This window comes from Budorcas taxicolor, chromosome 2 (assembly GCF_023091745.1).
Source record: "Budorcas taxicolor isolate Tak-1 chromosome 2, Takin1.1, whole genome shotgun sequence".
Lineage (NCBI taxonomy): Eukaryota > Metazoa > Chordata > Mammalia > Artiodactyla > Bovidae > Budorcas > Budorcas taxicolor.
In genome coordinates, this window is record NC_068911.1 from 179901024 (window position 1) to 180022919 (window position 121896).

A 121896-nucleotide genomic window follows, 5' to 3' on the forward strand; every position below is an offset into this window, starting at 1 on the left:
AGTTATTTTCAGTCCCATATAGTTTCTTTGGGGCTTCCCTGGTAGTTTAGTTGGTAAACAATCTGCTGCCATGCAGGAGACCCAGTTCCGGATCCCTGAGTCAGGAATATCCCCTGGAGGAGAAAATGGCAACCCAAGCCAGTATTCTTGCCTGGAGAATTCTTTGTATTCTATTGCTCCAGAAGGTACTTGTCTCCATGCAAACACTGCAGCAAAGGGTCCCAGGTCCCAGCTCTGAAATGGGACAGGGGTCTGGAAAGGCAGCTGAGGCAACTGGAACGGAACTTAAAACACACTCGCACAGCCTATTGAACAGCACAGGGGACTCTCTGTGGTGACCTAACCAGGAAAGAAATCTGAGAGAGTGAGCATACATACACGCACAGCTGATTCACTTTGCTACACAGCAGAGACTAACACAGCGTCTGAAGCAACGCTACGCCAGTAAAGAAGTTAAAACAAAAGTAGATTAAGATGATAGATCATAGCGTATGGTACAGAGCAGGAGTTCAAAAATGGTTGCTGACACTAGATGACTAAACCGTGGAGGGCCAGGTTCCCTCTTGGCCCACTTTTACAGAGCAGAGCTGACTATATTGCAATTGTCCAGTTACTTGCCGATTTGAAAGTAAATTCAGTGAGGGCACAACCTCACCTGGCTTGCTCACTCATTGTAGCATCCTAGCGCCTGGCACATAGTAGGCGCTCCATACATATTTTTGAACAAATGACGAAAAAATGAATAATGAGTGAATAAATTACACCTTTGCCCGCTGTCTTTAAGTCCCCTTGGTTCATTCATCAGCTCTCCTGATTTGCCTGGGACTGATCCCCTGGAGGAGGAAATGGCACCCACTCCAGTATTCTTGCCTGGAGAATCCCATGGACAGAGGAGCCTGGCAGGCTACAGTCCACAGGGTCGCAAAGAGTCACACAGGACTGAGCGACTTGGCAGGCACGAGGAGTTTCTCGGAACCCAGGAGTGCTGAAACCTGGAAAGTCTCAGGCAAACTGCACTGTGTCTCACAGAAATGACTCAGACAGTGTTATGATTGATAAATTTTACAAGAAAGAACTGCAGTGCTGGAGAAGACTCTTGAGAGTCCCTTGGGCTGCAAGGAGATCCAACCAGTCCATCCTAAAGGAAATCCGTCCTGAATATTCATTGGAACGACTGATGCTGAACCGAAACTGCAATCCTTGGGCCACCTGATGCGAAGAACTGACTCATTTGAAAAGACCCTGATGCTGGGAAAGATTGAAAGCGGGAGAAGAGGGGACGACAGAGGATGAGATGGATGGATGGCATCACCGACTAGATGGACATGAGTTTGAGTAAATCCCAGGAGTTGGTGATGGACAGGGAGGCCTGGCGTGCTGCAGTCCACGGGGTCGCAAAGAACTGGACGCGACTGAGCGACCGAACTGAACTGAAGTGATCAGAAAGAAGGGGCTAACACCGGGACAGGACTTGGATCGGACGGCCCCGCCCCTCGCGCACGTGGCCCCGCCCCTTCCCGCGGCCCACCCTCGAGCCCCGCCCCCTTCCTCTGGGAAGGTCACCTTCCACCCTGGGAAGCCGAGTGGGCCTGCGCCGGCCCTTGGCCCTGCGGCGCTCGCGCGCGTTGCCCCGCCTTCCCTCCGCCCCCTCGGGGCCGGAAGCCCCGCCCACTCGGCGGCGCCTGCGCAGCTCGCGGGGCCGCGGCGGGCGCTGGCGCGGCGCCGCGGTGCTCGGCGGGACGCGGGCGGAGCGCGACCTCGGGCTCGAGGGGCGGGGCTCGACGTCAGGAGCCAAGATGGCGGCGGTGGTCGCGCTCTGCTGGAGGCGCCGGTTCCCGGCCGCCGCCCTCGGCGGGGCCCGCCTGCAGGTGCGCCGCTCGCGGGGCGGGGGGCCAGGGCTGGCGGGAAGGTCGCGGAGACGGCCCGCACGCGAGGGGGCGGCGGCGGAGGTTGAGGGGCGGCGGGGCGGGCCCGGGGAGGAGCGCGACCCGCTCCCGCCGCGCGGCGCCCCGACGCCGGTTTCTTGCTGCTGCTCTCCGCCACCTGCCAGGTGGTCAGGGCGGGGGGCACGTTTAGACACGGGCGGGAAAGGGTAGGGAGGGCGCTTGACCGCCCAGGGTCACGTGGCGAGCGGGTGACGACTGCCCGGTGCCGGCGGAGCGCGAATGCGAGCGCTCGGACGCCGGGTCCCTGTGCCGCCCGCACCCCGTCACCCCTGGGACAGCAGACCCGCCGGGCCGTGAAGCGCAGGGCCGGGGAGGCAGCCCTGCCGGGCGCCCGGTTGGGAACTCGGGCAGCACGGAAAGCGCAGGAGAGGGGCGAGGCGGGGGGATGCGCTCAGCCCCCGGGGGGACCCGGGCGCCCGCAGAACACCGTGGTCCCCTCGCTGTCGCAGTACCGACCTCACAGGTTGGCCCCGGGTCGGATCTGGAGGTTGGCGCTGCTCCCGTTTGTATCGTTCAGGGTGCGTTGATAGTTTTCCTCCGCATCCCTTGTATTGTCAGGAAAATGGGGACATGGAGAAGGGGAAGGGAAACTGCCATTGCAGTCTGTGTACATCGAAGACTAAGGCTTTGCACATCCCTTTCGAATCCTTTCCCTCTGGGAAAAAAGTCCCGTGAGGTGGGTGAGCAGGAATTCTAACCTCCTTTTTAGAGATTTGAAAACTGGTGCAGCTGCTAAGTCGCTTCAGTCCTGTCCGACTCTGTGCGACCCCATAGACAGCAGCCCACCAGGCTTCTCTGTCCCTGGGATTCTCCAAGCAAGAGCACTTGAGTGGGTTGCCATTTTCTTCTCCCTTTGAAAACTGAGCCCCCCCCAAAAAGATTTTTTTTCACTTGCTCAAACTATCACAGCCAAGAACCAGTTGATCTAGGGCTTAAACTCACTGTTTTGAACATAATGTGTGGAAAACTCCTAGCACAGATCAAGACACGTGATAGGTGCACAGCATATATTCGTCTCTCTCTTCCTGCACTCATGTGAAAATACATCTAGTGTTAAGTAATTGCTGTGGTTTTACAACACGGTGCCTATGGCCCATCTTCTAACGCTAATTCTTTCCAATATGCTGTCCGTGAACTTGGACAAGTCATTTTACAGTCATTCTGAAAAGCAGGGATGGGAGTGAGGCCTGCCTACCAGAGCCTCAAGCTGGTGCCCTCTGAGCATTAAATTGGTGATTGATAATGACCTTGTTTACCTTTTATAGTTGCTGAGCAAGCAATCAAGTTGTGAGAGCCCGGCCAATGAGAGTGAGTTCTAAAGCTCAGGTCCCTCTTCCAAGAATGAATTATAGAGAGGGCTGGTTTCATAGGTCAGTGTTGTAATTCCTGGTGAGGCCATCCTAGGGCCCTGAGGGCAGAGAACAGAAGATTCCACCCTCTCGCTTACCGTTTTCTAGGAATGTGCATTCATACCCTCAAAAGCCACCTGAAAAGTAATGAGTGTGGTGTATCACGTTTGGGCTTATTCAGATTCTAGGAGTCTAGAACATGGTGGGATTTCTCTTCTGAATTCCCTTTATACTTTAGTTTGCACCACCGAACCACAGTTCTGCCTGTAAGTATTTACCTGTAATGTATTGTTGCCTGTGATGTTGCTTCGTTTTCTCGTCTAGACTGTGTATTCCTTGAGGGCAGTTACCGCCTACTTTTATTTGTGTATCTTTGCTCCCAGCACTGGCAGGGCTAGGATATCTGTCTGCCAATCAAAATGATACAGGAACTGATACGGTTGACAATATTGGAAAGCAGAAATTATTTTCTGAACAATTCTAGGAGCTTGGCCCTCCACTTAATCCTCTAAGGTAGATGTTAATACTTGCCGCCTTCTTACAAAAGAGGAGCTAAAATCAGAAAGGTTGTGTAATTTGCCGAAGAACATTCAGCTCTCAAGTGGTAGAGCTGTGATTTGCGGCAGTGCCACTCACAGATTTCAGAAGCAAGCCTGACCTCTTGTTCCTCCCAGGCTTGCAGGGGCCTCCCTGCCTTCCTCCCCTCCGTCTCTCACCTTCCTGTCCCACCTCCAAACCTGCCTCTCAGTTCAGTCCAGTCGCTCAGTCGTGTCCGACTCTGCGACCCCATGAACCACAGGATGCCAGGCCTCCCTGTCCATCACCAACTCCCAGAGTCTACCCAAACCCATGTCCATCGAGTTGGTGATGCCATCCAGCCATCTCATCCTCTGTCGTCCCCTTCTCTTCCTGCCCTCAATCTTTCCCAGCATCAGGGTCAAACCTGTCTCCATCTAGCTCCAAACCTGCCCCTTAAGGAAGCTTTCCTAGAGAACAAACAGGCTGCCTTCAGCATGATGGAGGATCCACCCTTCTTATCCTCAGTTCCATTTCAGCCCAGTTGTTGATGACCTTGCTTCTCCCCTTAAATTATAAACTGTGGATTTCATCTTATCTAAGATGTCCTGCAAAGGTGCACTCAGCCTTGAACACTCTTTAATTTTGTAGATTGAGGTAGAAATGCTTTTGAAGGACCTCCCCCCGCCCTTGCTCTTGGGTTTGGAGTATGAATTGCTAGGTAGGCTACAAAAAAAAAACCTCAACTATTTGCTCACCTCTTCATGTCTGCCTGTATATTGCCCTCTTCGGCCTGTTACTGTGAGAGAATTGGCAGCGCTTCTCTAGCCACCCTTCACTCTTGCTCTCCCCCCATCGCTTGTTCAAAGATAGCTTTCCAGAGATTCTCCTCTTCCCCTCGCAATCAGCAGCAGCACACAAACACGGTATTTTTCTCATCTCAGAAAAAGCCATATCCAGCCACCACCCCAGGTCTCCACTCATGTTTATAGAAAAATTTCCCAAGAGGTGTCTGAACTCACCAACCAGTTCTCTCTCCACATCTTCTCAGGAACTTATTCCACTCAGACTTTTCACCCTTAGCACTTGACAGAAGATACGTGGGTCAGGGCCACCAGGGACTTTGGCTTTGTTAACTCCAACGTCAGTTCTCATGGGACTTGGCTCCCTGAAGCTTACTGTTAAATCCCTCCTCAAAACATGTTTTTGGCCTGCCTGCCAGGCTCCAGGTAGTCGTCCTCTCGTGTTGGCAGTCCTTTCTCTCTCCCTTTGCTGATTTCTTCACATTGCCCCAAACTCTAGGGAGTCTCTCCTTAGGTCTCGTCTCTATAGACACTCCTTTGGGCTTTAGATGCCTCCTGAATTTATGTCTCCAGCCGAGACATCACCCCAAATCTTCAGACTCAGATGGCCACTCAGCCATATTCTCAGAATTTCCACATGGGTGTTTAATAAACTTTGCTGGCACAAAACCAAAACCCTGAGACACACACACCAGCCTTCTCCTCCCGTCTCACCTGATGGTAGCTCCATCCTTCACATTGCTTCAGCTCAGTCACTCAGTCGTGTCTGACTCTTTGCGACCCCGTGGACTGCAGCACGCCAGGTCTCCCTGTCCATCAGCAAGTCCCAGAGTTTACTCAGATTCATGTCCAGTGAGTCAGTGATGCCATCCAGCCATCTCATCCTCTGTCATCCCTTTCTCCTCCTGCCTTCAATCTTTCCCGGCATCAGGGTCTTTTCCAGTGAGTTGCCTCTTCACATCAGGTGGCCAAAGTATTGGGTGTTTAAGCTTCAACATCAGTCCTTCCAATGAACACCCAGGACTGATCTCCTTTAGGATGGGCAGGTTGGATCTCCTTGCAGTCCAAGGGACTCTCAAGAGTCTGCTCCAACACCACAGTTCAAAAGCATCAATTCTTCGGCGCTCAGCTTTCTTTATAGTCCAACTCTCACATCCATACATGACTACCGGAAAAATCATACCTTTCACTAGACAGACCTTTGTTGGCAAAATAATGTCTTTGCTTTTATTATTAATATGCTCTGTAGGTAGGACTTCCCTGTTGGCTCAGCCAGTAAAGCGTCTGCCTGCAGTGCGGGAGACCCAGGTTCGATCCCTGGGTTGGGAAGATCCCCTGGAGAAGGAAATGGTAACCCACTCCAGTACTTTTGCCTGGAAGATCCCATGGACGGAGAAACCTGGTAGGCTACAGTCCATGAGGTCCCAAAGAGTTGGACACGACTGAGCGACTTCACTTTCACTTTGAGGATGGTCATAACTTTTCTTCCAAGGAACAAGCGTCTTTTAATTTCATGGCTGCAGTCACCATCTGCAGTGATTTTAGTGCCCAAAAAAATAGTCTGTCACTGTTTCCACTATTTCCCCGTCTATTTGCCATGAAATGATGGGACCAGATACCATGATCTTAGTTTTTTGAATGTTGAGTTTTCAGCCAACTTTTTCACTCTTTCACTTTCATCAAGAGGCTTTTTAGTTCTTCTTCACTTTCTGCCATAAGGGTGGTGTCCTCTGCATATCTGAGGGTATTGATATTTCTCCTGGCAATCTAGATTCCAGCTTGTGCTTCATCCAGCCCAGCGTTTCTCATGATGTACTCTGCATATAAGTTAAATAAGCAGGGTGACAATATACAGCCTTGACGTACTCCTTACCCGATTGGGAACCAGTCTGTTGTTCCATTTTCAGTTCTAACTTCTGTTGCTTCCTGACCTGCATACAGATTTCTCAGGAGGCAGGTCAGGTGGTCTGGTATTCCCATCTCTTTCAGAATTTTCCACAGTTTGTTGTGATCCACACAAAGGCTTTGGCATAGTCAACAAAGTAGAAATAGATGCTTTTCTGTAACTGTCTTGCTTTTTCCATGATCCAACGGATGTTGGGATTTTGATCTCTGGTTCCTCTGCCTTTTCTAAAACCAGCTTGAACATCTAGAAGTTCACAGTTAACATATTGCTGAAGCCTGGCTTGGAGAATTTTGAGCATTACTTTACTAGCATGTGAGATGAGTGCAATTGTGCGGTCGTTTGAGCATTATTTGGCATTGCCTTTCTTTGGGATTGGAATGAACACTGACCTTTTCCAGTCTTGTGGCCACTTCTGAGTTTTCCAAATTTGCTGGCATAGTGAGTGCAGCACTTTCACAGCATCATCTTTCAGGATTTGAAAGAGCTCAACTGGAATTCCATCACCTCCTCTAGCTTTGTTCGTAGCGATGCTTTCCAAGGCCCACTTGACTTCACATTCCAGGATGTCTGGCTCTAGATGAGTGATCACACCATTGTGATTATCTGGGTCGTGAAGATCTTTTTTGTACAGTTCTCCTGTGTATTCTTGCCACCTCTTCTTAATATCTTCTGCTTCTGTTAGGTCCATACCATTTCTGTCCTTTATCGAGCCCATCTTTGCATGAAATGTTCCCTTGGTATCTCTGATTTTCTTGCAGAGATCTCTCGTCTTTTCCCATTCTATTGTTTTTCTCTATTTCTTCGCATTGATCGCTGAGGAAGGCTTTCTATCTCCTTGCTATTCTTTGAAACTCTGCATTTAAATGAGCATGTCTTTCCTTTTCTCCTTTGCTTTTCACTTCTCTTCTTTTCCCAGCTTTTTTAAGGCCTCTCCAGACAGCCATTTTGCCTTTTTGCATTTCTTTTTCTTGGGGATGGTCTTGCTCCCTGTCTCCTGTACAGTGTCACGAACCTTGTCCGTAGTTCTTCAGACACTCTATCTAATCCCTTGAATCTATTTCTCACTTCCACTGTATAATCGTAAGGGATTTGATTTAGGTCATACCTGAATGGTCTAGTGGTTTTCCCCACTTTCTTCAATTTAAGTCTGAATTTGGCAATAAGAAGTTCATGATCTGAGCCACAGTCAGCTCCCGGTCTTGTTTTTGCTGACTGTATAGAGCTTCTCCATCTTTGGCTGCAAAGAAAATAATCAGTCTGATTTCGGTGTTCACCATCTGGTGATGTCTGTGTATAGAGTCTTCTCTTGTGTTGTTGGAAGAGGGTGTTTGCTGTGGCCAGTGCGTTCTCTTGGCAGAACTCTATTAGCTTTTGCCCTGCTTCCTTCTGTACTCCGAGGCCAGATTTGGCTATCTGGACCAACTGCCGCCTGAAGTCTTGCTGATTATGTGCGTAAAACATCTGTTTGGGGGAAAGGAGTCCTCTTTCTGTGCTGCTGTGTTCTGGGTTTGCATTTTCACCGCTGTATACAGCAGCTACAAGGTGGGCTTTGGGGTTAGATGGCCCGTGTTTGAATCCTGGCTCTTTTGTTTTATGACCTTATTCTTATTGTTTAATTAAGAATAGAAAAGCTTTTCTGATGGAGATGTAAAGATTAGAGATACTTGAGTACGGTGTCAGGCACATGGAAAGGGCTCAGTGACGGAAGCTGTTATTTCACTTTTACTTCTGCCACAAACACCTGCAGAACAGACGTTTAGATTTCTCTTCAGGGAGTGTTTTTTTAAGTCACTTCCCCCATGACCCTGTGGATTAGCTCTTACGCAGTCCTCAAGAGGAGCACAGCTCCTCCACTTTCAGAGCCACGACCTGCTCTGTTCTTTTTGATGTCAGTGTCTTCTATCCTCGTTCCTGTTAGCCTCCCCCCTACTGTATCAAGTGTTGTATAAAATATGGTTTTAACTCAAAATTAATTTAAATTCGTTGTTTTGGAAAAAAAATCAGCGACACCTTGGGGTGCCTCAGAACTTAGGCGGGGCCGCCGCCTTGGGAGGCTCCAGTGTGCTGCTGTCGGAACTTAGGCGGGGCCGCCGCCTTGTGCTGTTGCAGTCGCGCTTGTTTTGCTTTTGTCTTGCATCATCCTTACGATAAGAGAGAGTTTTTAATGATTTCTGAGCAAACACAGTTTCTTTGGGGACGATTTTCATGATCAAGTTTAGAGCTTTGGCTCTTTGTAAAGTGGACAGGAAGCAAATATATAAGTATTAGAGGTGTTCGAGTGCGGGCTCATTGCCGTAACCACGGTCATTTCTGACAGGCCTTTGTGGGAGGTAAACTGAGCTTAGGAGAGCCAGATGCCTGTGCCCATCGACAGCACTGTTAAATCAGGCTTTGAAACCAGCTGACGGCCGCAAAGTCCCAGACTCTTTTAAATTCCAAGGTTGACCAATGGTTTTGAATTTGTAGAAGTTAATTTTTAAAGGCATTTTGTCCCTCTTCCCCTACTACCTGACTCAGGCACAGCAGCTCCCTACTTTGGAGCACAGCTTATGGAAAGGTAAACAGTCTGCTACCACTTGTTGCTGTTGTCCAGTTGCCCAGTCATGTCTGACTCTCTGAGACCCGGTGGACTGCAGCACAGCAGGCCTCCCGTCCCCCACCAGCTCCTGCAGTTTGCCCAGATTCATGTCCAGTGCACTGGGGATGCCCTCCAGCCGTCTCACCCAGCGCTTTCCCCTCTCCTTCTGCCCTCAGGCTTTCCCAGCATCAGGCTCTTCTCTCAGCAGTTGGCTGTTCACAGCAGTTTCACCATCAGGCCTTCCGGTGAGTTTCAGGGTTGATCTCCTTGCTGTCCAAAGGACTGTCAAGAGTCTTCTCCAGCACCACAGTTCAAAGGCATCAGTTCTTCAGCTCTCAGCTTCTTTATGTTCCACCTCTGACAACTGTGTGAGACCGCTGGAAAGACTGTAGTCTCCACTGCATGGACCTTTGTTGGCAAGGTGATGTCTTTGCTTAATTACAGTCTGGGTTTGTTGTAGCTTTCCTGCCAAAAAGCAATCGCCTTCTGGTTCCATGACTGCTGTAGACACTGCCGTGATTCTAGCGCCCAAGGAAAAGAAATCTGCCACCGCGTCCACCTTTTCCCCCTTGACTTGCCAGGAAGTGATGGGACCAGATGCTATGATCTTAGCGTTTTAAATGTTGAGTTTTAAGCTGTCTTTTCACCCTCCTCCCTCACCCTCATCAAGTGGTTCTTGAGCTCCTCTTCCCTTTCTGCCGTTAGAGTGGTGTCATCCGTATATCTGAGGTTATTGATGTTTCTCCTGCCAAGCTTGATACCAGCTTATAACTCATCCAGCCTGGCATTTCTCATGATGTGCTCAGCGTATAAGTTCAATAAACAGGGTGACAACAAACAGCCTTTTCATACTCCTTTCTCTGTCCTGAACCAGTCCATTGTTCCATGTCTGGTTCTAATTGTTGCTTCTTGACCTGCATACAGGTTTCTCAGGAGGCAGGTAAGGTGGTCTGGTATTCCCATCTCTTTAACAGTTTTCCACAGTTTGTTATGATCGACACAGTCAAAGGTTTTAATGTAGTCGAACAAACAGAGATAGATGTTTTTCGGGAATTCCCTTGCTTTCTGTATGATCCAGTGAATGTTGGCGAATTGATCTCTGGTTCCTCTGCGTTTTCTAAACCCAGCAGTTACACTCCTGGGCATTTACCCCTGAGAAATGGAAACTTCTGTTCACATAGAAATTTGTCCACAACTGCTCATTACAGCTTTATTCATAATAGCCTCAAACGTGGAAACAGCCTTCTAGTGGTTGAGTGGCTTAACTGCGATGCACCGGGGAGCACTGCTGGGCAATAAGAAGAAATGTGTTTTAGGCGTCTAACGTGGCTGAGTCTCCAGAGAGTTACGCTGAATGAAGGCCCACCCCCCCAAGTTAGAGAAGAGATGATTACATTATATAACTTTTGTTCAGTGACAGGCTTATAAAAATGTAGCAGGTTAGTAATTGCTGGGGGTGGAGGAGCGGGGATGGGAGGGCTGCGGGGCCTGACTGTGACTGTAAAGGAGCAGGTCCTTGTGATGACTGATGCGATGCTCTGCACTCGCGGCTGACCCTGCGGCCCCGTGGACCACACAGTCCATGGGATTCTCCAGGCCAGAATACTGGAGTGGGCAGCCGTTCCCCTCTCCAGGGGATCTTCCCACCGCAGGGATCGAACCCAGGTCTCCCGCATTGCAGGCAGATGCTTTACCAGCTGAGCCACAGGGAGGCCATACCTTGACTATATCGGGGTTATATCGTGCTGTAGTTTTGTACACTGAGGGAAATCAAGTAAAGGACAGGTGGGAGCTCAGTATTATTTCTTACAAATGCATGGGGTTCTACAGTTATTTCCAAATGAAAGGTGTTAACTTAAAGAGCAGCAGTCTATGAGTATATGCAGCAACATGAATGAATCTCAGAAGCATTTTGAGGAGCAAGAGAAGCCAGGCCCACAGTGTGTGATCTCATGGTGTTTATATGGAGTTCTGTCAGGCAGATCTGCAGTGATAGAAAGCCAGTCAGTTGCTGGCGGGGGAGAGGGCGCTGACTGCAGAGAAACACTAGAGGACCTTCTTAATGGGGATGTTCTGCTGTGATTGTGGTAGTGGTTATACAATTTCATCAAAACTCATCAAACTATGCACTTAAAATTGGTGAATGATAATGAATATACCTCATTAAATCTCACAAAAAAGAGTGAAGTGAAGTGAAGTTGCTCAGTCGTGTCCGACTCTTTGCAACCCCATGGACTGTAGCCTACCAGGTTCCTCCGTCCAGGGGATTTTCCAGGTGAGGATACTGGAGTGGGTTGCCATTTCCTTCTCCAGGGGATCTTCCCAACCAGGGATCGAACCCAGGTCTCCCGCGTTGTAGCCAGACGCTTTACTGTCTGAGCCACCAGGGCAGTCCCCAGAAAGGGTGGGGGTAGGGCAGTTAAGCAAGCAAAAGCTTGCTGGAGCTAATACCTGCAAGCGGGAATTCTCGGCAGTCTAGTGGTTAGGACGCCCCTTTTCACTGCTGAGGGCAGAGGTTCTGGGCTACTGAGGTCCTGCGCGCTGGCAGGACACCGCCAAAAATGTCTTCAAGAGTCTGTTCACCTCCTCTTAGTCACCACAAGGTGGCGTTATCCAAGCATTCCTGACATTTCACAAAATGGAGTCTCTAGTTGGAAAGTGTTCATTTGCAGAAGTGACTTTCCTTTTTTCAGTGACCCTCAGCAGCTTGGTGATTTGATAAAACACAGCTTTCATCTTCACCTTCACTTTCATTTTCTTCATACGTTTTCTTCCCGTACTGGGGGTTGATATCTTCAGCTTTGTTTAATTTGGGCTGGTTTTTGCCAGCCAGTAGTAAACTCCAGTGCATTTCTTGTAATTACTGAGTGAACCTTAAGAGTTTTTGCTTTCTTTAGCAGTTTATAAGAGAATGAGCTGGCCTGGAATGTAGCTTGAATCTTGCCAAGTACCCTCTGGACTGGCGAGACCCTCCTCTCCTCACAGCCGCAGGAGAAGCCCGCAGGACTTGTGTGGCCTCTGCCTTGTTTTGTCTGCCTAAATGCAAAAGGGCTTCAAGGACGAGGGGACGGTGGCGGCTTGGCATTCATTGTACGGGAATGCCACAGACAGAGGGGTACTTTTATTTCTTAATGGCTTGATGTAGGTTGCACTGTTCAGCCTTTTAAGGTACATTCAGAATAAACCACATTTTTGCATTATTCTAATGCTCAGTTTTTGCTCTTTTCTTCAATCATTCCTAACCATGGATTGAACTGCTATATGCAGGGGCCTGGACCAGGTCTGCTGGGAGACGTGAAGTGTAGGGCTCCACGCTCTGTATCGACTTGACTGGGCCCAGACCCTTGGTCAGATGTTTCTCTGGGTGTTTCAGTGAGAGTGTTTTTGAATGAGTTTAACATTTTAATTGATAGGTTGACAGAGGAATACAGTTATTATATGATACAATTTATATGTGGAGTCTTAAAAATACAGCAAAATACTGAACAGAACCAAAAAGGAAGCGGAACAAACATGGTTACCAGCGGGGGGCGGTGAGGCGGGGGGCACAGTCTGCTGGGCGGAGGCGGGCTCAGGGAGGCGCAGGACAGCACGGGGACTGTGGCCAGCCTCTTGTAATAACTGTAGATGCGAAGTCAGCCTGAAGATTGTATCAGAATATTTGGGGGAGTTCTCGGTGGTCCAGTGGTTAAGACTTAAGGCTTTCACTGCTGAGGACCCGGATTCAGCCCTTGGTTAGGGAACTAAGATCCAACAAGCTGCACAATGTGGCCAGAAAATATACTTTTTAAAAAAAATTTAAATTGTTTAAAAGTTTTTAATTACACTTCAGAAAATAGGACAGACTGAGTGAAGCATATCGTGCTTTCTAACATGGGCGACCGTATCCAGTCGATTGAAGATACCGATAGAACAAAAAACTGGCCCTCCTTCAAAGCAGAGGAAGCCCGTCTGTCAGGCTGGGATATTGATTCTTCTTCTCGCCTTTGGACTTGAAGTAACAGCTCTTCCTGGGTCTTGAGCGTGCTGGCATTTGAACTGGGGCTGCGTCATCGGCTCTCCAGCTTGCCAGTTGCGGATCTTGGGGGTTGTTATCCCCATAACCACACGAGCCAGTTCCCCGTAGTCACGTGGGCCCGTTCTGTATACTAACCCTCTTTTCACACCTGTGTGTGTGTGCGGGCACACACCATTGGTCCTGTTTCTCTGGAGAGCCTGGCTGATACACATGCCCTGGAGGAGTCAGGATGTGAGGAGAAGGAAACGGCACCGAGAAGAGGCCTGAGAAGACTCCCAGATGAACAGAACCGTGTTCGGGAACGTGGGCTCTGGAGCCAGACCTGGGTTCCAGTCCTGGCTCCACTCACCAGCTCTCGATCATGGGCCCATCACTTGACCTCTGAGCCTCATTTGCTCGTCTTTAAAAATGAAGATCCAGTGGAGTCATTAATATAAAGCATTTAATACAGTGCCTGGCAGTAATAAATAGTGGCTTTTAAGATGAGTGTAAATTTAAACAGAAAACTTCTTGAGCAAAGCACCCTTTTTGCAAATACGTTTTTGTGGGGAGGCTGCTCTGTTGGAAGGAGGGCGGGAAGCCGGTCCCCCTTACCATTGTCGTCTCCCAGCAGCCCCCGGCGGCGCTCCAGGGCCCCGTGGCGCGCGTGAGGCCGACTGGCACAGACTGTGGATGCCCAGGAGCTGTGTTCAGAGCGCAGGTCTCTGCTGCTGTTAGTGCCCAGGCTTTACCTTGTTTTAAGATACGGTATGCGTTACCTGGTTTCCTCTGCTGCTCTACATAGCCATCCTGCTGCGGGCGGATTGTTTGTGCTCCCCCAGAATTCATACGTAGGACCCCTGATGCCCAGTGTGATGGTGCCTGAACCTGGGGCCTTTGAGAGGGAATTAGGGTTAGATGAGGTCATGAGGGCAGGACCTGTGTGGTGGGTCACTGCCCTTACGGAGAGAAGGAGAGACCTGAGGTCTCTGCAGCAAGTGGAGGTGGAGCAGGATGCAGCCGTCTGTCCCCACTTGGACACCAAAGCGGACCTGCTGACACCTGGCTCTTGGACTTCTAGCCTCCAGAACCATGAGAAGTAAATGTCTGCTGTGTTAGCCGCCTAGTCTTCGGTGTGTTTTTTTTTTTTTTTACAGTGACTCAGGCTAAAATACCTAATCGAAACACCAGCGTCTCTCCGATCACCGCAGTCGCAGTCGCTTTCTAACTGGTTTCCCTAGATGTCATCTGACGAGTCTTCCTTTGTAAGCCAGTGGTGGTCTTCTCAAAAATAAAATGTCATCCACCTGATAAATTTTTGTTAGCTTCTCATTGCTCTTAGGATAAGATCAAAACTTAGAAGTCTTTCTTGCCTTCCTGGAGCCTGCCCCATCTCATCCTGTCTCGGGTTAGCCTCTGCACAGTGGACGTCTCTCGGTCCTCACAGGGGTCTGTGCCCTCCCACCCAGGCCTCTGCACATGCTCCTTCAGCTTCTAATGCCCCTTCTCCTTGCCCTGCACCCCTAGTCATCAAGCCTCAGCCTGAGTACCCTTTGTGGAGGCCTCCCTGGCCACTTGGAGCAGTGTGAATCTCCGCTGCCTGGCCGCCCTCGCTGTGTTCTGTTATGAGTGTTCTGCCTCGCGTCTTGCTTGCTGCACACTGGTTTCTGTGAGGGCGAAGGCTGTGTGCTTATTCAGCGCCATTTCACCAGCCCCCAGTGCCATCGCTGGCACGGCACAGTTGCTTGGCGCCGTCTGTTGGATCTTGAAAGACTGTGTCAGGAATAGGCGAGTTTGTATCCAGTATTGCAGTTTATAGTGCCAACTAAGTAGAATGATTTATCTTGCATTTTTAATGATTCTTTTTTTCCCCTTCTTGGGAACTTTTTAAATTTCAGGCCTGCCGTGGGGCCCAGACAGCTGCAGCCGCAGCACCCCGAATCAAGAAATTTGCCATCTATCGATGGGACCCAGACAAGACAGGAGACAAACCTCATATGCAAACTTATGAGATTGATTTGAATAAGTGAGTATCTCTGTGAAAGCTAGGTATTTGATAAATGAAGGTGAGCTCTTGATCTGATTCAGGGACACATTTTTCCCATCCTTGGAAGGTTTTAAAACTGAGAGTATCCAGTGGCTCAGGAATTTATCATCTGATTTTAAAGCAAGAATGACATAGATACCTGATTCAAAAGGAAAATACCAGGAGAGAGGCTCAAGAGGAAGGGGACATATGTATACCTACGGCTAGTCCGTGTTGATGCAGGGCGGACACCAACACAGTGTTGCAATTCTCCTTCAGTCAAAGTTAAATTAAAAAAATAATCCGGGATTTTAGATTTAAAAACGATAATACCAAGAACAGCTTTCATGTAGTTCCTTTCCTTCTTCCAAATCAAAGTGTAACTGTTTCTAGGAATCTCACAGCATAACAGTAGAGACGGTTTTAGGCATAGATCTGAAGTCATTAGCACATTAACAGTTTAAACATACTCACTGTTTTATGCTAATTTGTGAGTGGGGGCCTGTGTGTGCTACAGTAATGGTAACACTATAGACTTGTCCAGAATGGTGATGGGCCAAGACAGGCGTGAAGTTAAAATATTAAAAGTGATGCATTCCTGTTTGTTAGCTTTCTGTTTCTGTAGTAGTAGTTGCCACAAATTTAGTGGCTTAGAACAACATCGAATTATTCTCTTGGAGTCCTGTAGGTTAGCAGTTCGGTAAAGGTCTCGTGACTGAGCGCAGGGTGTCCGCAGGCTGCGTTCCTTCTGGAGACGAGTGCCGCTTCTGTCCCTTCAAGCTGTTGGCAGAAGCCAGCTGAGGGCCACTCCCAGCGTTCAGAGGCCAGCACAGCCCTCGGCTCACAGCCCGCGCCTTCCGAGCAGCAGCAGCAGGCCGAGTCCCTCACGTCACGTCTCTGAACTACTCCTCCGGCATCTTTAAAGGCGCTCCGCAGAGAGCCAGGAGGAGGGACGAGTCTAGCGAGCTGGGCTCTAGCTCCCCGCTGCCGGCTACCTCTGCCTCCCCAGTAACACCAGCACTGCTCTGTTTTGTGGTCTGTTTTATTTATGAGTGAGTATTTCCTTTGAACAAAAGCTTCCATGGCACCAAAAAAAAAGTTTGAAAACTACTAGTATTCTGAATGCTTTTTTTTTAACTCTGTCAACCGATAAACTCTTTTAATAGAGTTAATTGATATATGATCTTCTCAGACAAAACTATCAGATATTTAGCAGCTGAAAATTATTAATAAAATCCAAATAAAGGAAAATTGTATAGAGCACACTTTCTGACCATAACACAATAAAACTAAAAATTCATATTAAGAGCAAAAAACCATAATTACTTGGAAATTAAAAAGCACTCTTTTAAAATAACTACTTGATTAAGGAATAATAAAAATGTTATCAAATACTTAAAAAACAAAAACTTTGCAAATTAAAACTGCAGGATGTGATTAAAACTGAAAGAGTTGAATTTATAACATTTTTAATGATAAAAAATTTAAAGATCAATTGCATTTACTTCCAGTAATGGCAGAATAGCTTTCATTAGCTTGAAAGTGAAATTAAAAGTTGCTCAGTCGTGTCCGACTCTTTGCAACTGCATAAACTGTAGCCCGCCAGGCTCCTCTGCCCGTGGGATTTTTCAGGCAGGAACACTGGAGTGGGTTGCCATTTCCTTCTCCAGGGGATCTTCCTGACCCAGGTATCGAACCCGAGTCTCCTGCATTGCAGGCAGACTCTTTACCATTAGAGCCACGAGGGCAGCCCTAACCCTTCCGCAAATGATAACTGTACACTCTGGTTTATAAAATATACATAAGAAGCAGTGGGGCTTCCCTGGGGGTCTGCTGGTTAAGAATCTGCCTGCCAACACAGGGGGCAGGTTTGATCCCTGGTTCAGGAAGACCCTGCATGCTGCAAGTACTGACCCCGTGTGCCCGAGCCTGTGCCCCACAGCAGGGGAGCCTGTGCGCGAGAGGCCCGTGCACTGCAGCCGAGGGCCAGCACAGGCGGGATCCCTAGAGACCCAGAAAGCAGCAGCGGCGGCCAGAGGCGCAGGAGAGGAGCCGGGCAGGCAGACACAGGCCGACACAGAGAGCTGGCAGTTGGAAGGACAGGATGTTACTTGCAAAAATAAACTCTCTTTGCATGTTCTTTAACTGCTGGCAAGCCCCCATTGATGTGGGAGTGCAAGGGCTAAAACTCAATTAAAAAAATACTGTGGTCGCTAGCTTACATAAGCAGAATATGCATTTGGAAGCCAGCATGGTAACCAGGAACTGAGGGGGAAATCGTGGAACGAGGTACTAAGGGGGAGTCCCAAATTCTGTTTATGAACTGCCCAGATCTTGAGTTCAGTCAAACTAATTGTTGATTTAGCAACAACAAAAAAATCATCACTATTCTGAGAAGCACAATACAGTCCAACGTTACTGCGTCGTGTTATTTACATGGCCCAACATACAACGCAGAATTACTCATACACAGAAGCAGTGCAACGTGGTACATACTCAAGGGAAAAGACACTCAACAGAGACCAGCCTTGAAGCAACCCGCTTGTGGGAACTAGCAGAAAGGATTTTAAGCAATTGTAATTGTGTTCTTAGATAAAGGAAGATATGCTCACAGTAGGATAGGAAATCTCAGCAGACAGTTAGGAACTTAAAGAACCAGTGGAAGCTCTGGAACTGAAAAGTACAGTCTCTGGAGCAGAGAATTCACTGGATGGGCTTAGCTTAAGAGCAGGTGGGAACTGACGGTGGGAAACTTTGGTGAACCTGAAAGTAGAAATTAAAAAAAAAAATACTAGAAATTGTCTGTTCTTAAGACAAAAAGGAAAAAAGAGATTTTTAAAGAAGCATTTCATCGATGCATGGAACAGTTAGAAGCTCTAACACACGTGTAATTGGAGTCCCAGAGAAGTGCAGTGGAAAAATAAGCAAAAAATATTCGAAGAGGTGATGGCCAAAAATTACTCAAGCTTGTGAAGAGCATAATTTACATACTCAAGAACCTTAATGAATTCCAAGCAGGGTAATACATAGAAAACCACCAAGCACATCACGGTCAAGTTACTAAAGATAAAAATTCAGAGAAAATCTTGAAAGCCGTGAGAAAAAACACACATTGCAGGCAGAGATGTGAATGACTGTTCACTGCTCATCAGAAATTACAGAGGCTGAAGCACAGCGGAATGCCTTCTCTAACCTACTAAAAGGAAAGCTCTGTGAACTGGAATTCTGCATTCAACAAAGGATCCTTCAAGATGAAGATGAAATCAAGACATTTTCAGATAACAAAAAGTGAAAGGAGTAATAGCCAGCGGCCTGTGCCACATGGAAGAGGAAGTTTTTCAAGCTGAAGAAAAATACTACCTTGTGGGATCTCACTTCTCAGGAAATAATAAAGAGCACCAGGTATGATAACTGTGACCCCTTCTCCTCTTGCCTGTTAACGTAGACAATGGCCTTGCAGCCGCCTGCAGCGCGTCGCACCAGCGCGGCTCTCACAGCCGTGCCGCGGGGCCCCTGGCGCCTTGCTTCTGGCGGCGCTGCGTCTGCTGCGGTCGCCGCGGGCAGTGGGTGCTCTCGTCTGGTGCCTGGGCTTCTCACTCCAGAGCTCGAGCTCTGGGCGCGCAGGCGTCAGCAGCTGTGGCTCCTGGGCCCTGTAGGGCACAGGCTCCAGGGCCGTGGCGCTCGGGCTTAGTTGTTCCCGGCAGGTGGGGTCTTCCCAGACCCACGTCCCCTGCACTGGCCGGCAGGCTCTCGGCGCTAAACTACGGGGAAGTCCTGACAACTGATCGCCATCACAGGAGCTGAGAGCAGGTTCGCCTGTGAAGTTGGAAGGTGGTTACCTGAAGTGATACAGTATTAACTCTCGATCCATTGAGAAGTTAAGGACGTGTATTTCTAGAGTAACTGGCTCAAACCTGAGAAAGGAGTATGACAAGGCTGTATATTGTCACTCTGTTTATTTAACTTGCATGCAGAGTACATCATGCGGAATGCCAGGCTGGGGGAACCACAAGTCGCAGTGGACATGGCCCGGAGGAGCAGCAGCAGCCTCAGGTATGCAGGCGACATCACTCTAATGGCAGAGAGCAAAGGAGAACTAAAGGGCCTCTTGATGAGGGTGAAGAAGGAGAGAGAGGTGGAAGAGGAGAGTGGTAAAGCTGGCTTAAAGCTCTGCATTCAGAAAACTAAGATCATGGCATCTGGTCCCATCACTTCAAATAGAAGGGGAAAAAGTGGATGCATGACAGATTTTAATTTTCCTGGGCTCCAAAATCAATTCAGATGGTGACTGCAGCCACAAAATTAAAAGTGTATAAAAAGCAGACTTTGCCGACAAAGGTCTGTATAGTCAAAGCGGTGGCTTCCCAGGTGGCGCTAGTGCTAAGGAGCCCGCCTGCCAAGGCAGGGGACCCAAGAGACCTGGGTTTGATCCCTGGGTCAGTAAGATCCTGGAGGAGGGCACCGCGCTCCAGTATTTTTGCTTGGAGAATCCCATGGACAGAGGAGCCTGGTGGGCTGTGGTCCATAGGATCGTAAAGAGCCGAACATGACGGAAGCTTCTTGGCGCACACACGATTTTTCCAGTAGTCATGGAGATGTGAGAGTTGGACCTCGAAGAAGGCTGAGCGCCAAAGAATCGATGTTTTCAAACTGTGGTGCTGAAGAGGACTATTCAGAGTCCCTTGGACGGCACAGAGGTCGAGCCTGTCAGTTCTAAAGGAAATCAACCCTGATTATTCATTGGGAAGACTGATGCTTAAGCTCGAATACTTTGGCCACATGATGTGAAGAGCCAGCTCACTGGAAAAGACCCTGATGCTGGGAAAGGTTGAAGGCAGAAGAAGAAGGGGGCGGCAGAGGATGAGATGGTTGGATGGCATCACCCACTCAGTGGACATGAATTAGAGTAATGCCCGGAGGTGGTGGAGGAGAGGTGAGTGGTATACTGCAGTCCATGGGGTTGCAGAGTCGGACACAGCTTAGTAACTGAACACACCCACAGACAACTGTTTCTAATGCCAAGAGACCTAGGTAAAATGGAATTGGAATATATGAATTAAATATATATTAAAATGGAATTTTTAAAATACTAATGTAAAACTACTGCTTAAAGGAAGGCAGAAACGAGGGCTTCCCAGGTGGCGGTAGTGGTAAGCACCCACCTGCCAACACGGGCGTAAGGGACGCAGTTCAACCTCCGGGTCAGAGGCTCCCCTGGATGAGAGCGTGGCAGCCATTCCAGTAATCTGCCGGGAGAAGCTCACAAACAGAGGGCCTGGGGGCCACAGCGCATCGTGTCGCAAGAGTCGGACACAGCTGAAACGACTGCACACACGCACACACTTTGAAAATGTTAAGGAATAGAAGAAAACCCAAAATATTCATCTGGCCTCAGGAAGGAGCATGGGCTTTTAGACTTAAAAGGGGACTGTATCATAAAAGGAAAAGTGGTCGCCTTTTAACAGTGTGAACATTTAAAATTTTTGCATGTTTTAAAATTATGACTTTCAAAATCAGAAGTCAGATAGCCAGTTGCTGGTTGAGGGTGGAAGCAGGATTAGCATCGGATTTATTAGATGGGTGATACTGAGGTATGTATTTGGTCTTGGGTTTCTGGCTTCTAAAACGCTTGTAATCCCAAAGAACTATAGGGCCATCTTTTGTGATGTTTTGTTTCCCTTCTCAGTTCCTGAGATAGCTTCAGATAAATAATAGAGGTGAAATGGGCATCTTTTGTTACAGCAAGCTCGTTTCAACCACACCTGGGTTTATATTAAGTGATTTCTTAAAAGCCCCTAAATCCACTCGATTAAGGCTGGTTGCTAGGAGATCGTAGGAGTCGAGGGCTGGAACTTCCAGGTCTCCCAGGAGAGGAGCGGGGCTAGAGGTTTAATCGCTTATCTGTGACCAGTGATATAATCAGTCTTCCCTACATAGTTAAACCTCCATAAAAATCCTTGATTCCAGGGTTGAGAGAGTGTGACTCGGTAAAGCCCAGGAGGTGCGAGGAGAGAGTGGCCTTCAGGAGAGGATGTGGAAGCCCTCCTCCCTTCCCAAATACCTTTACCCTGTGCATCTCTCCCATCTGCCTGTTGCAGGACTGTGTCCTTTTATAATAAGCAGTGTTCCAATCAATGAACTTTTCTTTTTTTAATTCTGAGAGCCACTCTAGCAAACTGGAGGAGGGGGTCTTCAGGATCTTGAGCTGATAGTGTCAGCGTTGAGTTCCGCTGTGGGGCGCCCACTTGCTGTTGCAGAGTCACTTGGCATGGAAGCAGCACCCACACAGTGGGTGACCGGGAGTGAGGAGCAGTGGACGAAAGCAGGAGAGTTTCTCTTCCAGAAGGTGGTAGTTGAGACCTTAACAAAGAAAATTCCCCAGACTTCAGTACACACAGAGGCAAGGAGCATGGAGAGGCGGAGCCCGCGAGCTTAGTCCACTAGAGTGCGTGCTGCCTGTGGGCAGGGGTTTGCGTCTGCTTTGTCCCCTGGTGGGTGTCTAACACCCAGAACAGAGCCTGGCGCAGAGCAGACTTCCGATAAATAATGGATGTGAAGGTTCCAGTTCCCAGTGTTAGCAGAGGTACGGTGGAGAGGGCACGACACTGTTGGTAGAGATACTTACAGAGAGTGCAGCTGTGTTAGCCAACCGACCTTATCATGGCAGTCCTTCCACTAGATACCAGATTATCATGTCACACACTTTAAGACGGTGCCTGCAGCCATGAAATTAAACGACGCTGACTCCTTGGAAGGAAAGTTATGGCCAACCTAGACAGCATTTTAAAAAGCAGAGACATTACTTTGCCGACTAAGGTCCGTCTAGTCAAGGCTATGGTTTTTCCTGTGGTCATGTATGGACGTGAGAGTTGGACTGTGAAGAAGGCTGAGCGCCGAAGAATTGATGCTTTTGAACTGTGGTGTTGGAGAAGACTCTTGAGAGTCCCTTGGACTGCAAGGAGATCCAACCCGTCCATTCTGAAGGAGATCAGCCCTGGGATTTCTTTGGAAGGAATGATGCTGAAGCTGAAACTGCAGTACTTTGGCCAACTCATGCGAAGAGTTGACTCATTGGAAAAGACTCTGATGCTGGGAGGGGTTGGGGGCAGGAGGAGAAGGGGACGACAGAGGATGAGATGGCTGGATGGCATCACGGACTCGATGGACGTGAGTCTGAGTGAACTCTGAGAGTTGGTGATGGACAGGGAGGCCTGGCGTGCTGCGATTCATGGGGTCACAAAGAGTCGGACACGACTGAGCAACTGAACCGAACTGAACACTTTAAGAAAGGGAAAAAGTGGAAGCTGACAGATTTTATTTTCTTCGGCTCCAAAATCATTCAAATAGTGACTGCAGCCATGAAATTAAAAGACGCTAACTCCTTGGAAGGAAAGTTATGACAAACCTAGACAGGGTATTAAAAAGCAAAGACATCACTTTGCCAGCAAAGGTCCATCTACTCAAAGCTGTGATTTTTCCAGTAGTCATGTTTGGATAAAAGAGTTGGGCCATAGAGAAGAGGCTGAGCATTGAAGAATTGATGCTTTCTAATTGTGGTGTTGGAGAAGACTCTTGAGAGTCCCCTGGACAACAAAGAGGTCAAACCAGTCAATCCTAAAGGAGATCAGTCCTGAATATTCATTGAAAGGACTGATGCTGAAGTTCCAATAGTTTGGCTACCTGATGCAGAGAACTGACTCACCAGAAAAGACCCTGATGCTGGGCAAGATTGAAGGCAGAGGAGAAGGGACGACAGAGGATGAGATGGTCAGAGAGCATCCCTGACTCAACGGACATGAGTTTGAGTAAATTTGGGAGATGGTGAAGGACAGGAAGCTTGACGTGCTGCCGTCCACGGGGTTGCAGCGTCGGACACGCTGCGCGACTGAACAGCGGCGTGCCCTAAGGTTATAGTGTTTGTCGGCAGTCTCAGAGCTGGGTGGGGGGAGAGAGAGCATGTAGAGAATCGAGCGGGGCAGTTAAACCGCACGCGTAGAGAAATGCTCAGAATAGCGTGGGGGAGTCAGCCAGGAGGCAGACTTGCCAAGCAAGGTACTCTGAAAGGTTATCTGCGCCAGGTACTCTGAAAGCTGCACTTCTTTTTAATTGAAGTGCTGTGTGGTTGATTTACAATGTTGTGTTAATTTCTGTAGAGCAAAATGACTCAGCTATACATATTATTTTTCATTTCTTTTCCACTATGGCTTACCACAGGATATTGAATATAGTTCAGTAGGACCTTGTTACATGTTTTTATTTAATCTTCATAATTTTATATAAATATTAATTCCATTTTACAGATGAAGAAACTGAGGCTCTGAGAGAATAAGCCATTCTCACTGAGTCACAGTCTCTGCAGTCACTCTTAGACTGAATGTGTGTGGCAGACACGCTCTCACGTGTTCATTTTCCTGCGTGCTGACCTACCTACAGCAGTCCTGTGTGATGTGGACGTCACTTGCTGTGCTTCAGAGCTGAGAAGCTGTTAACTAACCAGTTAAAGCTGCTTACTGTTTTCGTCCAAAAAGATAAACCTGAAATTTTAAGTAGATTATTTGGGAAAACTTTTCAGGGAGCTTTAGAAGAAGAAACAAGCTGCCAGTGTGTGGAGGTTGCTCCCTCATCTAAACGCGTCTCCCTTTCTGTACACTGCGCTTCCGGGACATGTGCACGCAGTGTGGGCGTCAGAGCAGAGCCCAGGGGCCCTTAACTGTGTAAGAGTGTGCGTGTTCTACTGTGCGCACAGTGAAACCTGGGGAAAGGCTGAAGGTGGCCTGAGAGGCCAGGTGGGTAAGCAGAGCAGATGACCTCGGCCGCTGTCTGAGGCTATGTCATGGCGACGTGCAGGGGGATTGGGCGTCACATAAACACAGCTGTGTCTGTGATTTCTGTGATTTTTTTTTCTCTCGGTCAGCTGTGGTCCTATGGTGCTGGATGCTTTAATCAAGATTAAGAATGAAATCGATTCCACCCTGACCTTCCGGAGATCCTGCAGAGAAGGTGAGCCTCTGCCTCCCTGTCGCTGGGCTCGGACACTTTTGTCCTGGTTCCCAAAAGAGGCCTGGGCTGGCCAGAGCCGTGTCTGGGGCGACCTGGACAGTGGCTGCAGCGCTCCGCCAGGTAGCCCCGCCACGAGTCACACTTGCTTTTCCTGGGCAGAGGTGCTGGGAGTGTGACCTCCAGATACACATCCAGGTTTTGGAGTTCGTTCCCTTTGAGGAGCTTTCACTGTGTGGTTACTGCGTCTGGCGGCCCCCATGAGTGGCTGCACCCTTCGGGGACCAGCTCAGATACTCTGCCTGGCGGCCACAGAGCCCCTTCCCTCGGGCGGTGGTGGGGAACGTCTAGACACTCACTCAGCACTGGTCCAGCAGGGGAGTCGCACACGCCCTGCCAGCTCCCAGCGTCACACGTGCACAGACCAGGTGGTCGGCGGGGTGTTCTGGGTGGGAACAGCGACTGCTGCATTGCGCTGCTGATTCCAGGCTGTGCAGACCAACACTGTTCACTTTCATAGAAAAAAATAGTTACGACAGTGGAACGGTGATAGAAATGATTTTTTAAATAAGCATTTAAGTAAAAGGAGCTGATTTAAAGAAAACTAAGTAATCATCCAGAGAGTTCTCCTGTGTGGGAAAACCACGGGGTGCCGTGAGGGCTGACGATCCTGCCGGCTGTGGAGCGCAGGCTGCGCGCACTCCGTGCTGGGCGCTTCCCGTGAGGCAGGCGGGCGCTGCTGCCGTTCACCCTCGGCGGGCTTGTGCGGAGGCGGAGGCACGGGGAGGGCCCGGGCTTCCGGAAGGACCCGGAGCGGGTGAGTCGGGAGCCAGGACTCGGGCAGAGCTGTCAGATTCTGATTCTGGAATTGTTCCCTCGGGCGGTACACGTGCTTAGCCTGGCTTGGCAGCCTGGGATGAAACAAGAACAGGGTTGCTGGGGCCAAGACCACGGGCCGTGGCTGACTTTGTCCCTAAAATGCCTTCCGTACAAGGAAAGGTCGTCAGAGCCGCCGGCCCACCGCGCTTCACGCGTGTCCTGTGGGCTCAGGTGTTTCCAGTCCTGCTAAGACGTCTGTTTTGATTCAGCTAATCTTACAGGGTTGGATTTAATGTAGCCGATGCTGCTGACACGTATGATAGTTAGGCTGAATCCTGCTGTTGAGGGAACATCCTGCTGTAATCAAATACCACCCTGAGCACACAGGAAGTAAAGACACTTTTCAGTAACCTTTCTGAGCTAAACACCAGGCCTGGCCCATGTGAGCTAAAAATAAAAAAGGCAGAGTGATACTAGCTTTGGCTACTGCTGTTTCCCTTGTTTGTAAAGAGAATTTCCAGGCGAGCTGTTTTAAGGGAAGTTTCATTGTTTTTTGTTTGTTTGTTTGTTTGTTTGTTTGTTTAGAAACATGGTAGCAGGGGTTAGATCCTGTAGTCATTTGTAACCCTGAAATACCTAGGAAACTCCATAAGCGGGAAGTGAGTGCAAGCTAAGGAAGCCTCATTTCGAGGTGCTTGCTCAGCGCCTTCTTGTGCTTGCTTTGGTTTCCCATGAGTTCATCCTCTTTGGGAAGTCGGCGCTGAGGCAGCTCGTGTGGGCTTCACGTCCAGAGTATAGGCACCGAGCTGCTTTGTGGAGACAGGAGAATCAGAGCAACCTCCGGGCCACCCGTGTCCAGGCCTCAGCTTTAAGATGACCAAGACAGTGCTGATTTGTCGGGTCCTAATCTGTTGAGGGCTTAAGTCCAGTGTATTCCGAGGCAGTCCAGTGGTTAGGACTCTGAGTTTTCGCTGCCAAGGGTCCAGGTTCAATCCCTGGTTGAGGAACTGAGATCCCACAAGCCATGTGGCCTAGAAGTTCAGTTCACTAGGAGCCAACACAGCCCTGTAAAGCAATTATCCTTCAATCAAAAAAAAATGATTCTTTTTTTAAGTTTTCCAGAATAATTCAAGTAACAGTTACTTTAAAAACACACAGAAAAGGCTGTTTTTCCTCTCAGAAGACATGGAGCGAGGAGCTAGGGCCGGGGGGCCCTCGGGCGCCAGCAGCGCCATCCTGGGCGGGCACCTTCCAGCCTCAGGGTCGCCCCCGGTTTCACAGCAGGGTTTTGGGTCTCCAGCCTTCAGCGTCTCCGTTCAGGAAGGAAGGGAGGGAAAGGCAGCGGGCGCCTCCGCACGGTGTGTCCGTGTTGGGGCCTGGCAGGGAGCCGACGCAGCGGGTCGGGGCGCCCCGTTCCCTCTCCAGGCATCTGCGGCTCCTGTGCCATGAACATCAACGGAGGCAACACTCTGGCGTGCACCCGCAGGATTGACACCAACCTCAGCAAAGTTTCCAAAATCTACCCTCTGCCACACATGTATGTGATAAAGGACCTTGTTCCTGTAAGTTCCCTGTGTTTTAAGTGGGTCGGGAGGTGTGTGTGTGATGGTGCCGTTCTTCAGGGCAGGTCTCTTTCCTGTCCTGAGTTTAATTAAGGGATGTGAGTGGCAGGAGGCAAACGGCCTAGAGGACCTCCAGCCACTCCTTTGGGGAGGATTGTCTGGGAATAACAAGACACAGAACTTTAGACTTGGGACAGTTTCTGAAATGAATTTAACCCTAACATCAAAGAATTCATGTGGAAAATCTCCGTTGGGAAAGGTTTAATTTCTACCCCCTGATAGCTGACCGCCTTTCCTTTCCCTCACTGGGTGCTTTCAAGGGCATCAGGAGAAAGTACTGCAGGATGGGAACGTTTCTCACGTGGCCAAAGGAGAGATTTCCTGAGCACGCTTACATGCGACCACTTCTCCTTTCACGGTCTTTGCACGTGTCTGTGCCGAAGGAAGAGAGGCTGGCTGCTGCCTGTCACGGGGCGGGATGCGCTGTGTCCAAGAAGTGGGCGAATAAGGGCGCTCAGGGTGACAGTGTGATCTGACCCGTTCCTTCCTCTTCTTCTTAACCGCAGGATTTGAGCAACTTCTATGCTCAGTACAAGTCCATCGAGCCTTACTTGAAGAAGAAGGATGAGTCCCAGGGAGGCAAGGAGCAGTATCTGCAGTCCATAGAAGACCGTGAGAAACTGGTCATTAGTCCCCGCTTATTATCTGACTTGAGGATTTTGTGCCAGAAATGTTTACCCTGGGGGCTGGGGCTGGGGCGAGGCTGGGGAGGCTGGGCGCAGGGGCAGCAGGAGACGACGTGGACCGTTCAGCACCTTCCGGAAAGGACCTTCAGAACTGACTGTCCAGGGTTGGCGCCCAACCTGTTGGAGCCCCATGGGTGATGAGGGCCTCCAGAGGCCCGAGGGCTGGAGGGCCCTGCCTGGGGCGGCGCAGCACTGCCTCAGCGCCAGGGCCTCCAGAGGCCCGAGGGCTGCGTCAGTTGCTAACAGTGCAGGCCAGTAAAGCATGTGCTGGCCGGCTGCGGCCCGGCTGCCGCCGCTCTAGTTACAAACGGGAGTGAGGTGATGGCAGAACCAGGGCTAGGACTTGCTGCTCTCCTGATACGGCGCGTCTGGTAACGCCGTGCGGGCCAGCTTAGTCTTGGAGGTGCCACGCCTGGGCACAGGCTGTGGCGTCTCTGAGAGTGAGGGGCTATTATTGAGGCTTTGGTCTCTCTCCCTTGCACACTTTTACCCCCTTTAAGGAGACTCTGGCTTGCACACTCCCAGCACGCTCCTCTAGAGAGGAAGAGGCGGGTAGGGGGCCAGAGCAGACAGGTGCCAGCGCTGCCTGTGAGGCAGGGACTCCCGCTGCCTCGGGCCACCGCTGCATTCATTTACGGGGCAGCCCGCCAGCAGGCCACGTGTGCCGCGGTGGCGGGCCGCACCCTGCCCTTTCCGGGTCCCGTGGCGTGAGCCGTCTTACCAGCAAATACAGTTGTGTGAGTGAATAAATGCGTTTTGCCCTTTCGGGTCCTAGGGAGTATGTAGCATGCCCTCTCTTCCCTGTTGGAGGAGGAAGTGGAAACCCGCTCCACATTCCTGCCTGGGAGATGCCACCAACAGAGGAGCCTGACAGGCCGCAGTCCAGGAGGCCACGTAGAGTCAGGCAGCTGAGCACACACACACACATTCCTCTTCCCCATAAAACATGAAGAAAGGAAAGTCTCTTGGGACTTCCCCAGTGGTCTAGTGGTTAAGACTCCAAGCTCCCTGGTCAGGAAACTAAATTCCATGTGCCACATGGTACAGCTCAAAAAGCAAATAGAAGGTCTTGGTAGGGATGCCCAGCTCTGTCACCATGGGGATGCTGAGGGTCAGCATGGTGATAATGTGAGTCAGAGCAAGCAGCCAACTTCTTCAAGACTTTCTTATTCTCCGGACGTAGCTCTACCCCTAATTTCTAACTCCAGGGAGTCTATCGTATCAAGTAGACTAAATAATACGACTGTTACTAAGGCTTTGATCTTAATGAAAGGTTGTAAAAGCTGTGACCTCATGCCTTCTGGACAGTGGGGCCGGCTTGGGCGCTCACCAGCTGAGAACACAGGTTTTGTTGGAGGCCTGTGCTCACGGTGGCGACCGTCGGCTCTGCCATCTGCGTGTGGCTGTCACTGCAGAGTCGGCACACCCTTCTGTTTTGCCACTTACTGTAAGCAGTTTCTGTTGTTCCCCAAATCAGTCCGGTTTGTTAGAACCTGTTGGGCAGGTTGAGTCTGTGAGTGTGGCAGTGTTAGAGGAGGGATTCCAAAGCAGGCTGCCTGGCGGCCCGTCTCAGCTCTGTTGTTGCAGCTGTGTGACGCTCGGCAAGGGACCTGACTCCTCGGAGCCCCTGTGCCTCACCTGTAACATGGGAATCTAATAACACCCCAGGGTTATTGTGCCACTTAAATGAGGTCAGTAAGGCACCCAGTGCTCAGTGTGGGTTGACTATTTGGGACAGTGTTAATGTTCCCCCTGGAAACCTTGAGATCCCTGCTGACCCCGGGCAGAAGCTGGTGTAGACTCTGGATGCCTCAGCACTTGGGGGCTTTTTAATTTCTGCTAGACTGCATTTGAGGTGGTAAGTTCTTTTCATGTGTCTGGGTTTTTTTTTTTTAAGATATGTAAGGGGTTATTTTGGAGAAGGCAATGGCAATCCACTCCAGTACTCTTGCCTGGAAAATCTCATGGGTGGAGGAGCCTGGTAGGCTGCAGTCCATGGGGTCGTGAAGAGTCGGACACAACTGAAGTGACTTAGCAGCAGCAAGGGGTTATTTATTAAAGGATAAGTACGTCTGGACTTAAGAACTTTGGGCTCTGACCCAGCACATGTCTGAAGATCAGTTCCAAGATCTTTTTATGAGCCTGGTGAATCTCTGCAGCCACTGCTGGGATTTCGCCAGAAACGCAGCAAAGCTCAGTGCGCTTTCTCCCACACGTTACGCTCGGTCAGCTCAGGGCACAGCTGCCTCCTGCGCGATGGGCTCCTGACCACCTTTCCCCCCACAGGACGGGCTCTATGAGTGCATTCTCTGCGCCTGCTGCAGCACCAGCTGCCCGAGCTACTGGTGGAACGGAGACAAGTACCTGGGCCCCGCGGTCCTCATGCAGGTGAGGCGCCTTCGTTAGCGGGAGGGAAGCCGAGACGGGCTTGCAGGACTCCAGAAGGACGGTGTGCTGGAAACTCGCTGTTCTGAGGGGTGGTGTCCTTCCCTGGCACCCGCGACAAACAGGGTAATTGGTCACATCGCCTTCACTTGGCTTCGGTAAATCTGGGGCTCCATCTGCAGAATGCCTCCGTTTAGTGTGGCAAGGGCCACACCAGGGGCTGGTGGCTGCAGGTTGGCAGGCCGTGCTGTGCGGATGTCTCAAACATTTTCCTGTGTAGCTGGCTCTTCGCTGCCCACTTGCCCGCTTTCCCTGACTCCATCTGTCAGAAAGCTCCCCACCTCCCTTCTAGGGATTTTCAACATGCAGGCAGGGCAGAGAGAAATTTCACTGAGGGGCAGTTCACGGTGAAATGTTGGAGATTGTTTCCCAGCTAATGAAAGCTTGCAGCGCAGGCTTGAGAGGTTGCTTAGAAAGAAAGGCATGCTGCTTTCCATCGCCTCTGACTGGGTGTGTAGTTCACAGCCAAGAGTCACTGTCTTTGTTCCCAGAAAGCTCATACTTACATTTGTGGTCAGTGCTTTTCATAAAGCCTTAAGCAACTCAAAAAACAACTTCTTGTTTTCATTTTCCCACAAAAAGAGAAGTTCTGTGGTTCTGCGACCAGTTAGCAGTACTGATCCTGGCCAAGTTAAAGACTGAATAGTGAGGTGTGTTCATAGTTGGCGCTTAGACCGGCGTCTGCGTTGTTGGGAAGTGTAGAGGGCCTCTCGGCCACACTGCTGGAGCAAGCCTGCTCCTCAGGAGCTGCGTCCGTGTTCAGCTGGCTGAGCTCAGGCTTCCTAGATGGCCATGCTCATTAAGAGAATCAATAAGTAGATTGAATGTGAAGTCCTCTGTTTACTCAGAGACGGTGAGTAGGTGCTGGGGAGGCAGTTGAGAGAGTCAAGCCCAGCATCCCTGCCTTTGCTCTTTGATGATCTAGGGAGGAGGCTAATGAGGGCGTGAGATCAGTAGTTGAAGACACGACACCCTTGGTGTATAATTAGGCACCAGGGACCAGGTGCTGTGGCTCAGAGGTTCATGGGGACCATTGGTCGAGGTGATCAGATGTTGCGAAAGGGTGGGAAGCCTTTCTCTGAAAGAGGACGAGAAATAAAGGGTGTGGAGACAACCTCTAAGCTGGGTGGGCGCGGCGCTCTGCACGCCAGGAGCCTTGCGGTCAGTCAGAGGGCTGCTCCGGCCAGTCGGCTCGGCTCGGCTCATCAGGGCCCGCTCCCCCAGGCCTATCGCTGGATGATCGACTCCAGAGACGACTTCACGGAGGAGCGCCTGGCCAAGCTGCAGGACCCCTTCTCTCTCTACCGCTGCCACACCATCATGAACTGCACGCGGACCTGCCCCAAGGTACGGCCCGCGGCCCGCCGGCGTGGGCCCCGGGGCAGAGCGCGCCGCCGCCTCAGCGTGGGCCCGGGGGCGTGGGCGCGAGGCAGGGCCCGTGGGCTCGGACGCGGGTTCCTGCCCTCGGATCCGCTGGGCTCGCTCTGGCTGCAGGAACCACGGGGCGGAAGCATCCGAGCACAGGTGGCCTTGGGGGCTGCGGTCCCGCTGGCCCGAGGGCTCCGCCCGCTGCGCTCTGCCCCACAGCAGGCCTGCGCTCTCTGTGTGTCTCTTCTCGGCCTCGGAGCTCTGCTTAGCTTTCACTCCCTCTTTCTGCTCCTTCTCCTGGGCTCGCCCTGCCGCAGCCTCAGCAGCTGCCTGGCTCCTCGTTTCTCGGCTTACGTTCCCCGGAGGGAGGCTCGTGGCCCAGCTCAGCTCTCCTGGCACAGCCCACGTCAGAGTTGGCCAGCAGCTGTGGCCCGGCCCATGGGCGGGGAGCCACCAGGACCGCCCTCTGCGCGGGACTGTGGATGGAGCAGTTTTGTTTTAGGGGACAGGCAGCAAGATGGAAGACTCACGCCCAGCCAGTTAGCGGCTTAAAAAAGAAAAGGCACCATATCTCAGCAGTCGTGAAATCCAGACTGGGCCACGCTGCTGTCTGCCCGGCGGGCGTTGGCCCGGGGTTCAGCGGGGGCTGCTGGGTGCTGCCGGCCACAGGCAGCGCTGCCTGCCCTTACCCGGGCTCCGCCCAGTGAGCCGTGTGGCCCGGAGGCGGCTCACGCCGCTGACCTTCTCAGGACAGGGCCTGGCACAGAGTGAGCACTCAGCACAGGGGACCTTCTGTTATTTGGAACAGAATAGGTCCTGGCCCTGCTGGAGCCGGTCAGTCAGAAACCAGCCGCCCCAAGGCGGCCTGGCTCACGTCCTCACGTTTCCTAAAAGTTCCACACAGCCTCCTGAGGTGCCTTCCTGGGCGTGAGCCTGTGCGCTGTGGAGGGCAGCAGACGGACCAGCCAGGGGCCGACTTGCATGTCCCGCCCGCCCCTTGGTAAAGAGGGGCGGGCACTGGGCTCTGAGGCTGCACACAGGCCCAGGGTGATTGAGCTGGAAGGGGCCCTGAAAACTGTCCAGCACAACCCCTCTTACACATGGGGAAGCTGAGCCTGCGACGGGTCACGGTCGGGCTGGGGCAGGGCTAGAGGCCCACCACGCACCTCCCAGCCCAGGGCTGCCCTCCTTCCTGGGGCCGCATCAGGCCTTCTTACTGCCCGTCCGAGTCTCAACCGTTTGGGCAGGCGGTATGCGCGGCTCGGTGGGTCAGAGCAGCGGCAGGTCCTCCCCCAGCCCTCCGGGAATGCGTGCTCCTGGGCGCCCTGCGGGGTGGGGGGCCGCTGCACACGGTGATTGCGTGTCCTCTGCCAGCTCCTCTGCCAGCGTCTGCCTCTTCTCGTGTTGTATAGCGATAGTCCAGGGAACTTCCTTTTGAAGGATCAGTTCAGAGGGATACACTTGTGATCCATAAGCTTTCAGGGACCAGTCTTTTGAAGACTGGCTTCTCTTTCCCTCTCTTTCTCTCTGAAGATGTCTTTTTTCCTACACGCTTCAATTTCAAAGTTAAGAGTTGTCCTTGTAAGCTGAGGAGCCCGCCGCTCGCCTCGAATGAGTGTCTGACTCCACCAAGCGCTGGGCTGCCCCTTGCTGTCTCGGGAGGCTGGCGCTCACTGGGCTTCATTCCTGTGCCTCCTACAGGACAGCTGTCCCAGCCGTGGGCCAGGCTGCAGCTCGTCCCAGGGTCGCCGCCACTTAACTCACGGAGCTCAGGAAGGGGTAACAGGGTCCTTCCACCCACGTCGTTCTGAGGCCTTGTAAATGCTGGTTTTCGGTGGTGGTGATTTAATGATAATAGTATATGAAGCCTTTAGAGACACCTGCCTGCTTCTGACAGTGTGGGCACAGGAGGAGGAGCTCTTCCTGGGCTCTGACCAGCCACAGGGAACCTCACTTGCAGGCGTTCAGCGAGACCGGCTCCTGCAGAGAGAGCGGCCGTCTCAGGAGTGGGGACGGGGGACTTTCCGCCCCAGCCAGCCCAGAGGAGTCAGAGGCCTGGGTCTGCAGTCACGGGGCTTGGACCCGGCACCAGCAACGACGGGAGTCTCACCCAAGGTCATTGGGCTCTTCGTTCAGTTTCACTTAATGTTTTATATTGATGCTCTTCTCCTTTTTTCAAGGGGCTGAATCCTGGGAAAGCTATTGCTGAAATCAAGAAGATGATGGCAACCTATAAAGAGAAGCAGGCTTCTGCTTAACTGCCGTGCTCAACCTAACTGTAGCCAGCTCAGAATGCAGTTCACCTCCGAACTCCTTCAGAGGTCGTGCTTTCCCACAAATACTGCATGTACAATAAACGGTCTAAGAAATAAATAAACGTTATTCTAGTTTATTAACAAAAAGCAGGCCTGTTCCTTACACGTGCTGCGGCGGCGGGAGGCGCAGGTGCCGTGAGGGGGGGCCCCGGCTCCAGAGCTGAGCCACCGTGGGGAGTGCCTGGGGACCTGGGGACAGGCGCAGAACTGGTGCCGCGGGGCCCGGGGGCTCGCTCCCCGTCTCTGCTGCCCCGCGTGCCTGTCTGGGAGGGCCTCCCTCCCTCGGGCGCTCAGCAAGCACTGGCCCGTGGAGTGCAGCGTCCTGGCGTCTGCAGCTCGCAGTGTTGGAGTTACTTAAAGCCACATCTCTGTCTCGTGCAGACAGCGTTAGAGTCCCCCGGCACAGCTGTGAGCTCCAGCTCCGCAGCGGCCCTCCAGAGCCCTCGGCCTCAGCAGGAAGCGTGGATTCCCGCCGCAGCCGCCCTGGCTCTGCTGCCCCCAGAGTGGCAACGCTGAGAAAAAAGTGGCAGCTTGTCGAGTGAAGAATGGAAGCCCCTCCAGCCCCTCAGCTTTCACGCCCCTGCTGCCCGTCCACGTCGTTCCTCCAGAGCTTTGTCCTCTCAGGTGTGTGGAGTTCTTCATTCCCTTCAAAAATGAGGTACAAAATATTAGCAAGTTTCTATTGTTTTTCCTCCTTGTGGTAACACGCACATAACAAACCGACCACCTCGGCCGTTTCTCAGTGGGCGGTTCAGTGGTATTAAGAGCATCCGCATTACTGCACAGCCTCTGTCTCCAGAACTACTTTCCTCTTGAAAAACTCAGACTCTGCCTGTTGAACACTTAAAAGTTCTCCGTCCATAGCGCCTAGCCACCGTCATTCGACTTTGTACTTCTGTGACTCCGACTACTCTACCTTACAGAAGTGGCATTAGACGGGGTTTGTCTTTTTTGTAACACCTTTCAGTTAGCATACAGTTCTGCAGGCTGACTCCTGTGAACACTCCAGTGAGCGTCAGAATCCCTTCCTAAGACTGAAGAATCCCATTGTATGTACACAGCACATTTTGTTTATCCAATCTGTTAATGTACGTTTTAGGTACTGTGAACAGCAGCTTTCTACTTTCACCCTTAGGATATATAAGGTCCATGGTGCTACTAATGAGCTGTGTGTGTGTGTGTGTGTGTGTGTGTGTGTGTGTGAAATTTACCTTCAACTTTAGCTTATTTACCCGCTGGTTCTCTGCTCTTAAAGAGCTGTGTGTGCGTGTGTGTGTGTGAAATTTACCTTCAGCTTCAGCTTATTTACCCGCTGGTTCTCTGCTCTTAAAGACCTGTGTGTGTGAGTGTGCGTGTGTGTGTGTGAAATTTACCTTCAGCTTCAGCTTATTTACCCGCCGGTTCTCTGCTCTTAAAGAGCTGTGTGTGTGAATGTGTGCATGTGTGTGTGTGAAATTTACCTTCAGCTTCAGCTTATTTACCCGCCGGTTCTCTGCTCTTAAAGAGCTGTGTGTGTGAATGTGTGCATGTGTGTGTGTGAAATTTACCTTCAGCTTCAGCTTATTTACCCGCCGGTTCTCTGCTCTTAAAGAGCTGTGTGTGTGAATGTGTGCATGTGTGTGTGTGAAATTTACCTTCAGCTTCAGCTTATTTACCCGCTGGTTCTCTGCTCTTTGGCAAGGATGTAACTTACTTACATTTCCACCATTCCAACACACTTTGCGGTGCGTTCACTCTGAGGAATACTCCAAGGCTGCTTTTCAAGTTGTAGCACTGAGATCCTGGAAACAGAGGCTTCTTGTATCAAGAGGCTAAGAAAAATGTCCGAGTCACTGAGAATGAACCTTAATGGGCATTTCTGGCTTTAATAGACAGTTTGGACTCCGCTGGTGGTCCGCTGGTTAATGGCCAGCCATGGGACGTCCCTGGGGTCTAGTGGTTAAGACTCTGCACTTGTGATGCGGGGGCACGGGTTTGATCCCTGGTGGGGAACTAAGACCCCACATGTCATGCAGGAAATAAAAAGACCGCCTGCAGGTGCAGGGAACACAATTTCAATCCCAGATCCAGGAAGATCCCAGACCGAGGGGGAGTCACTCCCAGACACCACAGCTACTGAGCCTGTGCTCGAGAGCCCGCTCCCCGAGAGCCTGCGCCCCCAACCAGGAACGTCACCGCAGGGAGGCCCCAGGCTCCTGCAGCCAGAGGAAGCCCGCTCCCTGGGAGCCTGCGCCCCAACCAGGGATGTCACCGCAGGGAGACCTCAGGCTCCTGCAACTAGAGGAAACCCATGTGCAGCACGAAGACCAAGCCCATAAATAAAGCGCAGGCCATAAATAAAAGGGACACTTCAAAGGCACTCGTCTGGTACTGCAAGAGGTGAGGGGCAAGGCTTGTCCCCTCCTGCCTAGGAGCCAAGGTCACCAAGAGAAAAGGAACAAACCTTAACTATCTAGAGATTCAGGAAGCGCCGTCTTCGCCCTCCACTTGCTGCTGTTACACTCGCTCGTGCCCGTATCTGCTCCCCCGGGGACGGCAGCACGCCAGAGAAGGTTGGGATCTTGCCAACCCAGGGATCGAACCCTGGTCTGCTACACTGCAGGTAGATTCTTTATCGTCTAAGCCACCAGGGAAGCCCCAACATCAGCATCTCAGAATTGCTGACCACCTCAGTGAGAACACGCAGTACAGAGTCTTCAGATGTTCAAGCTCCAGGTTTGGAAGTGAGAACTGGGAAAACCTCAGACAGCCCTCTGTATCCCGGGCTGGGCAGCAGTAAGGCAAAAACTGCCTTCCAGGTCTGTTCACACTTAACTGATTTCTGACAGCCTCTGGGGGGAGGTCACATTCCTGGATAATTTTATTTTGCTTCTAATCTCTAGACCTGTAGGGAAAGATGGGTTTTCTTGGGACTAATTTAATGGCTTTAAAGATGAGTTCTGCACCAGCCAGCTACTGACAAGAAGCAGGGGAGTTGCCACTTCAAATCGGCTTTGTCGGACGTCAAGTTTACAAGCATAGATCATTCTCTCACCCCATTTAAACTTGAGCTAAATTAGAATATGTTATCAACCGATTGTTTAATTTACTGCTTATCTAATCTTCAATTGGACTGCAGGCGAATGTTCTATTTTAAGTCACAAAGACTTTTCTAGTAAAGCTCCAGACGTGAACAGGGACAGTGTTTTGTCCTTCACGCTACTTCTGTGCCCTAGTTGTGTCCAGACGATGTGCTTTCATGCTCAGAAAGGCATCCTGTGGAATGCTTTGAGTTTCCCTAAGGGCTTAAGCCAGCCACCTCTTTTTACCCCATCTTTGGGCAAGTTGTTGAACCTCTGAGCCTCTATTTTCCTATCTGTAAAATGGGAATTAAGAGCATTCGCCTCTCAGAATTGTGGGTAAAGTCTCCATAAGAATAAATGGGGGGCTTCCCTAGTGGTCCAGTGGTTAAGAATCTGCCTTGCAATGCAAAGGAGGCTGGTTCAGTCCCTGGTCCAGGAAGAGCCCGCACGCCGCAGGTCCCCAGGCACCACGACCGCTGAGCCTGCGCTCTTGAGCCCGTGAGCTGCAGTCACTGAAGCCCCCTGCCCTGAGCCAGTGCTCCACGGCCAGAGACCCCACTGCAGGGGAGCCTGTGTGCCTTCGAGAGCGGCCGCTGCTCGCCACAGCAGAGAAATCCTGGCCCAGCAACAAGACCCAGTACAGCCAAAACCAGATAAATAAGCATCTTTTAAAAAAAGAATAAATATGAGTCCTTACCATCCCCCCAAAAACGTTTGTGAGGTATGAATGTGTTCATTGAATTGATGAGGGAAAAACCCCTTCACAATGTATATCAAATCATCACATCATACACTTTAAATATTTCACACTGTTTTCAGTTACGCTGAAAAAAACTTCAAAAATAAATACCTAACACATATGAGTTTAAAAACTAATAATGTAAAAAAAGCTTCTAGCTTGCAGTTGAGCAAATGCTCTGTAAACTCAAGCAACTGGTTTGTCTCAAACACCTACTGTGTGGAAGACTGAATCACATTTCCAAGGTGATTAACTCCCTGGGAATTCAGTGGTTTGGACGCCACTTTCACTGCAGAGGGCCCAGGTTAGATCCCTGGATTCGGAAACTGAGATCCTGCAAGATTTGGGCACCAGCCCCTCAGGACTGCCACAGCTGGTGTATTTCCAACGTGGCCAGAGTGGGAGACCCCCTGTGCAGAGGGCGGGCTGTCTGTGCAAGGCTAACAACGCTCCCTTCTCATCGCCCACGTCGCCCTGACGGCTGGGTGCCAGGAGAGTATGCCACTGACATCCACCTCCTCCCTGCCCAGGAAACTACCAGACTGACTGCTGAAACTCCACCTGATCTGTCTAGACAGCCATCATCTTGTCACGGGGTTTGAGAAAATCCCTTTTATTGCAAAGATGTAGTGAAACCAGGGGAATTGAGAAGTTTGGCAATGCCCTAGAGGAAAGCAGTCCCGACAACTGGGTTTGCCTCTTGGGGATTGTCAGATCAAAACGTCAGGATTAGGAAAGATTCATTCCTTGCAGAGAAAAGAGAACACCAGGGATCTATATCCCCAAAGCAGCATCTCCCCAAACAGCAGCACTAGGGAAGTTTTAAGCTAAGGGTTCACGCATATTCATGAAGGGGCTTGGACAGTCAACAGAGTCCAAGCTTTAGTTGACTGAACTCACAGGAGTTGGGAAAGGTCGACATCAGGTTCCAGCTGGTCTGGTGGTTGAGCGTTTCGGGCTAATCGTCACCACTGACACAGAAGCTGACATTTACAACCGATGTATTATCTTTGCTAGTGGTACTTCTCTTGCCTGATAACAATCCTTTATTCTTTTGTTCCCTTAAGATCACTAGTTCCTGAGACCTGGTCTAGGGCAAGCATCGTGGGCAGGCTTAGATCACAGAACGGCTGGGGCCAAAATGGCTTCTCTTATGTCAAGAAAGCCATGCCTGACGTTCTTTCCCCAGGGCTCCCTTACCCTATCTGGTTATAGAACCAGGTATAGTATGTCCTTCCTGTGGGTCCCCGAGGAAGCAGCAGCCACAGAAGGGAACCTCCTCCCTGGGTCTCAGCCCGCAGACCACCCGGTGACCACAGGGAGAGCCGCTTCCCCAAAGGTGACCCTGGGCAGATGCAGGGCCTCACAGATCCTCTGTGGTTTGGAAGGAAGCCTCCTTTGGCCTCCTCCCATAAAGACCGTGGACCACCTGGCAGCTGTGGCTCCTTCCCAGAGGGCTCAGAGGTTGGAGTGTCTTAAATGCCAAGTGAAAATGAACGAGTTAGTGCCTCAGTCGTGTACGGCTCTTTGTGACTCCGTGGACTGTAGCTCGCCAGGCTCCTCTGTCATGGATTTCTCCAGACAAGAATACTGGAGGGGGTGGCCATTCCTTTCTTTCAGGGGCTCTTCCCGACCCAGGGATCACACCTGGGTCTCCTGCGTTGCAGATGGATTCTTTACCATCTGAGCCACCAGGGACGCCCCAAAGAGCAATACAAAAAATAAGGGACAGATCTTGACACGCAGTCCCCAAGCCCCTGCTTTTCGGAAGCTTTTAGCCCAGCGCCAGGACCTCCTGAAAGCAGCTGGCTCCTGCCATCTCGTTTGAAGAGCGTTCATTTCACAGAGGAGGAGAGAGGCTCAGAGAGGGAGGGTGGCTTTTGAAAGCTCTCACAGTAGACGCAGCTGACGTGCACCAAACCCAGGCCTCCCGAGGGCCAGGCCCAGCCCCGGCCACGGCACCACTCAGCCTCCCGGCAGGGGCATCTGAAGAAGCCATTTGTGCAAGACTGTTGCAGGAAGGCGGACCCCTCCAGGGCCCGAAACTGGGCTCATGTCTAACACTCGGAGATGAATTGTCCGAGGAGACACATGTGCTGACCAAGCAAGAGATTTTATTGTAAAGGGCGCCCAGGTGGAGAGCAGGAGGGTGAGGGAACCCAGGAGAACTGCTCTGCTGCGTGGCTCACAGTCTCGGGTTTTATGGTGATGTGATTAGTTTCCGGGTGGTCTTTGGCCAATCATTCTAATTCAGAGTCTTTCCACCATTGCTCAGCCAAGATGGATGCTAGTGAGAGGGATTCGGGGAAGTGGACGGACACGCGGCATCTCCTTTCGACTTTTCCTGAACTCTTCTTGGTGGTGGTAGCTTATTAGTGTATTCCTTATCAGGATCTCCTGTCATAAAACAACTCATGCAAATGGTTACTATGGTGCTAGGCCAGGGTGGGCGGTTGGTTTCAATCAGTGTGCTTCCCCTAACAAAACCAGTAGTCCATCCTGCCACCAAAATCAGGGTTCCCTGGTTAAGTGGTCTGCACTGGCACCAAGCTAAGTTCTGCAGGAGGATATGGGGACTCAGAGGAGCAGGCTGCCCTCCCTGGGGCGTCAGCAGAAGAAATGGGTCGCCCCACGCCCCAGTGTCAGCCTGCTCCCCCAGCCGCAGCTGAGGAAACGGCTCCCCTGCCCCCCACCTGCTCAGAGCAAACCTCAGTGAGGAGAGGCACCTTTGATTCCATTCCTGCACCTCTACCTCCCATTCATCAGCAAGTCCTGCCAACACCCACCCCTTTTGTCAAGCGTATGGACGGAGTCCCTGGTTTGTGTCAGACACTGCCACAGCCTCCCCTGCCCTCCCCTGGAGTCTCTCCCCTGCCCTCCTCTGCCCTCCCCTGGAGTCTCTCCCCTGCCCTCCCCTGCCCTCCCCTGGAGTCTCTCCCCTGCCCTCCCCTGCCCTCCCCTGGAGTCTCTCCCCTGCCCTCCCCTGGAGTCTCTCCCCGCACCAGTACTCCTCATCACGGCTCTGCCTCCTTGCAGCCCTCTCCACTTCAGGTTACTTTGGAGTTTTCCTCTGCTTGCCCGTGGCTGCTGCCTATGTCTGTTTTTTCACCCTTCTATTCCCAGCTCTGAGAGCAGCTCCCGGCTTTGCAGAAATGCGTAATGATGCCCTGGGCCCAGCTCTAGTCTCTATGTGATCCTTCCTGGTTTGCCCTGGAGCCCGGGGTCCCTAATCGTTTGGAGATCCTTAGTCCAGAAGCCACCAAGCCCCAGGTCAGGGGACACCATGTCTGTGCCTGTCACTATGGGACAACGTGCTAACACCGCGTACAAGCCCAGGGTCCTGGTGCCTCTCGGGGGCTCCCTGTTCCCACCTGTGCAGGCTTGCCTGCTGTCGTGCTGTGAGGCTTCTGAGACCCAGGTTGTGCCCCTGCTGTTTCTTTATTTTTAAATTCTTATTTATCTCTGGCTGTGCTGGGTCTCTGTTGCTGTGCCCAGGCTTTCTCTGGCTGCCTCTCTAATTGCGGGGCGCAGGCCTCTCACTGCGGCGGCTTCTCTTGTTGCAGAGCACGGGATCTAGGCACATGGCTTTCAGTAGTTGTAACATGTAGGCTGAGTGGTTGTGTTACGTGGGTTTAGTTGCTCCAAGACATATAGGATCTTCCTGGACCAGGATCAACCAGTGTCCCCTGCACTGCAAGGCAGATTCTTAACCACTGGCCCGCCAGGGAAGCCCCATCTCTGCCATTTCTCTGGCATTTTAGAAGCATTCTGTACATCACTGCAGAGCCTGCCCGTGGGCACACTCACCTCTGTAGGGGTGTTTCTGAGACTGTGAGTCTCTGGGCAGGTGTGGCTTCTTCCTTTGCCATTTCTCCAGTGGTGCCAGATACTGTCCCGAGTGCTTTTCCTCTTGTGAGCCTCACAGCAGTATCAAGCAGGTATTGCTCATGTCGTCATCCTCCTAAAGGTCAATACATGATGCCCAGGGGGACTTCCCTGGTGGTCCAGCGGTTAAGACTTCGCCTTTCAACTTGGAGGGGGAGCAGCTGCGGGTGTTCCACCCCTGGTCGGAAGCTAGGCAACACAAAACACAAGCAACATTGTAGCAAATTCAATAAAGACTTTAAAAATAGTCCTCATCAAAAAAAAAATAAATTAATTAATTAAATGTAACTATGCTTTAAAAAGAAAAGAAACAAGACCCAGGCTCAGTGGCTTGCTCGAGGTCACAGAGCCTAGAAGAGGGGGCGCAGCTTGAACCAGCGTGCCTAGTACCTAATGCGGGGCGGGCCGGCCTGGTCTTACCTGTGTGTCTCCTAAGGGCCAGGCTCCCGGGTGTGAGTGCCTGGTGTCTCAGCATCACCTCTGTGTGTGACTCTGAGCTGTGTCTGGGTCCTGGGAGTCTCGCCTGTATGTGCGAACCCACGTGTGTGTCTGAGGTGGTTGTGTAACACGGCCGTGCTGCTTTCCCGGGCGCCCTTGTGTAGCTGCGTCGCAACCCTGTGCGCGACTCCGGGCGGGAGGGCAGGGGGCGCACCCGCGCCCGCATCTGAGGACTAGATCTCGGAGCGCGCCTGTGCTCCTGCGTCTGCGGGTCGTCCTGTCGCGTCTCCGTCTTCCCCTCTCTGTGCGCCTCTGCCCCAGGGCTCTCGCTTCGGCCTCCGGCAGCCCAGGCCCGGCCTGCGCGGCGCCGGCTCGGACTACAAGTCCCGGCGGCCCGCGGGGCGCGCGGACGCAGGGGGCGGGGCTCGCCGGGCGCGGGGCGGGGCGCGCGGACGCAGGGGGCGGGGCTCGCCGGGCGCGGGGCGGGGCTCGCCGGGCGCGGGGCGGGGCTCGCCGGGCGCGGGGCGGGGCTCGCCGGGCGCGGGGCGGGGCTCGCCGGGCGCGGGGCGGGGCTCGCCGGGCGCGGGGCGGGGCTCGCCGGGCGCGGGGCGGGGCTCGCCGGGCGCGGGGCGGGGCTCGCCGGGCGCGGGGCGGGGCTCGCCGGGCGCGGGGCGGGGCTCGCCGGGCGCGGGGCGGGGCTCGCCGGGCGCGGGGCGGGGCTCGCCGGGCGCGGGGCGGGGCTCGCCGGGCGCGGGGCGGGGCGCGGGGGGCGCAGACCCGACTGCGGCACCGTGGCCGCCGCTCCCTCCTGCCGGTCCTGCAGGTGCTGCGGGCGGCCCGGCTCCGCCGCGCCCCGCGCCCCCGGCCTTCCGCCTCGGCCCCTGCCGCGGGGCCTCGCGACGCCCGTGCCGGCGATGAGCGCGAGGAGCCGCCATGAGCGCAGGTGAGCGCGCCGCCGGGGCAGACGGGACCCGGGCGCGGTCCACTTGCCTTTGGGAGACCCCACCGCGGGAGCGGCCCCCGGACACCGCCCCCCCCCACCGAAAACCCCGCGCCGGGCACCCCCCCCGACTCCAGATCCCAGAGAGGCCGGGAGCCGGGGGTGGCTCCTTCCTAAAGCCCCGGCGGCTCAGCGCCCGGCGCCGCCGTGCAGAGGGTTAACCGGGGCGCGGGCCTCCCGGTGCGGAGACCGGCGTCCAGGTGGGAGAGGCCTGGAGGTCGCTGCGTCCGGGCCTCTGAGCGGGTGTTCCTTTGGGCTGAATGAATGAATGGAGCTGGAGGAGCCAAGGGTTCCTGAATCTCTGGACTGGAGTGTCCTGGGGTACAAATGTCACTCCAGGCCTCCAGAGGAAGGCTCAGTGCCCTGGTCCAGGGACCACACCTTCCCTGTCACCTGTCCCAAGCCGTGTGTCTGGAGGCCACCTAATTTAAATCCCGTCTGCTGCGAAGGGCACCAGTAGACCTCCGGTGTTTAGAGAGGGCTCATCTCTCAGCCACGGGCCACCAACACCCGAGCATCCTCTCTGCAGCTTCAGACCCTTCGGGCCTCTCCCTCCTGTCTCCCACCTCACCGCCCCCCCCCCCCCCCCCCAGCCCCGAGTCTAGAGTGCAGGCCTGCTGAGGGGCTGTGGCTCTCGGACCCAGATCCTCAGATCAGGGAGCTCCTGGCAGCTTGTGCCTGACTCAGCCTGGCCCCGGAGAAGCACGGCAAGGGTAGGACACTGCCCTAGGCCTCCGCGATCATCAGCAGGAAACCGGCGCTTCCGCAGGAAACAAGAAGTTCCCAAACGGCTTTGACTCCAGTCCCTCGGCTCTGCAGTGGCTCTGCAGTGCTCGTGGCATTGCCCCGGGGCTGTGGAGTCAGACTAGTTTCAAGTCTAGTCTTGACCACTTGGAGCTGTGTGACTTTGGACATGTTGATCAACCTCTCTGAGCCTCATGGAAATAGGGATCCTAATCCTTACTTTCTGAGAGGTGGTTGTGAGGGTGAATGGAAGGAATGTGTTCATTCAGACCCGCTCATTTCCAGCTTCTCCCCTTTCAAGCTCTATGAGCCTGCGCAAGGGACCCTGAAGCTGTGTTCCTCAGCTTCCCCAACTGTAAAATGGGATGATAATAGTCCCTTCGTCAGAGGGTTACCTGTGAAGATCGGTTGCTGTTATCGAGAAGAGCAATGCCGTCATTTGTGAAAGTATTCTCGTCTCAAGCAGCTAGCGGTCCTGAAAGAGATCAGACACTGCCCTGACCTTCCTGTGCCATCCCTGGGGAGCCTCAGATGCGAGTAGGTGTAAACAAAGCCTTCTGAGTATGTTGACAGGTGTTCTGCAAAAGCAGGCTCTGGGCTTGACCTTGCTGGAATCTAGAGTGTTCCACAGATGTGGCTTCCTCCTTCAGGCTGCCTTCCTCCTTCTCCAGGTTGACTGGGAGAAGTGATGTGTGTGTGACAGACACAAGGAAGAACTTCCAGAAGGAACACTGTTTAGATCCTGGGGGAAGCGAGATGCTGAGGGCAGCTCCAGGTGGGCTCTAGCGGGGCCCGTCAAGAAGAGGCTGGTCCCTCTGCACCTGCCAGCTGGCCCAGGGCGGGAGAGGGACTCAGCGACCCTTGCCCCGCTGCTTCCGGGCCCTGTTACGTCAGTGAGGTGTGCAGCCCTCACTCACGTGTTGGTTCATTCAGTAGGTTCCAGACACTGCGAGCAGAAGCGGGTGATGCCTGTGCAGGCCTGACACGCTGCTCTCAGCGGAGGCGGGAAGTGGGCAGAGAGGACTTTGAAATAATGTCCTTTCCAGTTGTGAGACAAGTTGGTGGGCACCACGCTGCAGCCCGGTCCCCAGCACAGCCGCTGGCCTGGGGGCGTGGAGGCCAGGGAGCGGCTGCTGAGCGCACAGCTGTGGGTTTTCAGACAGGGCAGTGGGAGCGTGGAAGGGAGCCCGAGAAATGGGTCAGGGCGGAAGCCACACCTCCTTGGCAGAGGAGCCGGTGACGCCCTCCTGCACAGGCCACGCTTCAGGAACTTGCAGGCCACGCTTCAGGAACTTCAAACACCCCCTGGGCCAGCTGCCTCAGGGTTACGATCCTGGAGAGGGGTAAGCCAGAGAGGCTGAGGCCCTTGTGAAAGAACCAGGACCACAGTTACCGAGGGGGACGGCAGCGACGGCAGGCATGGAGCTGCGGTTAAGAGCGGGGACCCTACGATCACACCCCCTGGATCACATCCCACCACACACTGGCTGTGTGCATTTGGGCGACTTACTCCACCTCTCCGGGCCTCAGTTTCTTAGTCTGTAAAATAGGAATAAAAGCAGTCCCCACTTGACAGTGGTGAGAAATGAGTGAATCAAAGTGTGTCAAGCCCTTGAGCGGTGCCTGGCCTGTGTCAGCCCCCTTTGTGGTGGTGGTTTGGGGTTTTTTTTTTGACCTTGCAGCTTGCAGGGGATCTTAGTTCCCCAACCAGGGATCAAACCAGTGCCCTCTGCTGAGGAAGCACAGAGTTCTAACCCCTGGACCGCCAGGGAATTCCCCTGTAAGGTGCTCTTCCCCTTACGGTCAGCCCTAAAGGGGAGAGACCACCGACTCTGACCCCTCAGGAGGCAGGTCTGCAGAGCTGGTGGGGGCTCTGGTGGGAAGGCCAGCAGGGACCGTGGTATTTGAAGTGGGAACAGAAAAAGGGCTGGGCCTGTCAGGGGCCCAGGCCGGATGGGTCCTGAGCGCCTGGTGTCCTGCCCCAGGGCGGGCCGCCTGCTCCCACCTGCAGCCACAGACATACACAGACCCACAGCAGAGAGGAGGGCCGCACACATGCAGAGAGCGGGGGGCTCAGCCCTTTGTCATCTGTGCGCTGCCATCAGGATGGGCAGGAAATGACACCCCGGCAAGCGTCCCTCAAAAGCCGGGCTGGGCTGGGGCCAGAACGCAAAGGGACCACCCCCAGGGGTCTCTGTGGGCCCAGGGGGAAGGCTGACCAGGCGCAGGTGATTGAGAGCTGCAGGCTTCGTGTGTGTGTGTGTGTGTGTGTTTGTGGGTGTGGGCGGGTGTGATGATTGAGAGCCGCAGGCTTCATGTCTCTGTGTATCTGTGTCTGTGTGTGTCTGTGTCTGTGTGTGTCTGTCTCTGTGTGTGTGTGTGTCTGTGTCTGTGTGTGTCTGTGTCTGTCTGTCTCTCTCTCTGTGTCTGTCTGTCTGTCTGTGTCTGTCTGTCTGTCTCTGTGTGTGTGTCTGTCTCTCTGTCTCTCTCTTTCTCTGTGTGTGTCTGTGTCTATCTGTCTGTGTGTGTGTGTCTGTCTGTCTCTCTGTCTCTCTCTGTGTCTGTGTCTATCTGTCTGTGTGTGTCTGTGTGTGTGTGTCTGTCTGTCTCTCTCTCTCTGTGTCTATCTGTGTGTGTCTGTCTGTCTGTCTGTCCGTCTCTCTCTCTCTGTGTCTGTGTCTGTCTGTGTCTGTCTGTCTGTCTCTGTCTGTGTCTGTCTGTCTGTCTCTCTGTGTGTGTGTGTGTCTGTCTAGCTGTCTGTCTCTCTCTCTCTGTGTCTGTCTGTCTCTCTGTCTCTCTCTCTCTCTCTTTCTCTGTGTATTCCCCAGAGACTAGGCCCTTCCTGGAGCTGGTGGCGGCTCCATGGCTTTCTGAGCCGCCCAGTAGCCGGGTGGCTTGGCCGTGGTGGAGCCTGGCTCCGTGTAGGTTTGGGTCCTCTTGTTGAGAGAGGTTTCAGGCGGTGCGGGCGTGTGCCCTGCTCTGGGATGGTGCCCACTGGCCCCCAGAGCACAGGGTCTGGGCCGTGACCTCCTGGCTCCACCATTCGCTTGGGGATCTTTGTGGCTCAGCCTCAGCTCCCCCGTTCGTACGAAGCAGCTCCTCCTCGTGTTGCTGGGGAATGAAAGCAGCCCCTTCCTGTGGCAGGTTCGAGCCACTCTTGCCACCCAGGAGATGCTTAATGGACGTCAACAGTTCTGACTCTGATCATTACCATAGTAATTATTACCACCATCCTTAGGTGGAGGCGTGGGGGCTGGAGAGGAGAGAACAGACTGTCTGGTCTGGTCTGATGGGCTTTAAAATCCTACCTAACCTCTCTGAGCCTAACTTTCTTCTGTAAAAAGGGGGTAGTTACTGTGCTCACGTGGCAGGGTCACTGTGTTACCCACATAAGAAGGGCCAGGAGCAGAGCCCGCTCGTTGTGGGTCCTTGGGAAACACTGACCCTCCTGGCTGCCTCGGGGGTTGGAGCAGCTGCAGGAACCCAAGTGTTTGGGGGCAGAGCCCCTGAGGGGCTGGGGTATTGCGACAGAATCAGCTGCCTGGGAAACCTTGGGTTTGTTGGGTGGGACCTTTAGCTCAGGCCTCTGCAGGGCTCTGTCTGGGGAGGCAGAGAAGGGAGCCCAGAAACTCAGCAGGCTGCTCCCCACATGCCCGGCTTTCCACCCCCCGCAGCGAGCTCTTCCTGGGAAACTTGCGGCTGCCCAGCACCACCGCCTTCGTGCCTGCGGGTCTGGGAGGGCCTCGGGCATCGTCATGTCTTAACAGCTTCTCTGAGAGGTCTGGGGACCGCAGTGGGAGAAACCTTGGCAGAGGCTGGGAGCCCTGAGTCCTACCCCCTGCAGGGCCCCAGATCGCCCCCTGTCTGCCTGCTCTGCTAGGAAGGTAGCTCTACAGTAGGGGAAGCAGGAGAAAAAGAATGATTTCTGCAGTAGAAATGCCCACCGCGTTTCTTTGAACCTCAGTTTACCCATCTTTAAAATGGGCCCCTTCCTCACAGAAGGAAGCTGCCCGCTGTTCCTCTGGGCCCTGGCACGTGGTATCGTCTCTCCTCCAGCCCTGGGGGCTTGCTCAGCTCATGCCCCCCTCCAGCCCACCCCCAGTGACAGGGTTCTTCCTTCCTCCTCCCTCATTTCACCTCCACAGTGAGGCTGCCTTTACGTTTTATTGGTCCAGATTCTCAGCGTCTCCTTAGGGGCCAGGGCTGTGCTGGGCAGGAAGGTTAATGAAGGATGAAGAGCCCTGTCCCTGCCCTTGGGGTGGAGACCAGGTGGAAGGCGGGGCACAGAACTCCCAGGAAGGCAGCAGCGGGGTGTGTGGGTGCTGGCGAAGCCGGGTGGGCCCTGGCCCCGACTCCGGGCCACAGCCCGTCAGAATTCACCAGGGGCTCCAGGAAGCAAGGCGCTGTGAGTGAGAGCCAGCGGGACGCGGGGAACAGGGCCAGAAAGGCCTGAGTCGCTGGGTGTGTCAGCTTCAGTCCTGTTTAAGGAAGGAGGCCAAGCCCCCCCCACCAGGGACGTTTCCCGTTCTCCCCACAGACAGCAGCCCGCTCGTGGGCAGCACGCCCGCCAGCTATGGGACCCTGACGATCGAGACATCTACAGATCCCCTCAGCTCCTCAGTTTCATCCGAGGTATGTGGAGGCGGGGCGCGGGCGGGGGGAGGGTCCTGGGCCTCAGTGGTTAAGAACCCGCCTGCAGAGGTGGGAGGCGCGGGAGGCGCGGGTTCGATCCCTGGGTTGGGAAGATCCCGGAAAGGAACCGGCAGCCCGCTCCAGTGTTCTTGCCTGGGAAGTCCCGCGGACAGAGGAGCCTGGCGGGCTGCAGCCGTGACCTGGGGGTCTCAGAGAGTCGGATGTGACTGAACACGCGTGCACGTGGACGAGGAGGGGCGGGCGAGCTCCGAGTGGGGGTGGACCCACCCGCCCAGCTGCCCTGGCCTTGTCCCGCGGTGCAGAGGCTCAGCGGCTACTGTGGCAGTCCGTGGAGAGCCGTCGGCTACCACGCCGTGGTCTGGACGCTGGCGGGGCTCCCTTTGCTCCTGTTCCGGTGGAAGCCCCTGTGGGCGGTGCGCCTGCGGCTCCGGCCCTGCACCCTGGCCCGCGCCGAAACACTCGTCATCGAAACAAGAGACAGAGAGGTGAGCGGGCGGGGGCAGGGCGAGCCTGGAGGGAGGGGTGGCAGTGTCTCGGGCTCGGGGGTGCAGGACGCCTGGGTTCCCGGCCCAGCCTGGCTGCTGACATTCTGTGGGGCCTGACACGGGCGCGTCTCCTCCCTAGACCTCAGCCTTCCCATCTGAGCAGTGGGCAGACGCGGCAGGGCGGGTGGTTCCCAGGAGGTCCCCCGCATCCTTGATCCCTGCCTCCTCCAGCGGGGACCACCTGGCCGTGGGGTGGGGCCGGGGAGGGGAAGGATCGCTTCGGACCGGATCCGTGCCTCCGTATTCCAGGATAGCTCATGGCAGCTCTCTACGGTCCAAGTGCAGACGGAGGCCGTCGGCGCGGACAGGTGAGGCAGCCGCGTCCCCCTTCCCAGGAGCCCCGCTCCCGCTCTCCTCCCGCGAAGGTGCCGACCCGGGCCTCCCATCCCAGGGAGCGCAGTGACTGGGGACAGGCGGGTGCTGGGCCGGCCCGGGGTCCACAGTAACCCCAGCCCCTCCACAGCCTGCAGCCGCCCCCACAGACACGGGCAGAGGATGGCCGGAGCCGGGCGGCTGTGGGGGCAGAGCCGGAGGATGCCTGGAAGGACACCGCGCGGCTCCACAGGCCTGAAGAGCAGGTACGTGGACGGCTGGGCTCCGGATGCGCCCTGCCTGTCCCGGGGCCCACTTTCACACCCTCTGCGATTAGAGCTGGCCTCCACTGTGCTCCGGGCACCTCTGGTTCTCCTAAGAGGCCAGGATACTGGCTGATCACCTTTTCTATTTTGAATTAATCAGATTATTTTTTATTCATTTTTAAAAATTAATTATTGGCTGTGCTGGCCCTTGGTTGCAGCACGCAGGCTCTGTTTGTGGTTGCCTGACTTGGGGGGTGGGATCCCAGCTCCTGCACCGAGAGCGAGGGCCTGACCAGGGCTGGGATCCCAGCTCCTGCGCCGAGAGCGACCAGGGGGGGAAATCCCAGCTCCTGCGCTGAGAGCGAGGGGTCTCAAGCCGTTGGAGCCCCAGGGAGTCCCAGCCCTCTCCCGGGGCCCCTGCCTGCCGCCCGCCCCCCAGGCACAGGCCTCAGGCGGGCCCCTGTCCACCGCCCCACACGCGCACACCCCTCTCTGTCCCCCCTCCAGCGGAGGCTGCGCTACTACGTCTTCCGAGGCCAGCGCTACGTCTGGATAGAGACCCAGCAGGCCTTCCGCCAAGTCAGGTGGGCACCGGGGCGGCGCTGGGCCGGGCAGAGGGCTGGCGGGGGGCAGCCCGGCGTGGACTCCGCTCTCAGCTCCGGGCCTCGACCCCCTGCGACCCCGGGCAGGTCACCGAGCCTGTTAGGGCCTCAAGGTTTCTGTTTGTAAATAAGTCGTGAAGGGGATCCTGGCCTCGAGTTCCAGAGTTTTTCTGAGGTTGTGTATTTCGGGCTGTGCTGCGTCTTCGCCGCTGGAGGCGCTGTTTTCTAGTTGGGGCGCATGGGCTCCTTAGGGCGGCGCCTTCTTTTGTTGGGGAACAGGGGCCTGGTTGCCCCGGGGCACGTGGGGTCTTCCCTGACCAGGGCTCGAACCTGTGTCCTCTGCATCGACAGGAGGGCTCTCAACCGCTGGGCCACAAAGGAAGCCCCATCCTAGCTCTGTTTGGAATGTAAAGCACACGCTTGGGGTGCAAGGCTTGGCCCAGTGCCCGGCCCGCGGTGGCAGCAGCACTGTGAGCAGCCTGCCCGCCCTGGACGTGGGCCTCCTGGCACAGAGCCGGGTCTTGTAGCTGCTCTGCCCCCTACTAAGGGCTTGAGAAACATGAGCTCACTTTATGTCTTAGTTTGAGCCCCAAGAAGCAGACCCCAAGACAGGAGTCAGGTGCAGGGAGGCTGGAAGGAGACACCAGGGTCGGGAGGCAGGGAGAAGGCAGTGAAGGGGCTCGTCGTGGGCGCCCGGGACGCAGGCCTTGGGGGCCCCTTTGAGCCAGTGATGCACACACGCCTGGGGGTGCCCTCACCCAAGGAGCAAGCCAGGGGCCATACCGGTACTCTCGGCCGTTCCTGGTCGCGGAGTCCGCTAACTCGGGCGTGGTTCCGGCCTTCCTGGGTCCTGGGCAGAGCGTGCTCACGCAGCCGGGAGGAGCCCTGACGCCCCCAGCTGGTTGGTAAAAGGCAGCACAGCCCAGAGGCGCGCGCCCAGCAGGCGCGCGGACGCCCCAGGAGCCTCCGCTGCGAGAGGAGAACGGGAGTCACCGCGGTGGCCGTGGCTCCATCGCTGCCAGGAGCCGTCCGAACGCTGTGCAGAACTTATCCCCCTGACCCCACCCGCAGCCCCGGAGGTGGTGCTGTCCCCGGCTCCAACCTGCACGTGAACATCTGAGGCCAGAGAGGCAGAGTGCCCTGCCTAAGGCAGCATCTTTTTTCAATATAGTTGCTTTAGCAAAATTTATGCCAGCTTTATCTATATACATGTGTATTTCAAAATCAGAGTGCCAGACACTCAAACTGTTAACGCAGGGCCGGTAACAATGCTTAAAACGTTATGCAGCCTGTCGCCTTCCACTCATTCTGGCATTGATGTCAGCAAATAGTCGCGGCACTAAATGTCACTGAACAACAGCAGCTGTTGTCCCTGCTAAGTATTTTCATCATCTCTAATTGTTTTTCTTGGGTGACGGGGTTTGAGGCCCAATCAGAGGGACAAAAGGGGAAAGTGAGGGCTTCCCTGGTTCTCAGACAGTAAAGAATCTGCCTGCAATGCAGGACACCTGGGTTCGATCCCTGGGTTGGGAAGATCCCCTGGAGGAGGGCATGGCAACCCACTCCAGTATTCTTGGACAGAGGAGCCTGGCGGACTGCCGTCCACGGGGTGGCAAAGAGTTGGACACAACTGAGCAACTGACACGTTCACTTCTTTCAGGCCCAAAGTTAGTGCAGGACGCGTTCTCCCCGGGCTGGGGTGGCAGAGGTGGGCCAGGAGGAGGGGAACAGAACTCAGTCCCTGCTGCCCGCTCAAGCCCCTCTCCGCTCCCGCAGCCTGCTGGACCACAGCCGCACCTGTGACGACCTCCGCCGCGCCAGCGCTGGCCTCAGCCTGCAGGACCACACTGTGAGGTGGGGGCTGCCTGGGGGCCGGCACTCTGTCTTGCGCCCCGGGGCATGGCCTGCTGGCAGTCTCCTGCCTTCCCTGGCCTCGGTCTCCCCGGCTGTGAAGTGGGGCGCTCCATCCCTGCCGGAGGGTCCAGCTGCCACTGCCCACCCCCCCATCTGACAGCTTTGTCACTCGTCTTACAGGAAGGCCGTCTACGGCCCCAACGTGATCAGCGTCCCGGTCAAGTCCTATCCCCAGCTGCTGGTGGACGAGGTAGGGCTGTCCCAGCCTCGCCCCAGCTCTGGCCCTGTGTGACCTGGACCAGGGACCTGCCCTCTCTGGGCCCCTTAGCTGAGGCGGGTCCTGCCTGCCGTCCTCTTCTCCACAGTGGAGATCACTCAGATCCCTTCCCGGTCAGCTCAGGGAGAGGGATCGGCAGTTCTGGTCCGGGCTGGGCTCGGAGGCCGAGACACCCCACACAGCCGGGGTTCCCGCTTTGCCGAGAGCTGGGCTCCAGCGCCTGGGTCCTTGCGTGCATTGCCCACCTTCCTGTTCCAGCAGCCTCGAGGCAGGGACGCGTTTCACACGCGAGGAGCCGGAGCTTCAGAGGAGGGAAGACACGGCCAGGGTCACACAGGGTCAAAGGGAAGCCAGTGCCGGACACACCGAGAGTACGGGCTGACATGGCCCTTGAGCCGGGGCGGAAGCCGGCGAGACAGAGGGGAGGCCCGGAGCCTGGCGCCGCGTGGGGCGTGGGGCATCAGGCAGAGACTCAGCCTCCGTGCCCCGGCGCCCCTGGGGCACGGTGGAGCTGGCGGCGGCAGCCTGCGGAGCTGCCCTCACCCTCGTGTGACAGGCGGACGGTGTGCGTGGCGGGGGCCTGGCCTGCAGACCTGTGTCCCCTTAGAGCAGGGAGCGCGGCCAAGGGAGTCGGGCGGGACCGACCAGGAGGTGGGCCTGTCTTCCATCCCTGGAGCCGTCGGTCGCGGAGCGGGTCCCCCGCGGGGGCCCTGGGCCCTGACGCTGCCTCCCCACCACTCCCCCAGGCACTGAACCCGTACTATGGGTTCCAGGCCTTCAGCATCGCGCTGTGGCTGGCCGACCACTACTACTGGTACGCGCTGTGCATCCTGCTCGTCTCCGCAGTCTCCATCTGCCTGTCCGTCTACAGGACCAGAAAGGTGGGTGGGCGGGGCGGCGGCGACGGGGCGGGCGTCCTGGGACCTCCACCCACTCGCGCCCTCCTGTCCGCCTGCCCACAGCAAAGCCAGACCCTGAGGGACATGGTCCAGCTGTCTGTACGGGTGTGCGTCTGCAGGCCTGGGGGAGGTAAGAAGCGGGGGAGGGAGGAGGCTGGGGGAGAAGGGACGGGAGAGGCTGGGGGAGGGGGGAGGCTGAGGGGGGAGGGGGGAGGCTGAGGGGGGAGGGAGGGGAGAGGCTGGGGGAGGGGGAGGCTGAGGGGGGAGGAGCCGGCGGAGGGGAGGAGCCAGTGGCTCCCGGCCCCGCCCCGGCCCCTGCTGACCCCGGCTTGCCCGCAGAGGAGTGGGTGGACTCCAGCGAGCTGGTGCCCGGAGACTGCCTGGTGCTGCCCCAGGAGGGCGGCCTGATGCCCTGTGACGCGGCCCTAGTGGCCGGCGAGTGCGTGGTCAACGAGAGCTCCCTGACAGGTCAGCCCCTGCCCCTGGCGCTGCCCCCCCCCCACCCCCGCCGCCAAGCTCCTCTGCCTTTCAGAACCGTCTTCGCTGGAGCTCTCATTCCCCTTTGCTCTCAGGTAACCATCCTGACCTCACCCCTTCCTGCCCCACAGACCCCGGGGAGGCCCTGCTGCTCTTCACCAGCAGCTGGCTTGGGGCTGGAGTCAATCCCTTTGGTGGTTTGTTGTGAAAGTAACACAGCTGGTTACAGAGTAATCCCAGTGGACTGACAGCAGTGCCTTCCCCTGACCCTGGGCCCCCCAACTGTTCCCGGCTCCCTGGAGAGACGGCTCCTGAACCGAGAGTGCCTCGCTGGGCCTGTGTCTTCTGCGCGCTCTGGGCCTCAGTGTACCTCTGTGTAAAATGGGGACAGTGACTCCTTCACACGCAGTTAGAAGAGCTAAACGAGGCCCAGGGCCTCCATAACAGTTCTCTGCTTAGGGCTTGGTCTGGTCGGCGGAGGGGCTGCCTGGGCCTCACGCCACGTATCCCCCAGGGGAGAGCATCCCAGTGCTGAAGACGGCCCTGCCCGAGGGCCCAGTGCCCTACCTCCCAGAGGCCCACCGGCGGCACACACTCTTCTGCGGGACCCTCATCTTGCAGGCCCGGGCCTTTGTGGGACCCCACGTCCTGGCGGTGGTGACGCAGACAGGTGCGAGGCGGAGGGCCAAACAGAGACACTGGGGTCAGCAGCCAGAGGAGAGGGGACACAGAGCTGGGTGGGCTGGCTGGGTGCAGCGGGCGACACCTTGGTGAGAAGGAAGGAGCCCCCCGAGGGAGAGAGCAGCCCTGTGCTCCCCAGGAGGCCCCTGCCTCATGGGAAGGGGACCCAGTGTCACCAGATTGGACTTCTTTTCAGCCAAAGCTGCAATCTGGATTTGAAGTAAACCACCCAGCTTGTAGCTGGTGTTACTGATTCTGTGTTGAGTAAACCTGTGAAGTCTGGGCAGGAGCTGTGGGTCCCCAGCTGGGCGATCGCTGACCCCGGAGCTGTGGGCGGTGTGGGGCAGGCCGGGTGACCCCTCCTGACCCCTGCTTTCCTTCCCAGGGTTCTGCACGGCCAAGGGGGGCCTGGTGAGCTCCATCCTGCACCCCCGGCCGCTCAGCTTCAAGTTCTACAAGCATAGCATGAAGTTCGTGGCCGCCCTCTCGGTTGTGGGTGAGTGGCCCCCTGCTCCCTGCCATTTGGGGGCCCTGAGCCCCAGCCCAGCCCCGCTGAGCCCCTCCTGTCTCCCCAGCTCTGCTTGGCACCATCTACAGCATCGTTACCCTCCTCCGCAACCGGGTAAGCCTGGGGGCTGGGGGGAGTTCTGGGGGGCCCAGGCCCCACACAGGCTGGCCCTGGGCCCTGACAGCGCCTCCCGCCAGGTGCCCCTGGGCGAGATCGTGATCCGGGCGCTGGACGTGGTGACGGTGGCCGTGCCGCCCGCCTTGCCGGCCGCCATGACCATGTGCGTGCTCTACGCCCAGAGCCGGCTGGAGAACCAGGGCGTCTTCTGTATCCACCCGCAGCGCATCAACCTGGGAGGCAAGCTCCGGCTGGTGTGTTTCGACAAGGTAGGGGCTGCGGGGACGCCGTCACGGCCAGGCGCACACACACACACACCCCTACCCCTCACCCCGCAGTGCTGACTGAGCGCCTGCTGAACCCAGGTCCCCACTGCCGGCCCATGGGCCCTTCTCATGGACCCAACCGCCTTGGGTCCTGGGATGGAGACACTCAGAGGCGCCCTCCACCCTCAGCTCCACCTTTGTCCTGCTCACTGTCTGAAATGCAAAATGTCTGAAATCACCTAATTTGTTTGAAGACCACTGAGAACCTGCTGGGTGCCCAGTGTGCGTGCTGAGTCGCTTCAGTCTTGTGCGACTGTGCGACCCCCACGGAGCGTGGCCCGCCAGGCTCCTCTGTCCGTGGGATTTTCCAGGCAAGAATACTGGAGTGGGTTACCATGCCCTCCTCCAGGGGATCTTCCCGACCCAGGGATTGAACCTGTGTCTCCTCTGTCTCCTGCACTGACAGGCGGGTTCTTTACCACTAGCGCCACCTGGGAAGCCCCTGGGTACCACAAGGGATCCGGCAGTCAGCCCCTCAGAGATGTGCCCGCCACCAGGATGAGCAAACCAAGGACCATGGAGAGCTGCAGATGGCGATGGGCTCTAGGGAGGGAAGAGATGGGGTACATGGGAGGAGGCATCAGGGGATGCCCTTAGAGAGGGCAGTCGAGGCTCTGTGAGTCCCGTGGTGATCTTTGAGGGGTGGCCTGCACCGCGATGAGAGTGGGGCTGGCCGGGCAGAGGGGATAAGCTGTGTGGCTCCTGGCTCCTTGGAGGAACAGGCTGTGGGAAACAGTGAAGAGACGAGACCCGCAGAGCCCTGACTGATCGAAGGCTGGCGGGCCCTGGTGAGCAGGCTGGACATTATCTGCGCAGCGGTTTTTTGGCTGCGATGAGTCCTTGTGGCTGCGCGCTCTCTCTCGTTGCAGCGAGCGGGCTGCTCTCTTGCTGCGGTGCGCAGGCTTCTCATTGTGGGGCGTCTCCCGCCACATAGCACGCTCGTGGCGGCGTCCCCCGCCGCGCCGCATGCTCGTGGCGGCGTCCCCCGCCGCACCACACGCTCCTGGGCACGCCAGCTTCAGCACTTGCGCTGCACAAGCTTAGCGGCCCACGCCATGTAGGACCTTCCCAAACTCGGGATCCCCGCGCTGGCAGGCAGGTTCTTATCGCTGCACCCCCAGGGAAGCCCCGGGTGTTATTTTAACTGAAAGAATGGAGCGTGGTCAGGTTGCAGAGCTCCCAGGCTCATGAAAGGGCCAGTGTGGAACTGAGCCGCTGAAACACGGTGCGGAAAATGCAGGAATCCTTTCACCCCATTCATCCATTCCTTCATCTCCCTGGGAGCCGGGCACAGCCAGGTCCTCTCGGTGCCACAGTGGACAAGTGGTGGGGTAGTAAAGAGGCCATACGTGGGAGCCCCGAGCAAGCAGACTCCCTGGAGGGAATGATGCCAGACAGAGAAGCCCCGGGGCTTGCGGGGGGGTGGGGCATCCTGGCCGAGGGGCCTGCTTGACCAAAGGTCTGGAAGCACGGAGACCTCTTCTGGCTCCAGCCCTGCCTCCTGGGGCTCCCAGGAGCCCCCCTAACCCGGGACACGGGCGCCCACCACCGCAGGACCAAGCTCACCTAGAACTCACCACTGACCTGCCCGCTTGCCCCCTGCAGACGGGTACCCTCACTGAAGACGGCTTGGACGTGATGGGGGTGGTGCCCCTGGAGGGGCAGGAGTTCCTGCCGCTGGTCTCAGAGCCCCGCCGCCTGCCCGTGGGGCCCCTGCTCCGGGCACTGGCCACCTGCCACACCCTCAGCCGGCTGCGGGACACCCCAGTGGGCGACCCCATGGACCTCAAGATGGTGGAGTCGACTGGCTGGGTGAGGAGCCCAAGCACGTTGGCCCCCTGCCTCTGGGCACCCGGGCCAGAGGGTGAGCCCACCAGGGCTGAGCCCCTCTGATCTCCATTTCTGGGGCTCCCAGGGGGTCTCTCTCTTACCCAACACCAAGAACAACAGTGGCCCCGGGCTGTGCCAACCCCATGCCAGCGCTCTGGTGCAGGGGTCTCATCTCGGGGGGTGAGCTTAAAAGCTGCCTCACCGGGAGGAAACGGGGAGATTTGGAATAATGTGTCCAAGGTCACCAACCAGCTTGTAAATGGCAAAGCCAGAGTTTGAACTCGGGTCCTTCCGGAGCCCACATTTGTGACGTCTCTTCCATCCAGCCTCCCACTAAGGAAGTCCTCCACGCTTCTAACTCAGTCTCCCTTAGTGCCTCTTTCCCGGGGCCAAGGGTTGGCTGCCCCAGGCCAAGCCAGCACCCTGCCCCTTGATCCCCCAGGTCCTGGAGGAGGGACCAATTACGGACTCGACATTTGGGACCCAGGTTTTGGCGGTGATGAAACCCCCGCTCCAGGAGCCCCAGCTGCAGGGCATGGTGAGTCGAGGGGGTGCCCGTGGGGCACGGGGTGTGGGGGGCCCACCGGTCAGCCCTCAGCGGCCCTCCGGTCCCGCAGGAGCCCCCGGCGCCAGTCAGCATCCTCGGCCGCTTCCCCTTCCTGTCGGCGCTGCAGCGCATGAGCGTGGTGGTGGCCTGGCCGGGTGCCGCCCAGCCCGAGGCCTGCGTCAAGGGCTCTCCCGAGCTGGTGGCCAGCCTCTGCGACCCCACGACAGGTGAAGGGGGCCCCCGGGGTTCCGGTCGGCAGGCGCCCCGCCCCCGCCCCGCCCCCGCCCCCTGACCCGCCCCTCCCCCGGCAGTGCCCGCCGACTTCGCCCTGAGGCTGCAGAGCTACACGGCCGCGGGCTACCGCGTGGTGGCCCTCGCTGGTAAGCCGCTGCCCGTCACAGCCAGCCTGGAAGCCGCTCAGCAGCTGCCCAGGTGGGGACCGAGTGCCTGCCTCGTGCGCGGAGCCAGGCCCAGCGCCCTGCGGGGGCTGGGGAGGCGCGTGGCCCGCGGCCTCTGACCCGGGCCTGCCCCTCAGGGACGCTGTGGAGCAGGGGCTGAGTCTCCTGGGGCTGCTGGTCATGCGGAACCTGCTGAAGCCGCAGACGCCGGGCGTCATCCAGGCTCTGCGCAAGACTCGCATCCGCACCGTCATGGTGACAGGTAGGTGCTGCCGGCGGGGTGGCCCCCAGAGGGCAGCGTGCCAGGTGTCCCCTCTGGGGCGTCTCTGCTGGGCTCCTGCTCCCGGTCTGGTCCTCTTCGGACATTTCAAGTATCATCACGGTTCCCTCCGAGCGGTAGTTGTCACCCCAGCTGACAGAGAAGGGAGGCGAGGCTGGGCAGGATGACAGCCTGGGGCCCACCCGCTGGGTGAGCGCCGCTGAGAGCGGAGGGGCAGGTCAGTCCCGAAGGCCCGTTTCATGGAGGAAGGAAGAAAGACTCCAGCCAGGGTGACCGGAAGGGCTCAGTGGGTTTGTGTCCTCCCCTGGTCCTCCCGCCCCGCACACGCGCACGTATACACACCCACACACATACACACACAGAGACACACATACGTACACACATACACAGACAAACACGCAGGTACATACACACAGACTTACACACCGATACATATGCACACACATGTGCACAGACACACAGAGACACGTACACACACACGTACACACACACGGTAGGGCTCAATAGGTTTGAGTCCTTTCTTTGCCTCCCGCCCCTCCACACACACACATACACACACATAAACACACAGACACACAGGTACACAGACACACACACACACTCTTCCTGGCAGAGCCCCACAGCATCACACAGTGCGTGTGGGACTGACCCCAGGCCCGCTTCTCCTCAGCGCACTTCTAAGCATGAGCTGGCCCCCTCCTGGCTGTGTGTTGTCTCCGGGTCTGTCGCAGGCTCTCGCTGCTGCAGCGAGCAGGGCTGCCTCTCCGGGTCTGTCGCAGGCTCTCGCTGCTGCAGGGAGCAGGGCTGCGCTCACTGCGGCGTGCGGGCTCCCGTGGCTTCTCTGCAGAGCACATGCTCTGGGCGCCTGAGCGTCAGCGGTGGCAGTGCTGGGCTCAGTGGTCGCCGCTGGCTGGGCCCAGAGCCCGGGCTTCTGTGGCTGGGCACGTGGGTATAGTTGCCCCGTGGCATGTGTAGCCTTCCTGGACAAAGGATCAAACCCGTGACCCTGCGCTGGGAGGCAGATTCTCATCCACTGGACCACTGGGGAAGCCCTCTCCTAGGACCTTTGACCCACAGTTTTATAGGCGAGGAGACCCAGGTTCAGAGGCCTTGGTGCCCTGCCTGAGCTCGCTCAGCCAATCGTGGTGGACGGAGTCCGTCCAGTCTCAGTGCTCCCAGCTGTACACGCGTCAGGGTTAGGATGGCCCCCCTAACGGCGGCCGGATTCTGACCCTGCCCCGCACCCCCAGGGGACAACCTGCAGACGGCGGTCACTGTGGCCCAGGGCTGCGGCATGGTGGGCCCCCGGGAGCGCCTGGTGATTGTCCACGCCGCGCCCCCTGAGCGGGGCCAGCCTGCCTCCCTTCAGCTCCAGCCAGTGGAGTCCTTCGCAGCCACGAATGGGGCCCAGGTGAGGCTGACCCTGAGTTCCAGCCACAGTCCCGCACGCCGCCACCCCTGTGTTCCCTGCCCCAGGCCCTAGCTCTCAAGGGGAGCAGGGGGCACTGAGCTGACCTTCCCGGGCCCCCAGGATCCTGACTTGGCTGCCAGCTACACCGTGGAGCCAGACCCCTGGTGCAGCCACCTGGCCCTCAGCGGGTCCAGCTTCGGTGTCCTTGTGAAGCACTTCCCCAAGCTGCTGCCCAAGGTAGGCCCCCCAAGGTCCCCCGGTCACCCCACCCCCGCCGTGCTCGGCTGCCTCCTTGGGCCGCCTCAGCCCCTCCCTCCTCCCTGTGCCCCCAGGTGTTGGTCCAGGGCACCATCTTTGCCCGCATGGCGCCTGAGCAGAAGACAGAGCTGGTGTGTGAACTGCAGAAGCTCCAGTGAGTGCCTGCTGGTGGGCCGAAGGGGGCGACTGGCCTGTGTGTCCCTGCTCCCCACCCTGGGCGTTAGGGAGCCCTCGGCTTGGAGAACCCCACAGGCACCCCTGGGTCTGTCCTGCTAACAGGCACCCCAGCCCTTGGCATCTGCGGGGGACTGATTCTAAGAGTCCCTGCAGATGCCGAAAGCCACAGGTGCTCATATGTAAAGTGGCCAATCCCTCCGCGTGCGTGGATTCAGACCCCACAGCTGTGACTGCAGCTGTTCACTGAGCGCTCACAGCACGCCGTTTCCCGAGCATTTCCCAGGCACCCCGCAGGCAGGGGGTGCAGCCAGCCCCCTGCTCTGCCTGCAAGCCCTCGGGGCGGGGGGTCGTGTCCCAGCCACGGAGGCCCCTGTGGGCCCAGAGCCGGCGGGTGAGTCGGGCCGCCCACCCTCCCGTCCCCACCAGGTACTGTGTGGGCATGTGTGGGGACGGCGCCAACGACTGCGGGGCCCTGAAGGCAGCGGATGTGGGCATCTCGCTCTCCCAGGCCGAGGCCTCAGTGGTCTCCCCCTTCACCTCCAGCGTGGCCAGCATTGAGTGTGTGCCCATGGTCATCAGGTAAGGCAGGCCAGGCACCGGCGGGTGCTGAGAGGGGCTGGGCAGGGCCTGGACCCCACACACCCATGCTCGCTCCCCAGGGAAGGCCGCTGTTCCCTGGACACGTCGTTCAGCGTCTTCAAGTACATGGCCCTGTACAGCCTGACCCAGTTCATCTCTGTGCTGATCCTTTACACAGTGAGCATCTCCTGGGCCCTCGGCCGGGGGGCGAGGAGCCAGCAGGTTCTGGAATAGTCAGCGTGGCTGCAGATCCTGCTCCAGCCAGGTGGCGTGGGCACTGTGGGTCTCAGCGGCGGGGACTGTCTGAGATGGTGAAAGCGCTGAGCCCCTGGTGCACAGTAGGTCCTCAGAAACCAGAGCGGCTGTCCTGGGCTCGTGTTTCCTGGCCCCCCATCCCCTGGGAGCTTCCACCTGCTGGGAGACCGAGGCAGAGCTCAGGCTGGGGTGAAGGAGGCGGTGGCCTCTCTCCCATGGAGCGACCTTTCCCCACGTGCCCTGAGCCAGACCTCAGCTGTGCCCCCTGCATCCTGCCAGTGGGCACCGCCCCCTCCCTGCCGGGAGCACGTGCTGAGCACCCCCCAGAAGCAGGTGATGCCGCGGGCAGTGGAGGCCTTGTGCTGGCTTCTGCCCCATGTCCACCGGCAGCCTGGGGAGGGCGGGAGCTGTGAGTCCTCTGGGACCACCTTCAGGCTGGGTGCTCCCATCAGAATGAGGCCACCCAGGTCAGCGGGCATGCCTTCCCCAGACCCGGGAGGGGCTGCGGAGAGGCAGGGCAGTGTGCGCTCCGTCAGACCAGCAGTTCCCAGACCCGCGAGGGGCTGCGGAGAGGCAGGGGGGTGTCCCCGCCGTCAGACCAGCAGTTCCCAGACCCGCGAGGGGCTGCGGAGAGGCAGGGGGGTGTCCCCGCTGTCAGACCAGCAGTTCCCAGACCTGCGAGGGGTTCCAGAGAGGCAGGGCACAAGGACACCTCCCGCAGCAGGGCTTTTCAGGGCAGGGCGGGTCCTCCCAGCAGACTGGGAGCTGTCCTGCCCCCTCCCCACTGGCAGGTCAACACCAACCTGGGCGACCTGCAGTTCCTGGCCGTGGACCTGGTCATTACTGCCACGGTGGCCGTGCTCATGAGCCGCACGGGGCCGGCCCGGGTGCTGGGGCGGGCACGGCCGCCCGGGTCCCTGCTGAGCGGGCCGGTGCTCGGCAGCCTGCTGCTGCAAGTGGCCCTCGTGGCCGGCGTGCAGCTGGGGGGCTACTTCCTGACAGTGGCCCAGCCCTGGTGAGTAGCGGGAGCCGGTCCTCGTCCCCCCGCGCCCCGGCCTCCTCCCCTGGATCCCTGACCCTGGGCCCTGTGCCCCTAGGTTCGTGCCTCTCAACGGGACCGTGCCTGCACCGGACAACCTCCCCAACTACGAGAACACGGTGGTCTTCTCCCTGTCCAGCTTCCAGTACCTCATCCTGGCGGCCGCCGTGTCCAAGGGGGCGCCCTTCCGCCGGCCTCTGTACACCAATGGTGCTGCTGCGCTGGGGGGATGTGCTGGGCGGGGACGCGCTGGATGAAGGGCGGAGGGGCCACGCGCTGGACGGTGGGGAGGGGGGACGCGCTGGGAAGGGACGCGCTGGGAGGAGGGGGGACGCGCGGGGGGGGGGACACACTGGATGAAGTGGGAGGGGAGACGCGCTGGACGACGGGCTGGGGGGCTGGTGCCCGCGGGGCCCCCTGACCTGACGGGCTCCGCCCCCCCTGCCCAGTGCCCTTCCTGGTGGCCCTGGTGGTCTTGGGCTCCGTCCTGGTGGGCCTTGTCCTGGCCCCCGGGCCTCTGCAGGGGCCGCTGACGCTGAAGAGCATCACCAGCACCCCCTTCAAGCTGCTGCTGCTGGGCCTGGTCGCCTTCAACGTCGTGGCAGCCTTCATGCTGGAGGTGGGGCCTGCCCCGGGCTGGGGTTGGGGGGGCCCTGGCGGGGGACTCGGCCTCAGCCGCCCCCGCACCGCCCTGTCCCCGCAGAGCCTGCTGGACCAGTACCTCCCGGGCTGCCTGCGGCAGCTCCGGCCCAAACGGGCCTCCAAGAAGCGCTTCAAGCAGCTGGAGCGGGAGCTGGCGGAGCGGCCGTGGCCGCCGCCCGCCGGGCTCGTGAGGCAGCGCCCCCTGCCGGCCACGCGAGGTAGCGCCGCCAGCCGGGCCCGTGAGGTGGCGGCCCCGTGAGGCAGCGCCCCCTGCCGGCCACGCGAGGTAGCGCCGCCAGCCGGGCCCGTGAGGTGGCGGCCCCGTGAGGCAGCGCCCCCTGCTGGCCCCATCAGGTAGCGCCGCCCGGCGGCCCGCGCCCTGCACACTGGACCTGCTGCCTCTGAGCCTCTCCTGGACCCCAGGCCCCCTCCGCCATTCCCCCCGCAGCCCCGAGGCTGCAGCTTCCCACCTACCCCTAGGGAGATGCTAGCTATCCACATCCCCCACTCCGGACATTCCACGTAGACGACAGCCACCGCTCCAGGCAGAGCCGCTGTCAATGTAGCAAATAAAGTCCTATTTTCCTGGCCGTGCCTGTCTCCTGCCTGACGCCACAGACCTGGGTCCCCCGCGTGTGTCTGCTCCTGGCGTCCCCTGAATTTTTCAGATCGCGGTGGACCGTGCCCCTTTCTGAGCTTCCGTGTCCTCGTCTGACAGTAATGTTTCCAGGTCACAGCCGTGCCCAGAGCTCTGTTCAGCATTTTTATGTATCGTCATTTAATCCTTACGTCTGTGGAGTACCGTTCCTCCCCTTCTTTCAGGTTTTATTTTTGGTCATGCCACACAGTCTGCAGGATTTTAGCTTCCCAACCAGGGATCAAACCCTGCGCCCACGGCAGTGAAAACACCAAGTCTTAATCCCTGGACCACCAGGGAGTTCCCAGTCCCGAAACCTGAGGCTTAGAGGCCGTGCAGCAGGTAGTCAGAGCTGGGACCAGGTCGCTTTGACTCCAGAGTTCATGCTCTTAACCTTCCTACTCTCCCGTGGAGGCAAGAGCGAACAGGATGTCTCAGACGAGTGCCAGCACCTACAAGGCCTTGACTGGGGCAGCTCCCAGCTTTCCCAGCCGCAACACCCTGGGCTGTGTTTGCGGTCCAGTCCCTCCCTCAGATGAAGACTCAGGCTCAGCCAGAACCGTACGCACCGTTCCCCGGGAGAGGGTGGGTGCTCCTGACGTCATCCCAGCGGGTGGGGGGGGCTGCCCTGGCCGAGCCCCGCCCTAGAGATGCAGCTGGTCATCTGTGCTGGGCAGGGGCGACAGGAAAGAAAAGCCCCTCCCCAGCCTTATTACCGGAAGCCGTGGTGTCCACCCCCTCCACCCCCCCCCCCCCCAGCTTGCCCTCGCGGGAGCTCAGTGAATGTTGACTCAAACCGAGAACCAGGGCGTGGGGTGTGGAGAGGCAGCTTGTGCCACCAGGGGCACCCATAGACCCTCCGCTGCACTCTGAGTCTCAGCGGCTTTCAAGTGGCAAACGCTGCTCGGGGGCCAGAGGACACCGCCAGGCCTGGGTGTGAGTCCCTTCTGCCCCTAACTGGTTACTCCTGCCTGTGCCGGGCAGTCATGTGTCAGGCACAGCGCTAGTGGAGAACAAAGCCATGGCCTCTGCCTGGGTGCAGTTTATAAGACGTGGTGTGAGAGGCGGGCAGGGAAGGGGCAGCTCTCCAAGGAAGCGGGGGCAAGAGTGCCCTGCCTGCTACTCCACCCCAAATGAGCTGCCGCCTGTGCTTGCGTCCTTAAGACAGAGGAGTGCGGAAACAGCGGAGGGTCTGGGGGGTGAGGTCTAGAGGCAGTAGCTTGGGGCTCAGTGCCCCCCTTTGTCAAGCGTGGCAGTGATTTAGTCACTCAGTCGTGTCCGACTCTTGGGACCCCCATGGAGTGTAGCCCGCCAGGCTCCTCTGTCCATGGGCTTCTCCAGGCAAGAACACTGCAGTGGGTTGCCATTTCCTTCTCCAGGGGATCTTCCCGACCCAGGGATCGAACTCGGGACTCCTGCACTGCAGCAGGATTCTTCACCCGCTGAGCCACCAGCCAGGGGGTTCCTTCTACCCTAGTGGGATTGCACCTGGCAGCAGAGAGGGGCCTAGGGAGGGCAGGGAGGGGCCTAGGGAGGGCAGGGAGGGGCCTAGGAGGGCTGGGCTGGCCCCTGGACCCAAGCACTCCCAGTGACAAAAATCCCCACTGTTCTGCCATCAGTGGGTGGGGGGCGGATAGTTATTCATCCATCCATTCATCTGACAAACCAGCATTGTGGAACAAAACCCCAGGAACGGGTCCACTCCCTGCCTGATAGGACTCAGTGTCTAAAGGACAAGTGGCCTAAGGCAAGGCAAGGGGGCCTGAGGGCGCCTCGGTCCCCCTCCCAGCCAGGCCTAGACCCCTGTGACCAGGCAGGACACCTCAACCCCCACACCTGGCTCGTCTCCCAGGAGAATCCACTGTGCATTCATTTATTCATTCCACAGATGTTTACTGAACAGCTGCTCTGAGCCTGGCGCTGTGCCAAGTGAGCAAACGGAGGATGAGCTGAAACTGAGCTTGTCCTGGTCTCCATACAGTGGACAGGCTCGGGCGGAGAGAGGCCACCAGGGCCACGGCTGGGAACAGGGAGAGGGGTTCCTCCGCTGAGGGATGGGGGGGGGTTGACGTGTCATCTGAAGGAGGGGGACTCATCGGTGTTGCGGCGGGGAGACACCGCTTGAGCAAATGCCCTGTGGCAGGTACAGGAAGGGGTTTGATGAGAAACAGCTAAAAAGCCATTGAGGCTGTTGGGAGACCAGGCAGAGGGAACGAGAAGGCAGAGCCGGGCTGCGGTGAAGGTCGGGTCCTTGGGGTCTCCAGGGGAGTTCAGCCTTGTTCCCAGGTACCTCGGGACACCAGTGAAAGGCTTCAGGTAGAAGCCTCCCCTAGCCCGCCCTGAGTGGGTGAGTGGGTGAGGGCGGGCCTGTTTGGGAAGGCCTGCTGCCGCTGGTTGGCCACTCAGCCGTGTCCGACTCTCTGCGACCCCGTGGATTGCAGCCCGCCGGGCTCCTCTGTCCCTGGGATTCTCCAGGCAAGAATGCGGGAGTGGGCTGCCATTTCTTCCTCCAGGGGATCTCGCAGACCCAGGGATGGAACCAGCATCTCTTAGGTCTCCTGCTTTGGCAGGCGGGTTCTTCGCCACTAGTGCCACGTGGGCAGGCCTAGCGGGCAGGTATCAGGGACTCAGGATTAGAGGCGGAGCTTGGCGGGCTGCGGGTGGCGAGTCAGCTGTGTGAGGGAAGGGTGGTGGGGTCCCTCCCTGAAGGAACACCTGCCGGGGCCGGGGCCGGGGAGGGTCAGGAGGCTGTGATTCTGGACTTGAATCCTCGCTGAGTTTGGGGCCCTGGGGACATGGTGGGGCCCGGCCCGGTAGCCTGTGGCCGGTGGCTCCGGAGAAACGCTGGTTATGGAAGCCCGCTGCGGCCGCGAGTTGCCTGGGGAGACGCAGGAGGCCCGGGAGGGCGTCCTGGAAGCCGGGAGAAGCCGGAGCGGAGGGCAGGGCGCGCGGTCCCCTTCGGGCGGCTGGCTCCGTCCTGTGTCCGGCGGAGGCGGCACGCCCGCCTCACCGCGTGGACAGCGGACCAGGCGGGATGGGGACAGGACGGCGGCGCGTCCTGCGCGGTGCGAGCTTCCGAGAGGGCGCGAGGCCGGCCGCGCGCCCCCGCCCCCCGCAGCCCGGCGGCCCGGCGGCGCTCGCGTTAGGACCCAGCGGATCCGCGCGGGAGGGCGGCGCCCGCCCCGTCGGGGGCCCGGAGCGGGGCGCGGGGGGCGGAGGCGCGGCGGGGCGGCGCGCGGACTCGGCGCGGCGCGCAGGGACCCGCAGGTAGGCGCGGGCCGGGCGGCGGGCCCCCGGGGGCTGTGGGGCCCGGGCCCGGGGGCCGTCTAAGCAGATGGAAGAGGGCGCCGGGGAGCCCGGGTCCTCTGGAGGGGCGGCTTTTGTCTCCCCGGAGGAGGGAGGTGGCGGCCGGCGGGGTGTCCGCGGGGCGGCGGGGACGGAGACAAAGGGCAGGGCAGGCCGGGCCCCCGGGGTGCGTCCCCGGCCCGCTGGGCCTTCCCCTCGGCCCCGCAGGTTCGGCCCCCCTCCCCGCCCGATCGCCCGCCGTCTGGACGCGCTTGCAGACGCGTCTCCTGGAGGGGCCCCTTCTCCGCGCGGACTCTCCTCGGGATGGCCTGGCCCGGGGCCCCTTCCCCCAGCGAGCCTGGGCGCCCCGTGCTGGGGGTTTCGAGGCTTAGGAGGGGCTCTGGGGACAGACAGAACCGCCACCCACCCCACAAACCACCTCCCCAGCTGCGGCCTTCGAGTGGTGACGGCGCCAACCAGCCTGGGAGCCAGATGGGGGGCAGGGAGGACTTGGGGGGGCTCCAGGCCTTGGGGCCCCCCGCGAGGAGGAGGCCGAGAGTTTTCAGAGTGGACGCCTGGCCTGCGGGGCAGCTGGGCCAAAGGCCTCGGCTTCCCCACCCCTTCCTCTCCCCTTCCCTCCTCAGTAAGGCTTGAGGGGGAGGGAGACGGGGAATGTGTGCAGTGACCGCGGCCACAGAAGGAGAGGTTCGCGGGGTGGGGGTGGGGGTGGGGCTCACAGAAGGAGAGGGACCAGGTCTCTGCCCCTGGCCCCCCTCTCCCTTGATTCCCTGTGGCCTGGAGGGGGCAGGGGCAGGCAGGCAGGTTTCCAGTTACCCGTCTGGAAGAACTCATGTTGTGGGAGGGCGGGCCCCCGTGGGTGAGCCCAGGACTCCCTCCCAGCCCCCTGGCTGAAGGCGGGCAGTCTGGAGGCTGCCCCCCGCTGCGCTGGGGCTGGCCGTGAGGACTTGTCGAGTCTGCCAAGTCCACCGTGGGGCCAGACTGGGGACGGGACTCACCCAGCGCTTCTCGAGCTTCAAGAACCTGCCCTCTCCCCCCAGACTACGCTTGTGATGCTCGTCACAGTCGTACTGTCTCAGGCGGTCCAGAGCCCCCTGGGCTAGGGGACCGCGGTCCTCTTGAGCGCTGCCCTCCAGGCTCGGGAGAGACGCTTTTCAGGCCCCACCCTGAGTGCTTCCTGCCCAGCAGACAAATAGCCCTCAGTCTCGTGAGCGTGTGATGGAGTCAGCCAGGTCCTGGGCGGCCTGGCAGGAGGAGTCTTCGAGGGGCGGGAGCCGGCCGGGCTCATGTGGTTTCCTGCTGGATGCCTGGGCCCCCAGGCTAATTGGGAGCAGGTGTCGGTCTGGGTCTGGCCGACTGCTGAGTCGGGGCTGTGATGTTAATTGGGCAGGACTGGGGTCCCAAGGATGGGCCTGGGGTCGTGGTCTGGGCACTAGATTCCTGGAGAAGTGCTGAGCAGAGGGTGGGCATCAGTGTGGTGGGGAGAGCAGGGGCAGGGATTAGGAATGTCTGTGGAGTGTGGGCGAGCAGGGTAGGGTCCATTGTCATGATTGGCTCTGGAGGAAGGCGAGTCTAAGCAGATAGGGGTGCCGCGCCCCCCGCCCGGCCCGGGGGGAGGCGAGTTCCTCAGGTCCTGAAGGCCCAGTGGGGTCTCAGGGACAGATCCCTCCAAAGTGGTCGCTGCCCCCGAGGCCTGCCTCCGTGACCCTCCATCTGCCTGGCCTCTGTTCTGGGCCCCCCTTCTCCAGGCTGAATTCTGGGAGCAGAAGCGGCCCTGCAGCCCTGGGGTGTTGGCTTGGGGAGCAGCTCGCCCCTCCTCTTTCTCCAGCTGTCCCCAGACACCGGCCCAGCGCGCTCCCTGAGCAGTCATGAGAGGTGCCTCCCTCCTCCTGCTCTTCCTGCCTGGTAAGTGGCACTGGGCTGAGGGGCTCGCGCGTGGGTGCGGGCAGGGAGCTGGCCACCAGCTCTTGTCCTGCGGCCGGAACTGTTTCCCGAACCCCAGGGCCTGCTACCTCTTGGAGCACAGACTGGACTGGCCAACCCCCCAAAGTCTGGAGGCATCTCCTGTGCGCCTCCCCACCTCACCGCAGCAGGCTCGGCCCAGGCACCAGGAGCCAGGCTTTCCCGCTCACTGCCTGGAGGGGGTCTGAAGGCCTGGGATTTGCACTCCTTTGGGGCCAGCTCAGCTACAGTCCTGACCTTGGAGAGGTCCCTGGTTGTCTCATGAAAGAGTTGTCAGTGGGGATCACAAACGGCCTGCCAGGTCTAACGTTCGTTCATTTAACAGACACCTGTGGAGCACCTACTCTGTGCCAGGCACTGGGATAGGCCCTGGTGATGCAGTGATCCAGTGGGCAAATGCCTGCCTTGTGTGGTGTTGCCCTGCCAGTCTAGAGAAGGGCGAGGTGATAAACGTCAGGTTGTGTTGAGTGCTGTGATGGAAATAAACTGGAAGATGCGATGGTGTGGGTGGGTAGGCCAGTGAAGGCCTCTCATTTTTTAATATTAATTTGTTTGTGCCGGGTCTTACAGCACACGGGAACCTCAGGCTTCGTTGTGGGATCTTTCACAGCGGCCTTAGTTGAGGCACGTGGGCTCCAGTTCCCTGACCAGGGATTGAACCCAGGCCCCGTGTTGGGAGCACAGAATCTCAGCTGCTGTACCGCCGGGGCAGTCCCAGGCGCTCAGTCACTGTCCTGTCCCACTCTTGGTGACCCCGTGGACCATAGCGCACCAGGTTCCTCTGTCCATGGAATTTTCTAGTGCAAAACACTGGCGTGGGTGTTGTTCGTTTCCCACTCCAAGGGATCTTCCCGACCCAGGGATTGAACCCCACTCCCCAGCATCAGCAGGTGGATTCTTCACCACTGAGCCACCCGGGAAGCCCCTGAGCGGAGCAGAAGCTTCAGGAGAAACCTGGAGGAGGAGAAGCTAAGCAGGCTCTCAGGCCCAGGAAGAGTCAAGTGCAGAGGCCCTGGGGCAGACAGGAGCGGCCAAGAGCCAGCATGGGGGGGCTGGTCAGGGAGGCGGCCCGGGACCAGGGCATGTAAGGGCCTTTGTGGACAAGGAGGCCGTATGCATCCTGTGAGTCTGAGTCTGCTGGGGATCTTATGGGCCCACCCGAGGGCCCACCCTCAGGGCCCCTGCTGCCCCTCCCTGCTGGCACCCCCTCAGCTCTGTCTCCCCACAGCAGGCCTGCTGGCTCAGGGCCAGTATGATCTGGACCCACTGCCTCCGTACCCAGACCATGTGCAGTATACCCACTACAGCGACCAGATCGGTAAGCCCACCGCCCACCTCCAGGCCCCCCAGCCCTCTCCCCAGATCGGCGCGGCTCGGCCGGGGGTCAGGCAGGGCGGTGGGACATGGGCTTTCAGGGCTGTGGGCCCTGGCTGCACTGTGCCTGGGGGCTAGCCTGACCCCCACCAACTCCACCTCTTTATTTCCAGACAATCCAGACTACTATGACTACCCAGGTAAAGGGCTGAGCAGGGTAGCATGCGCAGGCAGGCAGCAGGGTGGGGAGCCGTGGAGGCCTGCGGGGGCAGACCCCCTTACCACCTCTCCTGGCAGAGATGACCCCTCGGCCGCCCGAGGAGCAGTTCCAGTTCCAGTCCCAGCAACAAGTCCAGCAGGAAGTCATCCCAGCCCCCACCTTAGGTAGGCCACCAGCTCCAGCCAACCCTGGGGGTGCGGAGGGCTGCCCAGGGCCGGAGGAGGCGACCCCACCCTGCCCTGGACCGTCCCAATGGTCTCTGCCTGCCTCTCCAACTCTAGAACCGGGGACTGTGGAGACGGAGCCCACAGAGCCAGGGCCTCTGGGTAAGAGAGACTGGGGCCCCGGGAGTTAGGGGGCGGTGGGGGGCCCGGGAGGTCAGACGCAGCCAGGCCTCTTGCTCTTGCTGGGGTGGGTGGCGGGCTGGGACCCTTGCAGAGGCGCCCCTGCTTGAGGTCAGCAGGGCCCCTGGCAGCTCCGGAGACCCCTCTGCCCTGCGCTGGTCAGGGCTGGACTGCCCATGGCCTCGGGAGGAGCCTCTAGTCCCAGACATGAGGGAGTGGGGAGCGGCTGGCAGGAAGCCCCGCAGCAAGTGGTGCTCGGGGGCTTCCTGGGCTCAGCGGGACTGTCCCGGCCAAGAGTCCGCGGGCCTGTGTGTGGGGGACCCTGTTCCGTGTGAGGGGCCTCCTGTGAGGCTGCCGTGTGTTTCTGGGCCTGTGTGTGGCTGCAGGTTTGTTTGAACTTGTCTGTTTGGATATAGGCCTCTCGGTGCGGTTTTGAGTTTGCATGTGTATAAATATACTGGTTGAAATCGGGCAGCCTGGGGAGGTCCGGCAGTGCTGTGTGCGTGCCTTGGTGTGTGTCTTTGCGTGTGTGTGCGTGTGTCTAGCCTTAGGGTGCAGGGGTTCCTGGCCCCGAGAGCCAGTCCCTCCGGGGGTGCGGCTGGAGGCGGCCCCCAGCTCTGAGCCACAAGCTGCAGCGCGCTGACCCCACCTGTCGCCCAGACTGCCGTGAGGAGCAGTACCCGTGCACCCGCCTCTACTCCATACACAGGCCCTGCAAACAGTGTCTCAACGAGGCCTGCTTCTACAGGTGAGGGCGGGGCTCCAGGCGGCCCCGCGGGGCGGGGACCGACAGTGGCCCTGAGGCTGAGCCCGGCTCCCGGGCCAGGGGTGGGTGTGGGGTCCTCTCCTCGGGGCTGAACCCTCCCATCCCGTCCCCTCAGCCTCCGCCGCGTATATGTCGTCAATAAGGAGATCTGCGTCCGGACGGTCTGCGCCCACGAGGAGCTCCTGCGGGGTAGGAAGCCCCTACCCCGCCCCTCCTGCGTCCCCGGGCCCGCCTACCACTTACCAAACGTGGGTCCGAGCCGGCTCCCCTCCGGCCCATCTCATCCTCAGACAACCCATCACCAGGGCTGGGGCGTGTGGCAGTTCCCTCACCCGGCCGCGCGCTGACCCCAGCTCCTCCCTGCCCTCCCGACAGCTGACCTGTGCCGTGACAAGTTCTCCAAGTGCGGCGTGCTGGCCAGCAGCGGCCTGTGCCAGTCTGTGGCGGCTGCTTGTGCCAGGAGCTGTGGGGGCTGCTAGGGGGAGCTGGTCCCCTGCCAGCCTGGGGCCCCCAGGCCCTGCCTGACCTGGTGCTTTCCTCCCATCTAACTCGTCTTGTTAGAGGGCTGCGGGCCTGGGGCTTCCGCGGCCCCTCCCCTAGCCTGGGGCCACCCCCGGGGCCACAAGGGGGCTCCCGAAGGGCCAGTCTCTCCCCCCGGGTGGGGGACAACCCGGGCGCTCTGTGGGACCTGGGCCCCTGACATGCCTTCCTTGTCCCCCACCCCCAAGGTAGGCTGTGAGCCCCCCACCCCAGCTGGTCTGCTCAAATCTCCTACAGCTCCTGGGCGTAGACCACTTTTGTTTTATACAAAATTAAAAACAGGTTTTTACGAAAGACGTGGAGTCCCTTTTTCGGCAGGGAGCACAGAGGAGATGGCCGGGGCCGCCAACCCTGAGCATCCTCCCCGAGGCTGCCCGGCCCCCCTGGGGAAGGGTCAGTTCTGGCGACCATGGCCTCCGCAGTGCCAGCTCAGCTCTGCCCAGAAAGGTGGGCCCTGACAACCGCCCCGCCCCCGGGCTGTGTGTGTGTTGCAGGAGGCTGTATCAGAAACAGAAGGTTCAGGAACACGGCCTTCTCACCGTCAGGGCTGTGGGGGGGGTCAGCGGGAAAGGGCTCCGGCAGGATGGAGGCCGCCTGTGCAGGGACCTGAGAGGGCTACAGGGTCGGGTCGGTGGGCTCTGACGTCAAGGGCGTTTGCGGGGAGGGAGGCCCGGTGCATTTCAGAGGGCAGAAGCAGGCCGGCCGTTTGAACAGCGCTCTCTGACGAGCCCGGGGACACCAGGCTCTGTCAGAGGGTTAGCACACAGCGGACTTTAAGCCTCTAACCAAGCCTGTGCGGCAGGCATGGGTAACGTTCCCATCTTACAGACAGGAAATCAAGCCTAGAGTCGGTATGGAACTCCCCACCCACCGGGGTCCACAGTGGTCGGTCGGTGGCAGGCAGACCCTGACACCGTGGGGCTCCGTGGGCTGAGAGGCAGTTCTCCCTGGAAACACGACTAAGCACCTGCTGAGTGCTCCCGCACCGCCGGCCTGGCAGGCATGGTCCCACCATACCGATGAGCACAGAGGCTGACAGCTGAAGCAGCTGTGCCCAGGACCACCCAGTGGGGCCTGGCCAGACACCAGGTCCACCCCCAGGCCTGCCCTCCTTCCCTGTGCCGCCTGGAAGGCCTGCTGGTGCTCAGGGGGTGCACCTGTCCTGAGGAGGAGCCAGAGGAAAGGGCAGAAAGCTTCAGCCGGGAAGAGCAGAGCTGGGCCCAGCCCCAAGCCTCAGTGGCTCCGTCTGTTAAATAGGTGGATGGCCCAGGACCTGGAGGCCTCCCCAGCCCACCGTCCTGTGAGGTTGTTCCTTACCTTTCCGCAGGGGCCCTTCTAAAGTCTTCCCCATGTCCCTGCCTACCCCTCACTAGGGGACCCCAGCCCCAGGGCCCTCCAGGCTCCCCATCTCCCAGGAGGCACATCAAGAGCAAAAGGACACATCCGTACAAAGCGTTCTTTAAAAAGTGCGGCTGTTACAAAAACAGCGCTTCCAAATGGCTAACATTGTAAAAAGGTATAAAAATACAGCGGCTCTAAACTCTGAGGGACTCGCTGACAAACACTGAACTAAGACAGACAGACCTCTGAGCAGCCATAGGGCCTGCCCCAGGCCCAACCCTCAGGGCCAGTGCGCCTGCGCCCAGGGTCAGCCGGGGACGGGCCTCGCCAGCCCAGCCCTCAGGGGGGCCCCAAGGGGGCAGCTCTGACAGGCTGGAGCCCCGTCTGTGCCCCGGCACCCCGCCCCTCACCCCCGTGAGCTCTGGCCCAGGCGCCCTGGACCATGCTGAGGGCGCCCCTCCCATCTGGCCCAGCCCGGGGCCCCGATGCCAGCGGAGAGGTGCTCACTTCTCCGGGGGCCCGGAGGGCAGGGAGAAGGAGCCTGAGTGCCTTCGAAGCTCCTGCTGCAGCTGCCCCTTCAGCGTCGACACCTGGAAAAGAAGGAGGAAGCAGGGCCCACCCAGGCCCAGCCTGGGCTCAGAACCGGGGAGAGAGCGGGGAAGCCAGGTGTCCTAATGGCCAGGGAACTCCCTCCCCTTCTCGTTCGGCTCCATGGAGTGGCTGGGCCTCTCCAGATTGCCCAGCGTCTCCTTGGGGGCCCCATCCCCTCTCACCACCAGGACAGGCCTGGCACTAGCTGGACTCCAGGGCGGACCTGGGCCCCGGCCTGACCCACAGGGCAGCCTTGCCCTGCAGACGCGATGGGGACGATGGTCACGGGGAGCCTGTGAGCTCAGCTCGCCCAGGAGGAGCGCCCTTCGGACTCCGACTGCTGCTCTCAGGGAAAACGGCCCCTTGAGCCTCCGGGACTGTGAGTCGCTAGGTTATCCTGAGGCCAACTGTGCCACCGCAAGACAGCCCGCCCAGGCACGGAGCTATGGAGAGGGGGCCAGGCTCCAACGACCTCACTCGCGCCCCCATGTCCAGCGATGGCTGACACCAGCCCGGGTCCACCCCGACCGTCTCAGTTAACGGGCACCCCCGAGCACCTAAGCCCGAAAGGGGCAAGTGGCAGTGAGACCCGCCCTCTCCCGCTCCCGGCCTGCTCCTGGCTGAGCTTCCTGACAGAGAGCCCCGCATACCTGCTCCTCCAGCCCCCGCACCCTCTGCCGGTGGGCGCGCTCCCGCGCCTCCAGCGCGCGCTCCGTCCGCACCTGGGCACCGCGCAGGCGCTCCACCTCCTGCTGCAGCTCCGCTGCCTCCAGCCCGGCTGGGCTGTGGTTCTGCTCCAGCGCCACCACCTGGGCCTGCGGGAGGGGCCGCCGGTCAGGCCTGAGGCCGCAATGCGCACACGCACATGTGTGTGAGTGTGAAGGGCCAGGCCCTCTCTGGGTGGAAGCCCAAGGGTCCCTATGGGCAAAGCGGGGCTTGCAGGACCAGAGCCTTGTTTTCCCGCACCGAGCCCTCCTGGCCTGCGAATCCTGAGTCAGGCTGCTGAGTGATCCACTGAGTAGCGCGCGCGTACACACACACACGGTCAAATGCAGAGACAAGCCCGTATATATATAGTCATACAAGCAAGCATGTAACAACCTGTGTTCACGTGGATGCGCAGGTGTCCAAAGCCCAACACTCTCATATACGCACTACACACACACATCCAGGAAGACTGCCAGGGCTCCCCCGGGGGCTCAGCGATGTAGGCTCCAGCCGCCAGTGAGGAGCCACGGGTTCGATCCCTGGTCCTGGGGAATCCCACACGCCGCAGACCAGCTGAGGGAGCCCTGCGCCACAACTGCTGAGCCTGGGCTCCAGAGCCCGCGCGCGCAACTGCTGAGCCCACACGCCCCAGAGCCTGTGCCACGCCCAGAGAGGCCGCTGCGGGGAGAGGCCGGGCGTCACAGCTAGAGGGGGCTCTGCACCCAGAGGAAGCCTGCAGCACGGAAGGCCTGGCACGGCCACAGGTGGAAGTGTTCACAAGACATCTGTACACAAAGACACACCACACACAGAACACCCTACACCGAGACACGCCACACACACGCACAAGGCCCACACCACACGCACAGGAGTCCTCTCGCGTACACTCATAGCTCTCTTTCGCCACAAGCGTGAGCACACACCCACAATTGTGATCACACACAAGCATGAGCACACACCCACAAGGGTGAGCACACACCCACAAACATGACCACACACAAGCATGACCACACACGTGTGAGCACCCCCAAGCGTGAGCACACACCCACAAGTGTGAGCACACATGCATGTGTGCTGACAGGCCCTTAGCATCTCCGTCTCTCTCCACTTTGGAGAGGACCCCTCCCTCTGAGGCCTGGCTCTGGGCCGCCCCCTCAGGACTGTCTGGGCTTGCAGGTTGTAAGGGTGAACAACCCATACAGCCTGCAAGGGTTGTAGGGTCCAGGGCTACAGAGGGGCAGAGGGGTGGGGTGTCCGGGGCGGGGTGGGCAGCGCCGAGACCTCCAGCAGCTGGATCTGCCTCTGGGCCTCAACCAGCTCCAGCTCTGCCCCCGTGAGCGTGCGGTCCAGGCGGCCCTTCTCCACGTTCAGACGCACCGAGTCCTCGTGACTGCGGAGCTTCTCCCTTTCCACCTAGGAGGGGAGGGCAGGGGTGTCAGGGTGCCGGGGGGGAGGGAGTCCTGGGCGGGGGGCATCAGGGTGCCCGGGGAAGGAGGGAGGTCCTGGGGGGGCTTCAGGGTGCCAGGGAGGAGGGAGGTCCCGGGGGGGGGGGGGCTTCAGGGTGCTGGGGAGGAGGGAGGTCCCGGGGGGCATCAGGGTGCCGGGGAGGAGGGAGGTCCCGGGGGGCATCAGGGTGCCGGGGAGGAGGGAGGTCCCGGGGAGTATCAGGGTGCCCGGGAAGGAAGGAGGTCCTGGGGGGGCAACAGGGTGCCGGGGAGGAGGGAGGTCCTGGGGGGCATCAGGGTGCCGGGGAGGAGGGAGGTCCCGGGGGGCATCAGGGTGCCGGGGAGGAGGGAGGTCCCGGGGAGTATCAGGGTGCCCGGGAAGGAAGGAGGTCCTGGGGGGGCATCAGGGTGCCCAGGGAAGGAGGGAGATCCCAGGGGGGGAGGGCATCAGGGTACCTGGGGAAGGAGGGAGGTCCTGGGGGCATCAGGGTGCCCAGGGAAGGAGGGAGATCCTGGGGGGCTCAGGGAGGGGTGCTGAGTTAGAGGGAGCGGGGCCAGCAGGCACACACAAGCAGGGCTGGGACCCAGGGGCAGCCCAGGGAGGGCCCAGGGGCATGGCCCACCTTGTCCAGCGTGCTCTTAAGGGCCGCCCGCTCCTCCTCCAGCCGCAGGGCTGAGCGCTCTGCATCCCGCTTCTCGGCCTCCAGCTGGGCCAGGGCGCGCCGCAGGCTCCCCAGGTGCTCCTGCAGCTGCCGCCGCTCGTCCTGCACCTTCTGGGCCGCGTACAGGGCCGCAGCCTCAGCCTCCTGCCGCTGCCGCAGCGCCTACAGCAAAAGCCAGCAAGCCTCTGACCCCTGGGGCCTCAGGGTGGGCATCCGGAGCCCCATCACGCTGGGGGTGATGAGGCCAGCTGCCCGGCCAACAGGCGAGACGAGGCTGTTATTAGGAGGCCCACAGCGGGGAATGATCCCTGGGACCTCAGTCTCTGCACCTGAGTAATGGGGACACGGACGAAGGAGCTGCACGGCCTCCTGGAGGTAGGGCCCAGCCTTGGGAGGAGGTGGAGGTGAGTGGGAAGGGCCCTGGCCCTCACCTCCTGCAGCTGCTGCCGCTGCCCCTCAGCCTCCGCCCGCCGCAGCTCCAGGTCGGCCAGCTCGCCCCGCAAGGTCTGTAGCTGCTCGCCCAGGGAGCTGCTCTGCTTCCGCGCCTCGGATGACGCCTGCCGCGCGGCCTCCAGCCGCTCCTGGGGGAAAGGGGACGGTGCCAGGCTGCATGGGGGCCCTGGGCAAAGGGCTCCGCACTGCCTGGTGCCTCCAGGCCAGGCTCACAGCCCGTAGTGTGGGTAGTGCCCTCACCTGCGTGGTAAGCCAGAGCGCAGGCCTGGCCACGGGCCCCCATGAGGCGGGGAGCCCCCAGACCCCAGCCCTGCTCCCGCGGGCCTGCCCCAGGGCCCTGCACCCCATCCTGGCCGTTGTGACACCCCCAGCCTCCTCTCATTGGCCAATCCACGTACTGGGCCAGTACCCCCCAAAGGGTGCACCCACAGATGGCTCCCAGGGGCCAGCTCTCCACCGTGCCCCCCACAGCTGGGCCCTGGGGCCTCCATACTTGGAGCACTTGGCAGTCATGTTCACAGGCAGTCAGGGCCTTCTGCAGCTGAACGTTCTTATCCTGGGTGCTGGCCAGGCTGGCGCTGCTCTGGGTCAGGTCCTCCGTCAGGCTCTGCACCTTGTCCCGCAGGAGGCCCTCACTCTCCTCCACCTTGGCCAGGGCCCCGCTCAGCCGCTCCACCGTCAGCTGCAGAGTGCTCGCCTTCACCTCGCCATCCGCCACCTGGGGGAGGACGGCCCGGACGGTCCAGGTGTGCCCAAGCCAAGCCCTGCCACCTCTCTCCAGGCCTTTGTCACAGACACTCCTGGTTCCCAGGCGCTCCCACAGGCTCCAAAAGCTGCCTGGCCCAAGACGCACTGCCAGTTAAGTGCCCTCTTGCAGGGTGCCATCAACCCAGCTGTGCCAGTGGTGGTCTCCCACTGCTATGGAGGAGAAAGGGTAACCACCACCACCCTGACAGTTTTTGTGTTCTTGGCTTAGGTGGGTGATGGTGTAGGGCTAGAAGAGCTACTGAACATTCCAGTTAGAGCTGAGCTTCCTGGCAGCCAAGCCAAAAAAAGAAAGCACTTCCCTGCTGGTCCCGAGGCTAAGACTCCACACTCCCAATGCAGGACACGTGGGTTTGATCCCTGGTCAAGGAACTAGATCCCACCTGCTATGACTAAGACTTTGCGTGCCACAACTAAACATCCTGCATGCCTCAACTAAGCCAGTGCAGCCAAAATAAATAAATATTTAAAGAAAGAAAAGAAAACGAGTGAAGTCTCTGTCTTTCCATAGACCTCCTTTCAGTGCAGACTCCATCACCAACAGTCCAGTCTAGTTTTCACCCTGCCCCTGCTTAGCTCCGTGATCTCGGGCAGAGACCTCAGGTCTGTGAGCCTCCATGTGTCCATCTGTGCAATGGGGTGATGACGATACACACGCTGCCTTGCAGGGCTGCTGGGAGGGCAGGGCCCCATGACGCCCCCGGCGCGGGGCAGGCCGGGGGGACCCACCTGCCTCTGCAGCAGGTCCGCCCGCTCCTGGAGGGCCTGCACCTGCGCCTCTCGGTCACTCAGGCCCAGGCGGCTACGGTGCAGCTCCCCCTCGAGCGCGCGCCGCTGCAGCTCCAGCTTGACACCGCGGCCCTCGGACGCATCCAGCACCTCCTTCAGACGCCGCTTGTCGCTCTCCAGCTTCGCCTCGTCGGCCTTCATCCTGCTGAGCTTCTCCTGGGGGTGGGGCAGGGTGAGGGCAGACTACCTGTGACCCCCACATCCCTCAGGGCCCATGGAGAAAGCGGGGGGCGGCCCGGAAGGGGCCGGTCCAACCACTCACCATGGGATCAGGGGTCAGCCCCTGACTCTCCTGGGGCCTCAGTGCCCCTTCTGTTCGCAGGGTGACTCAGGGACCCCGGGGCACTTTCCAGCTCTGCCCGAGCCTCACAGGTCGTGTGGTCCAGGCTCAGCCTCCCTCCCTGCTCCCTACTGCACATCCAGGGAGCCCACACCCTGGGTGCTCACAAAGTGCAGACTCCAGGGCCTCCCTGCTCCGCCCCACGGCTCTCTGGAGGGCGGCCCAGAGCTGCCCGGTGGGCAGGGGCCCGGGGCCCCCCTGGGTTGTAGGGAATGATGGCCCTTCCCACCCCAAGCAAGGCGAGCCGGTGAAGGGGCCTGGGGACTGGGGGCAGGGCAGGAAGACAGACCAGAGTCCCTTTCTTCTGTCGCCATTCCAGAGCTGGGCAGGTCACAGAGCTGCTCTGACCGCAGCCCCCCAGGCCTGGCCCCCCGTCCATGGGCTTGAGCCCCAGCCCTGCCGTGTCTGGGCCCCGCCGCCCCACACAGGCTCCCACCCAGCTTTGTTCCTGGCTGCCTCCCGCACCCCTGCGGCTGGGCCCACGGCCAGAGCTGGAGCTGCAGACACAACAAGCCAGCTCAAGCTCGGCCCGGAGCCAGAGGCGGGGGGCGGGCTGCAGGGGCAGGCAGGAGGGCCGGGGGAGAGGGGGGATTTGTGCCTGGAAGAAGGGCTCAAGGCTCCAGCAGCCTGACCATCAGCACCAGGGCCCGTGCGTCCTGCCCCAGACACACACACAGGGATATACGGGCATCCCCTCAATACACATAACCCCCTAGAGCAGCCCTGGTGTGACTACACAGAGACAGAGGAAGCAGGCCCTGTGAGCACCGTCTACGCGTTCACCCTGTGCGTGCATGGCCTCCAGGAGAGAACTACTCGTCTCCCCCTTTCGTCGATGAGAAGAACGAAAACCACAGGGCAAGGCAAAAGCTCAATCCCTGTCTGGCAGCTGTAAATGCCCAGACTCTCTTCTTTAGCTTCATGACCTCAGCATGAAACCAGACAACAAAACCCAAACGTAGTTTTGGAGAAAGTCACAAGCTAATCACTTCAATGGGTGCTGAGAGAGCCACGCAAACAGAACACAGACACGCACGGGAACGCTCACAGGCATCCACGCACGGGAGCACTCACAGACATACACACACGGGAGCACTCAGACACTCACGCATGGATACCCATGTGTGGGAGCACTCACTGACACACAGGCAGGAAGCACTCACAGGCACCCACGCATGCACTCATGGGACCACTCAGGCATCCACGCATGGGAACACTCAGGCATCCACACACGGGAGCACTCAGACATACACGGGAGCACTCAGACACTCACGCATGGATACCCATGTGCGGGAGCACTCACTGACACATAGGCAGGGAGCACTCACAGGCACCCACGCATGCACTCACGGGAGCACTCAGGCATCCACGCATGGGAGCACTCAGACATACACGGGAGCACTCAGACACTCACGCATGGATACCCATGTGCGGGAGCACTCACTGACACATAGGCAGGGAGCACTCACAGGCACCCACGCATGCACTCACGGGAGCACTCAGGCATCCACGCATGGGAACACTCAGGCATCCACACGCGGGAGCACTCAGACATACACGGGAGCACTCAGACACTCACGCATGGATACCCATGTGCGGGAGCACTCACTGACACATAGGCAGGGAGCACTCACAGGCACCCACGCACGGGAGCACTCATAGGCATCCACACACGGGAGCACTCACAGACACGCATGGGAGCACACACAGACACCCATGCACGGGAGCGCTCAGATACCCACGCGTGGGAGCACTCATATCCACGCACGGGAGCACTCACAGGCATCCACGCACGGGAGCACTCACAGACACCCCCACAGGCACATCCAGCCCCCGCCCGCCGCCCTCCCACTGCCTACCTGGCTGGCCTGGAGCTCGCTCTCAGTGGCCTGCAGGCTTCTCTCCAACGTGGCCACGCGGTCCAGCACCGCCCGGCGCTCCCGCTCAGCACGCCGTGCGTTCTCCTCCTGCTGCGCCAGCTCGGCCTGTGCCCCGCTCAGACGCCCATCCATGCTGCGCCGGGCTGCGGCCCCCACCTGGCCCGTCAGGCTTGGCCAAGACCTGAGCCCTCAGAGCCCTGGGGGTTCGGGGTCTGGATGTGGGGTCCCCCCCCAAAAGGGTCCCCTGGAGACCACCACCTCCCGCCTCCGTGGGAAGAGCCCAAGAGCGAGGCGAGGACGCCGGGGTAGACCCACCTTCCTCACTCTCAACCACGGCCTTCTCCAGCTGCCTGGCCCGCAAGGCCGCGCCGTCCCGTGAGGCCTCCATCTCAGCCAGCTGCTGTCTCAGGGCGCTCATCTGGACTCGAAGCTCATCCTGCAGCCCGGGGGTCGGGTGGGGAGGAGATCCGGCTCTGACTGCGGCTCCCTCCGCAGCCCCTCGCCCCTCACCCCTCACCCGCTCTCGCTGGGCCGCGGCTCCCTCTGCAGCCCCTCACCCCTCACCCGCTCTCGCTGGGCGCCCCGCAGCTCCTGCACGAACTCTTGCAGGGCCCCCCGCACCGCTTCCGGGTCCAGGTCTGCAGGTGCCGGGGAGATGGCCGGTCCTGGGGAGGGCGGCTGGGACCCGGGGCTGCGTTCCATAGGGTCGGGGCTATTGAGCCCTTCCACGCTTCCTAGGGGAGGAGACACGCTGGGGGACACAGGAGCCACTGGCCTCTGCTGTCTGCGGGGTGTCTGCACCGTCCCAGGGGATCGTGCCTAGTGCGCCCTGCCGCCCCCGTGAGCTCCCCACGGCATGGGGTGGGTCCGCTCAGCCTCTCGCTTCACCTTCGATCAGCACTCACAACCCTCAAAATCATGCCCCTGTCCTGGCCGTCCCCTGCTGCTCGCCCTAGCATCAGTCTCCCTCCTTGTAAGCTGGCTGGCTGGCCCCAGCCACAGCTCCTACGCTCTACAACATTCCTCCCTGCAAAGGCTCGAGGGTCTCTGTGCGGGCTATTCCCTTCTCCCCCCAGGCATCTCTGGCCCATTCCTTTAGGCCTAAATGTAAAGAACACTCCTCAGAGGCCTCCCTGACCCCAGCCTTGGGTGGGGGTGAGCTCCTCCCCACCTCCTGGGGGTCCAGTGTCTGCCCCCACCCCCAGACCACAAGCACCATGAGGCTGCGTCCCCAGGGCCCAGTCTGTGGGTAGACTCTCCCTCACTTCATTGCCTCCCTGGACTAATGCTAAGGCCTCCCTGGTGGCTCAGACGGTGAAGCATCCGCCTGCAGTGCAGGAGACCCAGGTTGAGTCCCTGGGTAGGGAAGACACCCTGGGGACGGCAATGGCAACCCACTCCAGTATTCGTGCCTGCAGAGAGCCTGGAGGGCTACTGCCCATGGGGTCGCAGTCGGACACAACTGAGCGACTAACACACACACTTTGAGAGCTTACAATGTGCCAGGTACTGGACCAAAGCTTTCCCTACGTCACCTCATTCCATTCTCACAGTAATTCCCTGAGAGGTAAGGACCAATCTTTCCCCTTCACAGGCTACACAGGCTCAGAGGAGATTCAGTCAGTTCAGTCGCTCAGTCGTGTCTGACTCTGCGATCCCATGGACTGCAGCATGCCAGGCCTTCCTGTCCATCACCAACTCCTGGAGCTTGCTCGAACTCATGTCCATCGAGTCGGTGATGCCATCCATCTCATCCTCTGTCATCCTCTTCTCCTCCTGCCTTCAATCTTTCCCAGCATCAGGGTCTTTTCCAATGAGTCAGTTCTTCACATCAGGTGGCCAGAGTATTGCAGTTTCAGCTCCAACATCAGTCCTTCCAATGAAAACCCAGGACTGATCTCCTTTAGGATGGACTAGTTGGATCTCCTTACAGTCCAAGGGACTCTCAAGAGTCTTCTCCAACACCACAGTTCACAAGCGTCAATTCTTCGGCACTCAGCTTTCTTTGTGGTCCAACTCTCACATCCATACATGACCACAGGAAAAACCACAGCCTTGACTAGACAGGCCGTTGTCGGCAAAACGTCTCTGCTTTTTAATATGCTGTCTAGATTGGTCATAGCTTTTCTTCCAAGGAGCAAGCATCTTTTAATTTCGTGGCTGCAGTTGCCATCTGCAGTGATTTGGAGCCCAAGAAAAGAGAGTCTGCCACTGCTTCCGTTACTTCCCCATCTATTTCCCATGAAGTGATGGGACTGGATGCCATGATCTTAGTTTTCTGAATGTTGGGCTTTAAGCCAACTTTTTCACTCTCCTCTTTCACTTTCATCAAGAGGCTCTTTAGCTCCTCTTCACTTTCTGCCATAAGGGTGGTGTCATCCGCACATCTGAGGTTATTGATATTTCTCACCTCAATCTTGATTCCAGCTTTTGCTTCATCCAGCCTGGCATTTTGCATGATGTACTCTGAATATAAGTTAAATAAATAGGGTGACAATATACAGCCTTGACATACTCCTCTCCCAATATGGAACCAGTCCACTGTTCCATGTCCGGTTCTAACTGTTGTTTCTTGACCTGAATGCAGGTTTCTCAAGAGGCAGGTCAGGTGGTCTGGTATTCCCATCTCTTTCAGAATTTTCCACAGTTTGTTGTGATCCACATAGTCAAAGGCTTTGGCATAGTCAATAAAGCAGAAGTAGATGTTTTCTGGAACTCTCTTGCTTTTTCTGATCCAACAGATGTTGGCAATTTGATCTCTGGTTCCTCTGCCTTTCCTAAAACCAGATTGAACATCTGGAAGTTCACAGTTCATGTACTGGCTTGGAGAATTTTGAGCATTACTTTGCTAGCGTGTGTGATGAGTGCAATTGTGCGGTAATTTGAGCATTCTTTGGCATTGCCTTTCTTTGGGATTGGAATGAAAACTGACCTTTTCCAGTCCTGTGGCCACTGATGCATTTTCCAAATTTGCTGGCATACTGAGTGCAGCACTTTCACAGCATCATCTTTTAAGATTTGAAAGAGCTCAACTGGAACTCCATCACCTCCACTAGCTTTGTTCGTAGTGATGCTTCCTAAAGCCCGCTTGACTTTGCATTCCAGGATGTCTGGCTCTAGGTGAATGATCACACCATCATGGTTATCTGGGTCATGAAGATCTTTTTTGTATAGTTCTTCTGCATATCCTTGCCACCTTTTCTTAAGTGATTTGCTTGGCCTCAAAGCTTGAAAGATCCAGGGCTGAGATTGGAATGCAGGTGCCCCTATTTCCCTGCAGAAAAACAAACTCTGCTTGGGAGAAGATGGGCAGTGAAGAGAGGGGAGGGGGCAGGGCAGACGGAAGCAGGACGGCACCTAGAGGTCAACAGGGGCACTGCAAGAAGAGGAGTCAGCCTGCCCTTAGCATCCTCTGCCCAGTGACACCCTAACGGCCTCGTAGTCCGTCAGCACCCAAAGGACTCCAAGCAGGACATCAACTCACTGCCTCACCCTTCACAGTGAAGCCAGCACCTTGTGGTGGCCTGCAAGGTCTGCCTGAGCAGGTCCCGCGGCCGTCACCTCACCCCTTTCTACCTTGCTCGCTGCACCCTGGCTGCCCGGTGGCCTCTGCGGGTCGCGGCGGGGGGACCGCCACCCGGGACCCACCTGCTCGCCTGCAGTCTCTTCTCCCTTCCTTTCCTACCGACCACCTCCTCGGTGAGGCTCTCCCTGCCCTCCCACGCAAACCCCAAGCCCCCACCGCTGCCTCATCTTTAACAACAAGCATTTTCTTCCATCTTTCGCCACCCTGCACAGTTTGCAGGATGTCCCCTGGCCAGAGATCAAACCCCTGCCCCTAGAAGCACAGAGCACTAGCCAGTGGGCAGCCAGGGAATTCCCCCAAATACTTTTATTGTGATAAGATATGTATACCGAAACAGGGCTCTCTGACCACCTTTAGAGGTATTAGTTACACTCACACTGTTTATGTGAACGTCTCCATTATGTTTCTAAATCCTTTCCATCACCACTGTTATGAACTGCGTCCCCTCAAAATCCACACACTGGAGTCCTAACCGCCATACCTTAGAATGGGACCTTATCTGTCATGAGTTAAGATGAGGAGTCATGTCTGACTCTCTGCGACCTCATGGACTGTAGCCCACCAGGCTCCTCTGTCCATGGAATTCTCCAGGGAAGAATACTGGAGTGCGTTGCTACTCCCTTCTCTAGAGAATCTTCCAGACTCAGGGATGGAACCCGCATCTCCCACGCAGCAGGCAGATTCTTAACTGCCTGAGCTACCAGGGCAGCCCCACACTGGAGGAGGATGGACCCTGATCCAATACGATCGGTGTCCTAATAAAAGGGGACATTTGGGGGACTTCACCGGGAGTCCAGTGGCTAAGACTCCATGCTCCCAATGCAGGGGGCCTGGGTTAGATCCCTGGTCAGGGAACTAGATCCCACACGCTGTGACTGAGACCTCTCCCAGCCACAAAGGGGGGCCTGGACACACCCGCAAGGAGAGCTCCACGCGAAGACAGGGCATGCTCCACCAAGAAACTCCCACAGGCTTGGAGCCTGGAGCCAATCCTTCCCTCACTCTGCAGAGGAAGGGCAGCCCTGTCGGCACTCGGGCTTCGGGCTTCTGGCCTCTAGACCCACAAGACACAACTTCCTCTTGTTTAAGCCACTTGGTTTGTGCTGCTGTGTTACAGCAGCCCCAGCAGACAAACACAACCGCAAACTCCACAGCCAGTGAGCAGTAATCCTCCCTTCCCCACACCTCTGGCAACCTCTACATTCCCTCTCCATGAATGTCGATGCTAAATGTTTTCTATAATTATACTATATCTGTCCTTTTTTTTTTTCTTTCGCCCATGTCAAATGGCTTACAGGATCTTAGGTCCCTCACCAGGGATCGAACCCATGCCCACCCCCCGCCCCCGTGCAGTGGAAATGCTGAGTCTTAACAACTGGATCCTCAGGGAAGTCCTTATATTTGTCTTTTGGTGACCAGCTTATTTCACCTAATGTAATGCTATTAAAGCTCATCCATGTTGCAGCGCAGATCAAGATGGCCCCCTTTCTTAAGGCTGAATAAACTCCACTGTATTCAAATACTACACTATCAATTCACCTGTTCATGCACACTTTGAAATGGTGTACAATATATAATATCTGTTCAAGTGCCTCTTTTCAGTTCTCTTGGGTATATACCTAGGAGTGGAATTGCTGAGTCATATGGTAATTGGGCTCCAAAATCACTGCAGACAGTGACTGCAGCCACGAAATTAAAAAGATGCTCGCTTCTTGGAAGGAAAACTATGACAAGCCTAGACACCATGAAAACGCAGAGACATCACTTTGCCAACAAAGGTCTGCATAGTCAAAGCTGTGTTTTTTCCAGTAGCCATAAACAGATGTGAGACTTGGACCATAAAGAAGGCTGAGCACTGAAAAATTAATGCTTTTGAATTGCGGTGTTGGAGAAGACTCTTGAGAGTCCCCTGGACTGAAAGAAGATCAAACCAGTCAATGCTAAAGGAAATCACCCCTGAATATTCATTGGAAGGACTGATGCTGAAGCTCCAATACTTTGGCCACCTGATGCAAAGAGCCAACTCATTGGAAAAGACTCTCATGCTGGAAAGGACTGAAGGCAAAAGGAGAAGGGGACAGCAGAGGATGAGACAGATAGATAGCATCATGAACTCAATGGACATGAATTTGAGCAAACTCTGGGAGATAATGGAGGACACAGTCTGGCGTGCTAAAGTCCCTGGGGTCACCAAGAGTCGGACATGCCTCAGCAACTGAGCAACAACAGCAACAAATAGTAATTCTAAATTTTAGTTGCCTGAGGAACTGCCCAACCACTTTTCCACAGTGGTTGCATTATTTTACATTCCAACCAACAATATCCCTTGACTTTCCCTTACCTATTTTCTAGCCCTAGGAGTCAAGGTGAGACTGGGCTTAGGCTGGGACAAGATGAGGGCTCCCTGAGAGGCTGCCTGCACCCTTGAAGCACAGTGATGCCTTCCCCAGTGTCACCCCCTGGGCCTTGGGAGCAGACGGCAGGTGGGGGATCTCTTCTGAGGTTCCTGGAGGGCAGGTGGCTGAGTGCGCATCTTTCTAGGGTAGACGTAGTGGCCGCAGGCCGGAACAGAGGAGTGGGCGGCCGTGATGGGAGATTGGAGAGTATGAGGAGCTGACGGAGAGAGGGCAGGAGTCAATCAGAGGACAGACAGACCCAGAGGAGGTGAGGGCGTCAAGATGCAGCCCTCTCAGCCACTGTGGAAAATAGTACGGAAGGTCTTCAAAAAATTAAAAACAGAGTTGCCATATGATCCAGCAATCCCACTCCTGGGCATATACCCAGACAAAAACATAATTCAAAAGGACACATGCAGTCTATGTTCTCAGCGGCACTGTCCATATTAAGACAGGGAAGCAGCCTAAATGTCCATCAGCAGAGGAGCGGATAAAGACGACGCAGTACATATGCACAGCGAACTGCTACTCGGCCATAAAAGAGAGTGAAATGATGCCACTGGGAGCAACATGGATGTACTTAGAGATAATCACATTAAGTGAAGTCAGTCAGAAAGAGGAAGACAAACGCCACTCGATCTCACTTATATGTGGAATCTAAGATACGGCACAGGGGCCTTCTTGACGGCCCAGTGGCTAAGACTGCACTCCCAGTGCAGGGAGCCAGGGTTCGATTCCTGCTCAGGGAACTTGCCCAGTTAACTTGAAATCCAGCAGGCAAAACATGAAGATGGAAGAGCCTGCGTGCCACAACTAAGCCAAGTACAGCCAAGTGAATAAATGTTTTTTAAATATATGGCACAAATAAACTCTTATGAAACAGAAACAGGGCCACAAACATGGATAACAAACCTGTGGATGCCAAGCGGGAGATGGCTGGCAGAGAGATGACCTGGGAGTTTGGCATTGTCAGATATGAGCTATTTTATGTAGAACGGATAAAGAACAAGAACTATATTCAATATTCTGTAATAAACCATAATAAAAAAATATTTTAAAATATACATACATACATAAAGTGAAGTGGAAGTCCCTAAGTTGTGTCTCTTTGCGACCTCATGGACGATGCAGTCCACAGAGTTCTCCAGGCCAGAATACTGGAGTGGGTAGCCTTTCCCTTCTCCAGGGCATCTTCCCAACCTAGGGATCAAACCCAGGTCTCCCACATTGCAGGGATATTCTTTACCAGCTGAGCCACAAGGGAAGCCCAAGAATACTGGAGTGGGTAGCCTATCCCTTTTCCAGGGGATCTTCCCAACCCGGGAATGGAACCCAGGTCTCCCGCACTACAGATGGATTCTTTACCAGGGGAGGCACTAGGGAAGCCCAGGAATACTGGAGTGGGTAGCCTTTCCCTTCTCCAGCAGACCTTCCCGACCCAAGAATCAAACCGGTATCTCTGGCATTGCAGGCGGATTCTTCACCCACTGAGCCACCAGGGAAGCCACTTCCATACATGTAACTGTATCCCGTCACTCTACATCAGAAGTGACACCGCAAATCAACCATGGTTCAATTTTTAAAAAAAGAAAGCACCTCCCGCTTCCTCAGAAGTGAAGTCGCTTAGTCGTGTCCGACTCTTTGCAACCCCATGGACTGTAGCCCACTAGGCTCCTTGGTCCATGGGATTTTCCAGGCATGAATACTGGAGTGGGTTGCCATTTCCTTCTCCAGGGGATCTTCCTGACCCAGGGATCAAACCCAGGTGTCCCCCATTGTAGGCAGACGCTTTACCCTCTGAGCTACTAGGAAAGCCCTTTAAAAAGAAGCGATCAATCCACGTGTGCCCCTTTGCCTCCGTGAGGGGGCGGGGCTGAGATGAGCTCGGGGGCGTGGCCCCGGCTAAGGGGCCGGAAAGTGATTTGGGCCCCAGGTGGGCGGGCTCTGCGAAGTCACCAGAACCAGCCGCAGGGCGGGGTCATCAGAGGAGGGGCGGCCAGGCCCAGGGCGCCTGGTGGCGGTAGAGCTAGGCCTAGGGGCGGGCGAGGGGCGGAGGCCCCGCAAGGCCCGCCCGCCGACCGCTGCTTCTGTTCTCACCTCCTGCAGGCGCGCCCCGGGCGGGGGAGCCGGCCACTGGCCCCCCGAGCCCCAGGCCCCGGCGCAGGGCCGAGCGCAGGCCGGCGAGCTGGGCCTCTGCCGCGCGCCGCTGAGCCTCCACGCGGGCCCGCTCAGCCTCCAGGCCCTGAGCCCGGCCCTCGGCTGTGCTGAGTCGCAGTCCCAGGTCCGCGGCCTCAGCCCGGGCGGCCTCCAGCTTGAGTCCCAGGCTGCGGGCATGGTCCAGCTGCTGGCTCCGGGCACCGCGCGCCTCCTCCAGGGAGCCCAGCAGGTCTCGCTCCCGGGCCCGGAACTCGCCTTCTTGCTCCTGCAGCTTCCGCTGGGCCCCCTGGAGCTGGAGTGGGGACAAGGCCCAGGAGTAGGGGTCAGCAAAGCCACCCCTCAACCGACACCCAGCCTCCCGGCCCACGGGCCCAAAAGGACGGCACGCAGCACCTGTGGTCTCCACCTACGCAGGAGGGGCGCGAACGTCCTGAGCGTATGGGAGGGAACGGCTAGCGCTTGTTTTCTCTCTGCCTTCTCTGTGTGTGCCTTGCGGTGTACACCGCTCATTAGTAATAAACTAACAGCTAAGGCCTGCACAGATAGGACTTCTTAGTGCCAGGCCAGGCACTAAGCACTTCCCCCGCCCAGAAAATCAAATCTAATCACCACTATGAATCATCTCCGTTCACAGATGAGGAAACAGAGACACAGGGCAGTTCCGTACCTTGCCCAAGGCCACAGTGCCAGAAAACTGAGAGCTAGGGTTCAAAGCCAGGCGGCCCTGGACCCAGACCTTTTCTCTTAACCACCAGACCAGGGTGCCTCTCAGTGCACATAATCTATCAGTGACTCACACAATGACAGGGGGCACTAAGCACTCCTTACCAGCGACACGCAGGACGACACACACCACACACGCCTCTGGCTCAGAGAATGAGCCAACCTCTCACTCACTGCCGTTAGTTTCACTGAGCGCCATCCACTGAACACCTGGATGCCAAGACCTGCGCCAGGGCCTGGTATACCCCCCTCCTATAATTGCTCCGAAGCACAGAGAGGTCGAGTAACTCAGTCAAGGTCACACAGTAGATTTGGTGCCAGCAAGTGTCGGCTTTGTAGTCAGACAGACCTGGGTGGCTGTGTGACCTTGGGTAAGTACCCTTGACCTCTGAGCCTCAGTATCTGGTTCTCTCTCTAAACTGGGGCTAATTATACCTACCTCATGAGGCTGCTGGGAGAATCAAACAAGTTTCTGTCTACAAAGCTCTCCTACCCCAGCTACACAGTTCTTATCGGTATCACTGTCACTGTTATACTTGGGGAAGAATCCCCAGGAGTGGGGGTCAGGGGCAAGTCCTAAGGTGAGACCTCTCAGAATGCCTAGAGCACGACTTCCCTGGAAGCCCAGCGTTAAGCCTGCTTCCACTCCAGGGGCACAGTTCAATCCCTGGTCAGAGAACTAAGATCCCACATGCCAAGCAGCGTGGCCAAAAGAGAAGACTCCATTACTGGAGTCCCCAGCCCCTCCTAACTGCCCGAGGACCCTCCCGTCCAGGCCGCCTGCCCACCGTCTGGTTACCTCCTGCCGCACGGCCTCCAGGCTGGCCTCACCCTGCAGCAGCTTCTGTCGCAGGCCCAGGGCCTCCCGTCTGCCCTCCTTCTCTGCCCGCTCGCCCAGCGCCAGGCGGCCCTGCAGCTCCAGCAGCTCTCGGCCCAGCCTGGCGTTCTCGCTGTCCAGCATCTTCATCTGGGAGACAGTGGGCACAGGCAGAACCGAGGACCCTTCTCAGCACCATGCTCCCTTCGAGTCCAGGGTGCCCATGAGTGCCACAAGCTCCAACAGCAGTCCTTCAGCTCTGCCCCGGAACCTGCCCGGTCCAAACCTGGCACAGAGGGAACTCGGGACCCACAGCTCTAGAGACCACGACCACGTGTGCGTGCTTACTGTCCGACTCTTTGCAGCCCCATGGACTGTAGCCCACCAGGTTTCTCTGTCTGTGGAATTATCTGGGCAAGAACACTGGAGTGGGCTGCCATCTTCTCCTCCACGGGATCTTCCCAACCCAGGGATGGAACCCACATCTCTTGCATTGGCAGGCGGATTCTTTACCACCGAGCCACCTAGGAATCTCTAGGGATACATAACATTGAACACAACCCTAATCCACTGGAAGCCCGTGCCTGATAACTCCAGCCAGGTCAGGCACCTGGGCACCAGTGACCTCAGTGTACCACGTAATCACAGCTACCTACCACAGAGAGTTGGGGTAGGGAGTGCTGACCCCCAGGAGTTCTGCAGGGCAGGGACTCTGGGTCATCTTTCAACTCCACAATGATGCCTAATTTTTATGGAGTGTCTACCACATGTCCAGCCCTGTTCTAAGTACTTTGGCCATGTGAACTCGTTAATACAGGATAGGTATTGACATTATCCCTCTTTAACAGACAAGAAAACGAAAACTCAGAGAGGTGAAGTGACTTGCCCAAAGTCACACAGCCCACAAGCAGCACACTGGGATCTGATCTCAGACAAGTAGAATCAAAGCGATGTTTCTAGCCCCCTATTTCCCAGAGAGGCAGGTGGGGGTGAGGCCCGCCTACCCTGCAGCACTGTAGCAAAGGGAACTTGAAAACGTGCTATCTCACACAAAACCCCAGCAAGAGCCTGGTGCACAGGCTCCCGTCAGAGATGCTCGTGGTTTCCCAGGACTTCAGCCTAGCAGAAGGGGGCCTGGGTAGAGGGTTAGGGGCACACTGGTGGAAGGTGGGGGGGGGGGTCCATTATTCAGGCTGCAGTATCTCAGAGCCTGGGTGCCAAAGGGGGCTGTTTCCTGTCCTGCTGGTCTTCTGGAGTGGGGAAGCCTGAGTGCTCAGTGACCAGGGCAGTGCCCAGTATACAGCAGGTACTTAAGTGCTTGCTGCTGTTGACGGCCTTGGAGGTCATCTAGTTCAGAGCTCCGCAAACGGCAGGCCAAGATTCCAGAGGCCAAATTCCACTGGTCACCTGTTTCTGTAAGAGTTTGAGCTAAGGATGGTTTGTATGTTTTACGTAGTTAAAAATGCCTCATTTTTACATGGTTGAAAGAAAAGCAAAAAAAGAGTATTTCTGATACATGAAAAGCATATAAAATTCAAATTTCAATGTCCACAGGCAAAGTTTTAAGGGAACACACTCCACTCACGTTAGGTACCACCCAGGCCAGCTTTCTCCCGATGATGGCAGAGAAGAGTAGTTGTGACAGAGCCTGTAAGGCCCAGAAAGCTGGAAATATTTACTGTTGGACACTTTTCAAAACAAGGGTTTGGCAGCTCCTGACCTAGTTCATGGGATCTGCACCTCCGGTTCTTCACAGATTCCTTTGAAAACTGGCTAAGAGCCCCGGACCCAATCTGTGGAGCTATGTGAATAAATGTGTACACAAATGTACACACACACACACACACACACACACACACACAGTTTCATGGTTTGAGGACTCCTCTCGAAGACCATCCATTAATACCAAAGACAGGTGACAAGCCTTGTTGCAGTTCAAGCCCTTGGTTTTAAATACACGAGGGGCCTCGGCTCCAGGAAGGGGGTGCGGTAGACTTGGGGCGCACAGCGAGTGCCCAGTGGGGGGATGGGGGTGGGGGTGTACCTGCCGCCGGAGCTCCTGCAGCTCCCGCCGCGCCTCCAGCCGCGAGCGCTCCACCTCCTGCAGCCTGGCCCGCAGCTCCCCAGCGTCCTTGCCCACGGCCACCCGGGCCTCCTCCAAGAGCACCAGCTTCTGCTCCTTGTCCTCGTTGGCAAGCTTCAGGCTGGAGGGATCAGAGGGCAGAGGTGGCCCCCAGTCCTAGGGAGGGTACCCTGAGTGACCCTATACAGCTGCCCTTGCCCCTGGTTTCTGGAGTGGCTCTGGCTGCCTCCTGCCCGCAGGTGCCCAGTGCCACCTGCCAAGCGGTCCTCCCCTGGGCCAGGCCCTCCAGAGACAGGGAGCAGGCCCTCGGCGGGGAGAGGTGGACCAGAAGGCACACTGGTCTCCAGGGCGATGCTGGCAGGTGGGGCCAGGGTCTGGCCCCCCCACCCCCACCCCCTGCCGCCGCCGCCGCCTCCCACCGGCCACCACCACTCCCCTTCCTGCAGGGAAGGAAAATCACCTCAAACGGGTAGAGTCTGGGCTTGGTCTGAGGGTAGGGAAACCCCACCTGTGCGATTCCCCCAGAACCGTGGGGATGGAGATAGCCCCAGGGATGAGGCTCAAGGAAGTGAGGGGCGGGGCTTGGCAAAGGGGCGGGGCTCGGTGAAGGGCCGGCACATCCCCCACCTGACCCGCTCGCTCTCTGCCGTCTTCAGGGCCGCACGCAGCTCCTCGTTGGAGCGCCGCAGGGCCTCGCGCTCCCTGGTGCCCTCGCTCAGGCTGCGCCGAAGCTCGGCCACCTCCTGGCGCTGGGCCTCGTGGCCGTCCTGGCCCTCCCGCACCTTGCGCTGGGCCTCCAGCAGCTCCCGCCGCAGCCCGCCGCGCGCCTCCTCCAGCAGGCACAGCTGGGTCCGAAGCTCTTCTGCCTGTGAGGACAGCGGGTGTCCACAGCCGAGGGCCAGGCCCCCTTGGGCTGTGTGCGAGCCCGCCCATTCCCGTCTCCGGGGCCATAGGCGCCTGCCCCATCCCTCTGCCGCGACTGGGCCTGCAGGTGAGCAGGTTATGATTTGGGGCAAAGCATGCTGGAGTCAGCGGTGCTCTGGCCTGAAAGAACCATCAATCAGGGCCTCCCCGGTGGCTCAGACGGTGAAGAGTCCGCCTGCAATGCGGGAGACCCGGTTCGATCCCTGCGTCAGGGAGAGCCCCTGGAGAGCAGAAGGCTACCCACTCCAGTATTCTTGCCTGGAGAATTCCATGGACAGAGGAGCCTGGTGGGCTGCAGTCCATGGGGTCGTAAAGTCAGACACAACTGAGCGACTAACACTACCACCACCTAATCATCAGTCAAGAGCACCCTGAAGGGACTCTGTGGTGGTCCGGTGGTTAGGACTCCACACTTCCCCTGCAGAGGGGACGGGTGTGATCCCTGGCTGGAGAAGTTGCCACATGCTGTGCAACGGAGCCCCCTGAAAAGATCGATCATCCTAAGGATCAACCTTAACACGTTATTGACCAGAGATGTATTAATACAACCTGTTACCTGAATATGTTGACCAAAAACGTTTCAATATTCACTTACAAATTGCTGGGCACAGGCATTAATTTTTGCAAAAATCCCTGGTCAATAATGAGCTAAGAAGGCAGGGACCCCACCAACCTTTCAAGTACACAGAAGGCCCTTAATAAATGTTTGCTTCCCTTCCTTCCTTCCTTCTTTCCCTTACTCTCAAGGGCACCTTCTGGGCCCCCAGCGGCCTCAGCTGTGCTGCGACACAGGGGCGAGCAGGCAGGCGGGCGGGCGGCTCACCTCGCGCAGGCAGGACTCCCGCTGGCGGCCCAGGTCCCCAGCCTGCTCCCGCAGCCTCTTCACCTCCTGGGCATGGGACGCGGCGGCCTCTTCCAGCTGGGCCCGCAGGTCCCGCAGCTCGGAAGTCAGGGCGTTCACGGTGCTCTAGGATCGATGGCTCCTCAGACTTGGGGCTGTAGTGTCCACCCCGGCCCTGCCCCCGCCAGCCCGCCCCTACTGCAGCTGGGCTAGCGGGGCACTGCCCACTGTCGGCTCCCAGCGCAGCCGCGCACGCCGGCCCGTCAGGCCCTCTGTGATCTCGACACCCGGAAGCGCTCTGCACGCAGCTCGTCTCCCCCAGGCTAGGGATTCACTGGGCCCAGCTGTACCCTCTGCCTCCAGTGGCGACCCCCAAGAAAGGGCGAAGCCTCCAGCACAGCCTGCAAGCTGCCGCAGGGCACAGCCAAGCCTTCGTCCCGGGCCACGCCCACCCGGGGCCACACCTCCGCCCCAGCCTCGGCCTACGCCCGCCCCCACCCCTCCAGCCCCGCCCACCCTACCCTGTCCTGCTCCTGGCGGCTCTGGGCGTCCCGCTTCTGTCGCTCCATCTCCAGGGAGACGGCGGCCAGGCTGTGCCGCGTCCCCATCAGCTTTTCGGACAACGCCGTCTTCTCGGACTCCTTCAGTGACAGGGCCTGGGGAGAGGCGGGAGCAAAGGGCTCGGGGTCCTGGGAGGTCCTGGGGGGATGCTTCGCCCTTTCCCCACCCCGCCCTGGGAACGGTGCCCCCGGGGGCTTGGGGCCCTGACCGGCCACCGCAGGTGGAGCCGGGGCCAAGTCGCAGCCCCAGAAAAGCGCCGGGGCACTGTTGTCACAAGAGTGGTAACCACCTGGACACAGACACAAGAGAGCGCACATCCTGAAGGGCCTTTCATTATTCCCATTTTACAGATGAGGCTACTGAGGCTCAAAGAGGTAAAGTGACCTGCCCTGGGTTATGTGGCGGGTAAGGAGATGGATGCAGCCTGCCCTGTCTCCATTACATTACAGGAAGGTCAGGAGTTAGTTCTTTCTGAGGAGGGTCAGCTGCTGCACGCAGGCTCCGTGGGGACTGCTCGGAGGCAGTCACGGGGACGCCACGCCCGGCCTGGGGTGGAGGAAGGGTGCGTGGAGGGAGTCAGCTCTTCGGGAACAACACTCATGGTGTCAGGACTGTGGTGGCTACGCGTTAAGCTCCCGCCGTGTGCCAGGCCCACCCACTGGACATGGGGGTCTCGGTGATGCCTCACAAACACCCCTTGAGTTCCCACTGTGAGGTGAGGAGACTAAGGCCCGGAAAGGACTCCTGGCCGCAAGCCTGCGTGGCGAGCAGGGACTGGCCCCTCAGGCGGCCGCCGGAGCCCACGCACCTGCTGCTTCTCAGCCTCAGCCAGGAGCAGGCCCTCGTCACGCTCCTGCTGCAGGGCGGCCATCTCCTCACTCAGCTCTTCCTTCTCAGCCTCCAGCCGGGCCAGCAGCTCCTCCCGCTCCTGCTGGAGCTGACCCTGCAGGCGGGCCCGCTCTGCGCCCAGCTCCTGCCACGCCGCCTCCTGAGGGCCAGGCCGAGGTGTGCGTGACCCATGCAGCTGGGTGGGCAGCCGCTCTCCACCCTCAGGGCGGCCGGGCCTCAGGGCAGGTGAGGTGGGTGAGAGGAAGGGCTATGACAGGGACACGCAAGGGCTGTGCAAACCCCAAGGAGCAGTGGCTAGCAGGCTGGGAGGATGGGGGCTGAGTGGAGCCGGGGGCAGAAAATGTTTTCTGGAGGAAATGAGCAGCAGTTAGTCAGGTAGAGAAAAAGAAAAAGGACCCTGGGCCCGAGTCCAGCCCCAGAGACAGCTGGGAGGAAAGAGGAAGACGAACAGGGAAACCATGGTGTTTACGGTCCCTGGAGCTCGAATTACAAGGCAGACAGGGTGAAGGCCAGGGCCAGAGCCACACGGAGCAGTCAGACCAGATCACGCCAGGCCAGCGCGCGCCGGGGGAGTGGCCTGGTTCCTAGGCACAGCAGGGGTCTCAAGCCAGGGCGGTAAGGGGCGATCTGAATTTTAGACAGTGGGCTGCGGTGGGCTCCCCTGGTGGCGCGAGGAGTAAAGAGCCAACGTGCCAGTGCAGGAGACGTAAGAGACGGGGGTTTGATCCCTGGGTCGGGAAGAGCCCCTGGAGGAGGGCATGGCAACCCACACTGGTCTCCTTGCCTGCAGAATCCCACGGACAGAGGAGCCTGGTACAGTCCATGGGGTCGCAGAGAGTCGGGACACGTCTGAGCAACTTAACACGCGCACACACAGAATGCGGAAGAAGGCCTGGGATTCGGGGTCTGGGCAGAGCAGGGCTAGGTCGGCTGTGAGGACTGAGGCGGCCTGGGTCTGGGAGCCACAGATCTACTGACATTAAGAGGCTGAGTCTGGGGCTGCAGGGAGAGGGGGGGCGGGCACGGACTCTGGCCCCCAGGACTGGGTGGGTGAGACCCACAGGCAGCACAGGCAGAGCCCACCCGGGGCCTAAGGGGGTCGCCTGGTCCCGCACACGTCCTAGCAGCTGTGAGGACACCCTGCGTAAAAGGCGGTGCTGCCCCTGCTGAGGGAGGGGGCCTCCATGCACCCAAATCCAAGAAGGCGGGGTGCGTGGGCCCCTGGCGGAGAGGGCCACAGCCCGAACCCTCTGTCAGAGGCAGCCCAGTCCAAGACGGGTGAAGCAGGGCCCTGCCCAGAGGCCTGCCCGGGAAGTGTTTCAGTGCAGTAATAACCACCAGCATCCAGAAAGCGCCTGCTCTGTGGGAAGCCCTTCGTGTGGTTGGCCTGGCCTGCCATTCCATCCTGAACAAGCTTTCTGGCCAACCTCAAACTGTCACCGTTCCCCATGGTTACGATGAGCAAGTGAAGGCACAGCGGCCTTTGGTAGCAAAACCAGCAGGCAGCCAAGACCAGGTCTGAGCCGGGCAACACAGCTCGAGAGCCGGTGTGCTCAGACACTGCTGCTCTGCTCCTCCAGTGACCTGCCCCTTACTTTCCTACGTGCTCTGGTCTCCAGAATTCACTTTCATATGCAAATAGCACTTCTCACAAATTAAAGTGCTTTCCTGCTGTACATTAGACCAGCATTTTCCAAACATGTCTGTGGACCTCCTGCCTCGGATCACCAGGGCTGGAAGTTTGGGGCCTGGGAATCTGCATGGTTGATAAGACGGGGCCCCTGATGGATCCTCCCAGCTGCCCCTAGAGCCTCTGAAACACAGATGAAGTTCCATTTCACAGATTTGGAGACTGGGGCAGAGTGAGAAGGCTGACTTGCCTGAGGTCACAGAGGAGCAAAAGCTAGTGGTTCAGAGCCACCCCCCACCCAGCCCTCCCCAGTCTGCCCCAAGGCAGCAGCCCGAACCTTTTCTCGCTGGAGGCGCTGCAGATCCTCCTCGTGGGCTGCCCGCTGTTCCCGCAGAGAGGCCTGGGCCTCCCGCTCAGTCTGCAGCAGCTTCTGGGCCGTCAGCTCCTTGTCCAGAGCAGCCCTCTGCTCTGCAGCTGCCATCTGCTGTCGCAGGCCCGCCAGCTCCCCTGTACAGGGCAGGCAGGTCTGCGGGCGAACTCCCCAGTGGGCCAGCAGACTTGGGCCAGGGGAACCAGGGGGTCAAAGTCCCAGAGGGGAAAGCGTCCCTCTGGTGTCGAGGCTGAGTTCCCCTGGAGAGCCTCCTTGCCCTCTCTGGGCCACAGTTCCCTATCAGCTGCATGGCCCAGTGGCCCTACCCACTTGGAACGGCATCTAAAGGATGAAATGACTGAAGAAGGGGCCCCAAAACGGGGAGGACACGAACATACGGCAGCCCCCGTCACTGAGCGCGTACTCTGGCGCACCTGGCGGGCATGTCACAGCTTCACATCACGCCTAGGAGGCTTACCCCCAACTCCCAGATGAGGACAGGGAGGCTCAGGGAAGACAGGGGTCCTCCCAAGGCCACGCAGCTTTCCGCAAGACGCCACCTTTAGTGACTGACTGCCACGGTATGCTTGGGGGACTGTCAGCACTAATGGAAACGGCCGCGACGAAGGTGCGCCCGACTGCAGGAGGAATCCAGACACCATCCTGGGGGCTGGAGGCCACTGGACACTGTCGGCATTCCCCTTCTTGAGGTGCTCAGTAAATGTGGAGCGAGAAAAAACCCCGAGTTCCGAGACTGCGGGCAGTGAAAGCCACCATAAAGGCAGCTGATGGCTCCAGAGAGTTCGGGGCTCTCTCACGGTCCTGCTGACGATAAGCAGCAGGCATCCTGCCAAGGCCATGCTTCCCTCACCTCATCTTGGTGAAGCCTCGGGAGGTGGGGCTCCTCATATCTGTCAGATGAGGAGCCTGCAGCCCAGAAAGAGCAGGGGCTAGGGGCCAGGTCAGCCAGAGCCAAGGACCCCAACTTCAGGGAGAGCCCAGAATTCCATGGGGTGCAGTCTGGGTGGAGCCCGGTGCTCGCCGCCCCTCGCCTCAGGCCTGCCTACCGGTCAGGGCCTCCTTGGCCAGCAGCAGGGCCCGCCCGTCTGCCTCCAGCTGCTCCCGCCGGGACTCAAGCTGCGCCAGCTGCCTCTGCACCTCAAACAGGCTGCTCTCCAGGGCTTCCTTCTCCGAGCTGCAGCACACGACATACCTGAGGCCTGGGACCCAGCGCCCGGGGCCCCAGAGGATTCCGGGGCGTGGCCAGGCAGGGCCAGGTGCCACCCTACCTGCCCAGCCGGGTCCAATGCGTGGGCGGGGCTGGTCACCGGGCGACCCTGGCCAATCCCCCCCAGGGGGGCCAGGCAGAGCCCAAGGCCTTACCGCAGGCGTGCAGCCTCCTCCGACAGGGCCCGGCCTTCACGCTCGGCGGCCGCCAGCTGCACTGCCAGGCCAGCCCTCTCCTTGGCCAGAGCCTCCTTCTCCCGCGTTGCCCGCTCCAGCGCCTCCGTCTGCCGCTGCGTCTCCTGTCGGGCCTGCTCCAGCTGCTGCTCCCGCTCGCTGACCTGCCTGGAGAGCTGGCCCCCACTAGGCACTGTGAGCGCCACCCGTGGGGTCTCCCCTGCTTATCCTGAAGCATCCCAGCCCTGGGCCTGACCCAGCCCTGGCCTGGCCTGGCAGGCAGGAGACCAGGCCCAAGCCCAGGGTCTACCCTGACGTGCTGTGTCTGGACAAATCACAGCCTTCTCTGGACCTGCAGTGCACAGGGTCCTCACTCAGTCTGGGCAGTAACCGAACCCTTGCTGTTCCCCCAGCATGTCCAGGGAAGGTGGGTATATAGCACAGACCACAGGAGAACTGCCCCACAGGCTGCAGGGAGGGGCCTGGAGCCCGGCTCCCGCGCCACACGGGCTGCTCGCTAGCGACCTCTCCCAGGAAGCCAGGCCCTCCAGGACAGACACCCTAAGGTCCCTTCCAGCTATGGTTTCCCAGCACGTCTGATTCCAGTTCTGAACTTCTCTGCCGCGTATCTACTAAGTGGAGACTCATTTTTCCAAGTGTTTACACGGTGCACTCTTCAGAACAACCCTCTGGGATGAGAGCTATCATCCCAGTGTTGCAGATGGGGCCACCAGGACATGGGGGCGTTGGGGAGCTTGCTCCAGGTCCCAGCTTGCAGAGGCGGGGCTGGATTTCAGCGGGGAATCAGGCTCCAGAGCCTGTGACTTCCAGCGTCTAGAAGCCCTCCAGTGTTGCCCCCCCACCCACCTGGGCGAGCTGCTCCTGCAGCCGGCAGCGCTCGCGGTGCAGCTCTGGGAGCTGGCGCTCCAGCACCTCCCGGGCCCGCTCCGCTGCCCGCAGGGAGCCCTCCAGGCCCTGCCGCTCCACCTCCTGCTCCAGCCGCTCCTGCTGCAGCCGATCCTGCTCCTCCTGAGACGTGGCGGCCGCCTGCTCCACCTGCCGCTGCCGGCCCAGCAAGGCCGCCTTCTCCTCCTCCAGCTGTGGGTCAGGCGGGGCTGAGAGTGGGGGCAAACCCAGCCCTTATGCTGGAAGGGGGCCCACCCATCACCCACACTGGGCTAGAGGACAGGGGAGGTTCCCGAGGGCCAAGCGCGGGGCCGGAGGCCATCAGGCCATTCGGGAGGAGATGCAGGGCCTGCGAAGCTTCTTTTCCATCAGACCACAAGGGAGGAGACAGACGGAGTCAGAGACAGGACAAGACAGAGGGACAGAGGCGTCCAGGGAGGGGTGGGCTGGGCCTGAGCTGGGCCTGGGGACGCCTCTGGGGGGTCTCTGAGGAGCAGGGGCGGGAGTAAGGCAGGAGGGTCCACGGGCCCACCACGTACCTGGGCGACAACGCGGTTCAGGGCCAGCTTGTCCTGTGCCAGACCCTCATTCAGGGCGCTCAGCTTGGACAAGGCGTCCCGCAGAGAGGCCTCCTCCGCCCTCAGCTTGGTCATGGAGAGCTCGAGCGCCACGCGGCCAGCCTCCGCCTGCAGGGTTGGAACCAGCGGCCAGACGGTCAGGCGGAGAGAGCAGCGAAGAGACGCGAGGGACGCGGAGACGCAGAAGGACGAGGAGAAAGTCAGAGAGATGGGCAGAGGGGGAGGCATGGGGAGACAAGGCCCTCAGACAGGGCGGGGCCATGAGAAGGAGATGCAGCGTGAGACAGAATCCCTGCAGATGGCCTGCTGCCCACGCAGAGCTGGACAAGGGCCGACAAGGCCGGCTCCCGCCACAGGGCACAGCCAGAGGTCAGAGGGTATCAGCGTGGGGTCAGGGGCGGGCCTGCTCAGGGCCTAGACACAGGGAGTGGGACCGGCACCAACCAAGAACTGTGCCCCCAACACTCACAGACCCCAGGACCTATGCCCAGAGATGGGGCCGGACGACCTGAGTCACAGGCCCTGCCCCAGAAGCACCTGGAAAAGCAGAGGTATGACCAGGCCTAGAGGGCAGTTCACTTATGGCTGGGATCAGAGGTCTGTTTGCGGTCCAGGACAGAGGTCAGCCTGAGTCTAGGAGGAGGGGGTCAGCCTGTGGCCAGAGGGAGAAGGCCTGGGGCCCAGGGCAGAGGTGGGCTTGTGGCGGGGTGGCAAACGGGAACCCACCTTGGCCAGTGCCTCGGCCACCTCAGCCTTCTCGGCCTGCAGCATGTCCCGCTGCAGCGTGGCACTGCTCAGCGCCTCCCGCACCTCCACCAGCTCCTTCGCCAGCCCTGAGCGCTTCCCTTCCAGCTGCTCCAGTTGTCTGTGGCTGTGGGGCAGAGGGCAGGGGTTGCCCCAGTCACTCCCCTGAGTCTCCCACAGCCAGACATGCTGGAGCAGCGAGAGGCCAGGCACGAGGCAGGAGCCTCACCCACAGGGACAGCCAAGCCCACAGTGACTCTGAACCTCAGTTTTCACATCTGCAAAATGGGGTAACACCCACCTTGTGAAGTTGTTAAAAGGACATGTGTCTTTATTGTAACCTGACATACCTCCCCAAGGGCCTTCAGAAACAAGGATAACATCCACTGGCACAACGTGCTAAACATCACTGTTACTTATGCCTCAGAGAAATAAATGAACAGTACAGTGATTAAGACGTTAACTCTAAAGCCCCAGTGATTGGGTTCAAATCCTGGGTCTTCTACTACCTAGCTGTGTGACTTTGGGCAACTTAAATGACCTTTCTGTGCTTCAGTTTCACTGTTGATAAGATGGAGCTAATAATAGCCCCTACATCACAGAGTTATTATGAAGGTGAAATAAGAGAATCTAAATGCTTAAAATGGTGTCTGGTACTTAGTAATGTTAGTATTAGTCTTATTATTATAACTTTAAATTTAAAAATAATATTAATATTAATTAGAATAATGTTACATATAAAATGTTACATTTTAATTAAATAATATGGATGACAGAGGATGAGATGGTTAGATGACATCACTGACATTTCAATGGACATGAGTTTGGGTAAACTCTGGGAGTTGGTGATGGATAGTGAAGCCTGGCGTGCTGCGGTTCGTGGGGTCGCAAAGAGTCGGACACGACTGAGCGACTGAACTGAACTGAATGTTATATGTAACTTTATATTATATATGAAGTTACATATAACTATTATTTACTGTTATCTTCCCTGGTGGCTCAGATGGTAAAACCTCTGCCTGCAGTGCGGGAGACCTGGGTTCTGTTCCTGGGTCAGGAAGATCTCCTGGAGAAGGAAATGGCAACCCACTCCAATATTCTTGCCTGGAAAATCCTATGGACGGAGGAGCGTGGTAGGCTGCAGTCCGTGGGGTCACAAAGAGTTGGATACGACGGAGCGACTTTGCTTGCTTTCATATAAATGTTATATACATGATTACAGGGAAGTTATTATATATTGTAACTACAGGGAAGCCTGCCTGCTTCCATGCTGCCATGTGTCCATGGGGTCGCAAAGAGTCGGACACGACCTGGCGACCGAACGACAAAGTATCTCCTGTCGTATTAGCTGTTATCGTCATCCACACTCTACCTCCGACCAGCTCTGATCTCTGGGAAACGACTCCACCTGCCCGAGCCCCAGTTTCCTGCAGGTCTGGCTAGGAGACCCTGCAGCAGGGGGTGCGGCGAGGACTCCGAGCGTGTGGGAGGCCCGCGCACAGTCAGTGCTCCCGAGCCCCCAGGGACAGCCAGGGCCCCGGGCCCAGCTCAGCGCCAGAAGCCACTCGCCTGCGCTCGAGCTCCCGGCGCGCCCGCGTGCAGTCCTGAGCCGCGTCCTCCCGCTCTTCCTCCAGCTGGTCCCGCTGGCGCCGCAGCTCCTCCTGGGCCACCTGCAGCTTCTCCCGCTCCTGTCGCAGCTCCTCGGCCTGCTGCTTGGCCGCATGCAGGCTGTGGACCAGGCTGTCCTTCTCCCTGCAGGACGAGAGGAGGGGCCGCTGAAGGGGCTGCCAGGGGCCCTTCCATGACGGAGGATGGCCACGCTACCGTGCTAGCCAGGAACCACAGACTGCCGTCTTCCGAGGCCCGGGCCTCCAGGAAGCCTTCCTGCCCACTCATGTGGCCCACTCATCTCCTCCACGTCTCCCTGGAGCCGACTCTTTCCAGCAAAGAGAATCCAAACATCCTTCTTCCCCATCCAGCCCACTTGGAGGCCCAGAGAAATGGGTGGAAGCCTCGCCACTGGGTGAAGAGGCCAGGCCAGGCTCGAGACATGTGGGCACTGTTGCCGCCAGGTCTGCTGGCCCACCTAGCCCAGGAAGGCCCCCTTATAGCACCCCATGCCCTTCAGTTCTGGGAGGCCCAACAGACTGGGCGTGTCCAGATCCCAAGGTCTGCTGCCCAGGCCAGCAGCACGTGGCAACCAGGGCAAGGGCAAGGGAGGGAAGAGCCTCCTTCCAAGACTGGAGTTTCTGGTTTAGGGCTGACAGCTGTCATATCCTCCACTGCCAACTCCCCTTCGCTCAAAATGGCAACCTGTGAATACACTAGATACGAAGGCTGGCAGTAGGCAGAGGAAAACATAACAACATGAAATTAAGAAAAACAATACCATGCAAAATGAGGCATTCACTAAGAATACTACTACAAAAAAGCACTCCTCCTTTCAAGGCGGGAAGCACTGGTTTTGCCATCAGATGGACCAGAATCCCATCTCCTACCCCAGTGACACTGCTGTGTGACCCTGGGCAAGGCTCTCAACCTCAAGACAGTAACAGCAGTGGGGTGCATGGGGTTGACAGGAAGGCTGACTGAGACTGTACATGTGAAGGACTTGGCAATGAGCCTGGCAAATAGGAGGTGTACGGGGGACGCTTGCAAACTGTCAGGAAACATGATGGAAAGCAAAGCCAGGCTATTAACAGGGTCAGGATGGGTGGGGGAGGGAGGGCTGTGAAGAGATTTCACCTTTTTATTTCCCTCCATTTTCAACCTTTTTATTATGTAGTTACATTAAAAAAGAAAAACAAGAACAAGAACAAAAAATCAAAACCATCAGGCAGCCAAGAATGGATAATTTCTTGTCTCTGAAATCCCCAAGAAACAGAAGAATAACACTGCCAATATGACTCTCGGGGCTGACGGAAATGTTTCCTAGTCATACGTGCACTTGATAGGAAGCTAATGCAACTGCGAGATTGAATTTTTACTTTTGTAAACGTTGCCTTATATTTGAACAGACACACGTGGCCAGTTACGACCATATTAGTGCAAATCCAGCATGTGCAGGCTGACTCATCCCTGGGGCTGGGCGCCCCACCTCTGGCCTCTGGCACCTGTTCAGGAGGTCGACAGTGCTGCGCAGGCGCTGGGCTTCCCGCTGCGCGTCCTCCTGGGCCCGGGCGGCCCCGTCGGCGTCGTCCCGCAGACGCTGCAGCTGCTCTTCCAGGGCACGGCGCTCACCCTCACTGTCACTAAGCTGCTTCCGCAGGGTGCCCAGCAAGTCCTGGCTGGCCTCATAGCGCCCCCGCATGTCCTGTGGCAGAATCACTGAGTCCAGGGAAGCCCTTGCTCTCCGCAGGACGTACACCAGCCTGCTCTGGGACCCAGACCTGCGTCCATCCCTGGGCGGCAAAGTGGAGCGAAGCCCATAGGCTCAGTTTCCACTCCCCTGCACGGTGCCCTCCCACCCTTCTGACACCTCTGCCAGGGCTCTGAACCTCCAGCTCCTGGGGCCCCAGACAACTCCTACCCAAGTCTCCCAAACACCAAGCACACTCCTTTCCGCACCCCGCGTCTGACGCCCTCACCCAAGGCTGTCTTGGTAGATGTGGGCGCCTCTTCTTCCGCTCTACACCAGGACTCTAGCTCCACCCAGGCTCCGCCCCTAGCGGCCCAAGCCCCTCCCACACCAGGACTCTAGCTCCACCCAGGCTCCGCCCCTAGCGGCCCAAGCCCCTCCCACACCAGGACTCTAGCTCCACCCAGGCTCCGCCCCTAGCGGCCCAAGCCCCTCCCACGCCAGGACTCTAGCTCCGCCCCTAGCGGCCCAAGCCCCTCCCACACCAGGACTCTAGCTCCACCCAGGCTCCGCCCCCAGCAGACCAGGCCCCTCCCACTCCAGACGCTGCGTGCTCGGCCACCTCCGGTCCCGACTCTCTACCCTCTCCCCGGGCTCTGGCTGCCCCTAGGGTTTCCTAGGGTGCTCAGGCCCCACCCACGGAGGCGCCAGGCCCGGCCCTGGGCTGGATCCCCAGCACAGGGTGCTCAAGCCCTGTCCCACCTGGACCTGTAGCTGGCGCTTGTGCAGAGCCGAGTGGATGAGGGCCAGCGTGGAGTCCGAGCATGCGGGGGACGGGCCTCGGCGCGGGGAGCGGCCGCGGCCGGGTGAGGGCCGCCTCGGCGGGGACGGGGTCCGGGCCCCCGAGAGCCCCCGCAGGCTGCCGTCCGAAGTGTCCGCTGTGCGCTCGGAGCCACTTAACTGGACGCCACTGTCCGTGTCCGACAGGACAGCCTGGGGGTGGGTCAGAGAGAAGGGGAGGGGAGCTGCGCGGTTAGTGGGGCGCAGCGCGGCCACTGGAGTCCTGGCATCCAGCTTCACCACAGACTCCGCAACACACCCTAGGGCCCTCCCAAAAGGAGGCTTCCTGATCACAGCCCTCAGCCCACCGGGACGCCTTCCGTTTACTGAGAAGACACCATAGAGCCTTTCTCAGACGAGCAGGGAACAGGCAGTGCCTCCTCTCGGGACAGAGTTGGAGCTGAGAACAGCAGGGAGGGCGCCAGGGCCCTCAACCGCTTGCAGTTCAGCTCAAAGCCACCAGGGGACGCAGTGGTCCAGGCCCGCCTGCCCTGGCCCTGCCCAGGCCCCCGCCAGTGCTGGCCTGCCTCCAACCTGGGCCATGTCCCTCAGGGTCTGCTGCAGCCCCTCTCCTTCCTCTGCCTCCAGGGCCGCCTGCTCCTGGAGCCGCAGGGATTCCTAGAGTGGCGTTGGGAAGACAAAGAAAGAGTGGTCAGGGTCTCTGCCCTAGTCAGAAACCAGGGTCTCCCTACCTGGACCACCGCCCATCAGGGCGCCTGGAAGGCCATGCCCAGAGGCCAATGGCTTGGGAGACCCCACAGCAGCACCAGTGCCCTCACTGAACAGACCAGGCCCCAAGAGGTACAGTGTGTGCCCCAGGGCACACAGCCTGTTGGAAGAGAGCTGGGCGCGGAATCCAGGCCAGACCACACACAGGGTGACCAACCCAGGCAGCACCCATGAGGGGTGTCCCTCTGGTGGGGAGGCAGCTGAGTTCCAACAGGAAGAGCCCTGGGCTAGCAGGGCATAGGCATGAGTTCCAGTCCTGACGCGCCAGCAACGTGGCTCTAGAACTCTGGACAAGTATTTTCTCTTGGGCCTCAGCTTCCTCATCTGTATAATGGGGATCACGCTACAGAACAGCTGAGAGGATGAAATGGGAAAAAGGAAGTGAATGTGCTAACCACTACGGCTGACACATACTAGGTGCTCACATTAAAGCTGGCACACACTAGGTGCTCAGTTAACGAGGGGTGACGCTGATTCTGAGTGGGCTGCCCAAGCTACCCAGCCCTCAGCCTATGTCTGGTCCCTGCCATCCCACCCCGCGTCTCACCAGGGCCTCAAGCTTCTCGCTGAGGGCTTTGTTGAGCTGGTCTTTCTCCAGATTCTGGTCCTGAAGACGCTCCACTGTCAGGGCCAGCTCGGTCACTCTGGAGGTGGGGGAGCTACACAGGTGAATGGGAGACCCACCCAGCTTCTCCTCAAACCCCCAGCTTCCCCAAACCTGAGGCAGGGACGCTAGTTTGCCGCCCTTGCTGTGTGACCTGGAGCAAGTCCATCTCCTCTCTGGGCTGCAGACTTCTCATCTCTGAATGAGAATGAGGTGCCAGGCACTTTATCTCATGGGGAATCACTCTGGGACCTGCCTAGATCTCAGGAGCAGAGTGCTGCTGGGCACCAAGCCACCCAGTTGTGTCTGACTCTTTGCAATCCCGTGGACTGTAGCCCGCCAGGCTCCTCTGTCCATGGGATTCTCCAGGCAAGAAGACTGGAGTGGGTCGCATGCCCTCCTCCAGGAGGAGGAGGGATCTTCGTGGTCAGGGGATCTTCCTGACCCAGCAATTGAACCCGCCTCTCTTAATCTCCTGCACTGGCAGATGGGTTCTTTACCATTGGGAGCAGAGGCTGAACTGCAAACCTGGGCAAGAGCCCTCTGAACCTGTCTTCCCCTCTGCCAAACAGAGGACCTGAGGAGACTGGCCAAGCACACGCAGGGGAAGGGACCATCGTTGGTGAACAGACAGCCCTCTGCCCCAGACCCCCGGCTGTATGCTCCAGCGAGGCCTGCCTCACTGCGCCTTCGAGAACCCACCTGTCACTGAGGTTGGCCTTGTCCAGGTTGCTCTGTAGCTGCAGCCGGGCCAGCTCCTGCTCCTGCAGCTCCTTGCTCCGCAGCTGCTCCTCCAGCAGGGCCTGCTTCTCCCGGGAGGCCTCGGCCCGGCTCTCGGCCAGCCGCAGGCCCACACTCAGCCCCAGGCCCGCCTCCTGGACGGCTCGCGAGGTGCGGGCTAGCTCCCCTCCCAGCTGCAGCAGGTCCCTGGTGGAGAGGACACAGAACGGGGGTCGGATGGGGGGCAGGCTTCCAAGTGTAAATGATAACGGCAACGGGGGCCTCCCTGGTGGCTCAGTGGTAAAGAATCCACCTGCCAATGCAGGAGACACGGGTTTGATCCCTGATCCAGGAAGATCCCACACGCCATGGAACAACTAAGCCCAGGAGCCACAACTGCTGAGCCCACGAGCGGCAGCTGCGGAAGCCCGAGAGCCCGTGCTCTGCAACCAGAGAAGTCACCACATGGGAAGCCACGCGCCAGGACCAGGGAGCCGCCCCGCCCGCTGCAGGCAGAGAAAAGCCCGCGGCGGCGGCCCGGCACAGCGGCAGAGCAGTGGAGGGACCAGGTGAGCAGGGACACGTACAGTCTGCTCTATTTGCTTTTATCAAATGTGCCTGAGTGTCTGGGTCAAAGGCAGGAGGGACTCTTCATAGTACACCCTGTAAAATTTGAATCTTGTACTTACGTGAATTATTCAAAAGCAAGATGCTAAAATGTTAAATGCTAATTTAAAATACTATATACTTTGAATATATCAAATAGGCTAAATTTTTCCCTTTCCTGAATGGACTGTACCACTGGGTATCAAATGGTAAGAAGAGGAAGTGTCTTATTGTAGAAAAGCTCCGGCTAACACATGGCACAGTGACAGAGTGAGACCGTCATGATTTTGCCATCTCTGATGAATGCGGTGAGGAGATACCCCTCGTCCAAGGTAAGGAGCAGCGGCTGTGATTTGCTGGAGCAGCCGTGAAGAGATGTCCCACGCCCAAGGTAAGAGAAACCCAAGTAAGATGGTAGGTGTTACAAGAGGGCATCAGAGGGCAGACACACTGAAACCATACTCACAGAAAACTAGTCAACCTAATCACACTAGGACCACAGCCTTGTCTAACTCAATGAAACCAAGCCAGGCCCGCGGGGCAACCCAAGACGGGCAGGTCATGGTGGAGATGTCTGACAGAATGTGGTCCACTGGAGAAGGGAATGGCAAACCACTTCAGTATTCTTGCCTGGAGAACCCCATGAACAGTATGAAAAGGCAAAATGATAGGATACCTAAAAAGGAATTCCCCAGATCAGTACGTGCCCAATATGCTACTGGAGATCAGTGGAGAAATAACTCCAGAAAGAATGAAGGGATGAAGCCAAAGCAAAAACAATACCCAGCTCTGGATGTGACTGGTGATAGAAGCAAGGTCCGATGCTGTAAAGAGCAATATTGCATAGGAACCTGGAATGTCAGGTCCATGAATCAAGGCAAATTGGAAGTGGTCAAACAGGAGATGGCAAGAGTGAACGTCGACATTCTAGGAATCAGCGAACTAAAATGGACTGGAATGGGTGAATTTAACTCAGATGACCATTATATCTACTACTGTGGGCAGGAATCCCTCAGAAGAAATGGAGTAGCCATCATGGTCAACAAAGAGTCTGAAATGCAGTACTTGGATGCAATCTCAAAAACGACAGAATGATCTCTGTTCGTCTCCAAGGCAAACCATTCAGTATCACAGTTATCCAAGTCTATGCCCCAACCAGTAACACTGAAAAAGCTGAAGTTGAATGGTTCTATGAAGACCTACAAGACCTTTTAGAACTAACACCCAAAATAGATGTCCTTTTCATTATAGGGGACTGGAATGCAAAAGTAGGAAGTCAAGAAACACCTGGAGTAACAGGCAAATTTGGCCTTGGAATGTGGAATGAAGCAGGGCAAAGACTAATAGAGTTTTGCCAAGAAAATGCACTGGTCATAGCAAACACCCTCTCCCAACAACACAAGAGAAGACTCTACACATGGACATCACCAGATGGTCAACACCGAAATCAGACTGATTATATTCTTTGCAGCCAAAGATGGAGAAGCTCTATACAGTCAACAAAAACAAGACCGGGAGCTGACTGTGGCTCAGATCATGAACTCCTTATTGCCAGATTCAGACTTAAATTGAAGAAAGTAGGGAAAACCGCTAGACCATTCAGGTATGACCTAAATCACATCCCTTATGATTATACAGTGGAAGTGAGAAATAGATTTAAGGGCCTAGATCTGATAGATAAGAGTGCCTGATGAACTATGGAATGAGGCTTGTGACATTGTACAGGAGACAGGGATCAAGACCATCCCCATGGAAAAGAAATGCAAAAACGCAAAATGGCTATCTGGGGAAGCCTTACAAATAGCTGTGAAAAGAAGAAAGGCGAAAAGGAGAAAAGGAAAGATATAAGCACCTGAATGCAGAGTTCCAGAGAATAGCAAGAAGAGGTAAGAAAGACTTCTTCAGCGATCAATGCAAAGAAATAGAGGAAAAGAACAGAATGGGAAAGACTAGAGACCTCTTCAAGAAAATTAGAGATATCAAGGGAATATTTCATGCAAAGATGGGCTCGATAAAGGACAGAAATGGTGTGGACCTAACAGAAGCAGAAGATATTAAGAAGAGGTGGCAAGAATACACAGAACTAGACAAAAAAGATCTTCACAACCCAGATAATCATGATGGTATGATCACTCATTTAGAGCCAGACATCCTGGAATGTGAAGTCAAGTGGGCCTTGGAAAGTATCACTACGAACAAAGCTAGAGGAGGTGATGCAATTCCAGTTGAGCTATTTCAAATCCTGAAAGATGATGCTGTGAAAGTGCTGCACTCAATATGCCAGCAAATTTGGAAAACTCAGCAATGGCTACAGGACTGGAAAAGGTCAGTTTTCATTCCAATCCCAAAGAAAGGCAATGCCAAAGAATGCTCAAACTACTGCACAATTGCACTCATCTCACATGCTAGTAAAGTCATGCTCAAAATTCTCCAAGCCAGGCTTCAGCAATACGTGACCTATGAACTTCCTGATGTTCAAGCTGGTTTTAGAAAAGGCAGAGGAACCAGAGATCAAATCGCCAATATCTGCTGGATCATTGAAAAAGCAAGAGAGTTCCAGAAAAACATCTATTTCTGCTTTATTGACTATGCCAAAGCCTTTGACTGTGTGGATCACAAGAAACTGTGGAAAATTCTGAAAGAGATAGGAACACCAGACCACCTGACCTGCCTCTTGAGAAATCTGTATGCAGGTCAGGAAGCAACAGTTAGAACTGGACATGGAACAACAGACTGGTTCCAAATAGGAAAAGGAGTACGTCAAGGCTGTATATTGTTACCCTGGTTATTTAACTTATATGCAGAGTACATCATGAGAAACGCTGGACTGGAAGAAACACAAGCTGGAATTAAGACTGCCGGGAGAAATATCAATAACCTCAGATATGCAGATGACACCACCCTTATGGCAGAAAGTGAAGAGGAACTAAAACGCCTCTTGATGAAAGTGAAAGTGGAGAGTGAAAAAGTTGGCCTAAAGCCCAACATTCAGAAAACTAAGATCATGGCATCCAGTCCCACCACTTCATGGGAAATAGATGGGGAAACAGTGGAAACAGTGGCTGACTTTATTTTTGTGGGCTGCAAAATCACTGCAGATGGTGACTGCAGCCATGAAATTAAAAGACGCTTACTCCTTGGAAGAAAAGTTATGACCAACCTAGATAGTATATTCAAAAGCAGAGACATTACTTTGCCGACTAAGGTCCGTCTAGTCAAGGTTATGGTTTTTCCTGTGGTCATGTATGGATGTAAGAGTTGGACTGTGAAGAAGGCTGAGCGCCGAAGGATTGATGCTTTTGAACTGTGGTGTCGGAGAAGACTCTTGAGGGTCCCTTGGACTGCAAGGAGATCCAACCAGTCCATTCTGAAGGAGATCAGCCCTGGGATTTCTTTGGAAGGAATGATGCTAAAGCTGAAGCTCCAGTACTTTGGCCACCTCATGCGAAGAATTGACTCATTGGAAAAGACTCTGATGCTGGGAGGAATTGGGGGCAGGAGGAGAAGGGGACGACCGAGGATGAGCTGGCTGGATGGCATCACGGACTCGACGGACGTGAGTCTGAGTGAACTCGGGATTTGGTGATGGACAGGGAGGCCTGGCGTGCTGCGATTCCTGGGGTCGCAAAGAGTCGGACACGCCTGAGCGACTGAACTGAACGGAACTGAACGGAACTGAGGAGTGTCTGGGCCTTGGCGTGGAGTGTCAAGGGCTGCCGACACACAGAGAGAGGCTCCTGATGGCAGGGCACACAGCATTATGAAGAGGTTGTGTCAAAACACAACAACCCGAACCTGAGTCTGATGAAGCCTTACAGCCAACATCCAATTTACAAGAAATACAGGAGACAAGGGTGTTAAATGACACCACAGAATCCAGACTGGGAATCTCTGAGGGCAACTGTCCCAGTTTCTGGAACAAATAAAATATTCGACTTAAAAGACAAATCAATGAATCACACCTTGTGAACATCTGTGGACCCTGATTCAAACAATTTTAAATGCAAAAACCAAAGCAAAATCATCTGTGATACTGATGAATCAATTGATACTGTGGATACTGAGCGAGTATGAGATATCTCACCCAAAGGTCATTACTTAATGCTTAAAGCACAAAAGGAGACAGACTGGTCTGCCTGCCTCTGGGCTCTCCCCACAGCCCCACGTGCTCAAAGAGCAAGTAGGAAGGGACTTCCCCAGCAGTCCAGCTCTTAGGGCTCCATGCTTCCAGTGCAGGGGCATAGGTTTGATCCCCGGTCGGGGAACTAAGATCCCACAAGCTGTGCGTGGCGGAGGTGGGCGGGGGCAGACACCAAGCCCCCTGCGGCAAGGGGCCTGTGAGGCTCTTTTCCAACCTGACCTCCCGCTCACTTGCCTTCTGCTTCAGCCCCACTGGCTGCCACTCTCTCCCACCCCCAAGCCTTTGCTCCTGCTGTTCCCTCTCCCTGGAGGGCCCTCAGCTCCGCCAGCTGAAACCCTACCTATCCTTTGGGGTCAGTGCAAATTCTGTCTTCCCTATGAAGCATTTTTCCGGCCTCCCAACCCCTTCCCTTGGGGACTTCCCTCCTAGCTCAGCTGGTAAAGAGTCTGCCTGCAATGGAGGAGACCCCAGTTCAATTCCTGGGGTCGGGAAGATCCCCTGGAGAAGGGATAGGCTACACACTCCAGTATTCTTGGGCTTCCCTGGTGGCTCAGCTGGTAAAGAATCCACCTGCAATGCGGGAGACCTGGGTTCAAGCCCTGGGTTGGGAAGACCCCTGGAGAAGGGAAAGGCTACCCACTCCAGTATTCTGGCCTGGAGAATTCCATGGACTGTACAGTCCACGGGGTGGCAAAGAGTCGGACACGACTGAGCGACTGTTCCTTTCACAGCCCCTTGCGTCCTCTGAGCATCTGGGACGTCCTTTCTGTTCCACTTCCGTGTCACTGACCTCTCGCTTCCTCAGTCCAGAGACTGCAAGGTCCTTTGTTCTTATTCTAAAACTTTTTGGCCGCACACAGCTTGCGGGATCTTGGTTCCCTGACCAGGGACTGAACCTGGACCCTCAGCAGTGAAAACAGAGAGTCCTAGCCAGGGAATTCCCTGCAGGTCGCCAGGCCCTTGGCAGGAGACAGCGAACAGTCTAGGTCAAGCTGAGTCACTTCAGTCGTGTCCGACTCTGTGTGACCCCATAGATGGCAGCCCACCAGGCTCACCAAACCGTCCAGCAGGTTAAAAACAGGGGTGATAAATCCTGCCTCAGCCTCCTTCCTACCGCTCTGTGATTTAACTCTCTGGGCCTCAATGTCCTCCCCTGAAAATTGAGGACTATTACAGCTCCTGCCCCACAGGAACACTGGGGATCTGAGATGAAATAAGAGGTCCAAAGAGCCTGACTAGTAGCAAATGCCCAGCGAATGTTTACTCGTTACTAGTAATGACTGTGCTATGCTTAGTCGCTCCGTCGTGTCTGACTCTTGCGACCCCACGGACTGCAGCCCGCCAGGCTCCTCTGTCCTTGGGGATTCTCCAGGCAAGAATACTGGAGTGGGTTGCCATGGCTGCCTCCAGGGTACCAGTAGTAACTAGGAAACAGTAAATTTAGAAAACAATAAAACAGTTTTTAGTTTAGTAGAATATGCTTACTAAACTTTAAAAGAATGTTTTACTAAAAATTATTAAAACTACAAAAAAGTTTTTTTACTAAAAAAATGTTTTTAGTTTAGTAAAATACGACTATTTAGTCACAGTCAGTTTAGTAAATACGTTAAGCAAATACGACATGACTGCCCTCATCTGGTAAGAGTTAATTATCACTAGGTGCCTCTGGGTCTCCCAAGGCCGGCATACAGCAGGCGGGTCGGTTTGGACTGAAGCCCAGCTGGGCGGAGCTGAACTCGTGGAGAGCAGGGCCGCGCCCCCGCCAGCCTCACCTCTCAGTGGCCGTCTTCACCTCGCTGATCAGCCGTCGGGCCCCCACGACCTGCCTCCAGACGAGGAGCAGGCGACTGTGCTCGTGGCTGAAGTAGGCGCTGAAAGACTGGGGGACCGAGGGGCGCAGTGAGGTCCCAAGGGCCGCCCCAGGGGCCGTGTGCCGCCCCCACCGCCGGCTCGCAAGGCTGGGTCCGAGCTGCCTCGCTCACCAGCCCCCGCCTCCCCCTGGCCCAGGGAGCTGGGCGTCCAAGCCTGCACGGGGAAGGGCGGAAGATGCCGGAGACCTCGGTCTGCATCCCAGCTGCCTGCAGCACGACTGGGCAGCAGCTCAACCTCTCTTCAGGAGGACTAGAACACCATCCATGTACGTTAAGGGGATCAGAGGAGAAAACGCCCGCCTCTTACACAATAGGCACTAATCAAGGCTATTGTTATGACAACCGTTCTCCTCCCTAACGGGGCTTCCCTGGCGGCTCAGATCGGAAAGAATCTGCCTGCAGTGCAGGAGACCCGGGTTCCATCCTAGGGTTGGGAAGATGCCCTGGAGAAGGGCATGATGCCCCACGCCGGTGTTCTTGCTGCAGAATCAAAGGGCTCAGCTGGCGCGGGGCCCCTCCCCCGCCAGCCCAGCGGGGCCCCGCGGCCCCGGCCCCTCGCCCACCTCGCCCTCACGCCTCCAGGCAGCCTCCCGCTGCTCCAGCTCCTGCCGGCTGCGCGCCCAGTCGCTGGTCACCTTGCGGATATCGTCCCGCAGGGCCTGGTTGGCCGAGCTCGCCTGGTCCAGCTGTTCCCGGAGCAGCGCGTTCACCTGGGCCAGGCTTGCGCTCCTGGGCGAGGCAGAGGAGAGCAGGTGGGTGCCTGGGCGGAGGGCGGCCGGCCCCCGCGCGCCCCCCGCGGGCCCACCTCTGCTGCTCCTCCTCCAGGCGGACGAGGGCGCTCTCCAGGTCCTGGCTGTGCCCTGCGTCCTGAGGGGTCGGGAAGCGGGGGGCATCAGACTGGGCAGGGCAGGAAGGGTCAGCCCTGCCCCCCAGCCCCCCGGCGCCCACCCGCAGCCGCAGCTGCTCCAGCTCTGTGCATCTCTCCAGCAGCTGCTGCTCCGTCTCCGAGCTCTTCTTCTTGCACTGGAGAATCTGGGGGTGGGCAGAGAGCGGGTCAGCCGCGGGGGTTGGGGTTGGGGGAGGAAAGGTGCGCGGAGGGCGGGGCGCTGGCCCGACCTTGGCCTGCAGCCGCTGCACGAGCTGCGCCTGCCGCTGCTGGCCCTCCTGGTAGGCCTGCAGCTTGCGCCGGTAGGAGGCCTGCTCCTCCTGCAGCTGCCGCCGAAGCTCCACGCTCTGCAGGGCCAGCCCCCTGGACTCCTGGGCTTCCGGCTCCCCAGACTCCCGACGCACAGCCTGCTGCAGCTGCGGGGAAGGGCCCCGGGTGAGAGTCCTGCGCCTCCCCAGAAGGCAGGCTCAGGCCTCTGTAGGGGGCACCAGGCTGGACCCCGACCCACGATGCCTTGCAGGCAAGCCCAGGACGGAGAGCACGTGTGCACGGCCAAGCATAAACACATACGAGGCAAGCAGGGGCACACAGACAGGGTGTGCAGGGACACACAGGGTGTGCAGGGATGCGTGCAGGTGGGCCCACACACATGTGCACACAAAACACAAAGATGCCCCTGGGGCAAACCTTGAGGCCTGGGCATGCTCCAAAGCACCCAGCGCCCTGTGTGGCCAACTATGAGATCCGTGCCATGCCACCCGAACCCAGGAAACCTGGAGTTTGCTCCCCACTGTATCTTAGGACCGTGAGCATGCTATCTTAGAATAGCACGCTCATGAATTAACAGCACCAGCACAGGTAACACACTCAGAGGCGTCAACACAGGTGCACAGGTGTGAGCTCAGAGACGCGCACACGCACAGCGCACACAGGTCGTCTCAGATACCCCAGACTGGCACTGGCGGACTCACCTGGCTCCCACTCCCCACACACACAGTGCTCAAGCTTCTGAGAGGCGAGCACAAGTGTTTTGACACATGGCGTGGCTGTTCACAAGCCCAGCCCAGCCTGGCCCCCAGCTCTCCGCTCCCCCTCACTGGGGGGACCTCCACCCCACCCCGTCCCCCACGCCCAGGCAGCCTGTAGCCCCTTCATCACCCTACCACAGCCTGCTCCAGCTGCGGGGAAGGGCCCCGGGTGAGAGTCCTGCGCCTCCCCAGAAGGCAGGCTCAGGCCTCTGTAGGGGGCGCCAGGCTGGACCCCGACCCATGATGCCTTGCAGGCCCAGGTGGTCCCAGGCTCTGACAGCCTCCACTAGCCCAAACCCCCTCACTCCTCCAGGCACCTGCTGGTCCCAGGGGGCCCCTAGCCTCCCCCAGAAGTGTAGAAAGGAGGGCGGAGGCAGCCGAGGATGTCAGGGCTCAGAGGAGGATGGTGCCCAGAGTGGACCGACAGCAGGGCTGAGCCCAGAGCCTGGCCTGTGAGAGGCGGGGGAGGGCATCCGTTCACACACACACCCACGTCCGGTCCCGGGGAGGCCAAAAGCAAGGACGACAACCATCACCCACGCGGACCAGGGGCCCGGGCCACGCTGGCCCTCCAGGCCGGGGTTAAGCGGTGCGGCAGGAGAGGCTCAGGGAGCCACCAAGCTGAGAACCACCTCATCTCCATCCCCACCCCGGGGACAGCGCTGGGACAGGGTGACTGTGCCCACGGAGGCTGTGTGGCAGCTGCAGCTCATGTTGGGGGAACCTGGTCTGAGGGTGCGGGAGCAGGCGATACACAGGGGGTCCCTCTCCCTGGACGGCAGGCAGCAAGCCCGTGGCCAGTATCTGCATGGAGTCCACCCCAGTTAGGTGAAGGGCAGAGAGTCTGTGCTGGCCGCGGCACCGGGATGCTGCGTGTGTGTCAACCATCCAGCAGGTGCTTCCTGGATGTCAGGGTGTGTGTTTTGTCGTTTGTCTCCAAGTGTGACCCTGTGTGTCTGTGTCTGGGCCTTCATGGGGACCTGGGTGAGGTGGCATCTGTGGTCCAAGGCATACATTGTGGTGAAGCAGATGGGTACGTCTGCGTGTGTGCCTACATGTCCATGCATTTGTACGCCTGTGTGCACAGCTGTACGAGGGGGGTCTGCGTGCATCTGTGCACACCTGTGTCTGGCTGTAGGTATCCAGCCAGCATTGGGCTGTGTGCAATGTGGGCACACACGCCATAGTGTGTGGCTATGCGTGCGGATGGGACGGTGTGGTGTCTGGTGCAGCTTGTGTGTATCTGAGTGCATCCTCTTGGTGGGCCGTTGGTGTGTGTATATAGAAGGGCACCCACCTATCAATGCAGGAGACATAAGAGACCTGGGTTTGATCCCTGGGTTGGAAAGATCCCCTGGAGGAGGGCATGGTAACCCCCTCCAGTATTCTTGCCTGGAGAATCCATGGACAGAGGAGCCTGGTGGCCCAGGGTCCACAGGGTCACCAAGTGTCAGACACGACTGAAGTGACTTGCACACATGCACTCGTGCACATACAAAGGGTCTGCCGGTGGCCGTGGTGTGTGTCTCACACAGCTGCGTGAACCAGGCGCTGTCCGTCTCTCGGGTTTACGGGGGTCCCTGCCGCTGTGGGAACCAGGCGCTGTCCGTCTCTCGGGTTTATGGGGGTCCCTGCAGTTGCCAGTGCTCCGCTGTTTCCCAGGGCTCACAGCCAGACCCCTGCCCCTCTGGCCACAGCCCAGCCCTTTCCACAATCTCTTTCAAATTCACTCATAAGTCAAAAAGGAAGCAGGCTGCTCCCAAGCCAAGGATGAAAGAAGTTTACTGTCTCCCCTAGCAACCTCCGCCCCACTGTACGCGGCTCACCCGGTCCAGGTTACCATGGACACTGCGGGAGCGGGGCTGGCCCAACAACTGCTCCTCAGGGATGGGAGAGTGGGGGCCTCACAGGGACCTGAGGTCCCCCCTCTGACCCAGGGGGGTCACCGCCTCAGCCTCCTCACAAGCAGCCTCTGGAAACAGATCATGACCTCAGCTCCACCCCGCTCGAGGGGCTAGGAGTTTAAGGGTCCAAACAACCTCAAGCCAGGCCACATGCACCACTGTGGCTGCAGGCCCCACTGCCCTCGGCCCAGGGCCACACGCGCAGCCGAGAGGGACGATGCCCCAGGGCTGCAGTGCCCAGGCCAGGGGCTCAGCCCAGCTCTACCAGCGGCCTTGGCCCCACGATGCCCTCCCTGGGCCTGTCTCCCCACCTCTCATGAGGCGATCTCCAGGCTCTGATATTACCTGGGGACCCACCCCCAGGAGAGGCCTCAAGGTCACCCTCATCTAACCAGGGGGCCCCACGCACACCATCACACACAGGGGACAGCCTCACGCCAGGCTCCCTCTGCACGCTATCCCAGCCCCCCCAGCCACAGGAGGGAACTTCCTAGACTAACGCAGCCCCCCAGCAGCGTCCTCGCAGGAAAGGGAACGGCCCCCTCCACCTCTTCCTCCCTTCCCTTCCCAGCCGGGGGGGCTATGCTGGCCCCACTGTTGGTTAGAAGCTGGCATTTAAGAGGCAGCCCCCCCCGGGCCTGACACTGTGCCAGGGGCCCCAAGATGACTGGCCTCAATGGGAGGGGCTGGCTCAGGCACCACAAACAATGCGCATTAGCCCAGCCTGCCCCCCATACTCCCTGCAAACCCTGGGAAAACGAGCCCTGCGCTGTGCCCAGTGCTGGGGTCCGCTTTAGACCCCCCGCTCTGCTTCTCTGCAAGTCCCAACAAGGTGAAGGCTTATCCCAGCGGGCGGATGCCAGGACACAGGCACAGCCCACACCAACAGGGAGACACAGATCACTCCTTCCACCGCCGGGTAACAAGCCCTCGTGTAGACGGGCCCAGCTCAGTGAGTCCTGGGCAACCCTGGCTCTGCCAGTCCTGCTCAGGGGACCCTGGGCCAGCGTCAATCTGCAGGCTTCAGCTTGCCGCTTGCAGTATTAGGGGGTCGTATCTGAGGTCCTTCCAATTTTCCCAGGACCAGCTGCCCCATGGGACTCCCAGCCCAGTGGCCTCTTTCCATCCCCAGGAAACAAAGCCACAATGCAGAGCCCTGGGCTGCGCGACTCCGAGCACAGCGCTTTCCCGCTCTGAGCCTCAGTGAGCTCCTCCATTACACGAGCATCGCAACGGTCCCAACTTCTGTATCTCAAACGTCAAGCTCCCAGCACACACTTGGCACACAGCAGGGGCTCAAGAACCCACAGACACTATTACGTGTTACTCCATTACCCGCCCCCCACAGGCACACACACTTCCTCCCGCATGCAGCTCTCTCACCAACTTGCAGCCACCATCACCTCCCCAGGGTCGCCTGCCTGGAGCCTGGCGACCTAAAGGAGACGACGCACTGAGAACGACCTGTGCCCAGCACACAGACCTCCTGCCCCGCCCCGCGGCACAGGCCCCCTGACACAAACCCTGTCTGGACTTGGGCGCAGGCCCGGCTACCCTGTCCTTCCTTGGCGGGGCCTCATCTGGGAGAGCGGGCCAGGTCTGTGCACACCCCGGCCCAGGTACACAGGGGTACAAGAGATGCCCAGAGACTGCAGCGGGGGACTCTCGGGGGTCTTGTTCTCCATGCCCCACCCCCAGGACAGCTGGGGATGAAACACCCAGGCTCCCGGCACTTCATCCCCTTGTCCTATAGGTTCCGCAGCTCCGTGTCGTCACTGTCCCCACTGTAGACAGCAGGCGTGTAGAGTGGAGAGACGTGTTGAAGGCCACTCGAGTGGGCAGAGTCACAACCTGAACACAGGCCGCCTGGCTCCGGGGCCCACCTCTCCTCCCGGGCGCGCTGCCCAGGGTGCCTCCCACCCCCAAGGCTGGGGAGCCCCGTGCCCTGCGCCCCGCAGCACCCACCCTCTCGCTGGCCGCGCTGTACTTGATGGCTAGCTCGTCGCGCTCCGCCCGGCTCTGGGCCAGCAGGTCCTCCACGCGGGACAGCTCCTGCTGCAGCAGCTGGTTCTCCTCCTGCAGCGACAGCATGGAAGCCATCTCGGGGGCCGGGCCTGCAGGACAGCGGGCACACGACTGGCCTCCACCTGTGTCCAGAGGGACCGCCTCCCCAAACGGGTGCCCCACCCATCCCTGGAGGCAGGAAGACAGACCACGTCCCTGAAGGGAGCTGCAGCTGAGGGGCCCTTTCCCAGACTGTCAAAGCACATAGGAGGTTGTGGGGGCCCCCCTCCAGGGGCCTGGGGGCCCATGAGCCTTCCTGCCCAGGTGGAGAACGGGCACTGCCAACCCCAGGCTGTCTACAGAGCCCTGAGCTAAGCTGAGTTGCCTTCTCCCTGTTGTCTTGGATTCACCCAGGCCACCCCTTCCCTGGGAGAGAACGCGGTGTTTGGGGTTTAGTCTTCCAAGCAGGCTTCCTGCAAGCAAGGAGGGGATGCCCCGCCTTCACACAGCAGGACGTGGAGCCAAGTCTAGGCAAATGACACCTCCAAGCCTCCATTTTGTCATCTGTAAAATAGGACCCTCCATCATGGGTCTGTGCCTGCCTCACAGCGAGGATTCAAGAAATGGAAGCTGCCATCGTTACCGACGTCACGACTGTGGAGAGGAGTGTCTGGGGCGTGGCGGGGGCAGGGAGCGGTACCTGCGCTCTCAGGCTGGGAGAGGCTGCGGGTGACGATCTCCCTGATGCGGGCAGACAGGCGGGCGGGCCTCGAGTCCTGGACCAGGCCCGACCCCAGGAGGCTCCTCTCCAGAGTCTGCGGGGAAAGCGGGAGGGTCTGCGAGGGGCCTGAGACCCAGGGCTCCCTGGCGCAGGTGGCAAAGAAACAGGGCTGCCACCCGAGACGTGGGTGCCCAGGAGGCGCTCAGGAAACCCCACCTGGAAGGACGCTTGGGAGTCAGACTCGCACGAAGCCCAACAGGACGCTATGCTCCGTGCGCCCCTGCCCTGGGAAGGAGTCCCCCGGGGGCCCGAGAAGCGAGCCAAAGGCACGGCCCACTCACAGACCCCGCCCCGGGCAGGCGGGGTGCCTGGGGCTCCCGCCCAGGACGGGTGAGGGCCCCACAGTGCTAGCAGGGGTCACCCCAACCCTAAAACCTGGAGGTGGGGACTCCCCTTCACTCGAGGGGCACTGGACAGAGCCCCAGAACTGAGCCCCAGACCCCTCCGCCCCCACCCTGGCCTAGAGCTGCAAGCGGGGGTCCCCGGCTCACCCACGCCTGCACCCCGAGACGCGCCGCCCCTCACCCTCTCCTGCGAGGCTCCGCGCCCCTGCCCTGCACGGGGCACAGACCCGGGCCCACCTGGATAACCACCTCCAACGACTGCTCCAGCCCCAAGCTCATGGGGGGCGGCCGTGGGCACCCTCTGCAGGCCTCTGCCAGGGCCCGGGAGACCCACCCAGACTCCCCCACAGCCAGACCGCCGGCTGAGCGCCGGGCAGATTAGGCTTAAATCCGGCGGGCCCCACGTGATCACGGGGTGGGCGGGGCCGGGAGGGGAAACGGAGGGTGGGGGAGGGGAGCCTGGTGGAGGAGGACAGAGGAGGAGGAGGCGGCGTGAGGGGCGCGAGGAGGGAGGGGAAGGGGAGGAGCGGGAAACGAAGGGAAGACCCTCCCCAACACACACACACACACACACACACACACACACACACGCACACACACGCGCGCGCAAGGAGGAGGGAGGGGAAGGGGAGGAGCGGGAAACGAAGGGAAGACCCTCCCCAACACACACACACACACACACACACACACACGCACACGCGAGGAGGAGGGAGGGGAAGGGGAGGAGCGGGAAACGAAGGGAAGACCCTCCCCAACACACACACATACACACACACACACACACCCGGAAAGGCCAGTCTTCAGGATGATCTTCCCCAACACACACACACACACACACACACACACACACACCGGGAAAGGCCAGTCTTCAGGATCATCTTTGCTGACCCAGAAAAGGGGTCACACGCTTTGCTGAAAATGTGTTTACAAGGCGCTCGGATGACTTCACACGTCTGGAGCGGGCTGCGGAACTGCCCAGTGCAGGCACGGAACCGAATCCCCCTTCCCCAACTCCCGCCACGCCTCCCTCCCAGGCCGCGTCCCAGGGGAAGCAGTTCTGCCTCTCTGAGCCTGTGTCCGTGCACAAGGTGCGAACATTGGCACCCGGCTCAGGGCGTCATCTGGGGGCAAAGGGCGTGTGACTGAGCGCCGGGCTTGGAGGGAACGTGTGAGCCATACTGGTTTCGTTCCTCTGAACATCCAGCCCGCCCGGTCGCTGTACCCGGGCCCTGGGGCTCCGAGCTCCACCCCCAGCCTCCACTGCTCCCGCCCCGAGCAGTGCTCCGGAGTCGGGGCCCCAGCGGAGTCCCGCTCTGCCACCTGTCGGCAGTGTGACCCAT

General features: G+C 58.0%; 4 protein-coding genes and 1 long non-coding RNA gene across 9 annotated transcripts; 3 read left to right on the forward strand and 2 right to left on the reverse strand.

The window, feature by feature from the left end:
* The first annotated feature begins 1735 nt into the window (after positions 1-1735).
* Positions 1736-33460, forward strand: SDHB (succinate dehydrogenase complex iron sulfur subunit B). 2 transcript variants are annotated; one of them, XM_052662325.1, is made up of 9 exons: positions 1776-1868; positions 9275-9343; positions 14994-15121; positions 24036-24121; positions 26363-26499; positions 27066-27182; positions 29532-29633; positions 30915-31037; positions 33239-33460. In XM_052662325.1, the coding sequence occupies exons 1-9, from the start codon at positions 1797-1799 to the stop codon at positions 33314-33316; spliced, it is 912 nt and encodes a 303-aa protein (XP_052518285.1). In that variant the 5' UTR covers positions 1776-1796; the 3' UTR covers positions 33317-33460. The 2 variants fall into 2 exon arrangements, with proteins under 2 accessions (XP_052518293.1, XP_052518285.1); XM_052662333.1 differs by lacking the exon at positions 9275-9343 and having other exon boundaries at positions 1736-1868.
* A 58-nt stretch (positions 33461-33518) lies between these two features.
* Positions 33519-41843, reverse strand: LOC128068805 (uncharacterized). Its single transcript, XR_008201523.1, has 3 exons — positions 41480-41843; positions 40982-41248; positions 33519-34018 (listed from the first exon to the last, which is right to left on the reverse strand). It is a non-coding gene; the product is annotated as an uncharacterized LOC128068805 (long non-coding RNA).
* A 2592-nt stretch (positions 41844-44435) lies between these two features.
* ATP13A2 (ATPase cation transporting 13A2) lies at positions 44436-62433 on the forward strand. Its single transcript, XM_052653769.1, has 30 exons — positions 44436-44584; positions 46916-47020; positions 47729-47873; positions 48197-48379; positions 48689-48747; positions 48903-49017; positions 49525-49601; positions 51396-51473; positions 51654-51723; positions 52497-52631; positions 52713-52779; positions 52989-53117; positions 53641-53796; positions 54193-54303; positions 54383-54429; positions 54513-54701; positions 56364-56570; positions 57031-57126; positions 57206-57362; positions 57447-57567; positions 57671-57795; positions 59064-59224; positions 59345-59461; positions 59557-59636; positions 60086-60238; positions 60319-60415; positions 61285-61508; positions 61591-61742; positions 61982-62151; positions 62236-62433. Exons 1-30 carry the CDS (start codon positions 44436-44438, stop codon positions 62431-62433), a joined length of 3873 nt encoding a protein of 1290 aa, XP_052509729.1.
* A 3592-nt stretch (positions 62434-66025) lies between these two features.
* MFAP2 (microfibril associated protein 2) lies at positions 66026-71544 on the forward strand. 4 transcript variants are annotated; one of them, XM_052635548.1, is made up of 9 exons: positions 66026-66078; positions 67943-68019; positions 69305-69394; positions 69564-69590; positions 69688-69774; positions 69892-69936; positions 70615-70702; positions 70836-70909; positions 71096-71544. In XM_052635548.1, exons 2-9 carry the CDS (start codon positions 67983-67985, stop codon positions 71197-71199), a joined length of 552 nt encoding a protein of 183 aa, XP_052491508.1. In that variant the 5' UTR covers positions 66026-66078; positions 67943-67982; the 3' UTR covers positions 71200-71544. The 4 variants fall into 4 exon arrangements, with proteins under 4 accessions (XP_052491508.1, XP_052491510.1, XP_052491507.1 ...); XM_052635550.1 differs by having other exon boundaries at positions 66064-66078; positions 69308-69394; XM_052635547.1 differs by lacking the exon at positions 66026-66078 and having other exon boundaries at positions 67872-68019.
* A 1474-nt stretch (positions 71545-73018) lies between these two features.
* LOC128071496 (rootletin-like) lies at positions 73019-120835 on the reverse strand. Its single transcript, XM_052664330.1, has 37 exons — positions 120794-120835; positions 120132-120246; positions 119393-119541; positions 114726-114911; positions 114558-114641; positions 114415-114476; positions 114173-114338; positions 113511-113617; positions 106974-107198; positions 106215-106311; positions 105473-105556; positions 104861-105091; positions 103914-104113; positions 102370-102552; positions 100783-100927; positions 100018-100164; positions 99440-99687; positions 98555-98758; positions 98239-98366; positions 97139-97308; positions 95131-95310; positions 94283-94417; positions 93744-93887; positions 92624-92862; positions 91958-92117; positions 89896-90063; positions 88314-88665; positions 80799-80968; positions 80550-80670; positions 80214-80377; positions 77955-78170; positions 76954-77178; positions 76439-76588; positions 75969-76169; positions 75182-75313; positions 73843-74007; positions 73019-73191 (listed from the first exon to the last, which is right to left on the reverse strand). The coding sequence occupies exons 1-37, from the start codon at positions 120833-120835 to the stop codon at positions 73105-73107; spliced, it is 5982 nt and encodes a 1993-aa protein (XP_052520290.1). The 3' UTR covers positions 73019-73104.
* Between the last annotated feature and the right edge of the window lie 1061 nt (positions 120836-121896).

Bases quoted from the DNA above. Each gene is read 5' to 3' on its own strand.
- SDHB (XM_052662325.1), top strand. From the start codon at position 1,797: ATGGCGGCGGTGGTCGCGCTCTGCTGGAGGCGCCGGTTCCCGGCCGCC. The intron at 1,869-9,274 runs GTGCGCCGCTCG...TTCTGCCCTCAG, and splicing joins TCGGCGGGGCCCGCCTGCAG to GCTTTCCCAGCATCAGGCTC. The intron at 15,122-24,035 runs GTGAGTATCTCT...TCTCTCGGTCAG, and splicing joins TATGAGATTGATTTGAATAA to CTGTGGTCCTATGGTGCTGG.
- ATP13A2 (XM_052653769.1), top strand. From the start codon at position 44,436: ATGGGTCAGGGCGGAAGCCACACCTCCTTGGCAGAGGAGCCGGTGACG. The intron at 54,304-54,382 runs GTGAGTGGCCCC...CTGTCTCCCCAG, and splicing joins GGCCGCCCTCTCGGTTGTGG to CTCTGCTTGGCACCATCTAC. The intron at 60,416-61,284 runs GTGAGCATCTCC...CCCCACTGGCAG, and splicing joins CTGTGCTGATCCTTTACACA to GTCAACACCAACCTGGGCGA.
- LOC128071496 (XM_052664330.1), bottom strand. From the start codon at position 120,835: ATGAGCTTGGGGCTGGAGCAGTCGTTGGAGGTGGTTATCCAG. The intron at 95,311-97,138 runs GTTCGGGCTGCT...CCTGGCCCTCAG, and splicing joins AGCGCCTCCAGCGAGAAAAG to GAGGCGGCGTGGCAGGAGCT. The intron at 92,863-93,743 runs GTGAGCCGCCCG...CTGTCCTCACAG, and splicing joins GGGAGTCCTGCCTGCGCGAG to GCAGAAGAGCTTCGGACCCA.
- MFAP2 (XM_052635548.1), top strand. From the start codon at position 67,983: ATGAGAGGTGCCTCCCTCCTCCTGCTCTTCCTGCCTG. The intron at 69,775-69,891 runs GTAGGCCACCAG...CTCCAACTCTAG, and splicing joins CATCCCAGCCCCCACCTTAG to AACCGGGGACTGTGGAGACG. The intron at 70,703-70,835 runs GTGAGGGCGGGG...CCGTCCCCTCAG, and splicing joins AACGAGGCCTGCTTCTACAG to CCTCCGCCGCGTATATGTCG.